At 40.7% G+C, this 141,259-nt stretch overlaps 1 protein-coding gene, 1 long non-coding RNA gene and 3 pseudogenes across 4 annotated transcripts; 3 read left to right on the forward strand and 2 right to left on the reverse strand.

Moving 5' to 3' along the window:
* Nucleotides 1–41,641: 41,641 nt before the first annotated feature.
* On the forward strand, nt 41,642–44,501 carry LOC114496966 (annotated as a pseudogene).
* A 3,759-nt stretch (nt 44,502–48,260) lies between these two features.
* On the forward strand, nt 48,261–116,847 carry AK4 (adenylate kinase 4). Of its 3 annotated transcripts, none has more exons than XM_028513912.2 (5): nt 48,261–48,616; nt 86,659–86,778; nt 107,704–107,876; nt 109,708–109,826; nt 111,636–116,847. In XM_028513912.2, the coding sequence occupies exons 1-5, from the start codon at nt 48,472–48,474 to the stop codon at nt 111,748–111,750; spliced, it is 672 nt and encodes a 223-aa protein (XP_028369713.1). In that variant the 5' UTR covers nt 48,261–48,471; the 3' UTR covers nt 111,751–116,847. The 3 variants fall into 3 exon arrangements, with proteins under 3 accessions (XP_028369713.1, XP_028369714.1, XP_035882115.1); XM_036026222.1 differs by lacking the exon at nt 48,261–48,616 and adding an exon at nt 49,146–49,217; XM_028513913.2 differs by lacking the exon at nt 86,659–86,778 and having other exon boundaries at nt 48,318–48,616.
* LOC114497909 lies at nt 110,950–111,359 on the reverse strand (annotated as a pseudogene).
* Nucleotides 116,848–125,765: 8,918 nt separating the features above from the next.
* On the reverse strand, nt 125,766–127,788 carry LOC118500646. Its single transcript, XR_004903223.1, has 2 exons — nt 126,190–127,788; nt 125,766–126,002 (listed from the first exon to the last, which is right to left on the reverse strand). It is a non-coding gene; the product is annotated as an uncharacterized LOC118500646 (long non-coding RNA).
* Nucleotides 127,789–139,506: 11,718 nt separating this feature from the next.
* The window catches only part of LOC114496967, a 1,771-nt pseudogene continuing 18 nt past the window's right edge, over nt 139,507–141,259 (forward strand).

Genomic DNA, 141,259 nt, shown 5'->3' on the forward strand with positions numbered 1-141,259 from the left:
TATTTTTATGTAGTTTTTTCAAATTACTATATGTCAGATATTCTAAAAAGTGTCTATGTGAGCATAATATAAAACCTTACAAGACAAACACATGAAAATTTCATTCTCTGTCATGCATTAGAAAAAAATTTTGGTGCCTTTTGGCCATGTGAGGACACAGGCAGAAGATAGCTATCTATGAGTCAGGAAGCAGAACCTCACAGAAACTTCATCTCCCAGCACCTTGATCTTGGAGTTCCCAGCCTCCAGAACTCAGGATTAAGACTGTCAGGCACAGACATCACTGCTGTCCACCTCAAGAAGACATCTCAGATTTTGGTAGCAAGACTCTGGATAAAGCCCTTTCTGTTCCTTCTGTCTCAAAAATCATCCCCAAATGACAAGAATAAGAAACAGAAGCTCAAACTCCATCTTCATCTAAAGTAGGAGACATTTAGATCCTGAACCACATCGTATAAAGTCAGAAAGTGGATGGGAGAGTGGACTAGGAGAGGCAGGCCCAAAACCTCCAGAGGGTATACCCACAAGAAGCAAGCTGACTCCTCTCAGAAGCCCAGAGAAGCTCATGAACTGGAAGTAGCAATTAAATCAGAAGGAAAGGGTCTACAAACTCAGAAACTGTTTGAAGATCTTTTAAAAGAGTCATTATATATTCAGGAAACCAGCCATTTTCAGTATAATGAAGCAACTTATTGTGTACCCTTCCCCACTCATGCAGGAGACAAAACGATTCTGGAGACACTGAGACTCTGGACTTTGTAGAGAGGGTGGGTGTAGAGGAGGATTGGGATCAAAAATGGAGTGAAAGCCAACATTCTGAATCGTGTTACTCAGCCTGCCTGCCATAGCCCTCTTGCCACTACTATACCACACGCAGCTATGGGACTCTGGGCCAGTGGGATCATTACCCTTCAAATGGGAGGGTCAAGACTAAAGGATCCTTTCCTAGAAAAAATAAATAAACTGTGCCATTTGACACTGACAGTTGGGGCTCCGCAATGAAAGAGTCCAGCCAGCCACGTAGCTGTCCTACCATGAGCCCACATGGAGAGCTTCCAGCTGGCTCTCTACTGTCTACTCCTCGAATATGAATGGACAGACCAGGGAGCCCGGACATCTGAGGGAAGCCTTTATCATGATACCAAAACAAACAGACAAACAAACAACACACACACACACACAGAACACAGTAAGTCAGAGGAAACAGAGACAGTACAGGCAGAAGAACATTTCAAATTAATATCCTCAGAGAGTCCCGGTTGGTGTGGCTCAGTGGAGTGTGTGCTGGCTTGCGAACTGAAAGGTTGCCGGTCCATTTCCCATTCAGGGCACATGCCTGGGTGGCAGGCCAGGTCCTCAGCTGGGGACATGGGAGAGGCATCAAATGGATGTTTCTTTCCCTTTCTTTCTCCCTCTCTTCCTCACTCTAAAAATAAATAAATAAAATCTTTAAAGAGTGTATATATTAAATTTAAAAGTATCCTCAGAGAGATAAGATACTGCAAAAATCCAGAGAACAAAACCATGAAACCATTTTTTAATAAGAAAAAACAGAGAACATGAAAGCACTCAAAAATTTAAAAAAAATTATAACAACATGGTAAACAGATTGGGATATTACATTGAGGAAATATCCCAGAAAACAGAAGAAAGAGATGGTTAACAGAAAAATAATAAAAGAATTAGAGGATAAATCTAAGAAGTCCATTATTCCAAATAATAGGAGTTGCAGACATTTCAAAGAAATAATAAAGAAATTCCCAGAACAAAAGGGAAAAATGTTTTTTGGCACATTACCTGCCTTTTTGGACTCTCATAATTTCTTTTCCAATGGAGATAATAATTACCAAGAAGATTGTGCCAAAGACTACATGATGAGTATAAAGTGCAGAGTATGGTGCCTGGCATACGGTGAGTGCTCAGTAAACATTAGCCCAATTTCCTTTTTCATTGCCAATGGTGATACATTAAAAAATACAAATGGAGCAGGAGAAATAGTAATCATTTTTTTAAAAATATATTTTATTGATTATGCTATTATAGTTGTCCCATTTTTTTCTCCCCTTTATTCCCTTCTGCCCTGTACCCCCCACCCACCAGCATTCCCCCACCTTCGTTCATGTCTGTGGGTCATATATACAAGTTCTTTGGCTTCTCCATTTCCATACTATTCTTAACCTCCCCCTATTTTGCACCTACCATTTGTGCTTCTTATTCCCTGTACCTTTTCTCCCATTCATTTTCTCCCATTCAGGAGGTTCCCTCTCCCCACTGATAACCCTCCATGTGATTTCTATTTCAATGAATCTGTTCCTGTTCTAGCTGTTTGCTTACTTCATTTTTGTTTTTGTTTTTTTTAGATTTGGTTGTTAATCATTGCAAGTTTGCTGTCATTTTACTCTTAATATTTTTTATCTTCTTTTTCTTAGATAAGTCCCTTTAACATTTCATATAATAAGAACTCGGTGATGCTGAACTCCTTTAACTTGACCTTATCTGGGAAGCACTTCATCTGCCCTTGCACCCTAAATGATAGCTTTGCTGGATGGAATAATCTTGGATGTAGGTCCTTATCTTTCGTGACTTCAAATACTTCTTTCCAACTCCTTCTTGCCTGCAAAGTTTCTTTTGAGAAATCAGCTGATAGTCTTATGGGAACTCCTTTGTAGGTAACTGTCTCCTTTTCTCTTGCTGCTTTTCAGATTCTCTCCTTATCTTTAATCTTGGGTGATGTAATTATGGCGTGCCTTGGTGTGTGCTTCCTTGGGTCCAACTTCTTTGGGACTCTCTGAACTTCCTGGACTTCCTGGCAGTCTATTTCCTTTGCCAGATTGGGGAAGTTTTCCTTCATTATATTTTCACATAAGTTTTGATTTTCTTGCTCTTCCTCTCCTCCTTCTGGCACCCCTATGACTTAGATGTTGGAATGTTTGAAGTTATCCCAGAGGTTCCTAAGCCTCTCCTCATTTTTTTGAATTCTTGTTTCTTCATTCTGTTCTGGTCGAATGTTTATTTCTTCCTTGTGCCCCAAACTGTTGATTTGAGTCCCTGTTTCCTTCTCGTCACTATTGGTTCCCTGTACATTTTCCTTTATTTCACTTTTCATAGCCTTCACTTCTTCCTCTATTTTGTGACCACACTCAACCATTTCTGTGAGCATCCTGATTATGAGTGTTTTGAACTCTGCTTCTGATAGGTTGGCTATCTCTTCATCAATCAGTTGTATTTTTTTCTGGAGCTTTGATCTGTTCTTTCATTTGGCACACCTGTTATGTAGCAAGGGGAGGAGCCTTAGGTATTTGCCAGGGTGGGGCAATACATCAATGCGTTGTGGTGCTATATGTGGCGGAGGAAGGTCCAAGAGGGAACAGTGCTGCTTGCTTTGTTCTTGGTCAGTTTTCAGTCACTTTCTCCACTACCCTCAAGCAAATTGGGCCTTTCTGGTGCTGATTCCCGGTGAGTGGTTTTATGTACATTCTAGGACCTGGTGGGTCTCTCCAACAAACTCTCCTGTGAGGCCAGGAGTTTCTCCTTCCGCCTCAACCACCACAGGTGTTTTCAGTCAGAGGTTTTGAGGCTTTATTTCCCCATGCTGGAAACCTGGGTTGTGCAGTCTGTCTCGCTCTCTGGTTGTTCCTCCCAGTTTATCCACATGCAAATATAGGATCACCAGCTCCACCAGCTGCCACCTCCCTGACATGGTCCTCCAGCCATAGCCTTGCCACAAGTCCTCCCTACCCCAGGTGCCCATCTCCACCCCTTCTACCGGTCTGGATGAATGTTTCTTCTATAACTCCTTGGTTGTCAGACTTCCATACAATTCAATTTTCTGGCAGGTCTGGTTATTTTTTGTTTTTAAATTTGTTGGTGTCCTTCTTTTGGTTGTGCAAGGAGGCAAAGTGTATCTACCTACACCTCCATCTTGGTCGGAAGTCGAAACAGTAATCATTTTTTAAGACTTGTCTCTGCTTTGAGTCAGCTCCTTTAAAACATACAAAAAGTTTTTTGTTTTGTTTTTTATTTATTTAATGGAAATAGTATGGTAGAGTTTTTAGTTGTAGAAGATAAGGCCACTGTTGGGGCTTTAAAAAAATACTTGTGCCTAGATTCTACCCACAGAGACTGTTTTAATTGTACTACAGTATGGCCTAGGCATTAGGATTTTTTAAAAGTATAATTTACATACAAAAATTTGCACAAATTTTAGGTGTACAGTTCAATGTGTTTTGACAATTATTTATCCCCTTATAACTACCATGCTAATTAAGACATAGAACTTTCCTATTACCAGAAAGTGTCCCTTTCTTGTCAATCTGTCCCACCCTATCCTAGGGTAACAGATGTTCTGATTTCTATCACCATACATTAGTTCTGATTTTTTTTTGTAATTTATATGATACACACACACACACACACACACACATACACACACACACACACAAAATGTACAATGTTTCTTGTATCTTGTATCTGCTTCAGTAAATGTTTCTATTTTTCATAGTACATAGCTGGATACTTTGTGGACAGACCTCGTGTGTGTGTGTGTGTGTGTGTGTGTGTGTGGAAGAAAATACTAGATACAAGAAACATTGTACATAAGACAATGACACCTCAGTCCTCTTCAAAGTAGGCACCTTGGGACCTCACACAGTTCTCCCAATGCCATCAGCTGCCCCATCATATATTCCTGAATCTCACTGATGCTCTGAAATGTCTTCTGTTTCAAAGGTGATTTTAGTTTTGGGAAAAGCCAGAAATCACAGGGTGCCAAATCTGGGCTGTAGGGGACATGAGTCACCTGGGTGATTTGACATTTTGCAAAAAACTCTGCAGAAGACGTGATGCGTGAGCATGGGTTTATTGTTGTGAGCCAATCATCAGTTGCCCATAGCTGCAGTCTTCTGAATCATTTGAATAGTTTCCACTGTGGAAACATAGATGTTCAAGCTTAATGCAAAATTTGATGATTTGTTGCTCTACTCACTCAGTCATTTCATATGCAATGGCTACACGGTACACATGCTCACTCAGCAGTGTCTACTGCCCCCATGGATTAGTATAGGGAAGTCATCATTGTTCACACATGTGCATTTCAGTCCACTCTCTTTGGCTGCCAGGGTACACCAATGTCATGCAAACCATATTCATTATATTAACAATGGCTGGACTTTTTTTGGACAGAGGTGTGTGTGTGCATGTGTGTGCACACACACATGCACACACACACACACACACACACACACACACACATATATATAGCTGTATACTTGTGTGTCGAAGATACAAAGATTCAACTCTGGCCCTTTTTTAAGTGATTCAGAAAACTAATATCAGGCCCAGCTTCCACCTTGCTGTGAACTCCCCCAGGGTGGCAACAAATCCTTTTAGAGTTTCTTAGACAGAGAGAATCCCACTGAGATGCTACAGAATATTGGCTCCATAGTCGTCTTCTTGGTTTTCCTCTCAGAAGTTGCTTGCTGTAGTTTTTAGGTTACAGGTACAATTAGTAAGTTAAAGCTTTAATATATGTGTAGAGGCTTATTATTATTATTATTGGCTTTAATGTGACTATGTGCTTAAGTCTTATTATTTCTGGACTTCAGATTTTATTGTCATTATTATGTCTACTGATCATTAGTCATTTCAGGGCCCAAAACCAACAAAACACCAGGAACTGGCATACTGAGGACAATATAATAATCAACTCTGTTATTCAGGAACTCATGAATTCAAATCCTCAATTTAGAATTTATTAGAATTTTCCCAATTGGATGTGTATTCTGGTTTAACTTTCTTGTGTCAGTAGGAAAAGGCTTTACAAAGCAAAATAATAAACAAGATTGCAAGAGGAATGTTTACTCAACTGCAGAGAACAGTGGGATGAGAACATTGGGAACTCATTAGAGGTTTTCATTTACTTTAACAATTAGAAGCATGCTTTCATGCACACAGATATTACGATATATTTTGCTGATGTGTTTTCCTCTGTCTCCCCCATCAGACAGGGCTTTGTTAAATATGGAAACAATGTTCCTGCACAAAGTAGGTACTTACCATATGTTGGCTAAATGATTATGTTCTTCCATGCTGCATAGATGGCTTAGGTGTTAGTGATACTCATGGGTCCTTTACCTGTGAATGTGAGTGTGTGTGTGTGTGTAAAACTCTGTCAGTAGGGTCCACTGAGCCAGAGTTATGAGTACTGGAGGTTTGTTACACATAACACCTATAAAAGATAAAAGGGCCCTGGTTCTTGTGGCTCAGTGGATTGAGCGCTGGCCAGCAAACTGAGAGTTCACCAGTTTGATTCCTGTCAGGACATAGGCCTAGGTTGTGGGCCAGGTCCCCAGCTGGGGGAGTGTAAGAGGCAGTTGATCAATGTTTCTCCCCCTTTCTTTCTCCTTCCCTTCCCCTCTCTCTAAAAATATAAATAAATAAAATATTTTAAAAAAAGATAAAGGGGGGAAGAAGCAAGATTGGGCAGGAAGAGCTCAGACCATGATGTAGATCTGACAAGTCTGGGACGACCCATTGGGAAGCTCTGGAACAAAGATTGCCCCTTAGAAGAGCCCCACACTGGGCAGAAACAGCCGGGGCTCGGTATTCTCACCATGCTGAGTTGTTGGCTGGGGGCTGCTGAGAAAGACCATGGTCTCAGCTCAAATCTGAGGCAGGTCCTGAGATGCTGACAGGAAGCCATCTGCTGACGGCACTCCTGGGAGGTGAGCAGCAGCTCCTTCCTTGAAGGGAGATCTGAGGCAAGCTCCTCTGTGGTAGCCACAGCTCTCAAGGTAATGACCCTCCCCCATAGCACAAATTCGGAGATGAGGCAACTGACCTTGCCTGCCACTTCCCACAACATCTCCCCTGCCACTTCCCACAACATCTCCCCACCTTTCCTCTGAGGAGGTGTGTACAGGAAGGCAGACAGCTCCATATTATAATGGGTGCCCAGTGTCCCCAATATTGGGTTGGCAACATGAGGGGTAGCTAATTAGAATTGTCTGCAAACTACTGCTGTTGTCCACCCCCAGTGGGAAATGGCAAACCACAGCCATGGCAGGAACAAATTTGGAGGAAATAACTGACCCCCAAACACCCCCTGGCTGGTTGCTTTGGTTTGCCCCGATCACTTCAGTAATCTCATAATACCAAGACCCCCACATGTTACACAATTGAATTTTATGGATCCTAGGATGCTGTGATGGGACTTTATTCTCCTTATAACATGTATCTTTATTTTCAATTATACAAGTCAAGTATGGCCTTTGTAGAAAGTTAAGACAATGCAACCTATTCTGCAGGATAAGTAAAACTATCCATAATATCATTTCCCAGAGACAATTAGCATTTTTGTATTTTCTCTCCCAGTCAAGTACATAACAACATATGCCTTCTTCTGGCCCCATTTACCAAATGCCACATACATTTGTCAAGGACAGATCATTCTTGTTAATCTTCTATTGCAGCCTGAGAGCTGGACTGACAGGCTCCTACTGTCAGATGGCAGAGTGACTGAGAGGTAGAGGAGTGGGGGGTAGAGTAGTCAACTTCCAAAGCTGTATTTTGATTTGGGCACTCTCAGCAGATAGGTCTGAGGGTCCTGGGGCCTCATTGTGAAGGGATCTCTTTCCTCTATTTGGCTTGGAGTCAAGCTGGGCTTGTAGATGCTCTTGGGTCAGAAAAAAACACAAGGCTAAGGTAAGCTCCCTCCTTGGGTCCATCCATGTGTACGACTGCCACACATACCACCCATACCAAATGCAGAATTGCAACCTAGTATGTGATGGAACATATATCTCGCCCTCAAGGCATTAAAGTCTAGTGAGGGAGACAGGAAAACTGAGCTTTGAAACCCATTTTGATATTCACAAAATAGTAAGGCATGCACAATGTAATGAGAGAATAAAGGAGGGAGCATTTGTCTGTGATACATACATCAGGTTTCAATCTCCATGTTGGCTTTGAGGGAAGGAACAGACAAGGATGATCCGATGCGATGCCATGCCATGTGTAAAGACAACAAAGGAGTGGGCGACATGCTTAGGGAAGACAATGAGGTTTAGTGAGACCGATAACTAGTGTATGAAAGGGGCAGGGCTTTGGGGTGGTTGATTTCATTGCATGAAAAAAAAGCAGTGATTGAATGCTTGTTAGATGTTGGGCTGGGGATGCAAAGTTAAGATGGGATGTTAGGTCACAGTGAATCTGGAAACCTGGAGACCTAGTAGCAGCTGTAATTCTGGGAATTCCACCACAGTGGCTGTCAGTGTCTGTCTCACGCCAGTTGTACTTTCAGTGGTATCAAAGTCTTCCCATCAAAGAGAATGTACATCTGAACTATAAAAATTAACCAAATAATTTATTGTATAGTAAAATACCTCTTTAGCAAACTCTTTCCAGAGTGTGTAGCTTTCTAATGCACACATATTGTAATGGACTGAATTACATCCCCTCCCAGAATTCATTATTTTGAAACTGTAACCTCCAGTACCTCAGAATGTGGTTGTATTTGGAGATAAGGCCTTTCAAGAGGTGTTTAAATTAAAATAGGCCATTAGAGTGAGTCCTAATCCAATCTGACTGGTGTCCCTTTTTTCTCAAAAAGAAAAAAACATTTCTTTAGTTTAAGATTTCCCCTCATCTAAAGAGAAAGATGTCAAAAGAAAACCTGGGACAAGTACATAAGCACGCCTGCCACGGACCCAGACAGTCCCAGACAGTCTGAGAGAGGAGAGCAAGGGCCGCAGGATGTTTGCTCGTCCCCTCCCTCATGTGGCCACTTGGGCCTGCACAATCCCAGCTTTTCCCTCACCGGCTCCTGAGCCTTGGTTTTTATTTTTCATGCTCTTCAACATGGGTGCATTTCTGAGCATGTCAGGCAAGGTCAGAAAGGGGATCTTGCTCCCACAGATGTATGTATACCTGCTCCAGCTGTGCCACTCGGCCATCTCTGTTTGTGACTGTGATGCTGGACATCTGGCAGTTCATGTTGTCTTCTGCCTCAATGAACTTCCCATGATACACCTCGCTGGTGTGTGTCTCACATGTAGCAGTGTGACCCTCAGTTTCACGTAGCACTTTAATTAGTACAACAATAGACACCTTGGCAGGAAGAGAGTTGGGCTCTGGCCTTCTCTTCCTTCCCAGTGTGGTGGTGGTAGTAGCAACTCAGATGACTGTGAAGGTGTTAGGCTGGTGTCCTTATAAGAAGAGGAAATCGGACACACAAAGAAACACCAAGGGCATGTGTGCACAAAGGAAGGACTGTGTGAGAACATAGCTAGAAGGCAGCCATCTGAAAGCCTAGAAGAAAAGCCTCAGGAGAAACCAACCCTGCCAATACCTTGGACTTCCAGCCTCCAGACCTATGAGAAAATGAATTTCTGTTGTTTAGCCATCCAGTCTGTAGCAATTTGTTATGGTAGCATGAGCAATCTTATGCACACATGATCTGGGCAGATGCATATAGGCATTTAAAAATATACACTTGTTTTCCCTGCATTAAAAAGTCTATATTTTGCCCTGACTGGTGAGGCTCAGTGGACTGGGCATCATTCCACAAACTGAAAAGTTGCCAGGTCAACTCCTGGTCAGGGGACATGTCTGGGTTGTGGGCCAGGTCCCCTGCTGGGGCACACGTGAGAGGCAAACAATCAATGTTTCTACTGATCAATGTTTCTCTGACACATCAATTTTTCTCTCCCTTCCTTCCTCTTTCTCTAAAAATAAGTAAATAAAACTTTTTAAAAAAACTCTGTACTTTATCCTGTAGAAATTGGGAACCATGTAGAATTTTTTAGCAGAATAGTGACAAGATCAGATATGGGTCCTGGAAAGAGAACTCTGGTGTCAACAGTAAAATGAACTGAAAAGAGGCTGGAAATCTAATGAGGAGGCTGCTGTCCTCAAGTAGAGGTACTAATCCTTTGCCTAAAGTTCCAGAAACATCTGGAGAATAATGCTGAAGGCAGAAATGAGTGCATACTATGGGGAAACACCTTTTGCATGATTTCACCCTTAGGCTAGACTAGCCTGATGGCAGAGCATTCCAAGGGAAGCTGTCTTCACTTGTCCGCGAGATCCCTGAGTGTTGGATGTCAGTCTCTTATAGAAAACTGGTGTACTTCTTTTTTAAATGGTTGCTGTTCTATACTCGGTATCTGCTTGTTGTTTTTAAGAAAATTCCTTCCTTAGTGGGCAATTAAGAGATTTTATAAAGCCAACATGAGGGTAAAAGAATTAGTTTCTGACTTGAAATCAAGTCGTAAGGGATAATACATACTAATGAAATACTATTCAGTCTCAGAAAAGATGGAAATCCTATAACATGACAACATGGACGAACAATGAGGATGTTATAGTAATTGAAACACACCCATCAGAGAAAGACAAATATGGCATGATTCCACTTATATGAGATATCTAAAATAGTCAGACTCATGGGAATCTAAAGGTGGAATAGTGGTTGTTGTGGTCAGGGGGGAGGAAAATGGGGCGCTGCTAATCAACAAGCATAAAGTTTCAGTTAAGCAAGATGAGTAAGTTCTAGAAGACTGTTGTACAACACTGCACCTAGAGTCAACAATAATACATTGTATACTTAGATCTCGTGTTAAGTATTCTTACCACAATGAAATAAAAACAACTTTTTAAAAAAGATTTTATTTATTTATTTTTAGAGAGGGAAGGGAGGGAGACAGAGAGAGAGAGAGAGAAACCTCAATGTGTGGTTGCTGGGGGCCATAGCCTGCAACCCAGGCATGTACCCTGGCTGGAATCGAACCTGCGATGCTTTGGTTCGCAGCCCGCTCTCAATCCACTGAGCTACACCAGCCAGGGCAAAAACAACTTTTTTAAAAGAGATCAGTGTTCAAACTCTGCCTTGTTTTAAAGACTGGTGATTTGATATTGCTTAGAGATTTCTACTAATCTGGACCTTTATTTACTCACCTACAAAATGAAAAGGGGAAAAAAGCTTAATAGTATTTCAATCCTCTTATGTACAGGGTCCTTGTCATCCTATTTAATACTCAGAATATGTGTATGAAATGTTACTCTCCTCATTTGACAGAGGAGGAAACCTTAGTTTGTCCTAGGAGGCAAGATTCAAATTTGGGTCTAAAGGTCCAAATTCCATGATTTTTAAATCTCCTTCCAATTCCAAAATGCTGTTAGGCTGAATAAACACTAAGGAGTAATCAAGCTGCAATAGTAAAAACAACAGATTCCCCAGTGATTACTAAGTAGCTAAGGAAGAATCACTTACCCTACAGGGAAACGGCTTTTCACTGGAAGAATGTAGGAGGCAAAGGGAGGCCAACAATAAATTTTTGAGCAGCAAATGGCATTTTCTTAAGTTGAAATTGTAGGAGCTTGGAATTTGGCAAGTGCTCTAGGCATTGTGAAAAATAAACGCTCTGAATCTCTAATGCCTTTAGGGGAGAAACAGTCATGTTAGATCTAGGTTAAAGAGCATCTTTTTGATGCTATTGCCAGAAGGATCTCCTCTACTAATATAAAGCAAAGAATAATCCAGGTCCCCTAATCCCAAATCTAGTGTGCTTTCATTGTCTTCAAGTACCTTACACTCTGGTTGAGAATATTTGTCTAATTCATACCTGTTCATTTCTTCATTTATTGAATCAACTAGCACTTATTACATACTTTCTCTGTGTCAGTAAAGAGTATAGGGACATAAAACCAAGGTCTGCTATGTGTTGGATTGTTTCCCCAAAGAATTCATATGTTGAAGCCCTAATCCCTAGTCCCTCAGAATGTAACTGTCTTTGAAGAGGTGATTACTTTGACATGGGGTCTTTGCGTAAGCAAGCAGACCAGGACAACTTGGAAGCAACATATAAACCAAAGCAAATATTACCCACAATTCCATTATTCCAAAACAGTGTTCAGAAACAACTGTTCAGCCAAACCATTTCACTTGTCTGAGCCCTTCCCAGATCCATTTCCTTTTCACCTTCCAGGAGTGTTTAGGTAGCCAATGCCCTCATGAGGGGTGCAGAAAAATTCTCAGAGACTGGGAAATTCCACAGTCTCACCCTCCTACTCCTGAGGGGGTCAGCCTGCCACAGGCAATTATTGCAGTCATGAGTTGGGCACCAGATTGAAACAGAACCACTGGGTTCTATTCTTCTGGGTTCTGTTGCCAACAAGAACTGTGACTCTCAATGCCAGAGTCTTATGAAAAGGAAAGGAATTTTTATTCAAAAAGTACACAGGTTCAGAAAAATAGTGGAATTCTGTTTTTAAGTCCCACTCCCTTTAGAAACAAAAAAACACCCATAATCACATAGTCCTGCCTCCCCTTGTCAAACCAAGCCAGTAGGGAGATCATCTCTCAGGAACAGAAATAGAGGTCTGTAGCTTAGCTGGGCTGATTCCTGTCTATATTCCAGCTTCTTCCAGTCATCCATGCTCAGCTAAGCTCCTGTTCTTAATCCAAAACTGCACAGCCCTTTCTCTTGGTGGGCCTGTGGGGGTCCTTCCACATCCTTTCAAACCACGTGGCCAGCATTGCTCCCAAACCACATGGTCCATACCTTCTCCTTCTCAAGTTGCATGGTTAAGCCAGTTTGGCAGCCCTGCAGAAGGGTTTAAATTCCTGGGGTGGATCTTCCTCTGTAACCCCATTTCCGACTCCTCCCACAAAGGGTTATACCTGACTGTACTCTGGTTTCTTTTGCCTTTCTAGGCTACTGTTATTAGTCCAGGCAGGTTTGGTCTCTGGATGTTGGAATTGCCTCCAAGCTACTAGCCCAGATACAGTAACCAGGGAACCGCCTCCTGCTGCACTGCATCATGGGTTAGAGTCACACCCATATCCCTGGCTCCAAGTGCAGCAGGCACAGCTATTAGCATTACTGAAACACTGGCCAAGTTCTTTAGATATGCAAAGTAACTCTAAATGTCCCTGCTCCAATTTCCCTTACCCCATGCCAGGGTAATGGGAGTTTTCCCCATTTTGGGGACCTCTAGCTCAGCACCCTGTTACATTTAGGATGTGCCTAATCCAATATGACTGGTGCCCTTTTCTGAAGGAGAGATTTAGGACACAGGCACAAGAAGGTGGAACATATAAGCAAGGAGAGAGGCCTCAGAAGAAACCAGCTCTACTGATACCTTGATCTTGATCTCAAAATTCCAGCCTCCTGGATTTTGAAAAACTAAGTTTCTATAGTTTAACCTACCCAGTATTTTGTTATGGCAGCCCTAATGGAATAATACAGTTGCCCTGCACCGCCAGAGTTTCTGTTTTGGGGGGTGAAACAAAGAAGGGAGTGAGCAACAGGGGGAGCCCTGGGAACCATGGGCGTGCAGAGATGGGACATTTGTTCAGTCTGTCGAGGGTGGTGGTCAGGAAAGAATGCCTGCGGTAAGTGTCCTGGGAGTGGAGTCCTGAAGGGCTGGTAGGAGATAACTAGAAGTAAGCATGAGCAGAGGTTTGGAGACATTGGCATGGAGACAAGGAAGAACACAGCACCTGCAGGGAGCAGCAAGTTGTTCGAGACGCAGTGGTGGTTGAAAATGTAAGTGCTATTGTGTGGTCCTGACACAACCACATTTGTTCAGAGGAAGGAGACATTAACTACATCGATGATAATATCTTATATTTGTATAGCACTCTACAGTCTGACAAAACACTTTCTGCTAGTTTATCTCTCAGTGTCAACAAGAGAGTTGAACTATTTTACACACAAGGCAAGTGAGGGTTGAGAGGCTAAATGGCTTGGCTGCAGCCTTACAGGATGTTAGTGGCAGAGTAAAGCTCAGGGCCTATTCTTCCTAGTTGCAAGTGGGGTGGAGTGTCAGAGGGTCCTTTGCCAAGCACAGCTGTTTTCTTGCCTCTGGCTTTGCTCAGGGAGCTGCATTAGGGACAACCTGGGAACAGAGTGGTTCAGGTGTGGTCAGTCCTAACAGACAGGAAGGAGCCAGAGGAGTAGAGACCACCCCTGTAACTAGACCACAACATTCTAAACACACCACTTCCCAGAGTGGGGGAGGTGGGGGAAAGAGCTCTGGCCTCTGCCTATCTTCTCAATCAGTTCTGTCCCTGATTAAAGAATGTTTAAGGTCTCTTCATCTGTCAAATGGAAACAGAGTGATAACATTACTATCACTAGCACTCCTGTCCAACCTGTCTCCCAGGCAGGATGTTCCGTGACTATAGGAACCCCATCCAGGGAGGGACATCGGGGCCCACCCAGGAGTTGTGCAACATTGTAGGGATATCACCTCAGGGGTGATGTGATAGAAAAGTGAAAGAAAAATGGAAAAATGCAAGGTGTTTTACAAATGCAAGACCGTCCTTCTATCTGTTTGAGATGAATTATATTTTATCTGTTTGGATGGAAAGGTCTTGAGCAGCCCTTTCTCCCTCGCTCCTCACTTGTATCCCTGTAGCAGATGCTGTAGGTGTCCTGTCATATCCCTGGACCTTAATTGTATCCATGGTTACTGACCTGAATATCAGCCTCCAGTGCCTGGGTCTCTCTAGATGCTAGTGACCACTACGCCCTCACCTGCAGCAGGCTGGAACCACCAAAGAGTTAATGTTCCTAGAGAGCAGCTCTCAACCATAATCTAATGGGATAAGTACCCCACCTCCTTCCTCTCTTGTGGGGTTACTACATAGGCTCCTGGAACCCTCCAGTTGAATTAAGAAAGACGAACACTATGGTTGTCCATAGTGGTGACTTGTTTAATATCACAACTTTAAAAAAAAAATTGATTTGAGAGGAAGAATGAGAGAGGCACACGTGCGTGCACGCACACACACACACAAACACACAGAGACAGAGACAGAGACAGAGACAGAGAGAGAGAGAGAGAGAGAAAGATATACTGTGATGCGGACCCCAGCTTGTGGGGTCCATGGCATTGTGGATGAGATACGAGGCAAATTCACATGGATTACCAAGTCCTGTGGAGGAAAAGGGATGGCACAGCTACTCTCTCAAGGGGAGAGCACCTCAACCCTTGCCTTGACAAGATTTTATTGGGTTCGATTTGCACAGGAATACAGGGTGTATACATAAAGCTCATCAATCATTGTCAGGCAGAAATGATTAAACAATAGATACCATTCAAAGAACTCTGAGGGCTTATTTTGAGTCAGGGTCAGATAGTTAAAGGACCATAAAACTTTGGGGAATGAACTCACTTCCTGCTTGGACCTTTATCATTAAAATGAAGGTATTAGCAAAGTAGGTTTCATAGGATTTTATGCATTCTTTCTTAGGCCTGATCACCCTAGGGAACCCACCCTTTCCAGCACAGGGCCAAACTCACCTCCAGCATTGTTTCAGGCTTAAGGCATTGTTTCAGGCTTAAGTTAGGCAGGGGAAGTAAGGCATCCAAGACATTGGGAGACTTCTTGCAGAAAAAATGAGGACTCAGGCTATGTCAAAGCCAAGGGGCAAGGGTCCATCACCCCCTTTATCTATAGCCCCCCAAGTCCTTTCCTGAGGGCCCCTTTGTGACCATGCCTGTCTTAAGCTGTCCCCCTTTTGAAGAATCTTACCCATCATTGGCTGACCAGTCATCTTCCCAAGGCCAAGCAGAGTGAAGAGAAAGAGGGCAGAGGTGGTGCCCCTACAAGGAATATAGTCTTTGTCTCCTAAATTGTTTATGGTCCCAAGGTCCTTTACTCAGCCTTAGCCATGGGGGATTACAGCTTCTGTAACCAGGCAGGGCAGTTCCCATCAATACTGATTGATTTGATGTTCCACTTATTTATGCATTCATTACTTGACTCTTGTATGTGCCTTGACTGGGGATCTAACCTGCAACCTTGGTGTATCAGAACAATGCTCTAACCAACTGAGCTACCTGGTGAGAGCCAATATCACAACTTTTATTGGTATCTGTCACTTTCCTAACTTAATTCTCCACTCCTCTACTAGTGTTTCCTGGGGCCACCTCCCAAAGAGACAAATTGCACTCCAATTCTTGTCTCATGCTTTGCTTTAGAAGTATCTCAAATTAGGACAACCTTTCTTGTCCAACAAATTATTTACTGCTTTGTATATAGTGAAAGGAGATGGGGAGGAGAAAGGACAGAGATGCATAAATATTATTCATTCATTCATTCATTCATTCACTCACTCACTCACTCACTCACTCAGCAAATACTCATTGTCTTTGCCAAGGACCATGCTGGGGACCAGCTAAAAATCTCATGTCCCAGGGCTCTGAGGAATTATTCATCACTCAAATCACACAGGGTAGCTGGCACTGCTGGATTGGAGGTGGATGGGAGGGAGTGCTATGAGAGAAGGCTTCATGTGAAGGAGGTAGGTCCTTAAAAAGGGGAGGGAAAGACAGAAGTTCTGGGAGTGTGGGGGAGATGAATGGCAAGAGAAATAAGGGCCAGTGGGTAGTAATGAAATTCACTTATGAAAAGGGTAGGTGAACACATATGTGTCATTGTGGTGAGCTCTCAGTTATTGGGGGCATCAACTGTCAGAGCTGAAAAGGGTCTCAGAGGTCAAGGGCAGATCTCCTTCATTTTCCAACATTTACATAGAAAAAACAAAATGATTTCCAGGCCCTTTATGCTGTGAGTGCTCCCTCTCTTGAGGGAAATATGGTTGAATCAATGTTTCTTAAACTTTTTTTTCATTATTGCTGAGGAATCTTTTTAGTCATTTTTCCCAATTACCCCTCCAATGAAATCTTAATACCACAGATGTATATTTGTTATATACTATAGAACTTTTTATGTACTACATCTGTGAAAAGAGTAAGATTTTTTTCAATCTCAAGAACAAATATTTGCATGTACCCTTGGGGGCGATATTGGCCTTGTTGAGAAGGCATGGGACAGAGAGACCAAAAGTGGCCAGGGTACCAAGGTCTTGAAATTTAGGCACAGAAATTGAATTTGGTGCAGTAAGCAACAGGGAGCCATAGTAGGTTCTTGAGCAGTGGGATGCAGTGAGGAAAGAGGTGGAGAGCCTGTCCCATGCAATGGTATCTATTAAACACTATCTGCCAGCTACTTTGCCAGCATTGTCAATATCATTAAGAAAAAGACCATCATGGTCTTCCTATGCCTTACAGGCTAAGGAGAGATGGACAATGTTTAATATTTGTGCACATAATTATTAGAGTTGTAATGAATGCTGCAACCAGCTTTATTTATTTTACTTTGTTTAACCAACATTTACATAGTGCTTGTTACATTCTAGATGCTATGCTAAACACTATACAAATACTAGCTCCTTTAATCCTACAAGAGGTATAGTTAATTATACCAATTTTGTAGATGGGGAGATCGAGACATAGAAAGTGCCTTACCTAAAGACATAAGGCAGATAGTGGCGGAGCCGAGATTCAAATCCAGGCAGTCTGGCTCCAGAGGCAGTGTTCTAAATTGCTACACTCCATGATTTGAAAACCAGAACCTATTTGAGTGTGACCATAATCCAGTCTGTACACAGTGCAGGGTGCCAGTATGTGTTCATGGACCACTTTCCATGAACTCATTGGAGCCAAGAGCTGCAAGTTGGAAACTGGTGAACTAGAAAAAATTTTAAGTATTTGTTTGACTCTAAAGTTCATAATTCCAACAGAATCTTTAAAAGGGCATGGGAGGGAAGTAACTTCTGCTCAAGTACCCAGAACGAGCCAGCTGACCTTAGACTCCCTTCTCAGCAGTGAGCAGAAGAGGCACCCACCTTGGTGCCACATGCGGATGAACTGTAACACGGGAGCTGAAACCAAGCCACATAGAAGAGTCTCCAGTGAAGGACTTGACTTGATGGTGGAGAGACAGTGAAACCAGAAACGTACGCTCATACTTTACTAGTTGGCCACCTCTGAACTTTTTCCTATCTACCCTTTGGACTATTACCAATGAATGAGATAGACTTTTAAATGGCAATTTTTGCTTACACAGAATTCATATACCTGCTATAATCTGTAATTTTTCCCCTTTAATTAATTATTTTTTTCTTAGAGATCTTATCCTACTACACTAGAAGGGGTCCAAGTGTTAGTTTGAAGGACAGTGAACTAAACCCAGAAGAAATCTCTCTCCAAACCTGTCTTCTTGTTGGTGTCCTGTCGCTGTGCCAGGTGCTGGAAACACAGAGATCAAGAAGTCATAGCTCCTGCCCTTTAGAAACTCATGAATAAGTAGGTACAGAAATCATTACAGTGCAGGGGATATATTAATATGTATACACCACATGTTCTTTGATATTTTTAGCCTGTAGACTTTTGCACATGCTGTTCCCAAGGCTGGGGATATATTTTCTCAGCATTTTTGGCAGACTGGTTCCTGTGTGATAGGGCACAGACAGGAGTACTTCACCTAGTAGAGAAGCATCAGAGAAGGCTCCCTGGAGGAGGAATGTGTAAACTGAGACTTAAAAAGGTTAGCATTCAGCTTGGATGCCAATGCTTCTGGTTAGTCTTTCTGACCCCATTGTGCTGAGGGGTGTGTTCCTTTGTTGGGCTCCCCAGCCTGGTAGAAAAAAGTAGATATTTGTGGCTGCTGAGTAAATAGTACTCATCAATGTCTTGTAAGTGTCTATAAACTAGATACCTTCTCTATAAGACTGTGAGACCTCCGAGGCAAAGGAGTATGTAGAGTTTATCTTTTTATCTTCATCAATAAAGGCAATGTCTTGTCAAGATAAGCCCTCACTGAGTGTTTTCAGATTCAAGGATGGGTGGAGGCACAGAAGGATGGAGGCATGGGTGGATGGAGACGTGAATGGATGAATGGATGAGTGTTTGGGTACGTGGGAGCACAGAGAAGAAGGTAGATAACAGTGTCCAATGGAGGTAAGTGGACAAGTTGGATAGGAGGGTCAGTGACATTTTCATACAGGCGATGACTTTGAGTTGAGCCCTAAAGAATAATCTAGTGCTGTGCTTTTCAAGTCGCAGGGCACTTGCTTACCAATCACCTGGGGACCTTGTTACAATGCGGTAACTATTCAGTAGGTCTCGGTGGAGCAGCACATTCTGCATTTCTAAGACGCTCCAGGGGATACTGCTGCTGCTGGCCCTTAGATTCAACTTTTGAGTACCAGTGATGTTTGGAGAGTATGGGTTTGAGGATTTGAGGATAAGGAAGAAGAGAAGATGATGGTCTAAACAGATGGAACTGTTGGTAGATGAGCTGGCTCAACCATGGTGCAAGCAGAGACCTCAGTGTCACAGACTGGGGAGGAAGATAAAGAGAGAGGAGACGACACAGGCCGGTAGCCACATAGGACTGTCTCTGAAGGCGTGGGAAACTTGGGCTTTCACGGAGAGTCAAGGAGGCCAGAAGCAATGGACATGGCACTTGAAGCTGAGATATATGAAAGGCAGACATAGAAGAAAACTAATGTTTTTTGAATATCCATGTATCTCTATTTATATCCTAATCTGTATTCATACCTGTATCTATCCATCGCATTCATTTTGTCTCATAACAGCCATGAGGAGATTCAGAAAATAGAGATTCTTTCTTTTCCTTCCTTTTTTTTCCTCCCTCCCTTCCTTCCTTCCTTCCTTCCTTCCTTCCTTCCTTCCTTCCTTCCTTCCTTCCTTTTTATCCCTCTTTCTTTTTCCCCTTTGCTCTATTTCTTTTTTATTACACTTTCTTTGCTTGTTTTTTAAGTTGGTTACTTCACTATGGCATCATTTTCTTAATGTGCTTTATGTTACAGATTTCAACAGGCAATTTCAACAGGAACTGACCTGTTGAAAGTTACATAGGAAAAAATATTCTTTTGTTGTCTTAATTTATGCCACTAATCACAGAGGTAACAAAGCATGAATCTTTAGTACTGTAATTGAAAATCAGTAAAATATTTTTAACTAAAATAAAAGAAATAAAAAATGAAGTTTTGGGAAGCTTAGGTTACTTGTCCCCAGTTTCACAGCTAGTGATGGCGTTGGTATTACAACAAGAGCTAAGTTGGTGTGAGAACCCAAATAAGTAGAAGAAGGGTTAGAGAAGAGCTCTCAGCTCAGTGGGGAATTCAAGTGCAAATGAAATATTTGGAGCTTCCTGTAGTTGCAGAGGCAGGGTCAGTAAATCCAGATTCTGGAAGGCTGGAATCCAAGAGCGGGCTAGAGCAGGGGCCCAGGGCTCCTAGCAGAGTCAGGCAGCAGTTGAACCCCACTTTCCCAGACCCAACAAAGCAAGGGCTGAGATTACAGAAGCCACTTCTGTCCCGATAGCTAAAGAACTCCATGGCCAAACCCTCATGAGAAGCAACCCACAATGGTGGGTGAGGAGACCTGGTAAAGACGAGGAAGAGGGAGTGGAGCAATATTTTATTAACTTGGTAAACACAAGGAGAGAATCTCAAAGTGAAGAAAGAGCCTTACATTTTAACAGATTTCCTGTGTCTTGCCATAATAAAATTACCGCCTTCTTGAGGCATATATAGATTCTTTTTTTCTCCACATAGATTCTTTTTGAGCTACTCAATACAAAGGCTCTCCCCACCTCCAACCTTTCACTTAGTGTAATATTAAATAAAGATTACCTATGTAATCTCCAAGAATTGTAACCTTCAACTAAGAAATATCTAAAATAAAATATGTTTGTTTTAGGAATGGAATTGATTCACTTAATTTGTAAGTAGCTTTGTTATTTCAACTTCACTATGTTATGACCCATTTAGTCCCTTTATCAGAAGAACTGGAGACATATTAAAAAATCTATATTTTATGCACAGCTCCGTACACATAAGATTAAATGGGAACTCCCCAGGGAAACATAGAAATAAACTGCATTTTGTCAGAAGTCAAAATGACAGTACTTAGAGTGCGACTCGTGCCCACACACTCCCCAGGTTAGAGAGTGAACATGACAAGTCAAGGGATGCAGAGGCCGTGCAGCCAGAACAATTGTTTGTGTGGGCAAAGAAGTCACAGAGAGATAATGGGAATAGTGTTGGGAGAGTCATGACGTACCAGGAGGTAAGTCAGTGACCCGAGTGTTGGTATATGACTGTAATAAGGAGGGTGGTGGGCAGCACCCTCTGATGATATGCGAGTCACTGGTGGAGCAGCTAGGGTCCTTACAAAGTCCTTTAATTTCTCTCACTCAGAGGTCTAAAATAGAGACCTGGTGACAAACAGTTATGATAGTTATATTCATTTTATTTAACAGGTGTGTAGTGCTTATTGTGAATCAGGCCGAGTACTTTTTGCAAATATTAAGCCATTGAATCATATGAGGTACATATTATCGCTGTTCCCATTTTTCAGCAAGGAAACTCAGACATACAGAGAGCTTAAGTCACTGTTTGAACCTTAAGAAACATGTAGTTCAATTGGGACACTACCTCCCTGAGAGTTGAAAATATTTGTGTAGAGTCTATGAGAAGCAGGAAGGATTAGAGTTCCCATCTCCTGGGTCTTAGCTCATTACTTTTTCAGAAAACATCGCTCCCCTTGCTCAAATGTAAGACTTCAGAAACAAGAGAGTCATTTTATCGACACCTTCTCTAGTCCTTTGTGCCTCCACTGGCCTTCGCACAAACATCTGTGTCTTACGCCACCGTCTTGAGAATATCTGTGTTCCAGTCTTTCCAGCTAGACTTTGAGCTACTGGGAGGCAGCAGCTTAGACTTTCTCCTTCCTGTGTGGGCAGCAGCTGAGCACAGCACCTGGCATATTTTGGGTGCTCCATTATGTTTATTGAATAAGTGAATGGATTCAATCCCAGAAAACTCACCTTAATTCTTTCGTGACTGCTGGTGCTTTGTTGCCTTGGATTTACCTTTCTGACCATGGAAGCCTGGCCCAGAGGCATCACAATGTCATTTGCCTTACCTCATGGCTCTCTAGGTCCTCAGTGTTTCATAACTGCAGGCCGTACGTCATTTGTTCTAGCCCTAGTATGATGCCAGGGAGATATCTGACTGAGTGGTTTTCTACAGAACAGCCTTGACCTTCTGTTTTTTTTAGGTGTTTTTAATTCCTAGGTTTTGTTTCCTTCATATAAGCACTAGGAATTTCACATATTCTTCTTTCTCTCTGCTTTTCCGACTGAACGCCATGTCCTTAAGTGAGTAAGTGGCACATATAGGATGGGGCAGAAGTAGTTTTACAGTTGTTCATATGGAAAATAATACAATAAGTAATAAATAACAACAGTAAATATAATACAACACAAAATAAATACAACAGTAAACTCTGTTTTACATACAAATGTAAACCTACTTTTGCTCCACCCTGCACAGTGTAAGAACTTAAGATAGAAATTTATTTTGAGTAAATTCATTTCTTATGTATTAGGTACCTTGCATGCATTATCTCACTTAATCCTCAAAAAATTTCTGTGAAAGAGGCAATATCCCCATTTTACAGATGCTGAAAACAGAGGTCCAAAGGACCTTAGTGATTTGAGTGACAGTAAAATCTGGGTGGGTCATCAGTGTGGAGGTGGGTGGACTTCCAATAAAGGTAGCAGTGACCTAGACTGCATTAGCCAACTTTGAAACCATCCAGAATGAGACAAGAGTCTGGCTCTATTTGGGGAACAAGACAGATACATTGTCTTCCATCATGGAGTTTACAATGGGGCATTGTTTTCAATTCTAGCCACGAAAATTAGTTGGAAAGCTGACAAACTAGAGAGTGCATAAGAGTAGTAGGAACAGAATGGTGAGAAATAAGTAGGGACAGTTGAAAGAACTAAGAACAGGTAACAGAGATCTAGAGATTAGAGATATTCTGAGTGGCACATGAACTGAAGACAGCCAGCATAAAAAAAAATTCCTTGTAATTAGAAATGAATTGCTTATAAAAATAGTGAGCCTGCCATTACCTGTCCAAGTAGATTGTGATCACTTTCGGTGACACAGTGTACCTGGGCAAAGAGGATGGAATCTGGAGCTTGGTTGCCTAGTCATAATAACTTACTGCCTATGTGACATCAATAAGTTACCTAGCCTATTTATTCATCTGAGCTGGGACAATGAAGCCCCTTCCTCCTAGTAATACTATGGGGATTATATGAAGTGACAGAATGCATAGCTGAATAGTAAACCCTCAGGAAATGGTGACAAGTATTATTAGTATATCAGTAGAGATGGGAGTAGATGGCTATTAAGTCCCTTCCATGTTCATGATTTTATAGATCCACACTTACCATTGAATTGGTTCTCAAGTAAAATTTTACAGAAATGATTTCTGAATGTCCATAATTTCTGTCCAAGTACCCTGGCTGGGAGAGAGTGGGAGAAGAAGTAAAGGAGAGAAGCCCCCTCTTGTGGGCTTTCAAGTCCCCCAAAACTGCTGATGCAGTTTGTTTTTTGAGGTAAAAGAGAGAAAAGTCTATGCTATTGAAGAATGTAACTTACGTTGCTGAACCAATAGTTCCTCACATTGGTTTATGTACTTAGTCTAATAATGGTCACACATGGCACTTCTCTAGGCAGTTTCTAGTTTGCATTTTAGGAAGAAAACACTTTTAAATCTGAAGGCAGAAGAAAAAGAGAAAGAGAAAAAGAAAGGAAGACAGAGACAGAGAGAGAAGAGAAGGCAATGGAAGGGAAGGGGAGGGGAGGGAAAAGAAAAGAAGAAAAGAAAAGAAGAAAAGAAGAAAGAAAGAAAATGATAGGAAAGGAAGAGACAGGAAGTGGGGGAAAGGAAGTAAGAGAAAGGAAGAAAGAAAAGATTTATAACAGTGAAAATTAAGGCATGACCCACTGAACATCCTCCTGTTATGCACAGCATGAGCCCCCAAGATCTTCCTGAATAAATAGGGCTCTGCCTGTAGGAAATGTGATCTGATTTTTCCTTTTCCTTTGCCATGGAAAAATTCCACTCCCACCCCTAGCAACTCCTTTGGCTCAGAGCCAAGAGGCAATCAAATTGCCTTTTTCTACTTTTCTCCTTCCCTAGAACACACAGTCCTGATGGTCGTCGATTCCAGAGCTTGAGCTTCCACAGCGCTTGGTGCTGTCACACAGCAGGCTGGTAGATTTAAGAAAAGATTTATGGAGCCCAGCCACAGGGTTTTAGCCTCTGTTTTCCCCTTTTTATCCAGGTGTGTGTGCACGAGTGTACTTTTAAAATTTGGATTTTCATTTTGAAATACAAAACTAATGCCTGCTTGAGGCAGCAAACCAAATAATACCAGTCAAAGGGAATACTGTCATGCAAATCAGTCAATGGTATTCCCTTTTGCTTAATCTTCCCCCTGAAACAATTGTGTATATTTTGGCATATATCTTTTCACACCATTATCTATGTGTGTATATGTATATCTATATACACATGCTACATATACCATATATATGTATGCTATGTATACATATTCACTTATTCAGAGATTTTTGTCATACTCTTTTAAAATGGACTCACCAACTCATAAATTTTTTTCACCTATATTTAATTCAGACCACTCTAGGTAAATACATATAGATTTAACTTATTTTAGGTGATGACCAGAGGGAAGTGGGGAGCTGGGACTGGGCAGGGGCAGTTAAAGGAGAAGAAAATAGGGACATCTGTGATAATGTCAATAATAAAAATAAAGTTAAAAATTGGTAAAACAAAAAACCTTGTTTTATGCACAATATCCATAGTTTACATATACCATATTTTATTTCAATATTCCTCTATAATAAATATCCAAGTAGTTTCTAGTATTTTTGTCTTTTGCCTCTTCAACTTTAAATCACATTGCATAAAAGAGTCATGTATCTATGTTCTTATTTATTCATAATTTTAATTTAGTAGAGAGATTTCCAGAAGTCAAATTTCTGGGTTCACCAGAGGATTTTAGGTATTACCAGAGAAAAAGATTCATTGCCTAGCAAAACACATAGCTCTTTGGCAATAATTCTTTCCCTCCTTCCTCTTTGTTGGGAAGAAGGCCTGGAAAAATAATGTCCCTTTCTCTTCCTTCCCCACACTGCTATTCTCCTGCAGCAGAATGGGAAAGGCTAGTATATCCTGTGAAATTCAGCAAGAACTAAGAATCACCATTTTGCTAGGTTGTTAGAGGATACAAGAGAGGCCCAAATTAAAGAATTACATATTCCTTCAGCAAGTCTTTTGTTTCGTTCTTTTTTTTTCTTCATGAAAAGGCAGATAGTAAGGAAGAGGAGTCAAAGAAAGATAGGTTGTACATTGCTGGGCTTTAATAGGTAAATTGTTCAGTAATGGCACCTGTAAAACCATTGGCTTAATCCTTGTTCAGGATCTGAATATGGCTTTCTTTTTGTAGACCAGAGGACAAAAGGAGCAAGATGAATGAGATGAATCACACCAAATGTCCTCTCTCATATTGATTTTCATGTTTTCTCATCCCAGAGACTCATCACAGCTCAAGATTGGAAGGGATTGTAAAACATCTGGTCTGTTCGCTGTGTCTGGCCTCATCTTGTTCCCAGTTTCTGCAATCCTCCTTAATGCAATTGTGTTTGGTTCTGTCTTTCTTCCTTCCATGCCTTCAGAAGAATATTTACTGAATGCTTCCTGGGTGTTAGATCCCTAGAGAGGCTCTGGGGGTAAAGAGGAAAGACACAGACCCTGGGCTAAAAGAGCTTATAAATAAGGGGAAGAAAAAAAATCAGTAGACTTAAAATTGTAAGGGAAGGATAGAGATGTGTACAAGTACTCCGGCAAACAGAACACAGAGAAGCGCCTACCATAGTGCTACCTGGGGTTATGAGAAGTGAGAAGAGGCTAGTGAGATTAAGCTGAGTCTAAGACTGAATAGAATTTTGCCAGCACTGCCTCTAACAGGGGTGTCCAAACTTTTGGTGTCTCTGGGCCACACTGGAAGAAGAAAAGTTGTCTTGGGCCACACATTAAATACATTGCCACACATGATCTCTCTCTCTCTCTCTCTCTCACACACACACACACACACAATCTCATAATGCTTTAAGTAAATTTACAATTTTATATTGGGCTATATGCATAGCCATCCTGGGTTGGCTCGCATTGTGTCCACAGGCCCGCAGGTTAGACACTCCTGGTAGAAGGTACGGCATATACAGAGGCCTGAAGATCAGTGAGAACACAGTGTATTAAAGTTGTGATTATAATTGATTTAGAGTGGCAGAGTTATAGGTGCCTGTGTGGAGTAATGGAATATGAACTTGGAGAGGTAGATAGGAGGCTAGGTCTTGAAAAACCATATGTTCCTCACTAAGGAGTTTGTTTTCATTCTAATGGAAATGGGGAAAATTTTAAGTGTAGAGTGACAAGATTGGATATATATTTCATAAAAATCTTTTCAGAGTCATTGCAGAAAATAAGGTCAGGGAACACAAAAGAAGGGCTTGTTAGTTCAAGGGAAGCTGGGTAAGAGAGGAATGAGCAGATTTGGAGGCAAAGTGGGTATATGATTGATTGTGTGCAGGCTTTCATAAAGAATTAAATGTCAAGAATGAGCCTCACTGTTCTGGTTCATAGATTTACACTGAATTTTAGTCATGGATTTATATTGAATGTATAAATCTGAGGTTCATAGATGGGAGTCCATGTAGAATTTGGGAATTTTGGGCATAGGAATTAATACCCTAGGAAAGAATGAAAAAAAAAAAAGATCAGGAGTAACAATCTAAACAAACTAGACACAGGGAGACTAGCTGGGAAGCTGGCAAGTCAGTAAGAAATGGCAAGAAACGGTGGGGGAGAACCTGCAGTAGACAGTGGCGTTGGGCATGGAGAACTAGTTAGTAGATAGAGTAGACTGGCCCGTGACTCTTTCAACACAGACAGAAAGAAAGTGAGAGGAATCCCAGAGACATTTAAGTAGATAATACTTTCCACCAATTTATAGGGGAATACTATATAAGAAGTTGCTTTAAGAAAGAAGATGGTGAGCTCATCTTTAGACATAATGAGTTTGAAGTTCCTATAAAGGTGGGCAGAAGTTTTATGAATCTGGTGTTTAGGAAGTAAGTATGCATTAGAAATAAATATGAACATTGGTTTTCTCAACATGTGAGTGGTAGTTGAAGCCAAAATCATGGCTGAGATCAATCAGTGAGAGAATACAGAGTGATAGAAAGGCAGGTCAGAGACAAAGCCATGGGAAAATAATAGGTAACCATGTTTAAGAATTAGATGCCATGTGCCTGGTCCCCACCTGGGGACATGTGAAAGGCAATTGATGTATTTCTCACACATTGATGTTTTTCTACCTTCCTTCCTCTACCTCTCTCTCAAAAGTATATAAATAACATTTAAAAATAAATAAAATTGGGTTATCTGTTAAAAAAAAGCAAGCCCTGGCTGGGGTGGCTTAGTGGATTGAATGCTGGCCTGTGAACCAAAAGGTCACCAGTTTGATTCCCAGTCAGGGCACATGCCTGGGGTGCAGGCGAGGACCCCAGTGGGGGTGCATGAGAGACAACCATACATTGATGTTTCTCTCCCTCTCTTTTTCCCTCCCTCTGTCCCTCTCTCTAAAAATAAATAAAATATTTTTTAAAAAAGGATTAGGTGCCATGAGACCACATGGATGAACCTGGAGGGCATTATGCTAAGTGAAATAAGCCAAACAGGGACAGACAAAAAAAAATGTATGGTATCATTTATATATAAAATCTTAAAGACAACCTCAATGACAACAACAACAAATTTCATAGAAACAAAGAATAGAATGGTGATGGCCAGAGGCTGGGGGGAGGGGGGAATGAAATGATGCAGGTAAAAAAGTACAAAGAAAGGGTACAAGGGATCTAATATACAGCATGGTGACTGCAGTTAATAATACAGTACTGTGTACGTGCTGAGAGTAGGTCTTAAGCATCCTTACCACATGCAAAGGAAGGGCTAACTGTGTAAGGTGATGGATGTGTTAATTATCTTGATCTTGGTACTCATTCCACAACACATGTCAAATCATGGCATTGTACATTTTAAATGCATACAATCATATTTGTCATTATTTCTCAATAAAGTTAAAAATTAGGCAGCAGATGAGGTGCTCAAGCACAAAAGTGAAGTGGGATGGATAGAGAAGAAGCAGAGAAACCACAGACACATGGCACGATAGAGCCAATAGAGAGAACCTTCAAGATGGAGCGAGAAGTCCATGGTGGGTGAATGTTGCAGAGAGTCAAATAAGGGTAATATTGAGAAATGTCCTTTGATTGGATTTAAGAAATAGAAGTCCCTTCTTCTTTCTCATTTGGCCTTTTGCACTTGCTGTCCCCCTTTCTTCAATTCCTCTTATCCCCCAGATATTTGCATGCTTTATACCCTTATTTGGTTCAGAACTCTACCTCAAATGTTTCTGTTTCAAAGAGGGCTTCATTGACCACTTTATCTAATACTGCATCCCACCTCACTCCAGCCCCTCATCCAGATGAGTTTCTCATCATGGCACATATCTTTACTTGACTTTAGAATATTTATTAGTTAATCATCTGTTACCTCTACTAGAATGGGAAATATGTAAGTACAGGGATTTTGTTTTGTTTGTGGCTGTATTCCAAGTACCTGGCATAGCATAGGCCTTCAATAAATATAGCTGAGTGACTGGTGGGTCAACTTTGTGTGTGTTTTTTAAAATATTTTAAAACTTATTTTTAGAGAGAGAGTAAGGGAAGGAGAAAGGGAGGGAGAGAAATATCAATGTGTTGTTGCCTCTCACCTGCCCCCTCCTGGGGACCTGGCCCAAAACCCAGGCATATGCTCTGACTGGAAATTGAACCAGCAGCTCTTTGGTTCGCAGGCCGGTGCTCAATCCATGGAGCCACAACAGAAAGGGCTGATGGGTCATCTTGATCAAAGGAATTTCAGTGAGGTGGTTAGGACAGAAGTCAGACTGAAATAGGCTAAGGCATGAATGGCAGGTAAGGAAGACGAGATAGGGAGTGAAAACAATTCTTTCTAGAAGGGAAGGAGAAAGGGAGAGCTCAAGATATGAGAGAATTGAGCTGGCATGTATAAACAGAATGGGAAAACAGTGGAGGGAGAGGTGGAAAATATGCAAGAGAAGATAATTGAGAGGATGGGATTCAGAGGAGACCCCTAAACAAAATGTTCCAGGGGCTCTGATATTGTAACTTTGATATTGAAGAGGTGGTTGTAGCAATGTGTCTAGACCAGGCTGGTGGGCATGTAATGGAACCAGAGTCTATTTCTAGAGAGGATTCCTGAAAGCCTGGGGCCCCTCTAACAGTGAAACAAAGCTTTTGTTGGTGGTATCAAGGATGATACAAAAGAATGTAATTTGAGAGACTACTTTGAAAAGTATGGTAAGATTGAAATCATAAAAAATATAGAAGACAAGCAGAATGGGAGAAAGAGGGTTTGCTTTTGTCATTTTTGGTGATTATGATGCAGTTGATACAATTTTTCAGAAATACTACACCATTAATGGGCATAACTGCAAAGTGAAAAAGGCTCTTTCTAGAAAGAAATGCAGTCTTCTGGATCACAAAGAGGTCATGGAGGGATTTGGCAATTGTATGGCTTGTGTAGAGAACTTCCACTTAGTGGTAGTTTCGGTGGAGCAACTATGGTAATGGCAGTGGTAGCAGTGCAGGTACTTTTAAAGGACATAATAGTAGATATTAGTAGGTTTGCAGGTGTTGGTGGCAATTATGGCAGATATGTTTCTGGTTATAATAGTAGACGGGGTGGTAGACCAGGATGTGGAAACAAAGGTGGAGGTATGGTGGCAGGTCTGGAGGATGTAACGGTTACAATGAAGGAGAAAATTTGGCAGTGGTAATTATAGTGGAGGCAGGAACTATAAAGATTTTAGAAATTATAGTGGACAACAGCAATCAAATTATGGACCAATAAAGGGGGCAGTCCTTATGGTGGTGAGTATGAGTCTGGTGGTAGAAGTAGTGGGTATGGTAGTAGGAAGTTCTAAAAACTCAGCAGAAAAGGGCTATAATTCTTAACAAGAGAGAGAGCAAAGAGTTGTCAGGAAAGTTGCAGGTTTCTTTGAGATAGCCATCCCCAAAGTGATAGAAGAACATGAAAATCTGCCACAAAAAAAATGGTGATCATCCATAGCCAGAAAAGTCGCTTCAACTTAAACAAGAGACCCTTCTTGCTCAGGACTGTCATGGTCACAGCCTGCAAAACATGCAATTAATGATAAACACAACGTAGTGTCGATTAGATGTGCATTCTTGTGATCTTCTACAAGTTGCAGCTTTTTTCTTCTTTCCTTCTTTTCCCCTCCCCTCCCCTCCCCTCTCCTCCCCACCCCTCCCCTCCCCTCCCGTTTCCTTTCCTTTCCTTTCCTTTCCTTTCCTTTCCTTTCCTTTCCTATTCTTTCCTTCCTTTTTCAGGCATATTGCCTTGATTTATAGATTGTGGTAGTGGTAGCAGGAATAAAAAAGTTAGAGATTTTAACCACCTCCCCGCATTGCACAAAAGGTGATATAATGGCTTTAAAACGTCAATATTTATAATACCCAGGAAATTGTAGTCTTTTCAATTATTTAAACTAGTGATAAAAAATTCTAGATGTCCATTCAAAAAAGTACAAAATGAGCCAAAACGTTTAAGGAATGTAGGTATAGAGGAAACAGTTCAGGCTTTGGAGTAAGGAGGTTTAGAAATAAGATCGTCTAGATTTGAATCCACTCTTTGCTAGCTGTATAATCATCGACGACTCACTTAATGTTCTTGGTTTCATGGCCTATAAAACAGGGATGATAATAGTACCTTGAAGGGTTTGTGTGTTAAATTGTAAAGGAGTTAGCACTGTGCCTGACTCATGGTAAGCACTCAGTAAATGTTAGCTATTAATGTAATTCTTCATGAAGCTTGCAGTCTAATGCAGAGAGAAGAGGACAAAAACATTTGTTTGATGTTATAGGTAAAGGAACTTAGGTTCAAAGAGGTTTAGGAAACTGCCTAAAGTCAAATAGATAGTAGGGGTGGAGGTGAGACTTCAAAGCCTACACTATCTCTGTTAAGCCCAGTGGTGTCTTTCATGTTTGTCTTTTCTAGGACATTCCCCACTACAAATTCTATTGGTTTTGTTTTCAATGAAGACTTTTCCGTGGAGGACTTAGAAAAATCCAAAAAACAAAACAAAACAAACAAACAAACCCCAATATGTAAAGCTCCAGAGCCCTTCATTATCTTGATTCAGTCCACTGCAAAGTCTAGCTTCTGTTCCCTCACACCCTCAGGCAAGTTACCTGGAAGGAATGCAGAAAAGGAATCTCAGGAAACGCCCTGCACTGTGGTGGTGAATGCCTTAGATTCAGTGCGCTATCAACTGACCTTTTGTTTGTTTGTTGGAAATTATGAAACTCAGCCCTGGCTGGTGTGGCTCCATTGGTTGGAGTGTCGTCCCATACACCGAAAGTTGCAGCAATGAGAAAATGTCCTCAGGTAAGGATAAAAAAGTAAAATTAAAAAAAAAAAAAAAATATATATATATATATATATAAAATAAAAAAAGAAAACCCTCATTCATAAAAGAAAAAGAGTTTAAAACTGTGCCATGATCTAGGCACTTTTCTACGTAATGAGATTTTCAGGTCAAATGCAACAGTCTCTGCCTCTTCACAGTTAGCAGAGTCCCACATGTCAAGTCAGAAGCCCTAGCGCAGTGTGCTGTATCCTATGCTAACGTGGATATGAAAAACCAGCACTAGGACTCCTGAGATGGATGTAATTAACTGAGCTGTGGGGGCAAGACTCCAGAGGAGGTGACATATAAACTGAACCTTGACCATGAATAGGCACTCTCTTGTCAGAGAAGGGAAAGAATATTCTGAGTCCCGAACAAAAAATCTGGAAGTCTGAGAGGGAAGGAGAATTAGACGGAAGGAGAATTAGATGGAAGTTCTAAATTGGAACACATTGTTCAGAAAAAAAATCTGGGGCGAAGCAAGAGGGTGGTGCTCTGTGAGGGAAGGGATTTCTGTACTCATCCTGATGCCTAAAACAGTGCCTGACACAGAGCTGCTACTCATTAATTACTTGTTGGTTACTGAAAGCTAAAATACTGTATCTACTCCCAGAGGTTCTGACTCAGTCGATCTGGGATAGGGCCAGGATACTGGTATGTGCAAAAAAACTCCCAGGATGGTTCTAAAGGACCTCCAGGTTTGGTACCACTGCACTAAATGAGTGACCTCAAGCAGTGGAGCTGAGAAAATTTATATTTCTAGTGTTCTGTGGATCAGAATGCTAAATCTTTGAAAACATCTTGGATGAAGATACAGTGGGATTTTCCTATTTGGTAACAGGGTGGAATGTAAGCTGCCCAAGGCTTGTTTAACAATAAGCCTGGGAGGAGAGGGTTGAGCGGTGGGGCATCGGCAAAATGGTGAAGGAGATTAAAAGGTACAAATGTATAGCTACACCATAAATAAGTCACGGGGATGTAAAGTGCAGCATAGGCAATGCAGTCAATAATATCACAATAACTTTGTATGGTGACAGACAGATAGTGGACTTTTTGTGGTGATCACTTTGTAAGGTATATAAATGTGAAATCTCACTGTGTTAGACACCTGAAACCAATACAATGTTGTATGTCAACTATACTTTAATTCAAAAGAGCTTTATGTTCCAGAATGAAAAACAATAAGCCTGGCAGATATGGTAAAATATTAATGGTAGAATCTAGGTGATGGGTATACAGGTGGGTATATAATATATTTTTTAATTTGGATGTATTATAAGTACTTTTTTTCCTTAATAAAATGTTGGAGGAAAAAATCAGCCTCAGCCAGGGATAAAACACTAATTGAGCCTCAATGAGAAATCAATACAAACTATTTTAGTCCAACATTCTATGAAGAGGCAGAGAGGACCAGCAGGAGCCTTCCAGGCACAGAGGCAATGGTGCTGGGGCTGTGTGTTACTCCACTTGGCTGGAGCAGTAGCAGGGGCTGTGCTGCAAGAAGCCAGGCTGTCCATTTGGCTGTGTTCTAGTGACTGTGGGTAACTGGCAAAAGCACCTTTGTTTCTTTATCTGTTAAGTGAGAATCATGTTAACATGTTAGCTGTTTTAAGTACAAAACTTACAGAGCAGTTGTGAGGATCAAATGGTGTAAATGAATCAAATGGTTTTCAAAGACAAATGGAAAGACTTTCCGAGAGGTATGACAGCAGAGAGAATTTTTAGGGGAATGAGTTCCTGGATCTCGTTTTTCATAAGTAATTTTACTAGAAAGGATTTCTCTAAGAAGATGCCGTGTGTTGAGGTGTTATGCCAGTTTATTTTTTCTTCTCCACTCTCATAATCAACCATATCTCATATGATAACATAAAGAGCTTTACTTGTCCTCATTGTGTTATATACCTTGCACAAGGTGTATACACCCGCAGAGACCCAAAGAGGCCATTGAAAATACTGGGCAAAGCTAACCCTTTTCTGTTCCAGGCAGCGCGCACCCAAAGCAGGGCTTGTGTTTTTTCCTGACTTACACACCTGTGTAAGAAGGGCCTGTGAAGAATGAAAGGTGGCTTCTGGAATGGACTATTTTGGCCCCTGTTGGGATGTTTTGAATCGAGTTACACAATTTTTACTTACCTACCTCAGCCTTTCCACCCCCTGACTATTATCAAAGAATCTATCACTTCTGACATAGAATCTTATGACAGCAGAAACATGCACACGAGCACAAAAACAAAGCAAAACAAAACAAGAGGAGGTATTGATAAAAAAAATCAAATAGAATGAATGGCATTTTATATGTTCCATTTCATTCAGGAACAAATTCTCAGCAGGTTTCTCCTCTCTCTGTCTCTGTCTCTGTCTCTGTCTCTCTCTCTCTCTCTGAATTCAGAAATGAAATGGTTGTCATGGGGATGTGTCTTAACATGTTTATTTGAATAGAAAAATGTAGTCAGATCTTTTCTGACACAGAAAACAAATCTGATACATGGCTGGTTCGGTTTGACAGTGAGGACTGATTTGAGCAGTTAGGTGGTAGGTGGATGTTTTCCATAAATTAAAGGAGTTAAAAATACAACACCAAGTTTTGAATAAATTATATTTGAATCACATGATTTAATTGAGACAAATTCCTTGCCGAAATTTTTATTAACCAAGGTATTTTGAAATTAATAATGTTTTCATTTGCTAATCCTCCCTGAGCATATCAAGTTAATCAAAATGACTCTAGGTAGAAAGGTAACAGGTATGATTTAACAATCATCTGAAAATTCTTGAGAAAGCCCTTTTGATAAACTTCCCAGAAATCCAGAAAGTAAGTGACCCTCATGACTGGGTAACAAGCCCTTTTGCAAGTGTGGAGCTTGGAATTTTTTTCAACAGAATGAAGGGAAGAATCAAGTTTCAGCTAACAGATGACTAAAATATGCATTTTAATAATAAATCACTCTGGTTTTTGGAACATAACTTGGAAGGAATTCAAAGAATTGAATGATATTGCTGCAACAAAACTCCTTTTATCTCAACCTCTGATTGATGTGAATAAGTTTTCTCAACACTTATATCTATAAAAATGAAAAATGGGGTGGAATTAATGCTGAACCATATCACAGTCTAGCAACAATATTCACATGAAGCAATTTTTTAAATTATAATTTATCTTAGTAAGGGAGGAATTGGTAATAAAATATTATTTTTATTTAATTTATTATTTTAATTTAACTTTTATTTTATTTAATTTGTATATAATTTTGATCAAAATAGTCATGTATTGTTTATTCTGAGCAGTAGTTATAACTAATAATTATGATAACTTAATTCCAAGAATTGAGTTCTTTCTGAAATATTTTAACAGGTGTGAGGTGATATATCTTGTTGTGGTTTTGACTTGTATTTCCCTGATGATTAGTGACGTTGAGCTCCTTTTTATGTACCTGTTGGCCCTCTGTACATTTTGTCTGGAAAAATGTCTGTCCAGATCCTCTGCCCATTTCTTAGTGATTCGTTTTGCTATTGTAGAATTGAGTTACTAACAAGAGTTTAAGGTCACAGGAAATTATCAAAATTGATATATGTAACTGTTGCCGAATATATTAGAGTAATCAAAAAAAGACTTACAAGAATAGAAATATATTACATCACAATAAAAGGGGGATGTGAGGGGAAGTGAGGTGGCAATGTTCATTCAAGGAACAAAAGGATTGATACAAAAATTTGTCATAGAAGAACTTGTTCATGTAATTTTCAAGAGGATCATAGTGGCTATCAATTTGCTATGGTATTTAGATTCCAGTACATTTAAAAGAATGATATAGCCCTGACTAGTGTGGCTCAGTTGGTTGGGTATTGATGCCATTTGGAAAATGGAAAGGTGGTGGGTTAGTTTCCCAATCAGGTCACATGCATGGACTGAGGTATGTTCCTTAACTGGGGGACAGGGAGGGGTTGGAGAGGCAACCTCACATCGACATTTCTCTCCCTCCCTTCCCTTCTCTCTATAGACAAACAAACAAACAAATAAATAAATAAGATATTAGTTTTTTTAAAAAGTGTCAGTGTTATAGTGTGGCTGGAAATTATATTCCTTGACACTTTTTACATTTATGATATACAATTTTAACAGGCAATGCCAACATGTGTTAGGGTTACATGTTTCTAAATTATTTTAGGAGGTAATGAACATAAAAGTTCAAAGGCCCCTGATATAATATATGTGAAAAGAATCCCTCATCCCTCAGCTTTTCTCCTCTTTCTGTGTTTCTTAGCTCAGTGAGGGGTGCCACGTTTCCTTAGTCATAAGGCCAGAAACCTGACCATCATTCTCACTTCTTTCTCTTCCCCTACATGTAACCAGTTTATACTATTTCTTATGTACTTTAATTTTTTAAAATTTATTGACATAAGAGAGAGAGAGAGAGAAACATTGATCTGTTGCTTCACTCATTTATGTATTCCCCAGTTGACTCTTATATGAGCCCTGACCAGGGATCAAACCTGCAACCCTGGTGCACCAGGAAGTTGCTCCAAACAACTCAGCTACCCCACCAGGACAATTAGGTGATTCTTATATTTGACTCTTGTGTTCTGTCTCTCCTGCCATGGTCTCTCCTCGAATATTATCAACATCATCTTAATTAGTGTACCCGACATAAGACTCAATCCATTCTACTGGGTGTCTACAAGGACAAATTTATCTTTCCAAAATTCAGAACCAATCGCATTGTCTTTTTACTTGTATAACTTAATGATTCTCCAGTCCCTTAACATAAATTCTAAATTGTTAGGACTGTATAGGAATCTCTTTGGGACCTGGCTCCTCCCCCCTCTCCTGCCTTTTCTATCCTTAATCCTTTACTCTTTTAACCTCTAGTAGTTCTGGGTATTTTTCTCCATCCATAATCCAAATCCTTGATGTTATTCCCTTTCCCTGGGATACACTCTGTGCTTCTGTCCCTTTAGCAGACACATCCTTAAAATCTAACCTCAGAAATTACGAATTTCTCTAGAAAGGCTCCCTTGTCTCCCTCAGAAAGGCTTAAGTGATTTCCCCTTTTCTTTTTCTTTTATGTATTTATCCAGTGCCAACCACATACCTGGCACAATGCTAATAAGTCAGAGCTGTTGGGTTCTCACCCATATCTCCTTAACCCTGCGGCGAGATCAAGTGCAGATAGATTACTGTGCATGCAGGTGGCTTCCAGTGTCTTTCTCCTTGAGGGATGCCTCAGGAGCAACCTTCTACCAATGAGGAACAAGTTGGTGAACTAATACCCCAGGATAGTGCTGAGGTGTGTTCTACACAGTCATTCAGACGGTCCCTATAAGAACAAGCACCAGTTGCTCACAGAGGTGACCCTTTAATTCACACATACTGTAGCAGCTTCCCTCCTTTACCTTGTTCACTTTCCTCTCCCTCACCATGCTTTCTAGTGTCACATGTCAAAAATAGGACTTGTACCCTATTCTTTTTTTCAGAATCTGAGAGATTGCCAAGCTAGGAAAACCAGATTCTGGAGATATAATGATGAGGTTCATACATACCTTCATTATATTTATTATATTGTATGAAAATAGTGATGTAAGCTGCATAAGACAGGGATTTTTATCTGTTTGATTCACTGAAGTATCACAAGCATCTAGAACAGTGGTTGAAAAATAGTGTTGCCCTGGCTGGTGTGACTCAGTGGACTGAGCACTGGCGGCCTGCGAATCCAAAGGGTACCAGTTCTATGCCTGGTCCCTACTTGGGGGAATGAGAGAGGTAACAATGTTTCTATTCCTCCTTTTCCCCCTCCCTTTCCCTCTCTCTGAGAATGAACAAATAAAATATTTTTTTAAAAGAAAGATAGTGTTGAATCAGTAGTAATAGTTAATATGTGTCAAGTGCTTACTGTATGTTTGATATATGATCATTTTTCAAAAAGCATTTAATCATCAAAAAAATCCCTTATGGAATAGGTATCATTATTATTCTTTTTGTAGATGGGAGGGAATTAAGGTTAACCAATGGATTGAAGTCACCTGGCTTGTAAATGCTGGAACCAGTTTTTGATTAAGGTCTCTTTGACACTTCAGCACTTCAGGACATTCTTTCAAACTTTTTGTTTTGCTTCATTTTTGTTGTTGTATGTATGACTCCCCCATTAAACTCAAAGTTTATTAAAGTAGGAAACCTAGTCAACTCTGTATCCCCAATACCTAGCTTAGAACCTGGAATATAACTAGGAACTCAGTGATTTTGGTTGAAGAAATAAAATGACAAGTGGCTTATTTATATAAACTTATGTTGAAGAAGAAAGAAAAATAATGTTTTCTGGAACTAACTGGAGAAAAGCCTTGAACATGGCCCAAGACACTGTTTCCTTTAGGACAAGGCATCTGTAGGAGGTTCCCAATTAAAACTTTCCTAAGATTTTTGACTCCACAACCAACTCAGTCTGGACTCCCTTTGCCTAGTGTTTACAGCTGCCTTCCTCGTTGAATTCTCCTTCATCTAAGAATGTAACCCATATATTTTTCTTCCATTTAAAGGGTTCCTTGGCAGAGCATTTAAACCACTTCTGACTTGAATTCCTTGTACCTGATAATCAATGAAAACAAGGTCTCTTTGAACACCCATTGTGTCCTCAGAGTTGATTCAGTGCCTGGCATTCAGAAGGCACTTAGTAATTACTGTTAAATGAATGAGGAAGAACTAGACAGTGGAAATTGTCTAGTTTAGTGATTATTCATAAATAAGTATTAAAATTGTCTTTGCTATTTTAAGTCAGTATGGGTGAATATTTACTGAGTTTGCCAAAAAAGGAACTTCAACTTTAGGTTATATAAAATTTTAGCAAAAAAAAAAAAGTTCTTCAACTGTGATATAAAAAAAATACTATTAAATTTTTCTATAACTAAAATTAATATTATTTAAACAATAAAGAATTTATTGGTTAATGTAAGAGGAAGTCCAAAAGTAGGGAAGAATTCAGGGTTGGTTTAGAAGCTGAAGTATGTTATTAAGGACCAAGTTTTTTCATCTTTCTGCTCTGTCATCTACACTGTTGGCTTCAAACTGATTCTGGTCCCTCTCATGACTATAGGGTGGCCATCAACAACAGTCGGGCTGCAAAACATCTTGTTTAAAATAAAGATTGATGGCTCCCATTTGTTACTATAAACCTTCCTAGAAACTACTAGAAAATTGGTTTTACTCATTAATTCCTCAGAATAGGGTCACTTATCTATTCCTGAATTAATTAATGGCAAAGGGTAATTAAAATATGCTTGGGCCAATCAGGTATATCACTTGAGTCAAGGCCAGTTCCCCAAGCTTCATTGCTGTACTCAATGAGCGAGAGAGAAGGAATAAATTCAGGGGAGACAACCACAATATCCAGCACAAAACATTTATTTTGCTAAGTGGTAAAAACTTAATCTTAGTCAATTCAGTGTCTCTATGCTTTACCCAGTTTTGGTAGAGAGAAGGATTTTGGAAGATTTATAGCATCCCAAATCACTTCTCCCTACATTTGACTACTGGGATCCTTTTGGTTTTATTCTTTCTCTCTCTCTTAAGTAAGTGGAATTACTTTGCTGAGACATATGGAATACCATGTGAAGTTTCATCATGTCTAGCTGTCTAAGTCAGGAATTTTAAACTCAAATTCCTTCAGAGGCAAGTCAGTATAGTAGACCAGGTGTGAGATAATAGGGAATGAGAACTGGAGAAACTAGGGAAGGCACGCTCTGCTCAAAGTCATTCAAAATCAAATCGTTTCAGTATCCTGTGCTTATCAAATAAGACCTGCTTGTGGACCAGATTCATTCTGTGATACATTTCATTCTGGGGTCTTGCCACTTCTCTAGGTGCTACCTGGGAAAGAGAACACAAGTCTTCCCTGCATTTGGCTCTTTCCAACCTATCTTCTGTGTCTTTTATCCTCCCTTTAGGGCTCTGTTCTGGGAGATAAACAGATGGGCAGGTCCTGCTTTTTCCAGGGAACCATTTCCACTTAAATTCTTCGTTGCCTCTTCCCTTGCCCAGGGGATTTTTCCTAGTCCAAGGTATGGGGAATAAAGAATCTTCAATGGTTTGTAGACTCTCAATCAATTATACCATCTAAACACATTTTTTTTTTTCTTACAGGGGCCCAGCCTAAAACTCTTTTCTGCTAAATTATTTCTTCATAAAACAACAGGCATAAAATTACTTAGTTGTTACAAAAAGAGAGAGAAAGACCATGGATTAAAATAGGGGACCACATTATCCTGCTATAGAATAAATATAGTCAAGAGATTGCTTATCAGACTACATTTAGAATGTCTTATGTGTTGCTGTGTATCTCATCTTAGAAGAAATATACTCATCCAAAAGAGACCCAGATAGTGAAGGGAGTCTGCATCATATTATGTGAGTATAATCAATAAGACTTCTGTACAACATTTAACATCAAAGACTGAGGAGGCAGTAGTCAAGATAGGCTAGCTTATGCTGTGATAATAAATGACCTCAAAAAGTCTTGGAGGCTGCCCTGACTGACGTGGCTCAGTTGGTTGGGTGTCATTCCGCAGAGTGAAAGGTCATTGGTTCCATTCCTGGTCAGGGCACATGCCTGGGTTCTGTATGAGAAGAAATAAAATCTTAAAAATAAAAAACCTGATGACTTAGAACAATAAAAACATATTTCTTGCTTATGTTACATGTCCATCATGTTTCAGTTTTTTTTTTTTTTCCTATGGAGGTAGAGTCATCTTTACTTTGGGATTTAAGGCATATTCTAGAGGGCTATGAAGCACCACCAAGTCCTTTGAGTTTTAAGCTTTGGCTAATAGTACCCTGGTGAAGGAGGGTTTTGTTATGATAATTTTTTAGGTTTAAGGCTAAGCATAGCGGGCTCTCTAATCCCAGTTTGGATCTTAGTTGTTGTGTGTTCATATTGTTTAAAGATACTTTCATTATAGGTCTGATAATAGCTAGGACTTTTTACAGTTTAGCTAAAATTTAGCTGTATTATTTAAGTGATCTTAAACACGCTTTATGCCATATGTCTATTAATTAGGGTTAATTGTATGACTGCCGCAGTGGGCACAAAATTTACTAACATTTAGAAGTATAACTTAGTCAAGCTTTCACTCATGGCTTAATTTTTATCACTGCTGTTTTTTATTTGCTGACCATTGTGACAAAGAGGAAAGGGGCACGGGGAACCCTGGCTCTTAAAGCTTCTGCTTTCATTTGCCAAAATAATTCATATGGCCACTCCTGAGAAAACATGATAGGGAGGTCTATTTCATGAAGGGAAATCATTATATTTCATGGACAGACATAATCTACCTTGTAGAAAATTCTACGTCATCTTCTTTGGGGATCCTCTGTGCATCATCCAAAAACTCCCAAGGATTTGTGTAGTTCAGGATGAAGTCTAGTAGATGGCACAGTAATATTCAATATAATTAGCCATTATTATAATTTTATTTCATTAAAAAGAAAAGGTCCTTTCTGTATGTTACCTATTTATAAATCTTTTGAGGATGAACAGAACTTTCTGGTATTTCTTACTTAAGCAGCAAAGGACAACACTATTTTGATAGTCTTCAGTAGGATACCATATTACTTAAGGAATAGCTAAATAATTTAGAATATTTTGCACAAAGAAGAGAAACTTTAGGTGGGACAAGATAGCTGTTTTCAAATATATGAAAATCTTTATGTGAAAACAAACTGCAGAAACAAATAATATGAGCATCCTCAGAAGACAGCCCTGGTAGTAGAATGAATATATTTGTCTGGCACAACTTAATTCTTCCAAGAACTTGTTTGTAGTGCCATGAAGTACATTGACTGTTGTGGTGATTGAAGAACAAATAACAGTGAAATTTACAGTTATGTAGTACTTACCACATGCCAGGTGTTGTTCCAAGTCTTTGATATACTAACTCATTTAAGTTCCCAACAACTCTATGAGATAGGAACAACTACTATTTCCATTTCTTTTTAAGGTGAAAAAAATGAAGCATCAATTAAGGAACTGCTAAAGTCGCACATCTGGTAAATGATAGACCCAAGAGTTGAATTTGTCAGTCTGTCTCTAGAGTTCATTCTCTTGATCCATGTGCTTTTCTATATTTGGGGTTTACTTAGAAACCCTTAGTTAATCATTTCTTAGAACTGGTCATCACATTTCTAAATTTTGTTCTGCTCTGGGTTTTCTGGGCAACTCTCCAACAAGACACCTCTTGAATTATACTCCCTTTATACCCCTTTGGTTTGTCTCTCAGAATGACTGTTCATGGTGAACTCTCAGTTAAGTGGGGTCTATGACCTGGGCTGGGGATTTGGAGCCAAGTTTGGGACTGGTGGTGCTAGTGCTGGGAGATGACAACTTGAACTTGACCCTGGAGTTGGTAGGCTAGCCTGTGGTCATAGGGTGAAGAATAAAGTGCTAATGCCATTTGAGAGCCAGATCAACAGTGAGCCAAGCATCATGTCAAAGGGGTGTGGCAGCAAGACCAAAACTTGGGACACAGCAATAACTTGGAAACAGAAGGCTGACAGATGAATTGGCAAGTTCAGGAGGAAGGTATTGGTTAAAATCTGTGGAGATTCCTGAAAGAGAGAGCCTTGTGGGAAGAATCTTTTATAGAACTAGCTGTCTCACCTAGCTGCTGAGGTAGCCAAGTCAGTCTGGACATGAGTGACTTTCTCTTTCCTGTTAGCATTTCTCTATATAATCTGGTATGGAATCTCCTGACGGAGTCTAAGAACTCTCTTCACTCAAGTACTGGGGAGACTGGGTAGGGTGTAGCGGTTATGTGCTTGATCCTAATGCCTGGGATCAAATCCCAGCTCTACTACTAACTGGCTCATGACACTGGGAGATAAATTACCTAACCTGTTAGTGTCTTAGTTTCTTCATCTATAAAATACAAAGATAACAGTGTTACTCCAGAAGTCTCTGAATCAGCATAGCACAGTGGAGAGAGAGAGGGTGGGGGGGAGAGGAGAGTGAACTGGTCTGGCACATAGCAAACATTCAATGTTAAATGTTAATTATAATCTGCACTGCCCTTATCAAAAGACTTCCACAGGTGGGATGCCCTTTATTTACCCAGCCTTGAGCTAGGCTTGAGCAGAATAAAATCAGTATTCAGTTTCAGTCCCTTGATTCAGTTAGAGCAGAAAGAAAGTTGTACTTCCCATGGCAGTTAACTTCAAGCAGAGGAAAACACACCCAAAGGCATCTGACTCCAGATATGCCTACTAATGCAAGGCAACTTCTAGAAGGAACTCGGTTAGTGATTGTGGTTAGAAGGGTGAGGTGAAGAATGGGAATGGCACAGACCTATTCATCCCCACTACCAGGTGTACAAATCAGAGCAAAGTTCTGAGCAAGATACCATCATTTTTCTCATTATATTTAAAGAGTAGAGCACAATGGATGGTTACTTTGCTTTCTAGTGTTTCCTGGTGAAAAAATCAAGGGTAGGGATTAATCTTCATCTTCTGAGAGAGTACCTCTATATGAACTGCTGTTCCAGGAATGATTTGTACATAGTCTGTTGCTCATGGAGAATAATGGGTCATGACAGGTAAATACAAAGAATGTTTTGAATATTCTCAATATATTTGAGAATATAAGAAGAATATTTTCTTTCTTCCCAGTTATTTCTTTTCTTTTTTTTATTTTTTAACTACCTGGGAACTTTTTTGTTTGTTTGAGAGGGCAGTGTTATAAAATAAATGATGCTGCCTCTTTTCAATAACTGTTAAGGTATTGTAGGTTAATAAACATGTGGACTAGGAAAATTTGAGGATAAGATGATTCTTTTTCTTGTAAGCACAAAATACGCTCACAAATAATGCCATACTAGTTATTTATCCACTGTTTATTCTCTCAATGAACCATTTGGCTTCTTGAGTATTTGATGAGTGTCTACAGGGAGAAAGGCGTGGGGTACACTCAGACTGAAATCTTGTTTCTTCCTTCTCTTATTTTTTAGCTTTCTTTTGTCAGTTTTGCCATGTCCAAGTCACTAGCCTTTCTTCTGTGTATCCAGAGGAGCTTCACAGAAGGCAAACAGAGAAATAACTACCCATTCATTCATTCAGCAGCAAGTCAGTCATTCAATAATATTTACTCTCTATGTCTCCATCCTGTATCTACCTATATAGAGGCCATGATGAAAAAGATGAAGCCACTATGTTCAAACATCTTACTGTTTCCAACAAATACAACAGAAATAAGCCAGAAATTATGATAGAAAGTGGCCAAGAAGTGATAGCTAGAAGAATGGGGGTTTAACTTATGTGGGGTCAGTATCATATCTATAAACCCTGGTTGGGGTGATCACATCATTTAAAAATGCTGGTGAGTTATAGTAAATTACATTTCAAAGGTACACTTTGGGGTACAGAAGAGTATATGACATGCATCCCTGATGATGCAAAAGATAATTTGATATGATGTTAGGGATAATTCTATGTGGTACATGGATCTGGTTTCAAATAATAAACTGAATATTAAAAAAGTATTTCACGCAAGATGGCAGCCACCATGGACTTAGACAATTAATGAAAACTGAATATATAGCCTTAAAATAGAATGTGGACCTAAATGCCCAGAAGCAACCCTCTTTTGTATCATTTATAACAAAAATTAATATGAATGGAGTTAATTGTTCTAATGGAATGGTGGACCCAACAGCCATATCTGTGCTACCAAAATGTCAGAATTCGTGTAGTATCAAAGTTGTCCTGCAGGAGCTTTGGCGCCTAATGATGTCTAAGGAAACATAAAACTCCCTCAGCCACCTGAAGGATGGTGTTACAGCAATTAACCAAAAAGAAAAACCACAGGCCCACCCCTTCCCCCATTCAATTTAAGCCGTCTTCATTTTCCACAGCAGTAAATTTTCTAGATATGTCTTGTAGAGCTCAAAATACTGGAAAGGAAGCTCTCATTCAAAGACAATTTATCTTAAGATACCGTAAAAGATGTTAATCTTGTCCATTTGAAATACATAAGTTGTGCTATAATAAAAAATGCATCCCTTACCTAATTTCATTTTGAACTCCGCAATTACAGATAAACACAAAGTCTCATTTAGATGCTATATGTTTTAACTACTTCCCTAACTCTTGGTAAAGGACCCCCTTTTTATTTTAAATGAAGATTATAGTCAGTCAGGTGGGTATACTTGGTTAAGTATATGATTATCTAACCACTTTGCTGTATACCTGAAACTGATACAGAATAATATTGAATGTGGACTGTAATGGAAAACAATTGCCATTTATACTTTAAAATAATAATTAAAAGACTCCATTAACAACAACAAAAAAGATTAAACCCAGAAACTCAACAGGTCAAAGATTTCAGTTGGAATATGGCAACCCTATTTTATTTTCTTGTGTTCATTTTAGTTTATCCTTTTATTTATGGTTAGCGACTTACATATAGTTTCTTTTTTAAGTAAATTATTTAAACAAATTGAGTCAATATTAAAAAAGCATGATAAGCAGTTAAGAGCTAGGTGAGACAAGGTTATGGCAAAATTATGAAAGTGGTATAGAAATGACTGAAGTTTAACAAACAAGAATGCTATACTCAAAACGAGAGTATCTGGGATTGACTCCCTGCTGTACCACCTACTAGCTCTGTGACCCTGGGAGGTTCACCTAACCTCTTAGAGCCTTAGTTTTCTCATCTGTAAAATAGGAGCAAGGACATTACCATCTATGCAAACTTGTGAGAATCTGATGAAGGAATGTGTAAATGTAGTCTTCATATTACCATCTAGTGAAGTTGCAGAGAGGCTACACTGCTTAGTGTTATATGTGTTGGGAGGAGGAAGGAGACTCGCCAACATTAACAAAATACTCATTGCAGGCAAAGTGCCATGTATTTTTGAGGATAGAGTGATGACTAAAATTTGGCCTCTGCCATTAGTGTTTCATTTGTTTACAGGGGAAACAAACACATAGATGTATACTACTTTGCAGATTGTGAGGAATTGTAAATGGGTTTTGAACCTTAGACAAAGGAAATCAGAAGTTGATTACATGAGTTTACGAAATAACAATAGCTATCATTTCCTGAGGCCAGGGAACCTGCTAGGTTCTTTGTCATATTAGCTCATTTATTCCTCGCAGTTTGGGAACTGAGATCAGAGAGGCTAAGTAATTGTCCCATTGTTAAAATGGCCATGATATTTATGATGAAATATTTATTATATGCCCAGCACTGTGGTAAATCCTTTATAAGTATTATTTCATTTCAGCCTTACCACAAGTCTATGAGGTAAGTATCGTCTCCCTTTTCAGATAAGCAAACAAAGGCTGGCAGAGGTCAAGAGCTTGCAGACTTTGTAAATGGTGCCATTGCAATCTAATCCCAGGGTGTTTGACTCCAAAACCCGTTTCTTCTGGTTGTCCAGCTTCCAAATGGCAGCTGAGCTACTTGGCGCTGATGTGGCTGTGCACACAGGGAAGGCCCTTTGAGTGTTCTTTTGTGAAATGCTAGGTTCTATTCCCACCGGGGTTCTCTAAGTTTACCTATGCCACAACTCTTCTTTCTGCTTCACAATATAAGCTCCTAGACTCCTAAACACAAAGTCCTGGGACCGTGTGAGTGGCCAACATCACTCTATGACACCATATGTGTTGGTAAAGGCATTTCAAAAGTAGGCAAAAGAATTTGGTGATAAGGCAAGGTTTTTATGGAGGCTAGAAGCTGTATTTCCTGTGGGAACTTACAGAATCAGTTCTTGATAGACACCAAAGGACCTTTGGAAATGTACTAAATTCAATCTCATTTTAGAAAGAGAAGAGTTTAGGGGCCAAACATCCCATAGCAGGCAGAGGAATTAAGGGACTACCAGCTCCCATGTCTCAATGCTCATTTCACTAGAGCAGTGGTTTTTAAAGTGTGGTCTCCAGATCAGCAGCCACAACATTACCTGGAAGCTTGTTAGAAATGTCCACCGTAGATCCACAGAATCAGAAACTCAACAATGGGGTTGCTCTTACTAATCTGTTTTAACAAGCCCGTGGAGTGAATCTGAGGGAAGCTCAGTTCTGAGAACCAGCACCAAATATCTGCTATATATTACAGGGCATGTGTCAGGAAGAAGAGGGGAGATTACACTCCTCCCACCCCTTCTTTGTTCCCAGGTGAAGGGCTGGAAGGGGTCAGTTTAACAAGCCCCTGAGATCTACAGAAGCTCAGATATTTTAGAGAGGGGGTGAGCCTGTGGAATTAACTCTGCCCTGGCATTGGTGGCTTCTGAGCGTTCCCTGGGTAGCCAGACACTAGTTGCTGCCTAGCTGTGTGTGGAGGAAAAGGACTGCCAGATGTGGGGAAAGGATCTTGTGCCAGGCTCTTCCCTCCCACCCCCAGCCTCCTAACATACAGTGGCCAGGAATATAGAGGACGCTCTTCTGCACACTGTCCTTCCCCATCTGCAAGGTATGGTTGGTGGCACTCAGAACCTTGTCATGGATTTCCCAAAGGCAGGAAGCCCCTGGAAGAAGTGCAGAGAAGGGGAGCTGGTGGAAAGCAAAGGTATATGGAAGGTATCTGTGTTCTTGTGCTGGATTATTTTTTTTTAACTTTATCCTGAAGGGACAATAATATCTGAGGTGAAATAATAGAAATTAATTGGCAGTTCGGAGCAGTATCTCTGGCAGCTGTGAGGATGGATGAAAGCTGCGTGGGGTTGGAACTGATTTAAGATTATATGAATTTGGATATGTAAGGAAGGAGAGGGAGGAGCTAGCACCCTTTGGGACTCGATGAGTTGTAAGTATAGTGTCAACAGCGTAGCCCTGACGTCCTGGAATCAGATGGTTATAAGATCCTGAGCACAGGTGATTGGTCATCCCTTCCTTTCTGTTGCCCCAAGGAGCCTGGGGTTTGGCGTCAGGCAGACAAGGGATCAAAACGCCCGCTGGAATGTGGCTTCCAGGAGGGTAGGACTCCATCTCTGGTTCACAGCTATATGTCAAGCGCCTGTGTCCGGCACACATTAGGCGCTCAAAAAACGTTTGCTGAATGAATGACTCAATGAATGAAATGAATGGCCATACTCCAGGTCTCCTTTCCTCACTTGTGAAAACCCTACCAGGAACGGTCGTTGGGTAAGAAAATCACCTAGCCCACAATGTGCTGCACAGTAGGCGCTCACTCAGTAAGTTGTGTTTTTCTTTCCCTTGAGAGGGAGATCTGGTCCCCAGGAGACCACGAAAACGGGTTTTCTGTCTCTTGAGTCTTCTCTACCTCCCTTCGCCCCCACAGCCTCTCCTGGGTCTTGGGGAGCACGTAAGCCCGGGAAGGCGAGGGGCAGAGCACCAGGCAGCGGAGCGGGTGCTGGCAGCGTCTTGCAAGGAGCTGGTCTCCTCGGCTTACGTAAGGCGCGAGCCCCGCGCCTCCGGCGGTGACCCGGAGTGGGGGCGGGCGGAGGCGGCACCGCCCAGCGGGATCCTGGCTGGAGGCCTGTCCCAGCGAGCAGCGTGTCCCAGCAGAGGTGTGTGCTTGTGTGACTGCTTTGGGTGGGGAAGCACCTCTGTCCACCCGGGGCGGAGGTGGTCGCTGAGTCCTCTGTGCGGGAGGCATCCAGGTCGACTTCGTGGGATGTGACAGCCGCCTGGGAGGAGCGGAGGCGTGGACTAAACACTGCCCACGTGCGAGGACCCGGGCAGGGGTCAGCCCGCAGGTCCCGGGGGCACTGGGAGTGACTGCCCACCCAGCTTCCGCACTGTGCAGGGTGGACCCCTGCCTTGGGCGCCTGGTGGGGAGTGAGGGGGAGGGAGGGATGTAGGTGGGACTGGCCGCGGACCTCTGAGCCCCAAAGGCGAAGGCGGTCTATGCCAGGGGCGGGGTCCGCGGACTTCTCCGCTCCCGGGGCGTGGGCGCGGGGAGGGCGGGGAGGTGTAGCGTGGCGCCTCACTCCGCCTTCCAGCCGCCCTCCTCTGGGCTGAGGGGAGGGGCCGTCTCAAAAGTCTCTCCTTCGCCTGCAGGGACAGACAGCGAGTCCTGGAGAGAGCAGAGGGTGTCAGAGGCTGGGGCCCGAAGAAACAAAGTTCCCGGGGCTTCTCCAAGGCCGCTGTCCGGGTTGCCCGTGCGGCCGCCCCACTCCTCGGGAAGGCAATGGCTTCCAAACTCCTGCGCGCAGTCATCCTCGGGCCGCCCGGCTCTGGCAAGGGCACCGTGTGCCAGAGGATCGCCCAGAACTTTGGACTCCAGCATCTCTCCAGCGGCCACTTCTTGCGGGAGAACATCAGAGCCAACACGGGTGAGGGGGTGTGGGGGCGAGGGGCTGGTGTGAACCTGAGCGGGATCCCCTAGTTAGGCCGGGCAGACGAATGGCCGGAGAGGGGCCAGGTCTCCTCGGCTGCCTCCGGGAGCTCTTCCCCCCCCCCGGTCGTGCAGGCTCCTACGTGCCAGGGCGCATGCAGCCGGTGGGCCGCGGCAGTGCGGGCGCTGGGGGTGAAGGCCGAGGCGCGCTGGGAGGAGGTCCGGAGGTGCACGCCGCTCCTCTCTCCAGCGGGCTCCTGCTGCCTGGGGGAAAAGCCGGTAACCACCAGCTGAGAGAGCGAGAACCAGGTAGCTGGCAACGCTGAGCTCCCCTCTCGCCCTGCTTCCTTAAGGCAAAACCGCCCCCTCCGCAGCGCCTCTGGCCCATCCTCCTGCCCCCCCTGGGTCTCGCCCAGGCCGCACGCCGCCCACCTGTGGGAGTCCACCCCACTGCGCGTGACGGGGGGGGGGGGGCGGGGGACCTGTGGCGCCCTGGTGATGGGACCTGCGCGCCCTTCTAGACCCTGTGTCCCCTCCAGCCACCAGACGGAGCCCTGGGTGGCTCTGAAAAGCCTGTCTGTTCCCGGTTGTCTTCTAAGGTAAATTGTCACCACGAAGTCCCCTCCTCCCCAAGCCGGGGCCTGACGGTCAGGAGACTCGATCTGATAAATTCCACATTGAATCCAGGTTCCACAGAACTGGCTTTTTAAGAAGGCCTCCTCTGGCTTGCACGATGAATTTGGGGATATAGCCGGCCTGATCTCTTGGGGTTTCAGAATGGCCCTGCTGTCTCTCCTTCCGCCCCCAGGTCTACACCAGCTCATTAACTGGCATTAAAGGGAGCGAGGTGGCTGTTGTGTCGCCGTGAGGTGCCTAACCCTCCAGGGATGCTGCTGCTCATAATTAGCAACTCCTTTATAAAAACTTGTTATTGCAACGGGGTATTTGACAGTCGCCTCTCTTCTTGTTGTCCAAGGTGGTTATTCCTCAGGGATCTTCATTACAGAAGCGCATGTTAGTTTGAAGAGGTGGGTGGAGGACTCTGCTAGAAAGCAGGCTCAAAAATGGGGAATTAAGAGTCTCAAAGGCTGATTTTCTTATCTCTTAAGCAGGTAATAAAAGCAAGTTTTATATATTTTTAAAGATTTTTATTTACTTTTAGGGAGAGGGGAAGGGAGGGACAAAGCAAGGGAGAGAAGCATTGATACTCGCCTCTGGTAAGTGCCTGGGTGGGGGACCTAAACCGCAACCTACGAGTGCGCTGACAGGGAATCCACCCGCGACCCTGCGCCCCTCCGTGGTGCGTGTGTTGTGCTGGAGTGCGGGAGGACGCCGGGCCAGCTGCCCAGCTGAGCCACACCAGTCGGGGCTAAAAGGAGATTTTTACTCTGATTTTCAACAATTCTCCTCGCCCCCCCCCCCCCATCACGTCCATCTCTCAGAAGGAACAGTTGTGTATACCATGTTACAGCTTGAATTTTCTTGTGGGGGGGGGATTACACAAATTATAAGGTCTATTTTAATTTTAATAGCACATTAAAATGCATTTTATTCTTTCAGTGTTTGGGATGGTTCTTCTCAGTTTTCAGGGACAGCAGTGTGAAGGGGAAGTCTGGTTCCCCACTAAAGGGTTTTGTGATATGGTAGGGAGATGGAGGTAGAGTGACGGGAGGAAATGATAGCGCGGGGTTGAGCCCGTTTCTTAGCATTCTCTATTCCTGACTTTGTGACTTGTTTCCTTCTGGCATGAAGCGCTTCACACCGTCCATTCTGGGGTTGGATTAGTGGTCCTTTCCATTTTATAAGAGAATATGATGGGAAGTGGTGTATTTCTGCTGCTAGAGGTTTTGAAAATTTTCCATTTGCTCTTTTCTCTTATTCTCATTTTTTGTTTCATTTTAATTTTCCCTTGTTCTGAATATTAATTTTCATTCTCTTTCAAATACCTTTAAACTCCCTCCCCTCACCCCCTTAACTCCCCAGTGTTTCTCCCTGGAGTAAGAAATGACTATGAAATATTTAGATTACCGCCCCCCCACCCCGCCACCCCTCATTGTGAATCAAGTAGTTTTTTCATGAACCCGTTCAGAGAAGCAGAGAAATAAAGGATAGCAATTTGTTTTTAAAGTGACTTGTTTCTAGTGGACTTGGAGGGTGTTCTCAGATTATTTTTCTCTCTCAGAAGGCCTAAGAGTCTTACAGGCTTACTGCCTAGTACATAAAACATTCCACAGTATTTATTTCTCTGTTACTTGCTGTTTGCTTTTAGCTAGCTTCCTGGTAGAGAAACACAACAGCCCCTGTGTATGTACCCCCTTTATAGTTGAAGGTTTGAAGGAGATGATGAAACACAACAAAACCCCAGGAAATAAAACCTTGGTAGGAATTTGAATTGGAAAGTAGCTCAGGCCATCTGTTCCAGCTTTGATTAGGGCATACTCAGGTCCACATGGCTTTCCCGCAGCCACTGCCTGCTGAAAAGCAGCTCCTTCAGTGAAGGGCTTCCCATTGCTTTTGGGGAAGGAATTTGTCTCTTTCCTTTGCACATAGCTTGTTGGTTCAGTTGCTTTTGTCACATACAGTTACAATGAAGTGCAGCAAATGTCTGTGTGATTCATCCAAGAGATATTTACTGAGTACCTACTATGTGTCAGTTTCCTAGGTGCTGGGAACTATAGCAAAATTTAAGATTATCTTGTGCCCCTTGTCCCTTGTACTTTCACCATGTTCCAGTTTCCACTGAGAGACGTAGAGGAGAGGAATCTAGCAAAGTAACTGATGCACACAAGGAGTTCGACAAGTCTGTGTTGAAGGCGTGGGTCAGGAATTCTATCTAGACCTTCCCTAGAAGGAGTCAAACAGCGTCTAGTCATCAAATCCATTGTGTTTAATTAGCTTGGCTTTATGGTACAAGTTTGTACTTACAATTTTGGGGGGGGTGTGGAAAAAATTTTCTCTATCCTTTGTTAGAAAAAATTTAACTGAGTTAATTCAAACATCTGATTGGCTTTATTAAATATTCATAAATGGGGCAACATCCCATCTAGCACCTAGGGGGGCACTCAGGGGTTTATAAAATGGAAGATTTTTATAGTAAGAAGGTTTGGGCAAAGGAGCCATTAATAAAAGGAAAAAGATTAGTTTGGGGCCAGGACATCATTTTTTTTTTTTTGAAGGGGGTGGGGAGTGGGGAGAATGGGAAGGGTTTTTATCATGCACATTTTCCTTTTTTATTTTTATTCCTATATTGGTCTTTATTTAAAGGAGAATGATTTTTTAAAAGTTAATTCATTTTCCAATTACAGTTGACATATGATATGATATATTAGTTTCAGGTGTACAACATAGTGATTAGACATTTATATACCTTATGAACTGATCACCCTGATAAATCTCGTACCCATGTAACACCATACACAGTTATTACAATATCATTGAATGTATTGCCTGTGCTGTACTTGACATCTCCGTGGTTGTTTGTATAACTGAGATGCCTCTTCTTTCTCTGGGGGATATATAGGGCCCATGTGACAGATTACCTTATTGGTGTTGACCAGAAAAGTCCAGACTGGTTAATTATGTTTGCAGAGAGAATGAAAATGTACTTAGACCAGGTATTGAGTCTAGGTTTGGTATCAGGGGCTTTTAGCACCAGTGATGCTATTTTAGGCCTGTGGTTTCCTCTATAACACCTTCAAGGTACTTCTGGGTGGTCTAATAATCAAATTGACATGAGGCAGATTAGCAGGAAAGAAATAAAAGTTTAATAACACGTATGCTTACCTTCTCTGCACATGGGGGAAACCCAGGAAAACTGAGCACCTTGCCAAAATGGCAGAAGTCATCACCTTAAATACCACCTCAGCTAAGGGCAAAAGAGGTTGGAAATGGAGAGTCAATTTATAGGAGGTTATCCATAAAAGCACAACAAACAAGGATAAAATTGTTATGTAGATTTAAGTCCAACCCTTCTCCTTTGACAGTGAAGGCAGGCCTGGTACACTGGTACAATGAGGGAAACACTTTCACAAATAGAGATTCCCCTTATAATGTAATTAGTTTTTATAAGGGGTAACTTCTACTTGTTTTCAGAGTTTCTCCCCTGTCTGCTGTTTCTTAAAATTAACCAGTCTAAAATAATCACTATCCCAAGGAGGCATATTTTGAGGTGGCAATTTCTGCTCCCCTACAATCCCATCTTTGAAACTTCAAGAAGTTTCACATTCCAGAAGCAATGTTGATAGATTGTTCTAGATTTTATTAAACTAGCCTCAGTCTTGAGAATGGGTCAGTTCATGTAAGCAGTTGTGTCTCGTTTCAGGATGTGGTCTTGCAGGTGAACTGCAAACATTAGGCCTATATGGAGCAAGCAATCAGGTAATTAATAAGGTGTTTCTGTGGAGACAAAAAAAAGGTTAATGATTGGAAGCAAATTATAAATCTGTTTCTGAGCAACTGAAGATTTCTAGATGTCAGGCTCAGGGATTCTTTTGCAGGTTGAAATGTCTCTGATGTTGTCAATGTTAAGGTGATCCCATGACCAGACTGTGAGAGAATTCACAAAGAGAAGCAAGTGTAGAGAATAAAGTTTTTATTCACTCTCCAATGTAGGAGAGGAGCAAGGTGTGGAGAAATACACCATCCTTGAGGGGTGGGGGAGCTTTGAGCTTTTATTGGATTATAATGCGATTAAAAAAGGGTGGGGGGGGGGGCGTGTAGCTCTTGTGAGGTCCGTGGGCGGTTTGGGTGTTTTAACCTGAGGCTGCAGGTTGTTCCAATGTTATCTTCTGCCTGTGGCTATAGGGAGTGGTTAGTTCTCTTCTTGTTTCCAGCAATTTCCAGTCCTGGGGATGACCTCAGAAGAGTGAAATGGCAGTCATGTTTAACAAGATCACAGGCCTGCTGGGCAAGTGGTACCACAATAGCAAATGGGGCTGACTTTGTCCTCTCGAGCAGGGGTTCAGGCAAATGTTTTTAGTGGTTTATGCCAGGTCCAGAGATTGACTGAGCATGAACTATTGTGGCAAATTTTGGTGTTTTCTCTTTAGTTTGTATCAAATCGTCTAGTTGCAGTTTGCAGGACTTCTGGAAAAAGGACAATTAACAGTTCTCAGTGATTCCAAGTCAAAGGATGAGAGAAAATTTTGAAATGATAGTTTGCAGAGTTCAGTCAGATATTTGAGGAAATTAGAGTAATTTGGGATCCTATCCAGTTTACAGATAGGAACGAAATCTCAAAAGATAATGAATGGTACTAGAATCTTATATCCATAAAGGTGTATTACGGAAACAAATATTTCCCTCTCAGATCATTCTCATTTTTACTAAAGATAGCCAAATTAAGACTAATTTAATTACAAAATAAGTCTAGTTTCAGTAAATTTGGCCTAATTATTTGTGCAAGTTCAACAAGAATAGTAATTAACTACATAGGCTCTTTTGAATCTGCTTTGCTGGACTTTTTCATAAGGAATCTCTAGATTGAACTTTTAATAGCCCCTTGAGGCCAGAAAAGCCAAGCAAAGGGCTTGATTAGACTTCACCTACAGTATCTGTAGATTTGGGCATAGTCCTCTCATTTTGAGGTACCCAAATATCCTGAGAATCCTGTACCTGCCAGGAAGTGACCTTCTTTACTCACCAGGTAGGCTGTTGGGAACTCTAAGCAAGGTATCAGGCTGGTATTTTTAAAAGGCCTTTTATTGGCTCCCAAAGGCAATCCTAGTTCCATAAAGCTATCTGGTCATATTTGAGTCTATGCATATTTCTCTCAAACATGTCATTCTAGTCAAAGTCCTGGTAATAAAACCAGTGTTTCGAATTGACTCCTGTTAGAAGGAAAATAGAGTTTTACTGAACTTATGCAAACAACTGTATTGCCATGAAAATAAGAATATTCACTAAGAGGTCCCAAATTTTGGAGGGATCAGGTAGGGAGGAAATGATAAATGTTTCAATTCTGTTTGTAAAGGTATAATTTACCAAATTGATCTGTCATAGATAGTTAAAGAGAAACAGCTTTCTTTATCTCTGGAAAACAAAAGATTTAAAAAATCAATATTTCAAAAAAAAGTCATAAGCAATATAATCATCCTTATCAGTTTATTCATTTCCATGTAAATAAAACTTGTTCTACTTGAATCCAGTTCTTCCCTTAGACCTCTCAACCTTGATTGATGATTGAGGGTGATGATAATTCTAAGAAGTTTGCAAGTCCTTCATCAAGACTCCAGTGATTTACCCAGTGCAGTGAGTGCCTCAAACACTAGAAACTGTGGAAGGTATATTTATTCCAAGTGGGAAACACTTTTTCTAACAAGTTTCTTTGTCACTGTGAGTATATTAGCCTTGCAGCAGGGGAAGGCTTCAACCCGTCTGGAAACATACATACAACAAGAATGTATCGATAATACATACTAAGTGGCAGTGGAATGAAGTCCAATTGAATTGCCCTATGGTGGATGAAGGAATGCAAAAATACTGAAAAATGCAGTGTGCCTGGCAGCCTAGAAGAACCAAGAGGTTGTCTTGGGTTTCCCACAGTCCCAACTATTGATTTAATTTACAACCATTTTTCTACCCATACAATATACCCTAGAAATTTATCTTCACTTGTTTTTACCTTGGTGCTCATACAATTCAACATACCAAATAAGCCAAATTAGTTTGCTATTCCCCTTTCATAAGGAGAGAGATATTCTTTGAAATGACTCAAGGGCCCTTTTGGAAAAATCTCAAAGTTATTTTTAGTTTAGGAAAAAGACTGTTTAAAAGTTGGTATTTTGGGAAGTTGTCAAACTATCAAAAGGTTTTAAAACACTTGACTAAATAGGATCATAGGTCATAATGAAACAATACTTAACTAAGGCCACAAAAGATTTCAAAGACAAAGTTTACATAATTGTTAGCAGAATCTAGCTCTTACTGTTGAGAAGATTCAGTTTTTTTAAGTATTCAAGAATGTGTTTAAGACAACATAAACACAGAAAATTAGTTTGATAAAACATAGAATATTTGCTTTCTGGACAGATTACCTGAAAAGGAAAACCTTTTATAATCTATTAGAAGACTGACAGTCCAAGAAAACTGTTCTTTTAGCAAATAAAAGAAAATTAAGTTTTTTTTTTAAATTTTATTTTAATCATTGTTCAAATACAGTTTTCTCCTTTTTACTCCCAATCCAGCCCCCCCTCCCATCCCTCCCCATTTTCCTCCCATTACCACTGAAAATTAAGTTTTAACTTTACATAAGTATATCACTGATAGTAAAACTTAAATTTTAAAACCCTTACAACAACAATTCAACTGTGGTCAGTTTAATTACGCAAGGTACAATTTTCTCTTTTTCTTTAACTTTTGTATATTAGTTTTGCCTTTTGTAACCTTATTCTAGTTCAAACAAAATTACTTTCATTTCCTTACCAAAAATGTATCTCCATATCTCATATGCCTCCACCCCTCCCCTTTTTTAAATTGGAAACACAACCTGCTTTCCTTTCATTCAAAGATTTCTCCCTTATTCCTACTAGTTTCAATTACATATATGGGGATTTTTAGCCCTTAAAAACTGATTTGTAATGAAAACTAAGCAGTTAGCATTCTTTAGATTGCCAAATTTATGAGTACATCTCATAACCTAGAAATATAAGCCCTTTTACTGGCAAATATACTTTATCATTTCAAGAAACATGCCCTTTTTAATATTATAGTCTTTCAGTTTGACACAAGACCTGTTTACTAGCAAACCCAAATTTATCTTACTTTCTCTGTAATAAGAGCCAAAGTAGATAAATATAGACTTATTTAACAATTAACATTTCAGTATTATACCTTTTTTGGGGAATGAACTACATATTTAGTAATTTTCATTATTTAATGCAGCTTAGTAAAACTTTAATGTTTCAAGTTACCAAAATATTTGGGGAAACTAAAACAAATATTGCTGAGAGGTTCACAAAAACTTTTTATTTTACCTGCATCTATTTATTTAACTTGTTCTCAATAATTATGTTTACATTACCCACAAAAACTTTGTGAAGTTGTTATTTTTGCTGACAAGTTTATAAGCCTAGGTAGAATGAAAGTATTATATTTAATATTAACTCTCCATCTGTTTTTTTTTTTTTAATCCTTACCTGAGGGTATTTGTTGATTGAGAGAGAGAGGAAGAGAGAAACATCAATTGGTTGCCTCCCATATTCACCTGGACTGGGGCTCAAACCCGCAACCTTTTGGCGAATGGCATGACACTCCAAACAACGGAGCCCTGGCTAGGGGTCTACACCTGTCTTAATTAAACCAATAAACAACTTTTAATTTTGAACGTATTTCCCAAATCACATAAACCTGAAAGAAAATCATTTAAGTTAATTTTCTTATTTCTGAGAATTTCAGAATACCCGAGTTATTTTCACGTGATGAGAAAGTTTATTTAGAAAGTTACAGAGGTAGTAATAGTGAGCCAGCTGGGCTGTGGAGGCTCAGGAAACAAGTTACAAAGGCAGAAAAGGGGCCCTTGGAGATTGAGAGAGAAAGGCAAAGGTAATGGGCCTGGGGGGAAAAGAGGAGGAAGGGAAAAAGGCAGGCAAGCTTCTGAGAAGGGAGAGAATGCCTTTGTCAATGTAAGAAACATTCAGACCTGTAGAGAAGTTTTGTGAGTTTATTTGAGCCAACTGACAACAGTTGCTGGTGAGCAAAATCTCAACAGGTTGAGAAAATACACCAGAAAAATGGCAGTTTTGCATCAAGTTATATGTTACAATCAAAGAAGGCATATAAGGGGGGTTACATGAAATCCATTGGTGATAGATTGGGGAGGTGGGAGAAAGCAAAGGGGGTGTGGGACTGAGGAACCTCTGGGACTGGATAAAAAGCAAAAAGATAGACGCTTCTTTTACACAGGTAGGTAGAGGATAGTTAATAGTCAACAATAGTAACAATGAGGGGATGTATGGCCTCTGCTCTGGTGATGCTGTTGTGCCCAGAGGGGTTGGGCAAAGGCAAAGTTTACCTTGAAGCAAAGGTATGTTGTCATAGATGCAAAAAGACAATATGCAAAGGCTGGTGTGGCTCAGTGGATTGAGTACCAGCCTGCCAACCAAAGGGTCTCGATTCCCAGTCAGGGCACAAGCCTGGGCTGCAGATCAGGTTCCCCAGTAGGGGGCGCTAGAGGCAACTACACATTGATGTTTCTCTCCCCTCTTTCTTCCTCAGTTTCCCTCTTAAAAAAAGTAAATAAAATTTTTTAAAAAGACAATAGGCTCAATTAAGATAAAGATTGACTTTTGGCAGGGAAGATTGGAGCCTAGGGCATGACTGGCCACCATGAACAGGTTTTAGTTAATGTTTAAATTTCAGACCACCGTTTGTGGTTACTTTAGGTCTTCAAGTTTGCAAGGCTGTCACGCAGGCCTCCCTTGAGCCCTTGAGCTTGTCAGACTTAGCATGTGGACCCTTTTCTTCCACACCTAGAATACCTAATTCTTAGTTTTTAAGTGTTGGCTTTTTTTTAAGCCAGTTAAATAAAACTGTTTTTACAAAGTATCAGTACCACCTGGGTGTAGAACATACTGAACATCTATAACACACATATATCCAGATACAGGAATTTACAAACCAATGCAAACAGACCTCCTGGTTTCCTTAAAAGGAGTGAAATCCAGTCAAGTGACTGTGCCCACCCCCCTTTTTTTAGATAACAATTACTTCTATTTAAATAAAATAAATAAGTAAAAACATATATGTAATAATTGAGCATGCTTACTGAACTTTGAAAAATTTCTGAAAAAAGAAAAGAATTATCTCTGAAGTGTGCAGTTAGTAAAGGTGGCCTAGATAAGAATTCCTGGAGAAGACCAGGTGTTTACATCTCAAAGGCCAAGGGAAAGAAATACAAAGCTCCTCTTAAAAGGACTTTGGTTTCCTAAGGCCTATATTTACAAGCCTTTTGAGACGAATAGGGGATCGTAGGCTTTGATTTCTGGCCATGTAAAGATAAATTTGTAGAACAAGGCAGCTGTTTGAAATTCTTCAAAGAATTGAGTTGCCACCTAAATGACACCATAGATTGGTCCACTTACATCAATCTAGGGTCACTAGAATGAGTGCTCAAATCAAGAAGGCTAGCCATTATATTTCTTTGTAATTGGTCTTTCCATAGGCTGCCATGAAACAGCTGTTGATGATGAGAGCTCTCTAAAAATTTTTCAAATTAGAAATTTTTCCAATTCAAAGAATCCATCCTCTGGCCATTGGTAGTAGGATCTAGTAATCTCAATAGCAACTCAAACTAATAAGCTTTTTATGGTTTAACCAAGGAAGCATGAGGCCCCCACAAGAGAGTGCAAAGGATACAGCTCTGGCAAGATGCAAAGTTCAGTCCCAGTGGTGCAGATGGTCTGGAGGTCTGGGAATCTGGAGGTCTGTGACCCATTGTGGATTCTTGGCTTCACACAGGAAAGAATTCAAACGTGAGTGAAAGTTTGTTAGTGAAGCAGTAGGACAGAGAGAAGGGTGCTCCACAGGCAGAGCAGTCCCTCCCTAGTGGTATTTACTTCTTTTATTGAGGCTCATATAATTGAAGGCTAGGGCATTTATTAGCCGGAGGAATAGTCAGGAATTTTCTGAGAAAGGGGTAGAGACTTCTGGAAAGAGCCCCATCTGCCATCTTGTGTCCTTACAGGCTTTCTGTTTCTGATCACGGTGCCCATGGTGGTGTGGGGTGTGTGCTAATGTATTACAATGGGCATATACTGAGGCTAGGTCTCACTGTAAGGTGAAATTAGTTGCCATGCTGGATCAAGCTGGTGTTCTGCCGAGTCTAAGCCATAAATATGTTGGGAACTGGTCTTCCTATCTCTTTGATAGTCCCTGTAGCCCTTACTGGTTACATACTTTACATCACCAGAGTTAGAAACAGCTACTGCAAAATATAGGGAACCATGAGTTTCTCTACTCCCCCCATCCCCCACTTTGAACAGAGTAGGGTAACTTCATTTTTTAAAAAATTTTCTGTCTTCAGAACCACAGCCTACTCCACTTCCCACCAGATGAATGTGTATCCTCTGGCTGGCAGAAGACCAGAACCATGAGGGGCCCTGTTTTTACCATCTCTGGGAAGGACAGGATCAACAGAAAGTAAGAACATTCCAACCAAGTCTTTATCAGAGTCACAGTTGCCCCAGAAACTAGTTTCATCAATATTTTCTCCTGCCAGTCTAAAATTAGCTCACCATGTCTAACTTCTACTGAGCTTAGAAGATAGAGTTCAGGGAGGCTAGCAGAGTGAGAATGCTCACCTCCTAACTGGCTCCCCACATTTTGGGGAGGCAAATTTTTCCTCTAACCTTTCAAGTTCTTGTGGTCGGTCTAAGAATCAAATTGACATAAGGGACATTAGCAAGAGAAAAAAATAAAAATTTAATAACATGTACCTCCTGTATACATGGGGGAGACCCAAGAAAAGTGAGTGGCCAAAATGGTAGAAGTCATCACCTCAAATACCTTAAGCTAAAGACAGAAAAAGATGTTCTCGGTAGAGAGTCACTTATCAGGAAAAGCACAGTAGACAGGGTAAGATTCAAATTTAAGTCCAAGCCTTCTCCATTAATAGTGAAGGCAAGCCTGGTACAGTGAGGGAAACACCCTCACAAATGGAGATTTCCCTTACAACTGTAACTACTTTATAAAGGGTAACTTACACTTGTTTTTCAGAGCTTCTCCCATGTCTGCTGTTTCTCAAAATTAACCAGCCTAAAATAATATCCCAAACAGGCATATTTTGGGGTGGCAAACTCAGATCACTACAGATCTGGGATTAGTCTCATGTTAGCTGTGGCACATAGGCTCTGCCTAGTCTGCCTGAAGCAATGCAGGCTGAGACTTATCAAATACCTCATTTGAAGACTATCCCCCACATCTTTGACTCACAGTTTCTTTAGCTTAATGTGTGAGTAAATAGAAGGGAGAGTTATCTGAGATTGACAGGAGCTGGGTCCTACACTCTGTCATAAGGAACTTTGGCTTGTGTGTGTGTATGAGTACACACACCTACATGGACTCACTCAGATATTTTTTTAACTGATTTTTAGAGAAAAGGAGGAAGAGGGAGAGAAAGATCCATGGGAGAGAGAAACATTGATTAGTTGCCTCCCATATGTTTCAAGGATCAAACCTGCAACCTTTTGAGGTATGGGCTAATGCTCCAACCAACTGAGCCATGTGGCCAGGGCCCATTAAAACGTTTTATATGTAGTGATAGCTCCCTTTGTTGAGTGATGTGTGACTGAAACCTTCCTCTGAAGAATCTGAGAATCTCTGTTATGGGTTAGACAAATAGTGGTATTTTTAAAAATCACATTCTTCTGTACTTGATCTATCTCAAGTGCAGGAAAGTTAGCAGATTTTCATTTGGAAGCCTCCTGGACTTGACTGAGAGAGAAGATGTTCAAGAATAAACCTATTTACGCTCTTAATTAATATTAACTGCAGCTCTTGCTGGGTTTGCAGATGGGACTAGCATTTCAAATTAGACTATGGTCTGTGTCTGTCTTTTCTGAAAAGATGACCTAGTTTGGAGGGCTCGGGATTTGGGGGATTTTTTCCAGTAGTCATTAAGTATAAATACCTGTCTTTTTTTATTTAAGTGAAAACTTCTGAGAATTGGAGGATAAAGGATAAAGAAGCTCTGTGACAGAGACTTGAGAGACAGAGTTCAACAATGTATCTAAAACAACTTTATATTAACCTTTAAATAGATTCTACAGGGTCTTGGCTTATTATGAGACTTCTAGAATATGCTATATTCCATTTTTTTCAAGCTTGGTGAGACTGGGGATACAGCCCAGGTCAAGGAGTCTGACCAGTTTTGAGGCATCTCTTCAGTCTGCAGGTCCATTGCTCATCCCCTTATCTTTTTTTTCTGGTTTCTTTGAGGGTTTTCACACACATTTGTAGAAAACTATTTGTGACTTGAATAAAGTGTTCCATGATAGTAGGTCTGCCATAGCCACAGGAGCTGCTGAATCTGAGCATTCTTTCAGGGTGACCATTTTTGAAAAGTAACTTCATCTGATCAAAGTCATGCCTTTTAGAAAATTTGGAAAATGTGAAATTGTGGGAGAAATTGAAGAGGCAATAAAAATTACCCATAATACCACCCAGACTCTAGAAAATTCTAATACGTTATTTTGTTTTTTTCTTTCCTTTGTCTTTGCCCTGCTACCCCCAATGAACTAAGTTGATAATTTCCCCCCTCTACTTAGATATATGTATTATGATCATTTTTTTTTGTTTTTAAAGCTTCTTTTAAAGCATTTTAAATTTCTATATAATATCCCATTCACTTAGCAGATTTTTTTTGACTGCCTACTCAAATACTCCTTTGTTCTTAGAAGTGTGGGTCCATGGGGAGTTGAGGGGACCAGGAAGTTGAGAAGACAGATGAGTCCATGTGGAATAAATAGGATAGTATTAAACCGATATATGTTGTGAAGGAAATAAAATGGTGATGAATTAGTAATGAGGGCTAAGGTATCTGTTCTAGGTCGTGTGATTAGGAAAGACCTCTATGGGAAATAAATAGCCAAAGGAATGAGCATGTAATGATCTAGGATCAGAGTGTTCTAGGGAGAAGCAAGTGCCAAGGTCCTAAGGTGAAAACAAGCACAGCTTGTTTGAGGAACAGAAAGAAAGGCAACGATCCTAGTGAGCAAGGGAAATGTGGAAGGGAGTGAGGTGAGAAGGATGAACACATAGAGCCTTATGGGTCCTGGAATGGATTGGATTTTATTTAATGGCTTTGGAGAGCTATCGAAGGGTTTTAAATAGGACAGTGATGTTTGGATTTGCCTATTAAAAATTCACCTTTGGGATGCTGTGTGAAGTGACTGCAGGTGAGCTAACGTGGTATCAAAGGAAAGGATTATAGTATCTGCTCCGTATCACCTATTCCGGCTTCCATTACTTGTGTTTATTTTTAAAGTACACACAAATACTGTGCCATCATAGTTTATGAATCTTTTAAACTTCTGTTTCAAATTTCCTGAAACTCAAGTGATGGCAAGTGATCATGAAACTAGTAAACTGGGAACCAGACTATTAGCTATCTACAAATACACCCATTATACATTATAAAGGACATATTGAATTGCCAGTTTCCTTTAAAATCTACCAAGTAAATTGTTAAAGGATATTAACTGCTGGTCTGCTTTTTAGCACTGTGAGAAGATTTAAAGACTTGGAAATTATGTTTTTCTTGTAAAGTTTTAGACAGTATGCCCTCACAATGGGTCAGATATACCAACCACGTATTGTTTTTCAGCAAACTAGTTTTTTGTTTTTTTGTTTTTTTTGAAAGCATGGACAGGTAGTAAAAGCTTTGGATTACTCTGTGCCTCCCCACCCCCAACTACCTGAAGTTGAGTTCTCAGGTTGGCCTTTAAGACATGGTACAGAAGGTCTCATTTGTGTAGCTTCACCAAGTCCAAGTAGATGGCTGGTGTTATATTTTAACAGTTTGACTTCTAAATTCCAAGAGTTCTTATGTTAATTAAATGACAGGTCAAGCATCCCTTACTTGGCCAGTGAGAGTGATAGTACTGAAATAATGCAGAGTCACCCCTACTCATCAAATTGCCAAGAACCTAGAAATGAACTATTTTCTGTTCTTCAGCACTTTTCTTGACCAGCAACCTGTGATGCTGGTACTTTTTGTAATTCTTGAGGCCTGGTCACCCTAACCAACATTTGCAGTGGGTCAAGCAGTACTAGGCATGGCACAAATGAAACCTTGTATTCCTTATATTTTATACCTTCCATCTTGTATACGTGCTACAAAATAAATAGAACAGTGCAATAATGGGTAGTGACTGGGAAGACTGCTTTAGATTGTGAAGTTGGAGAAGGTCTCTGTGAGGTGATGTTTAAGCTGAACTCTGCATGAGTGTCAGAGCCAGATTTGTAAAGATTTGGGGACAGAGGGAACAACACGTGGGAAGACCCTGATGCAGGAGTGAGCTTTCCGTAAGTGGAGGGGAGAGGAAGCAGGTGTCTCTGGAGCACTGTGAGTGAGGAGGAGGTGGTAGAGGAGGCCGGAAAGGGAGGCATAGGGCCTTGAGGCATGACCAAGAGTTTGAGCTTCAATATAATTGGTGGAAAGCGATTGGGTTTTTTGTCTTGTTGTTTATGTTTATTTTTATGTATAACATCTTTACTGAGACATAACTTGCATACAATAAAATTTATTCTTTTAAAGTGTATAAATCAGTGGTTTTTAGTACATTTTATAGAGTCGTACAACCATCATCAGTATCTGATTTTAGAACATTTTTATTATCACAGAAAGAAACCCTGTAACCCATTAGCAATCATTCCCCCTTCCTTCCAGCTCCTGGCAATCACCAGTCTACTGTTTGTATTGATTTGCTTATTCTGGATATTAAATATAAATAGATTTATATAATATGTGATTTTTTTGTACCTGGCTTCTTTCAGCATATTTTCACAGTTCAGCTGTGTTGTAATATGTATCAATACTTAATTCTTTTTTGTTACCAGGTAGTATTTGATGGTACGGATATATCACACTTTGTTTATTCATTAATTAGTTGTGGTCTCCTGGGTTGTTTCCAGCTATTAACATACAAGTTTTTGTGTGCATACATGTTTTCATTTCTCTGGGGTACATACCTATGAGTGGAATTGCTGAGTCATCTGGTAATACTATGTTTCACAATTTGAGGAACTGCCAACTGTTTTCCAAAGCAGCTGTACCACTTTGCATTCCCACCAGCAATGAATGAGGTTTCGATTGTCTTTACATCTTAACACTTATCATCTGTCTTTTTTATTTTACCTACCTAGTAGTTCTGAAGTGGTATCTTATTGTGATTTTGATTGGCATTTCTCCAAGAACTAATGATGTCTTTTCATGTGTTACTGACCATTTGTATATCTTTGGAGAAATGTCTGTTCAAATCCTTTGCCCATGCTTAAATGGGCTCATTGTCCTTCTATTGTTGAGTTCTTTATTTATTCTGGATATAAGTCTTTAATTGTAATATGATTTGTATACATTTTCTCATTTTGTGAATTGTCTTTTTACTTTTCTTGATTAAATCTGTGGAAGCACAAACATTTTTAATATTGATGAAGTACAGTTTATTTTTTCCTTTTATTATGCTTGTGATGTCACAAGTAATAAATCATTGCCTAGTCCAAGGTGAAGTCATTGTTTTTAAGTATGGGTCTGACAATCTGATTTAAATTTTTAATAAATTGCTCAGGCTATTTGGAAACTGAATTGAAAGATTCTACAGTGAAACGAGGGAGGACAGTTTAAAGGGTGTTATAGTATCCACAGGCAAATAAGTATAGTTAAATGGCAGTAAGTACTTGTTAAACCAGTGGATTGCAATGGCATCCTGTTAATGGGAATATAAAATGGTCTCCACCTTTAAGGAATTGACAAAGTAATAAAACATATGCCCAATTAATTGTTTTGTAAGTCAGAATATACTGAGTGCTATTAAAAATGAATGTAAAAGAGTTTTACTGTAATAAGAACAGTGAAGAGAGAAGTTACTTGTATAAACTTTTGAGTTCTTTTCTATATCTCCAATGTCTAACCTACCATCAGGGATTACTTGTTTGTGCCCTGGCTGGTGTGACTCAGTGGAGCCCTGGTTCAAGTCCCAGTCAGAGCACATGCCTGGGTTGCTGGCCAGGTCCCCAGTTAGGGGCATGCAAGAGGCAACTAATTGATGTATCTTGCACTCATCAATGTTTCTCTCCCTTCTTTCCCCTCTTTCTAAAAGTACATACATAAAATCTTTTAAAATTAAAAAAAATGTTGTTTGTTATACCTCTGCATGACATAGTAACTGAAAGCTATAGGAGAGATGGTATTGACATGGAGCCTTGAAAGATGGGTAAGATTCTGGCAGGTTTGGAAAAGTGGGAGCAGGAGGTGTCATACCATGTCTGAGAGCAGGTCATTAAAATTAAAAGTACTTTGGTTGAAACCTAGAGTTGGAGGAATTATGGGCAGGAAATTGGAAATGTCCTTTGGGGCTTATATGTAATTCTAGATCGAGTTTATCCACAAGAAGTCTGTGGGGTCAGTGTCTTCCTAAAAGTCCTGTAGTGGCATGATTGTTGTTCATCATAGCAAAGTATGGAGTGGACTGTAGTGAAGACAAAGTGGAGCACTGCTACGGCTGTGTCACAGCAGTTTAGGTCAGGCACAGGGTACGGGCCAGCAGGGGGTCTGGGAGAAGCTGAGGTAGTGGTGGCAGTACTCAGTGTGAGTGTGTGTGGGAATGGTGGGAAGGGCAGAGCCAACGTCAGCCCTTTAAAAGGTTGAACTTCAATGACTGTGGGGGAAAGTGTCCCCATTTCATAGAAAGGGCAGTCCAGAATTGGGGAGGATAAGGAGTTCAACATACCTGTGTATTTGTGGGACGTTCCAGGTGGAAGTATCCAGTGGGTTTTGGCATAGCAAGTAGCAGGTGCAGGAGTTGGCTCTATGGCATAGAGAAAATATAGCTGGGCTTTGGAGTCAGGCTCAATGGGCTCTGTAAATTTTGGGGGAAGTTAATTAACTTGGTTTCCTTTGTAAGAATCCTTACCTCACAGGGTTATTGGGAGGGTCAGATGGGGGGCAGTCATCTCTGTAAAATGCCTGGCAAGTAGGGGGCTTCTCTCTCTGGTTTGTTCCCTTCTTCCCAGGAATCATAATGCCTTGATTCCATTTAACGTCCTCCCCAGTGAGTGTAGTGCATCGAATGGAATCGCCAGCACAGTCCAGTGGGATCTAGGCAATGTACATGTGCATGTGTGTGTAGCAAAGGCCACAAGCCCTGGCTCACTGTCTGTAAGCTCTTTATTAGTTCTGTTGTTCTCCTAGTTATCTTTCAATGTGTCTTGTTTCCATTTCTGTCCAAACAAAAATGCTTACATTAAAGTTATGTGTGTACCTCTTTTGAAAGACTCCCTGAATGCAAAATTGCTTTTTAAAAATCATGTTGCGCTGGCCATGTGGCTCAGTTGGTTGAAGCTTCATTTGGTGCATGAAAACATTGCTGGTTTGATTCTGTCAGGGCACATGCCTGGAAGCCTGGGTTGTGGGTTTGATACCTGGTTGGGGTGCGTGGGGTGGGGCAGCCATCGGTGTTTCTCCCATGGATGTTTCTCTTTTTCTTTCTCTCTCCCCTCCCCCTTTCCTTCTTCTGTCTCTAAAAATCAATGGAAACATGTCCTTGGGTAAGGATTAAAAAAATAAAAATTATTTTATCATTAAGATGGACTGTTTTTGAATGCTACCTATTTGTCTGATTGAGTATATTTTTCCCAAGCTCTTTTAATTTAGTGGGCTGCTGGTATATCTGATTTGACTTTTGCTTTGCTCTGTTTTCCTAAATTCTAACTCAGCTGCTTCTGTATTTTTTCTTGTACATGATACCTATAGATCTTGGTAAGAATAGCCAATGTAGTATGCAGGATAGCTATAAAATATTGATTGCATATGTGAGTAGTGTCTCAATTTTCTTAAATTGTAGCTATAAATACTGTCTCAGGACATAATTTAGTTCTTCCAAATGGGACATTGATTTTTAACTTGCATTACTTCAGTGGCTTAGTAATTAAAAATATCAAGAATCTAGCCTGGAACAAAATGAAAGTGTAAGACCTTTCCATTAAGCTCATGGTTTTGTTTTAGTTTTCTAAGGTTTTTAGGAACTAATCACTATGCATAACAATCAATGTGTTAAGTTTCATTATTTGTTCTATTTCTTAATGTCTTAGATTTGGAAGGGATTTTAAGTCTTCTGTCCAAGTGGCCACTCTGTGCTGGACCCTTTCTATAGCAGCTTGCCCCCTCTGGAGGCAGGCTTTCACTGCTGGACAGGTCTCATTGTTGGGAGGTTTTTTTCCTTCCACTGAGATGAAAGCCAGCTCCTTGAAACTGTTACCCATAAACTGTCATCCACTTATCCAACTTCAGTCTTTTGATGTCACATAAATTAAGTCCACTAGTTCTTCAGATAATTGGAAATAGTTGCTAGGCACCGCTTCCCCAACTTTTAAGTTGTCTTTTTCCCCCTAAGAAAAATAGCCCTAGTTCCCACAAGCATTCCTCCCATATCATTTCTAGGCTCTTTTTCAGCCTGTTTCATTATGACCCCTTTTAACTGCAGTGTCTACCACCACTAACAACTGGCTGAAGGTGCTGAGACCATCGGAGCTAAGTGGATTTATTTCTAATTCTACTCTCTTTGTAAAGGAACACATTATTTGGGAGTATTTCTGAACATTGTCCTGCAATGCATACTGTAGCTCAGGTAGCCTTATAAAACTGACAGTGTTTGAGAATATATACCAGGGTCATCTCAGAACCTAATTACTGGCACCAGATACTTCAGGCTACTCATATCTGTACCCCTGTCCTTTTAGGTGAGGAGCCTTAGAGGAGGGTAAAGGGGGGATAGATGGTGATGGAAGGAGACTAGGGGTGCAGCAGACACACAGTACAATACACAGATGATATTACTATATAATTGTACACCTGAAACCTATAGTTTTATTAGCCAATGTCACCCCAATAAATCCAATTCAAATAAAAAAGATAAAATGTAAAATAACAAAAATAAATTGTTGGTATTTTGTTCATTTTACTGCATTAAACTACTACTTACCTTAATTATTTTCTTTTTGGTACCCTCAAATTTTTTACTCAAAGAGAGTGCCTCGCTACTCACACCCTAGCCTCGGCCCTGGTTAGGATATACCAGCTATAACCAATTCCAAGGTTTAGGATGGCTAAACAATTGGGGACAAATTGGAAAAATGACACGAGTTTGGTGGAGTTAGCTCAACATTGCAGGACATTGATCAGCAACAACAAGTCATGACTAAATTTGCTCAGATTATCATCAATTAAAGTTAACTGGGATTGTTTTCCACATATTATTTCTTAATATTCAGGATTATATAGGTTTATGCTGAATGCCTTAGTGATGATGCAAAGCTCTGAGAGGCAGTAAGCTGTCTTTAGAAGCATGGGCTCTGAGCCACACAGCTGGTTTGAAGTCTGGCCTGGCCGCCCTCACTCTACAGTTTTAGGCAAAAAAGCAGTCTCTTTTGTTTACTCACTTACAAATGAGAGTGACTGTAGAGCCACCTCATGGGGTTGGTGGCAGGGCTGAGGCTAGGGTGTGAGTAGCGAGGCACTCTCTTTGAGTGAAAAATTTGAGGACACCAAAAAGAAAATAATTAAGGTAAGTAGTAATTTAATGCAGTAAAATGAACAAAATATGAACAATTTATTTTTTTATTTTATATTTTATCTTTATTTTTTATTTGAATTGGATTTATTGGGGTGACATTGGTTAATAAAACTGTAAGTTTCAGGCGTACAATTCTATAATATCATCTGTGTATTGTACTGTGTGTCTGCTGCACCCCTAGTCTCCTCCCATCACCATTTATCCCTGTTTACCCTCTTCTACCTCTTCCCACCCCTTTTCCCCTCTAGTAACCACCATACTGTTGTCTATGAGTTTTTTTTTTCCTTAATCCCTTCACCTTTTTCATCCAGCCCCTGAACCCTTCTCCTCTCTGACAGCTGTCAGTCTGCTCTCTGTATCTATGAGTTTGTTTCTATTTTGTTTGTTAGTTTATTTTGTTCATTAGATTCCATATATAAGTGAAATCATATGCTGATTGTCTTTCTCTGACTTGCTTATTTCACTTAGCATAATGCTCTCCAGTTCCATCCATGCTGTTGAAAAAGATAAAATTTCCTTATTTTTTATGGCCAAGTAGTATTCCATTGTATAAATTTAGCTCATACCACACATAGCAACTTAAAAAAGAAAAAAGACTTTATTTATTTATTTTTAGAGAGGGGAAGGGAGGGAAAAAGAGGAAGAGAAACATCAGTGTGTGGTTGCCTCTAGCATGTCCCATTCTGGGGCCTTGGCCAGAAACCCAGGCACATGCCCTGATTGGGAATCAAACCGGCGACCCTTTGGTTCACCCTCAGTCCACTGAGGCACTCAATCCACTGAGCCACACCAGCTGGGGCAGCAACATTTTAAATAAGACCAGATCCAATAGGATTGAGATTAGGGTGAATTCAGTAAATCGTACAAGTGCAGGGTTGGATCCTGTCTTTATTTAAAATTTTCATAGTTTTTCATCATGGTTCTTTTTGTACTAATTTTGATATTTTAAAATATTGCAACAAAATATTATTTGTCTTGATTACTAGAGGTGTTTTTTCCTCACCCTCTTCAGTTTTTTGTCCAAGGTGAGTGTCAAGTAGCAAGCCGGTGTGTTGGTGTTAGTTGCTGGTAGTTGATTGCCAACTACCCTTCTGTGTTCTTCAAATTGACATGGGGTAGAGTAACAGGAGAAAGTGACCATTTGGTCACATATGTACTTATGGGGGTTCCTAAGTTATGGGTCCCAAGGAAAGATGGGGCATTTAAAGGCTTATATGCCATCTTGAGCTAAGGAGGGAGTGGAAAGGGGTTGTGATTTGGACTTCAAAGGGCCAGAAGGCAATTCACATGGAGACTGAAGTGCAAATATTTGGTAAATAGACGCTTTTGGTGGGGGGAAGGGGGCATGCATATTTCCAATGGGTAGTTCCTTCCTGTCTGTCACACTCTGTTCATGGTTTTATCTACATGTAACTGTGTGTGTGTGTAACTATAGTTATCTGTGATAATAGTTCCCTTTCTAAAGCAGGTCCTCTGTCTAAATTTCTTTTATATCTTGAAAATAACCAGTGTAAAATAATCAATATCCCAAAATGCATATCTTGGGGTGGCAGACTTTGTTCGTTTCAGTTCCAATGATCAAAGATATTTTTTAGAGGAAATGAATTTTAAGAGCCTAGTAGAAGTATTTTATTTTTCCAGCATAGATATTTCTGTTATGTTATTTCGGAGTGCCAGTCTAAATTTCATAATCAAGGTCAAGTTTAGGTTCTGAATGTCATGTTTCAAGCACTGCTGCAGCTTAAACCGCAGAGAATAAAAAACGTGAACACTTAGCTTATGTCTAGAGGAATCTAGCCAAGCCAAACAGCATTGAAACATTGCTTGTCCTTGATGGCCAGGATTGAGAAAGACAGCCACAGATGGTGGCTGAGACATAGCTGGAACTTCTGTTAATGGGCTCCGAGATGTTCTAAGTGACAGAAGCCAGGAACCCCCGGGTGGGGGGTGGGAAGTGGTGCTTCTAGAAGTTAAATTATGATGATAGAATCTTTCTGTAAATCTGGTTCTGCTCTAATTTGCTTTTAGTTATATAGACCTGATTAGAAAACATGCCTTAGAAATCTGTTTCATAGTTAGTGGCCCATGGGAAGCAGAAAAAAAGTTGCAGAATCTTTTTTTTTTAAAGCTTTATTCTTGGCAGTCCAAGTGTTGCACAAGGCAAGGCAGCTGTTATCTGTTGGGGCATCATCCCTGTTGTAATGGTGTCTCTCTCTCTTTCTCTCTCTCTCTCAATCTCTTTTCCTTTCCTTCACTCTCCTTCCTTCCTTCCCTTTCTCTCTTGTCTTTTTTCTTTTTGACACAGATTTATTCAATGATACTTCCTGCATGAAATAGAAGAAATAGTTGCTCTTAAAAAGTTACATGAACTGGATGTTGTTGATGTTTGGCATAGAGATAAATAAAATAATAATCACTGTAGCAATTATCATTGACTTTGATTAAATTTAAATCTATCTGAAAATTTTATCCTTTTGTTTTTAGATTGTGAAGTAGTGGAATCCAGTTATGTACTTGAGAAGTGGAGTGAGTTTAAAGCATAGCTTTATTTTGATGGCTGCTGCCAGACATTACTGCCTTGCTGTGGCTAGGTGTCTCAGTTGCGCAAGTTCAATCATTTTTAGAGACTCCAGGTATCTTTTGGCTTAGCATTAAAAAAATAATAATAAAAAAAATAAAAGCAGGGATGGAAAATTCTTGTCTCAAAAAGAATGTATGTCACCTTCTTTGTACCAGTTTTCAGAGAACAGCTGTGGCAGCTGAACTATATGCCTGCTTTGTTTTCCTCCTTTCATTTGGCGGGTGGAGAAAGTGAAAGTTTTAAAGTGAGCCTAAAATTAGTATATCTGGTGGAGCATTTGATTTCATGTGTATGCTATTTGGAATAGCAATATGTAGCAGGAGAAGACTTGAGTGCAGAATAAGCTTAGAGGTTGGAATTGAGGGACTCGTGCAGTTTGATTTATGAAGGAAATATTCTCAGATATTTGGGACCTCATATTGAACAGAGGCAACTGTGGGAATAAAGTGCTTTGCTCTGAAAGTGACCCTTGGTTTAATGGGCTGGGCTTAATTTTTCCCCTTGGGTAATTTAGCAGCTCATCTTTAGATTAGTTGGTGAGGTAGAACTTCCGAATCTCAAGATGAAATCCAATGCTTTCTTCGCTTCCTTCTTACTGCTTCTGCTTTGGAGCCAGCTTAGACTGAGTTAGAGGTTTGCCAACCTGGTTGTTAGTTTTGAGTCATTGTAGCAAGGAGTTGACTGCACTGCCTGGGAACAGATGAGCTCTCACAGTTGGAGTGATTGGTGACACTGGGTAACAGTCTGTGGCACTTGGCTTCTCCTCCAGCATTATCTATTGAATTAGAAAGACTTGGGTTCTCACCTCCCACCTGGTGGGCACAGAGTATTATACTCCCCTGGCTCTTACTCCTCTCCCTCCTTACCTCTTTCTCAGATTTCATGCTTCTCTAGAATTGTTCACTTCTGCTCTCCAGTCTGTTAAGGACTGCCCTTTTCTGCATTGTTTCAACCTATGTTGGACACTACCTTTGTTTTCCTCCCTTAAAGGACCCCTAATACAAGGTGATTGTATTGAGGTTTTGTGGGTGATAAGGATTAGAGTCTGGCACAGGCAATATCTTGACATGGTATATGAGACACCTCTACCTAGGGTAGACCTGTCAGTCATTCCCTAGGCGATCCTCTAGCCCTGCCTGCCGGTCCCTTAGCTTAGAGTACAATTTGTTACCTTCTTGCTCTTTTCCCTTTGGAGAATTTGTTCTTTTTCTGTCTCCTGGATTTCAGCCCTCCAGTACCTGTTACTTTCTTATCTAGAACAGTTTATCTCTTTACAATTAGCTCCCAAAATAAATCTTAGCCCTACCTTTGCCTAGCTCAAAACTTATTTGTTTGTTTTCCCTGAAGAAAGGACCTGGAACAAGCATAGACCGATGCTTTAAAACTGTAGTCTGTGTATTGTTTAACCTAATCAAAATTTTAAAGTGCCGTATTTCCCCTCAAGTATCTAAGAAAGGAATGTTTTCAAAACTTAGTTTCCTTTTGCTGAGGACGGAACCAACCTCACAGGGTCAAGGTTTATTATTATTATTTGCTACATTTTATTTAGCTTTTCTTCCTTAAAAAAAATCCCCATCCTTATTTATTTACTTATTTAACCTAAAAACCATTGGAGGTAGCCTTAGCTCCCCGAGGCTTAGTTTGAGTCACTCAGGGAAACAAGACCTGCTCTTGAGGTGTTCAGAAGGGGAGAGGGCAGATGGTAGATCTAACAAAGGATTCCTGTGTGGGAGGAACGGGGAGGAAGAGACTAATTGCTTAAGGAAGTGGAGGAATGCTTTGGAGGCAGGGCCTGGGGAGCCACCCCACTGTAGGGCATGTGTTAAGAGTGCAGCCTCTGGGATCACAGTGTCTGGGAAGCTGGCCAGCAAGTTGCTAAAGCACTTTGTATCTGCACATTCTTCCACTACAAACCAAGATAATAATGGTCCTACCCTCTTAATGTAAGAATGAGATAATACATATAAGGGATTAGAGTAATGCTTGGCCCAGTGTTTAATTTTTAAAAATGTGAACCATAATAGTGTTGAAATAAATTTCTCAGCCCAAGATGGAACTGTTCCTGCCTGGGGTGCAACATCACCACACTGGGGCTTAGGTAACTTGCATGACCCTGTAAATGTTCTGTTTGACCGGAAATGCATTATATCCAGTCAGCCAATCCTGACACCAAGCCACCTCTGGGTTTTCCTCACCCTAAACAAGGTTGATTGGCCCCAGCCAACCAGATGTTTTCTGTTTTTCTCTTTTTTTGTTATTCTTTAAATTCTATAAAAAATTTCTGCCTTCTACCCCATTTTTGTATTTCTCCTTAAGGAAACTATCCACTTCATGAAGTGTTAAACTTTGAATCACCAAAATTGTCTTCTTTGACCATTTTTTAACCGTTAATTTAAACTTGCAGTTAAGTATATACATACAAATACATAAAATTGACACATATTTTAAAATTCACAGTATTTTCCCTTTTTGCATACAAAACACTTTTTAATTAAAAAAATACCTAGTGATTTTGACACCAGTCAACAACCACTGGTCCAGTATTTAAAGCAGAGTTATTACAAACATTACTACATAATACTTGCTAATGATAATAATAGCTATTTTACTTGTTTATATATTTACTATACTATACTTTTTAAAATATTATTTTATTTTTTAAAGATTTTATTTACTTTTAGAGAGAGGAGAAGGGAGGGAGAAGGAGAGGGAGAGAAACATCAATGTGTGGTTGCCTCTCATGCCCCTTACTGGGGACCTGGCCTCCAACCCAGACATGTGCCTCAACTGGGAATCAAACTGGCGACCCTTTAGATTACATGCCGACACTCAATCCACTGAGCCACACCAGCAGGGCATAAATATTATTTTAGAATGTACTCTTTTTACTTGCTGAAAATACTATTGCTGTAAAACAGCATGCCGTGTTATGCCTGCTGCTGCCTTACAACCTGTGCTTACTACATCTCTGGATTGCACCATTTTCTCTTGTGCTTGATTTGATTTTGTGCAATGACATGCTTATAGGCTTGTAGCTTAGGAGCAATGTCTATTCTATGCTATATAGCCTAGGTGTGTGGTAGACTGTACCATCTTGGTTTGCATAAGTGCACTGTGTGATGTTCAAACAATGATGAAATGGCCAAACGACTCATTTCTCAGAATGGATTCCCTTTGTTAAGGGGCACATGACTAATTGACACATAACATTATATTCGTTTCAGGTATACAGCATAATGATTTGATATTTGTATATGTTGCAAAATGATCGCCACAGTAAGTCTTACATAGTTATAGAATTTTTTTGTGATGAGAACTTTGTACTTTCTTAGCAGCTTTAAAATATGCCACACAGTATTATTAACTATAGTTACCATGCTATATATTATATCTCCGTGACTTATTTATTTTATACTGGAAGCTTGTATCTTTTTACCAACTTTACCCAGCTTGCCCCCCTTCCCCCCAATCCCCTGGCAACCAGTGATCTGTTCTCTGTATCTATGAGCTTAGTATTTTTTTTTTTTATTTCACATACAAGTGAGATCATACGACACTATTTGTCTTTCTTTGCCTGGCTTAGTTCACTTAGCATCATGCCCTCAAGGTTCCTCATTGTTGTCACAAATGGCAAGATTTCATTTTTTATGGCTGAGTAATATTCCATTGCAGACATATATCATATCTTTATCCATTCATGTATCAATGGACATTTATTTCCATAGTTTGGCTATTATAAATAATGTTGCAGTGCACATAGGGTTGCCTGTATCTTTCTGAGTTAATGTTTTTATTTTCTTTGGATAAATATCCAGAAGTAGTTCTATTTTTAGTTTTGGGGGGAACCTCCATGCTATTTTTCATACTGGCTGCCCTTTGGTGTTATTATTATTGTTTTGGCTGGGTGTTAAAAGGATGATTGCATGCCACCCAACTCAGTGGACTTCATGACCCCACTGGGAGCCCTGTTGGAAAAGGGTGTGGGCATCAGCTATCTGTCTCTTTCTCTTTCCCTTTGTTTGCAGGACTGTCTGCTGCCAGCTCTGGGAGGCTGGTGAGCATGGTACATCTTTGGTGGCCTTGTTGTAGTTCTCTACCAGAGCACTGCCAGAGACCTATGACAGAGGGAGGGAGGGGAGGAGGGAGGGAGAGAGGAAGGGAGGGAGGGAGGGAGGGAGGGAGAGAGGGAGGAGGGAGAGTCCCCTATGGGCAGCAGTAGCAGTCCATCCTGTTGGAGCAGATGGTACTGGAGGAAACAGCAGCTTCCCTCGTGCTGATCTGCAGCCAAGATCCTGCACAGAGAGGCAGCTGAAAAGGTGCCTGGCACAGCCAGATCTACACCCTGGGCCTTCTGAGAAGGAAAGAATTTCTTTTTATGTTGCTTTAAAAGTGAAATTCCTCCCAGTTCTCTGAATGGGACTAGTAATTGGGTTGGGATAAGGTTATAGGGTAGGCAGAGAAAATCTGGAGAGCTCAAGAAATTTGAACTCTTGAACTCTTGAAAGAACTCTTGGGAAGTATGATCCCACTTTTCAGGGCTGAAAGTGCCTGGTACGGTGGATTCCAAGGCTGACTTGTAGAACGTGGGCTTGAGATGGTTAAACATTTGGGGTCTAAAACTCATGATTTCAGCAAGCCTTTCAGATTACTTGCCTTTTCCCATTGGTTTCCTTGCCCAGCTTCTGTTGCCTCTACCCTAATCTGCTTTTTCTCTGTTGCTGCTTGTATGAGGCAGCACCTGGTCCTGTGCCAGATGTTCATGGTAAGTGCATGTGTTCCTATTCTGGGCCAAGAAAACACTCCTTGCATATAGGACATCCAATATTTTTTGGCTTATGAAATCCCAGCATCTTTTTCTTTCATAGTTTACTTAAAGCCTTAAAATGAGATTACTGCACTGTTTTGTTCTTCGAATCAGCATGGAGGGTCAAAACTGGTCTGCGGGTGGAATGAGAAAGCTTATGGACAAAGAATCTGCTGGATGTCCTTTGTGCTTCTGTATTGTATCGCCTTCTTTCTCAGTTATGCTAGCCCCTCCCCTCCTGAAAGTTGTTGTGGCTTTTGTCCATGCATATTTTTATCTTGGCTATTATAGAAACACACCCACTGCCGACACATTTCTGGACTCAGAGTTATAAAATTAGAGTAAGTGGAAGTAAATATCCAGTCTGGCTGGAGAGAAAGGAGCAAAGAAGCCTCACAAAGGATTGGCTCTTGTTCCCAGAAAGTCTTCCAGGCAAAGTATGATACACAGAACACTGATAGGTGATTTGGGTCTGAGTTCTGGTCCGGACTCTACTCCTCGCATCTAGAGTGGGTTTAGTGACCTATGCCTTGGCCACCCATGAAAGCAGGGAGATTCTCCTTAATCTCTGAGGTTCCTAACCTCACTGCTGAGGTGGAATGTCTGTGGTTAAAAAGACACTAGTGTGGTTTGAGGCATACTGGGCAAGCCAGTCCTCTCACCTTCACACGTGGCCACAAAGCCAGGCACAGGGAATTGGAATTCCACCTCTGAGATGACAGAGGTAGAAAGGTCCAACTCTCTCATGTGGAGGAGGAAACTTGAAGCCGCAATGAGTGAAGTGCACTATGTGTTCAGTCCCGTGGGCAGTCACTTGGAAGCAGAACTGAGAGCTAAGACCCTCCATTCCCAGCCTGAGGGTAATTCCTTATGTCATTGACTCCTTGCCTCATTATGAAGCCATTCTAGTGCTTTTAAAAGGGTATTTTCCCATGATTAAAAGGCAGATATCAAGAATAATGAGCTGTATGATGTCACTTATGTGTGGAATCTAAAAAATAAAACAAACAAAAAACCAAGCTCATAGACACACAGAACAGATTGGTCTTTGCCAGAGGTAGGGGGCAGGCAAAATGGATGAAGGTGGTTAAAAGGTGTAAATTTCCAGTTATAAAATAAATAAATCATGGGAATATACTATACAGCATGCTGATAATTGTTAATAATACTGTGTTGCATATTTGAAAGTTGCTAACAGAGTAGATCTTAAAAATTCTCATCACAAGCCCTGGCTGGTGTGGCTCAGTGGATTGAGCTGGTCTGTGAACCAAAGGGTCTCCTGTTCAATTCCTAGTCAGGGCACATGCCTGGGTTACAGGCCATGTCCCCAGTAGGGGGTGTGTGAGAGGTAACGACACATTGATGTTTCTCTCCCTCTCTTTCTCCTTCCCTTGCCCTCTCTCTAAAAATAAATAAATAAATAAATAAATAAATAAATAAATAAAGTCTTTAAAAAATTCTCATCACAAGTAAAAAGAATTTGTAACTGTGTGTGGTGATAGGTGTTACTATACCTGTTGTGATGATCATTCCACATTTGATATACAAGTATTAAATCGTTGTGTACCTGAAACTAACTTGATTTGTCCATTGTACCTTAATAAAAAGAAAAATCATATTATAGTTTTATTTTAATCTCACAATTAGTGGTAAAGAGATATACATTTGTACTTTATATACATTTAGATTCAAATCTAGGTTACAAGAAAAATTTTTTCTATTAACCTTCTTTTGACTTTTGGAATGATTAATTACATAGGTCACAGATTCAAGTAATTTCACCTACAATTACCTTTGTTTAATATACCCATTTAATTGTCCTTGTGACAAGCTAAGTATTGTACCCTAAGATTAATAGCAAAAGAAAGGTTTGAAGACAGGTGTACTGTGTGTGAAGTCACCGTTCCTCAGGAGAGACACGTGACTAGTGACTTAGTCCCATGGGAATCTTAGTCTGGTGTCCAAAGAAACAAAGAATGAATTGGACTAAAGTTTTAGTTTATAGTTTCAAAGTGTTGTATTATTTTATATTAAATAAATTATAAAGCTATCTTTCTTAGCTTCTTTAGAAATAGTTTGCCATCTCTAATGTCTTGTGATTTATCAGAAAATCTTTGGGGTAAAGATCATCTGTGTCACACAGAGGCCCAGAAGAGATGGCTCAGAGACAGGCAGCAGGTTTTTGGTGGTCTAGTCTACTATAACCTCTCACTTGGGGTGACTTCCACGTACCTACCTACATGTTAATCTGAAAATAAGTTGTTTCTTTCATGCTAAACTTTCTGCTTCTTTTGTCACAGAGTATTTTAGAGTTATAAACTCCGAAATGTTTAAAAGTTGGCTCATAGACATCTTTTTTCTCATCTGTACAGAGGCACTTAGGGACTAGTTTCAACCCAGAATCTGGTGGGATATAGGAGGGGATTATTCTTCTTTTAAAAATATATATATTTTATTGAGTATGCTATTACAGTTGTCCCATTCCCCCTTCACTCCCCTCCACCCTGCACACCCTCTCCCACCCACATTCCCCCTCTTTAGTTCATGTCCATGTGTCATAAGTTCTTTAGCTTCTACATTTCCCATATTATTCTTGCCCTCCCCCTGTCTATTTTCTACCTGTCATCTATGCTACTTATTCTCCATGCTTTTTCCCCATCTCTCCTCCTCCTACTCCCCTGTTGCTAACCCTCCATGTGATCTCCATTTCTGTGCTTCTGTTCCTGTTCTAGTTGTTTGCTTAGTTGTTTTTGTTTTTGTTTTTGTTTTAGGTATGGTTGTTAATCATTGTGTTTACTGTCATTTTACTATACAAGTTTTTTTATCTTCTTTTTCTTAGATAAGTCTCTTTAACATTTCATAAAATAAGGCTTGGTGATGATGAACTCCTTTAACTTGACCTTATCTGAGAAGCACTTTATCTGCCCTTCCAATGTAAATGAAAGCTTTGCTGGATAGAGCAACCTTGGTTGTAGGTCCTTGCTTTTCATGACTTGGAATACTTCTTTCCAGCCCCTTCTTGCCTGTAAGGTCTCTTTTGAGAAAGCAGCTGACAGTCTGATGGGAACTCCTTTGTAGGTAATTGTCTCATTTTCTCTTCCTGCTTTTAAGATTCTCTCCTTATTTTTAATCTCGAGTAATGTAATTATGATGTGCCTTGGTGTTTTCCTCCTTGGGTCCAACTTCTTTGGGACTCTCTGAGCTTCCTGTACTTCCTGGAAGTCTTATTTCCTTTGCCAGATTGAGGAAGTTCTTCTTTATTATTTGTTCAAATAACTTTTTCACTTGTTGCTCTTCCTCTCCCCCTTCTGGCACCCCTATAATTCAGATGTTGGAATGTTTAAAGATGTCCTGGAGGTTCCTAAGCCTCTCCTCATTTTTTTTGAACTCTTGTTTCTTCATTCTTTTCTGTTTGGTGGTTTCTTTTTTCCTTCTGGTCCACTCCATTGATTTGAGTCCCAGTTTTCTTCCCATCACTGTTGGCTCCCTGTGCATTTTCCTTCATTTCACTTAGCATAGCCTTCATTTTTTTCATCTAATTTGTGACCAAATCAACCAATTCTGTGAGCATCCTGATCACCAGTGCTTTGAAATGTTCATCTGATAGATTGGCTATCTCTTGGTCGCTTAGTTGTATTTTTTCTGGGGCTTTGATCTGTTCTTCCATTTAGCCATTTTTTTTTGTCTTGTCACACCTGTTATGTATAAGGGGCGGAGCCTTAGGTGTTCACTAGGGCGGGGTAACACATGTCCCTGGGTTGTGATGCTGTATGTGGGGGCAGGGTCCCAGAGGGTACAATTGCGCTTGCTCTCTGTTGGATTTCAGCCCCTTCCACCACTTCCCCCAAGCAAACTGGGCCCTTCTGGTGCTAATTCCTGTGTGGGTGGGCTTGTGTATGTTCTAGGACCCTGTGGGTCTCTCCAGCGAACTCTCCTATGTTGGTGGGAGTCTCTCCCGGCACCTCAACCCCCACAGATGTTTTCAGTTGGTGATTTGAGGCTTTATTTCCTGGTGCTGGGACCCTGGGTTGCACAGTCTGTCTCACTCCCCAGTTTCGCCTGGTTTATCTGTGCGGGAATGTGGGACCACCTGGTCAGCCAGCCGCCTTGCATGAAGTTCTTGCTGGGTCTGCCAGCCACCTCCTGTGTGCCCAGAGTCTGCCTGCTGCGGTCTTGTGCACCTGGTGCCACTGCTTTTTGTGCCTCGACCCTTCTCAGCCGGCTGCCCAGTTCCACCCAGACTACCGGTCTGGATGAATGTGTCTGTTTTAACTCCTTGGTTGTCGGGCTTCCATACAATTCAACTTTCTGTCAGTTCTGGTTGTTATTTTGTTTCTAAATTGTTGTCTTTATTTTGGTTGTGCGAGGAGGCATAGTGTACCTACCTACGCCTCCATCTCAGCAGGAAGTCATCTCCAGGGATTACTCTTCCGAAGGAAGAGGAAAATTCATGGCTGTGACATGGCTGGTGCATGTAGAACTTGAAGGGTGGCTCTTCCAGCCAACTTTTGCCAGCTCCTCAAAGCCCAGCTTCAGGGCGGGAAGCATTCCTTGGGTCTGAGGTTGGACCCAGGTGTCCACCTCTGTGTCCCTGTCCTGGCCACATTTCCATCAGAGCACTGCCTCTCTCCAGACATGCCTCTCCTCCATGAGTCTACACACTGCTTGAGGGAAGGAAGCACAGCCTTATTTAAATTGTGCTTGGCACAGAGCAGGGGTCTAGGGTCGGGCAATAATGGAACTGTGGTGGGAGGTAATGTTTGAGGATTACTTTGGAGCCAAATCAGAGTGATTCTGAATGCTATGCTAAGGAGTTCCCATGCCATCCTATAGGCCAGGGAATGCATTGCTGGTATTGGAGGAGGAAGTGACTTGTACCAACTTGTGTTTTGAGGAAGTTCCTCTGGAATTGAGTGGAAGATGGATTAGAGGAGGGAGAGGGCCTTGGGGAAGGGAGGTAGAGGATTGGAGAGTGCTTAGAGTTGGGTAGAAAGCAGCTGCTCAGAAACACTTGCTATTAAGTATTTTATTTATTTTGTGGGAGATCAGTGCCTAATGGAAGCAAAGTTGTTATACAGAACAGGGCCAGGTATTTCCCCACAGGGCATACTGTCACCGAGGAAGTAGGTTTTGCCAAAGGTTCACAAAAAGACTTCAATTCCCACTGTGCTCTTGTCCCTTCACACAGGGGCTTCACTGTTCCAGAAGAATGCGAAAAGGTTCTGCAGTCAGTTTCCAGTGTTGGCAGGTGTGTGCGTTTGGGGAGAGTGAGAGTTCGCACATCACCAGGTAGTCCTCCATTACCAGCAGTGTCTCACATTACAGTGCAGTTCTGACATTGTCTGTCTGTACACACCACAGGTCCTGCAAGATCACCCTCTAGTTCAGACACCAGTTGGCAGCCCACCTGTGCTTCTAACCTGCTGACTATAAATCAGAGGTGTCCACAACTTCTTCCCTGGGTTCTGTTTCTAGAGCAGCTCACAGATTTCAGGAAACCCATTTACTTACTAAATTACTGATTTACTACAAGGGATACAAATCAATGGCGAGATGAAGAGATACAGAGAGAGAGGTCTGGAACAAAGGAGCTTCTGTCCTCATGGAGTTTGGGGTCTGACACATTGAAGTACTGTAGTTCTCAGCCTGGAAGCTCTCCTAACCCCCACTTTTTGGGTTTCTATGAAGGCCACAGCACATAGACATGATTGATTCACTCATTGGCCATTGGTGATTGATTCAACTTTCGGCCCTTCTCCCCTTCCAGGAAATCAGGAGGTGGGAGTGAAAGCATATCCCTCTATTCATGGTTGGTTCCTCTGGCAACCAGTGCCTACCCTTAGGTGTTTTCCAACAGTCATCTCATTAATGCAAACCTGAATGGGGAAAGGGGATTATTCAAGCAAAATACCCATTTTACTTTTAGGGCTCTGGAACATTTTCAGGGGATTTCAAATATAATGAAAGATGCTTCCATTGCTCTTACCACTCAGCAAATTCCAAGGGTTTGGGGAGCTCTGATCCCCACTTTGGACCCTATATATATTTCTTATAAATCACAAAATTAAAAATGTACTCTAACACTCAGAGTGCTTCTGTTTAAGGAAATGCTTACAAACATTGAGAGATGGTTTAGTGTGACTAGTGGTTAAGAAAATGAACTCTGATACCTGCATGCCTGAGTTCGAGTTCTGGCTACAGCACTTGTTTAGCTGAATTACTTTGGGCAAGTTACTTAACCTCTCTGTGCTTCAGTTGCCGTATTTATAAAATGGGGAAAATAATATCATTGACCTTGTATATATTTGTGAAGATTAAATGGGTTCGTGTGTTTAAACTACTTAGAACACCTGGCATATAGGAGCAAATACTTAATGTCTCCATATCCTTGAATGAAATTTGCAAAGAGGCATCATTTCAAGTCCTTTGCACACATTAACCACATACAACTTTCAAAACAATGCTAGGTGGTATTGTTCCCAATTTACAGATGAAGCAACTGAGGCAAAAACACACAATGTGGCCAAACTCTTAAAAGCCTTTAACTGGCAGTGCCAGGATGTTAAGCCAGGATGTATGGCTGTAAAGCCTATGCTCTTGATCATCACACCAGCTTCAGAATTTTCTTCATACCTATGGATAGCAAGTGTCACAGAGGGCTTTAAAACTGTGTCGTTTTGGTGTGAAGGAAAAAGAAAGCCCGGCTTTGAGCAAGGCCAATTGAAGGGTGGACCCTGCACATCTGAAATGAGTCACTGAGTTAAGTGCCAAAATGCCCTAAATTTAGGAGCTTCTTCTGTAAGTTTCACCGCTAAAGGTCCTTGGTATCTGTTTCTTAACCAAGATTTTTTAAAAAGTCTTTTTTTTTTAAACTAGAAGAGATTCATCAAAGTGACAGCAAGGATAAACAGTTTATAGATTGTTTTTCTTTGTTTTATTAATTTTTTAAAAGTAACTATTTCAGTGCCCAAATATTCTCAGGAGTGGGGATAAAAAAAAATGTAGTTGGCAGGGTCACAGAGCTACACTTCATTTTGACCAGGCCTCGTGTGGTGCGAGTGTGTGCTTCGGCATTTTCAATGACCTTTTGAAGAAGAGACGGTCCTGAGAGTGACCATGGTTTCTCCTAGTTCTGGGCAGCCTTGTGAGGAAATCAAGCTCGTTTACTGGGGGATTTCAGTCTCAGTGTTTTCTGGCACGCACAATGAAAAGAACACTGAGTTTGTTATCTGTTTCTGGTGATTTGGCTGGCATCTTGGGGAATTTGTTGCTTCGTGGACACTTTTCCAGCTCTGTCGTCTGTCTGCAGTTTGCCCTCAATTTATAGGCACTTTTATAGGCAATCCGAACTAAAAGACGTGTTTGTCTGCAGCCTTTCTTTGGAATTCTACTTGAGAAATTGGAGCAGCTGTGTGTTTTATCCAAACATGTTAGCATTAGCACTTAATGATACTGTTTTTCTTCCAAGCAAGCTAACATGGGCCGATGAAGGTCATATTTCCGGAATGGGCCTCTAACTTCTCATCCATGTTTTATTTTTGTTTGTTCTTGTAGCAACACTTTCATTCAGATTCATGTTGTTAAATCCACTTTGCTCTGGCTGTTGATTTTTCCAGGTTTTCATGGTGGGATTGAGAGATGTGGAAGTTTGATTTTGTATCAGAATGATAACATGTCTGTCCTCCAGACAAGAGCCGAGGCTGCCAAAAATAGTTGGAAGAGTACATTGCCCAATCCCGAGTCCAGTTGTCAGAATCCCTCTGCAGAATTCCTTCCTAGACAGTCTCCGGGTCTCCATTCAGACATTTCCTCAGGCAGCTTTATCTGTCCACCTGTGATTCCCACTACTGGTCATAATTCCAAAGCCTGGGGATTGAGTAAACAATGCCTTTCCCATGTGTGAAGCATCAGGGCACGGGCACATTGTTGTTGTGTCCTTCTCCAGGTCTTCTCTTTTCCGGAGAAGGCATTCCCTCCTCTTTTACTGTTTCCTCGTGGGATGTTCGGAGCCATTTCACATCTTGGTCTCTCACATTGGAAGATGTGTGTTTGTTGATGTATAAAGTGTCGTGGATAGGACTAGAACAGGGCATGGGGCTTGTTGGTCTGACCATTGCTGAGTAGGACAGCCCCAAGCCTGTCAGTTACTCCAAACACACTATGTGACGGTGATCTTTCAGATGTAAAACATACATACATACCCCACAGGTATTACCCAAGAGAGCTGAAAGCATATATAAGCCCAAAGTGGAAACAGCCCAAGTGTCCATCAAATGGCTAAACAAAATATGATATATCTATATAATAGAATAGTAATATTCAGCCATAAAAATGAATGACATACAGATATATCGCACAATACGAATGAACCTTGAAATCAGTCTGCTAAGTGAAAGAAACAGACACAAAATACCACATACTGTGCGATTCTGTTCAGACAAGGTGTGCAGGATAGGCCAATCTGTAAAGACAGAATGTAGGGTAGTGGTGCCACAGGCTAGAGGGAGGAGGAAATGGGAAGGGACTGCTAATTGGTGTGGGGTTTCTTTCCGGGGTGATAAAAATGTTCTGGAACTAGGTAGTGGTGAAGATTGCACAGCATGGAGAATGTATTAAAAGCTACTGAGTTGTACATTTTAAAATGGTGAATGTAATGTTGTGTGTTGTATCTCAATAAAGCTGTCACAAAAAATGGCTGTTACCGCCTGTGTGAAGGTGAGGATTTATGAGGATTAAATGAAATGACACACTCATTCAATGCTTAAAGCACAGTGCCTAGGACATAAATATACGCTCAGTTAATGACTGTTATAGTTGCTCTTAAGGAAAGTAACACTGCTTCTAAATATGAGTAAGCAGCTTCTCTTCACTGCTACATTCGTAGAATATCACCTGTCACACAGCATGCAGTCTATGAGTACTTGTTGAATGAATGTGTTTTGTTCACATTCTTGTTCAGCCACATCCAGTAATGTGGTTGTCTTTTGTGTCCTGCTCCTTTCAGCGAGTTACTGAATCCATGCCATGGGGCTTAACTTTGAGCTACTTTTGTCCAGTAGTAGTGATCCAGTGATCCAGAGCTCTTCACAGCTCATGTTTCTGTTGAAGGTGGAATTAGTGTAGACTCGGTCTTGGGAAGGAAAGGCTCAGCCTTAAATTCAAGGTGAAGGTGGGGGCAAAATGATTCTTGAGCTCCCCCAATAATATAATTCTGCTTTATGGTTTTATAAGAACTTAATTGGCTTGTTGAGCATGTGGTTCTTCCTGGTTCACTATCAATTCCCTGGAGAGCAGAGGACTTCATCTGGGTTTTTAAAAAATCAGTTTCTAGGAATTTAAGCAATTTAAACTGATAATTTGTTCTGCTGAACCCAACTTACAATTTCCATAAATAAGTAATTATTATTTCATATTAAAATACAAGCATTTTTGTCTCTGAAAATAATTAAAAAAAAATTTCTCATCCCAGCCCCAGCTGATGTGGCTCAGTAGATTGAGTGCTGGCCTGCAAACCAAAGGATCACAGGTTCGATTCCCAGTCAGGGCACATGCCTGGGTTGAGGGCCAGGTCTCTATTAAGGGGTACTCAAGAGACAACCACGCACTGATGTTTCTCTCCCTCTCTTTTCTCCTTCCCTTCCCCTCTCTTTAAAAATAAGTAAGTAAAATCTTTAAAAAATTCTCCCCCTTTTATGAACTTGGCAGTCTACTGGTAACACTGTGTTTGCTTTACAATTATGTCAGCCAGATGCCATTGGCTTACACTGAGGCTCAAGAAAGGACATAAATCTGTTGTTTATATTATCCAGCATTCTTTCTAGCAGAACAGTGGAAATTTTTATTCCCTTGGTTTCTAAGGATGGTTGTGCTTCTCAGCCTCCTTTAGTTTTCTTTATACCATGAGCCATGTAGGTGACCACATTTCCTTGTTATCATAAACTGTTGGGAGGCTCAGTACCCACTTGTGGTTCACCTTTAGGAAGTCTCCAGGATTTCCTTCCTGGCCTTTTATATGCCATCTTCCCTCTGGACTTCAAGTTTGTTTCCTACTCTTATTTTCACTTTATGTCTAATTTATATTTTCTTTTATTTCTGCCTGTGTTATCTTCACAAGCTGCTTTTATAATTCTTTGGGAGACAATAGGGAGACAGTGCCATTATTGAAGCCAATATTTAAAACATTACTCAAAAAACATCTGTCTATAACTTCCCCCCATACCAACAGGGAAAAATGGGAGAGAAGGGAAAACTGTCAAAAAAAAAAAAAAAGAGTTTATAAGCTTTATATTTGTTGAGTGTCTTTTTTTTTTTTTTTTTTTAGCTTTTTGAAGCTTTTTTTGAGTGTCTCTTTTTTCCTGTCTTTTTAATAGGAGTTGGTGGTATGGCAAAGCAGTACATAGAGAAAGGCATTTTGGTTCCAGATCACGTGATCACACGCCTGATGATGTCGGAGTTGGAGAACAGGCGTGATCAGCACTGGCTACTAGATGGTGAGATCAACGTGTGGATAAGCTGGATTTGTTTCACATGTTGTCACTCAATCCACTGAGCCACACCAACCAGGGCTCAGCTGGATTTCTGTGAAGAGTTTGTCCTTTAATGAATTCTATTATTGCTCCAGTTTTGATGATGCCTTTTGTTTCCATGACTAAGTTGTCGTAAGTGTCACATCTGAAATCAGAGGTTCTTTCATTCAACAGGACACACAAATTAAAACCACGAGTTATCATTTTCATCTGTCAGATTAACAAAGACAGAAAATCTTTTATTGAGTATGCAGAAAATAAGTAGTTTTTGAGAGTATAAAATGGGCAACCCTTGGAGGGCAGCTTAGAAGGCTTCATACTTTTCAGCAATTCTGTGCTGGACTTCTTGCCTAAAGATATAGCTTCAAGAATGTTAATTTTCAGCATTATTTTATAAAAAGCAAGACATTGGTAGCAACCTAAGTATCTATCATAGGGATGCTTTCAATTTTGGTATGTTCATTAACCAAATAATCTGTACCTATGTGTTAACAGGGATAGATCTCACGATAAACTGCCAATTGAACAAAGCTAGTTGCATTTAGTGTATTTAATCATGCATTATTATTTATGTGAAAAGTGGAGGACTGGCATAATACAGGGGTGTCAAACTCTTTTTCACCGGGGGCCACATTAGCCTAACGGTTGCCTTCAAAGGACCGAATGTAATTTTAGGACTGTATAAATGTAACTACTCCTTAACAGTTAAGCAAGAGCTCAGCGCTGCTGCTGGGTAGAAACAAGGTGCTGGGCCACGTAAAACAAGGTGGAGGGCCAGATTCAGCCCTCAGGCCTGTGTTTGCCACCTGTGGTCTAACATTACTATATATACTTATAGACACATGCATAAGCTATCTCTGGAAGGATATAAAAAACCAGTAACAGTGTTTGACTCTGGGTAAAGATTAGGGCTGGGAGAGAGACTTACCTTTGACCATATATACCCTTTGATACCATTTGAGTTTTAATATGTTTTTAAACAGTACAAGGACCTGATTAAAAAACCCAGTGGTTCCTAACCCTTTTTAGGCATTATGGATCTCTTGATGACAGTTATGATATTTCACCCAAAAAAGTGCATACAGAGGCTCACGCACAAAATATTACACAATTTTGTAGTTCAGCAAGCTGAAATTCAGAATCTTCTACTTTAAGTTTGCCTGGTATAAATCTTTTGACTGACCAAAGGAAAAAGACAGACTGGGTGGATTCTTTGTGTTACTAAGCAGCAAGATTCCTTAGTGCAAAGAAAGTAGAAGCTTGACGGACATACTGCTTTCTATGAACAAAAAGTGTGACAGTGAGACTTAGCGCAATAGACTTCTTCCCAGTGCTGAGCAGTTTTTCTTTAGTTCACACAGAGCACTCATTTCCATCTTAATTTGGTGAAACTGAAGTTTCAGGAAGCTGTGACAGTTGAAACCTTGATGTTTGCCAGCCACAGAGAAACCGGAGGAATTGTCCTACATTTAAACTATCAGATTGCCTGTTTTTGTGCTGAAGTCTAGAGTCATGAATCTCCAGAATGACTAACATGGTGGAGTATTTATTCTGTATCAGTGTTTCTCAAAGTGTGTAGTGCGCAACGTTTATAGTTGCTAGATCACAAAACAGACTTTGTGTTCAAATATGTTTAGAAAAGTGTCAGCTTAAACATTAAAAATTACAAAAACATACTGTGTGTCCAGAATCGTTCTGAACACTTGATATTATCTCATTGAACCCCTATAACTGCCCAAAGTTAGTAAGTGCCGAAGTTAATCAGTTTCCTCCTTGACGTCAGGATTTTGTCAAACATTTAATATGATAATGTGATTTAATACTTCACTGAAGGAGATATCATGAGGTATTTTCTGAGCCTCCAGGATTTGTTCTGTGGAGCATTCTTTGTGAACTATTATTTAATGTGTTACTTACTGTGTAAGTGTTCTCAAAAGTTGATTATAAAGTAGATCATATCTTATTAGACTAACTCCCATTTTAAAAAAATGGAACTACATTCTCATAGGGCTGGAGGGAGCTAATGGACTGAACTGAAAACTTGTTAAAAGAAAGGCTGTAATGGCTTGCAGAAGGCATGTGTTTATTCATTTGGCAATAATGAATAAAGCATCTTCTGTGTGTCAGAAACTATTAAGTGCTGCTGATAAAATGGTAAGACATTGCCACACTGGGCAGGTGGCTCAGTTGGTTGGAGCGTAATCCTATATACCAAAATGTTGTGGGTTCGACCCCTGGTCAAAGCATGTATAGGAGGTAACAAATTGAAGTTTCTCACTTCGATGCTTTTCTCTCTCTCTCTATCTCTTTCAAATCAATAAAAACATATCCTCGGGTGAGGATTAAAAAAAAAGACATTGTCACTATTCTTTGAGGGCTTATATTTTAGTAGGGGAGTCAGGTATGTAAAAAATTAATCACTGAAGTATAATAGAAGTATATATATGTGGTACCCTGAGGACCTAAAGGAGAAAATTGTGGTGTGTTGGTGATAGGAAGGACTGGAACAACTTTTGGAAAAGATGTAAATAGGAGATGTTTTGTAGGGTGATGAATAAGGGTTGGGAAAGTAGATTTTGTTTTCAGCCAAAGGGCAGTGTGAACTGGGTAAGAGAGGAATGACAACCTAGTATTTGCTGGGCTTACAGGCAGGAGGCAGCAAGAGAAATCCTGGGGGGAATGGTATTTGATACCACACAGAGATGGTGGAGCTGGAAATTGTTGGCTATTGGAACTGTTGAAGACTTGTTAAGTAGGGGCATGCTCAGGTTTGTGTCTCAGAAAGACTCTCTGCTTAGCAGCAGAGGGGAGAGTAGGTGCTGGGTGGAGACTAGAAGCCAAATAAGAGATTGGTAGAGTAGTTGAAAGTCTGAATTTAAACAACAGCAGTATGATGGAAAGGAGACACCATCTGGGAGAGAACAGATTGAGCAGGAAGAATGGACAGGATTGTGACTGATGTTAGGTATCATAGTCCTGGGTTTTCTTTTACTGTCTTCCAAGCCTTTTGAGTGTCTTAGCTATTATCACCTTCCCTACACCTGTTCAGCCAGGCTGATTTCTCCAGACCTTACACATTTCACTCTCAAAAGTTAGCCCTCTGGTACTTCTTGGGTAGGTGTTTGCCTTGGCTGATGAATTTTGGCTTTGCTACCACCTAACAGTAATTTCCCGAGTTTAAATTCTTTCTTTTTTTTTTTTAAGATTTTATTTATTTATTTTTAGAGAGGGAATGGAGGAAGATAGAGAGAGAGAGAGAAACTTCAATGTGTGGTTGCTGGGGGTCATGGCCTGCAACCCAGGTATGTGCCCTGACTGGGAATCGAACCTGTGATGCTTTGGTTCGCAGCCCGCGCTCAATCCACTGAGCTACGCCAGCCAGGGCTAGAGTTTAAATTCTTTCATTGTAAGGCTTCTCAACTTTTAAAGTGAGCTTCTTAAAATAAATTTAAAAATCTGTTTTAAAAAGTGATCACCTATGTTACACATTTTAGGGAAGGTGGTTAGTATAGTAGTAAACTAACCCCAGGTACTGCAAGACTGCCCGCTTTGAATCTCTGCTCTGCCACTTACAGGCAGTGTGTGTGACCTTGGGTCAGACACTGTACCTCTGTGCATCCTGTTCCTGATGGGAAACAAGGATCAGAAAAGGGCTTGTAGGGATCCAGTGAGTGACTGTGTGCAAAGTGCTTAAAAGGATGCTTGCATGTTGTAAGTGCTATATGAGTTTCAATTATTTGTTTTACATGATGTGCAGGTCTTTATTCTTTTTCTTGGTGACTGTGTAAAGAATTAACTTCAAAAGTAGTTTTGAAAATAACATTTAACTATGCAAAGTTGAAAAGTCAGCTTCAGTTATGGATTGTTTTATGTATCTTTTCAATGCTTTGCTTTTGCCATAACTTTTCCTCTTGGGGTAAATAACTGAAGTTCTTTTACATTGTAGGCCTGTTTTTAATAAAGTACGTCAGTCTCCTAACTGAGTTTGTATGTGTTTCTCCTTGAACACCCATCTGGTCACTTTTTAAGCTTTGATTTTTTTTTAAAGCTCTGGAATAAATCCATCTGGCAAAGTGAGGAGTGGCAGGAATGCTGAGTTCCATGTTCAGCCTTAAACTCCTTAGGTGCAGGGCACGTGCTCTGCAGACGATGTGCCTGTTGAGTGTGCGAAAGGTGATTGAGTGTGGAAAGGTCAAGAGGAAAATTCTGGATGACAGATGACTCATAATCTTGGTCCATATGGCTGTAGGGAGGCATCCTGCAAATGGTGGGTGGAAATGAGTCCAGTGGCTGGAAGCCAAGGGAACACCAAGGAGGCTGGAGGATGGGGTTGGTGAATGCTCTGTGGTTTGATCAGCTGTGCCCTTGCTAAAAAAAAGTTCAGCATGACCTCACCTTCATAGTGTGCTTTTCAGCTGGCTGAGAAATATTCCTTTATGTGTTAATATGTGTATATGTGTATAGGGTTCTCCCCCTTTTTTCTTTCATTAATTTCCTTGGAAGCTTAATGTGTAAGAGCAGGATGTTAAAAATTGTTTGTTTGTTTTTTAATTTTTAGGAAAAATTATTCTACCAGAGAAATATAATGCACAAGACTTCCAAATTTGTTATGAAACCATTTTTTTTTTGTTTCATAGAGAAGGTATTTACTGCTTACTAGGTGATCTTAAGGTGAAATAGTACCTAGGGCATAATAACCAGCTCTTTAAAACAAATACAGATTCTTCACTTTCTAAAAGAAGGCTGGCAATAAGGTGGGGCCAGTTGGAAGGTTTATTAGTATTAGACATTTTTCATCTCTAAACTTGAATGCCATCTTGTTCACTTAAACAGTAACCTGTATGTTCTTAAACTTGGTCCTAATTTATCTCCAGATAGCAAGATGTAACAGATTTGTCTGCCAGATGATTTTAGGTATAGTTATCAAAATATTTTAAATTTTTTGTCAAAGTTTGGTTTCACAGAAAGCCGCCTTAAAATTGGGAACTATAAGTAGAATGTAATTTAAGCCTTTTCATTGGTGGTAAAGATACATTTAGAATGAGAGCCATCATTTGGCCCATGGTTGTGTGTTCTATTTGTTGCATCATGAGCAGTGTTGAATGCTAACAGGCACTTTCTGTAGGTAATTCTGGGATAAAAAACAAAAAACAAAAACAGAAGTCTGAGTGGCTTGAATGTGTGCACTGTTTCGCATGTGTTTGTTTTCCCTGAGAGTTGCAGGATCTGAGGCCTGAGAGATTCCAGGGTGCACGCTCACTCAGAGCCCTCGGTATCTAAATAGAAGGCAATGCTATGAAAACAAACTACAGGGGACGGACACGGAGTGTTTTGTCCTGACTCTGCAATGTGTTTTACTGTCCTGCACTGGCACATAACTGCTCTGACCTTACCCCCTCCGTATTTTTCTTTCTGAATCAGATGCTCTGAAGAGTGTTAGATCCAACTGGGCAACATATGTCTACAGTAAAAAGCCAATAATCCCCTAACTTCTGAATCACGTATTTTAAGAAATACCAAGGGCATTTTTTTTTTCTGTTGCCCTCCTGAATGTAGGGTATGTTTCAAGAATAAAAGGTACGATAGTTTTGTTTGGAATGTCACTGAGACATTCTCTGTGGCGAAAAAAGCATTATGCTTTTCTTCTTTCACTCCGTGTTTGTGTTTATGAGCATGATGCATGTATGTGAGAGGTAATAGATTATTGTACTCATTTTCCTTCAGATATGTAGTCCTGAAAAATGTTATCAGATAACCTTTGTATCTTAGGTCATTGTTAAGGTGATGATATATACTCTGAAGTATCACAGTATAAATGGAAGATTTGAAGCAGTTGGAATGGTTCCTCAGGAATGGAGAGTGTTACAGAATTGATGGGACTCTACTAGGGTACTGTGGCAGTTATGTCTGCCAAGCAGAGATTGAACGATCAAAATCTTTGGTGCCTCGTCCTTCCTGACACACTCATGACTTGCCCTTCATTGTAGCTCTGTTGGTTCAACCAATGTTTATTATACCTGCATAAAAGGCTGAAATACCTGTTAAATCCTGGGCATTTCTAAAGTGAATAAAGTAAAAGTATGACTGACTTTGCACCGGGTCAGTGAAGGGAAAAGTGTCAGTGAAGGGAAAAAGAGGAAAAGTTGCTGGAGAGAGAACAGAGGCAGAACAGCTTATCAAGGAGCTCCTGATGAAGACGTATTCAGACAGTCATGGTGCAGCTGTCATATGTTCTGAGAAGTAAGTGGAAAGGTTTTTTCAAGAGAGGAATGGTATCCTTGGTGAAATGACAGCAGGGACAAAGATGGGTGTGTGTATAATTAGTCAAAGTGCCGCATTGCTGGAGACCCATCCATGCCCCCAAACAGTGTGACTGACAAATGTTTTGTTTTGTTTTTTTCCACATCCCAATTTCTTATTTGAGGGACAGTTTGGGCAGCACCCCTTAAATGATTGTCATTTTGCTCATTTTCTATGTAGGAACATTATTGTTGTTGGTGGTGGTGTTATTTTAGTGCCTTGAGAGTAGAGTGTGATCACGGTATTTGCTTATTGTATGTTTGGGTTCTGTGAAGGATCAACATCTATGTGTTTGGTTTGGATGATTAAAAAAGTTGTTATAGCCAGATGGCCATAATAATCTTCTGCAAAAAATTCACATCTTTAAATTTGTGTTTTAAAATAAATTTGTCATTTTAAAATAATATTCTTAGAAGAAATATAAAACCTGAGGCCTATGTTTGATTATACTTCCTAAATTAAATATTTGGATATTCTTAAATGAAAGGATTTGTAGGCATATAATTAATTTCAGGTTGAATAGTATTCTGAGAAAGAACACATGCCTTCCCCAGGGGAAGGTGGGCAAAAAGAAGAAATATTGTCTGTATTTAAATTAGACTAAGTAACAGTATTCTAAATAAAGCACTATTGGTTAAGTTAGACAATTACTCAGCAGGGTTAGGGTATGAAGAGTCATTTTAATGACACTTGAATTGAAATTTAGTATTTATGACTTACCTTATTCAAAGTGCATAGCCTGTTCAGATTTTATATCTAGCTGTTGATTCCATTAAAGGTATGACAACCCCTGCCCTGGCCAGTGTGGCTCAGTTGGTTGGAGTATCCTCCCGTAAACCAAAGGGTTGTGGGTCTGATCACTGCCCAGACATCACAGTAGAGCAGCGGGGGGCAGGGCCTGGCCCTCTGGGAGTCTGAGTCTAGTGAGGGTTCAACGTTTGGTCTACCCTCAGCAGTGGGGGGTCATCTTTTATGTCTTTGATTTAAATCCAACGAATGGGAACTTGTTTTTTCTTTTCTTTCTTTTTTATCAATTTTGTCAATATGCATTCAAAAGTATCTTAAGTGAAAAACATGGTAAAGCCTTGAGTCTCTTCATTCGGTTGGGTTCCCTCCTGAGGCCCGTTCCCATGTCCGTTTCTGGTAGACTTCTTCTAATTGATCTGACTGCTGCCTTGGGATGAGGAGCAATCTTAATATAGCAGACAATCCCAACTTTGTTTATTTGGTTCTTTTTCAGAGGATGACTAGATTTAATATGTAAGCATTAAGGGCCATGTGGAAAACATATGTATCCAGATATTTGAACACACCCTAGAAAAACTTGTTTCAGAGATCAAAAAATGAATGGAGTATACATTTTTATGTGTCCTGATGTGCTTGGAATTGGTCCATCTGAGGAGCCAATAGCACATGTCCCCACCTCATAGGTCAGGAGGAGCAAATGCTGCCTATACAGTTGCAGTGTAGGGTCTTGGAAGCACAGGTAAAGGGACGAAAGGGGAGAGGTGGCACAGAGCACAAAGTGGCTGTGACCTGATTTTGGGAGCGAAACAGATATTAGGAAGGCCTCCTGGAGAAGGAGACATCACAGCTAGTCAGAGGGAACATCATATGCAAAAGGTAGAGGGGCATGAACCAACATGATGTGTTCTGGAAACCATAAGTAGTTAGATAATCCTAAAACCAACAATATGAGCAAAGAGTCTGGAAAAGTAGGTGGGGCAAAAGTTAAATACCACATGAATTCAAAAACAGGGAGTTGAATACATGTCAAAGTTAATATTAAATATCAGTTGGAAGGTAAAAATAAAATTTAAAGCACTGAGTTTAAAAGAGTGAATAACTTGAGTTTGAAAGAGTGAATAACTTATTTTTTAACTTGATTTAAAATTTTAAACTTAGGTACACGTTAGACGTTAAACTGTGGTTTCTCTATACTTGGGGCATGTCTTTTTTTTAATCCATACCCAAGGACACCCTTTCATGGCTTTTTTTAGAGAGAGAGGAAGGGAGGTAGAGAGAGAGAGAGAGAAAGAAAGATGTGAGAGAGAAACATCAATTGGCCACTTTCTACAAGCGCCCTGACTGGGGATCAAACCTGCAGCCTAGGTCTGTGCCCTCACCTGGAATCAAGCCCACAACATTTTGATGTATGGGATGATGCTCCAACTAACTGAGCCACACTGGCCAGGACATTGGGGCATGTCTTGTCATATACTTGTAGTTGCACTTAATCCCATTTGTTATTGCTAGTTAATTAGAAGTCTATAAAGACAAGATGAGACTGTCTTCAAATCCCAATTTTAGGTGGCAGGAGAGCTTACTTCCTTAATTTATGAAACAGATATCTTGGGAATTGAATAAACTAAGAAAATTTATTACAAAGCTTCATCCAAAGCATCTGAGGGATACTTTGCTAGTTTAAAATTACACAGTTAATGGTGCACTTAGTATACACAAAGCACCATACTAAGAAAATGGTATTGTGGTGGAAAAAGCATGAACTTGTGGGTCAGACCTGCCTGAGTAACTTAGTAGCTGGGTACCCTTGAACAAGTGTAGCTACCTTTCTTGTATTCTTTTTCTCTTATTCATAAAGTATGAGTATGTATGGCATAGTTTTTCAAGGACTGGCTAACAAATTTAAAACTCTTAGTGCAGTTCTGGAATGTCATGAGTGGTCCAATGGTAGATATGGGTTGTTATCATCAATGTTAAGATCCTGTTAGAACTTAGCATTTCAATAATAAACTGCTGAGAACTTAAGAATGTTGCTATTTGAATAATTAAAGGTGATCCTATTCATACCTTATTAAATATTCTCTGGGAAAAATAACTAAATAAAGCCACTCATCTTCCATTAAATCTTACCTAGTAATGTAAAGCAAACCAATTTCTGTTGATTATACTATCACTAAAGATAATCCAGATTTTGGAAAGATGAACAAGTTGATTAGGGTTAAAAATAGGATATGTTGTGGAAAAATGCAAAGAATTTAGTTTTATCTTTTTTACATTGTTTTTTATAAAAGGGCTACACAGTCACTATAAAACATTCAAACCAAATGGAAATATGAAAAGAAAAGCAACAAATCCTACTAGCCAGAAATACCAGGGGTAATCATTGAGAGCCATCATTCCACACACATTTCCATGCACAAGTGCAGATAGAAATGTATAAGATTGGTATCATACTTTATCCACTTTTGAAAAATATTTAATTTTACTCAAATTCAGCAGCCAAAGTGGAAGTGAACCTGAAAGAATCATTACTGAAGTCAGGTGAGCCTTTCTCCAGCACCAGGATATTAATTCCGGTGGGAGCTCTTTAAGACCGTGAAAGCCATTAGGAGATAGATATACTTGTTTTGTTTTTAATTTTCACATTTCAGATGAGACAGGATATATTGTCTTTCTACAGTGAACCTCTTACTATACTTAATACTTCCGCCATCTCCTCTCCCCTTCTTCCCAATTTTAGTTGGCTTTTGTTATTAATATTTACTATAAGTTTTCTTCTGTATTATTAATTTTCCATTTTTTGGTCTCACATTTAAAGAATTTAAATGAGTTTTCTGCAGTGTTTTTCCCCCACTACCATTTCTCTTCATTTTATTTTGAGTAATCTCTTGGTTGTGCATCTGACTATACTAGAAACCACTGCATTGTGCACTTTATAAATGAGTGGATTTTGTGGTAATATTCATCAGTTGATTGACTGGATTTGTTTTAGATTGTTTTTCCTCCCTTCCTTTCTCTTTCCCTCCCTCCTTGCAGAGGGTTTATGAGGTGTGTGCTGTATATTCCAGGAGTTTGCATGTTTGAAAATGTCTTTTTGTTGTTCACTAGTCCAGCTGACCGAGATATTCTTGAATGGTCCTGGTGCCCTTCAGAACTTCATTTAAATTTTTCTTCTGTGTTTCCTTTTGCCTTCTACCATGTTCAGACTTTTTACTTGAGGGCAGGGTTGAGCAAAGCTTTGTTTATATCCTGTAGCCACTTAGTAATTTTCTATCTGTATGTGCCATACACATTCATGCTGCAGAGCCTTTGCACATACTGTGCCCTCTGCCCGCCGATACCTGTGTGGATTGCTGCGTTCAGGTTTCTACTCAGATGTGGTCAGCTCAGAGAGCCCTTCCTTCCTATACTGTCCTATCTACCCATGTCGTGGTTTCTTCTTACCTCATAATCATGTGGCACTATAATATACATTTACCTGTGTATTTGATGTTTGCCACCATTTTATACCCTCACCCCCAATGTAGGCCTTGGAAAGCAGATTATATCTGTTTGGGTCATGGTTGTATTGCCAATACCTACAACTGTGTCTGACACACAGAAAAGGCTGATAAAATATGTCCAATAATAGAGAGGTCTCACTCGCACCCTGTTCCTCAACCTATGTAGGGGGTACTCAGCCTCTGTATTTTCCTTGGAGCAAATATATGGGCCTATGGTAAAATTATTTATAAATTCCTTTTGTGATACAGGGGGACCAGTCTTCCCCTAATTTGTTTATAGAGATTTACGTTTAAAGAATAAGCAAGCAGAATTCTTAAAAAGAAGAGCCTTCAAGGAAGGAATTTGCAGATGACATATCCTTCCTTAATGCAGTATGCCTCTCCCTTACTGGGAAAAGGGCTCAAAGATTTTTAGTATAACATGTTTAAAAACAAAGGTTATAGGCTAAGCGCTTAAGTAGGAAAATCATCATGCTGATGGCAGAGGATCTCAGTGCCATTTAGAAATTTTCCCAAGAATGTCTGCCTCATAGGAATTCATCTTTTATTTCACAAAGCCACTTTGAAGAGGCAGACATATGGCTTAAAACCAAATTTTCTGGAGTATCTATCTTCTCTTTATCAGTGGATCAGTAAGTAGTGATTATAGCATGTGTAGGTTTTAAAATAATTTACCACTAACCTACAAGCTCCTTGAGAGCAGGACTCATTTATTACAAATCTCTTAAACTGTAGGATATTCTATAGAGAAATTCCAAGTGTCCCAGGGAGGTTTCAGTGAGGAGGGAGTGTGCCCAAGGGCTCTCAGCACAGTGGGAAATAGGGAACTCAAAACAACGCGGCGTAGCCTCAGCTCTGTTTGCCAGCATCTGGAACACAGCTGCTTCTTATTGTTTTCACCGTCTGTCACTAAAAACTGGTTGAAGTGGAGTATGGAGGTCTTAGATACACATCCAAATAAATACTGTGTAAAGAGATAAGGTAATTATAAGATGAGAGAGAAAAGGCCTTCATAAAACAGGTTTTGATGGTGGTAAATTTAACTTGCTGTTGAGGCTTGTGGTAATGACATGAATGGGATAGGGAAGACTGGAGAATAACTGCACTGCCTGCTTTCAGATTTAGTTAATCATTCAGTGACTAACAGTGATGCTCCATGGCTTGCATTTGTAATTTGGTTCTTGCTTTCCCAACAAACTGGGAAGAGAGAGATGATCTCTTCCATGTTGGCCCCAGATCTTTTTTTATTTTTTATTCTTTTCAATTACAGTTTACTGTACATTCAGTATGACTTTGTATTAGTTTCAGGTGTCCAGCATAGTGGTTAGACAATCATACATTTTACAAAATATCCCCCTGGTATTTCCAGTACCCACCTGGCACCATACATAGTTATTACAATATTATTGACTGTATTTCTTATCCTGTACTTTACATTTCCATTACTGTTTTGTAACCACCAATCTGCCCTCAGTCCCTTCACCTTTTTCACCAGATTACCCAACTCCCTGCCCTTTGGTAGCCATCAGTGTATTCCCGGTATCTGTGAGTCTGTTTTTGTTTTGTCCGTTTAATTATACTGTTCTTTAGCTATCTCATGTAAGTGAAATCATAATGGAATTTGTCTTTCTCTGACTGACTTATTTCACTTCGCATAGCACTCTCTCGGTCCATCCGTGTTGGCACAACTGGTGAAATTTCGTTCTCAGTTGCCGGTAGGAAGGGGGCCTGGTATTGTGTGGCCTTTTTACAAGCTGCCAATCATAGGCAGATGTCACCCTTCAGAGCTGCCCTTGTATTTTCATCAAGTGGAGGGCTTGCTTTTCTGCTCGGGAATGTGGCAGTGGACTCTGGCTCTGCACCCTTCCTCTGGAGTGAATGCACTCCAAATTAGAAAAACAGAAGTGTCCTAGTTCCCTGCCACCACTACAGCTTGTTGCTGTGGCACCAGCTGCCCTCTCCCAGGCTCTTGGCATGGCCGAGAGGAGCAGGTGCCAAGGCCCAGTGGCCAGCACTGCTGGGAACACAGCACCAGTCAGGAATTTAGCGACATCTCCCTGCACCTAGTAAATCTTACTGGGGGTTGGGGGGCATGTAAAAAACAACCTGTAGGCAACCATAGTTCATGACATAGTGTGCCAGATTTGGGGAGAAATTGAACTACATAAAATTTTGGCTTTCAATGTGAATTGGCTGTTTGATTCAACAGGACAGAGCAGCTTTTCTAGGCTGGGTTGTGAGATGAGAGGTGGGGGTAGGCCAGTATGGAGAAGCAAGAGGTAGGTTTTCTATACTTCTGGTGAGAAATCAAGTGATGGAACAGTCTCGTGTGTCTTCAGTAGGGAGAAAAATCAGCTTTCTGTGCTTAAAATGTAATCCTTATTTTGCTTTGCCTGTTGCGTTTCTGGCTTCCTCAATAATTAATGGAATATATTCACTTGGAATAGGCCATCTAAGGAAGCTGGAATATGCTAGTCGTGAAAAAAGCAAGTCTCTGAGGATTACTTTCAGTAAAAATAAAAGCATACTAGAACTTGGTTGCAGTTCTTTCTGAAAGGAAAAATTATTAATGCTGCCACCTGTTGTTAGAATTTGAGCGTGCATCTAGCTCACTTGGTCAGTAATCCCTGCCCACCAAGAATATAATGTCTGCATGGAACTGACTGGGTCTGCTTGGGCACTTTAGGAATAAACACAGCCCCAGCCCTCAGAGAGCTCCTGATTTTAATAGAGTCTACAAGCAAGCATATTTAAAGAAGAATACACACTCACAGCTAGAGTGGCAATATCTTGGGCCCATTAATGTAATCAAAGCCTGCCTAGTTTAAATCAATTAATCTAAGAGAGGATAATTTCTTAGCTGGAACGAATTTAAATACTTTACATATACCTTTCATCTCTGAGGTGTTTGGTTATTAACAGAAAGGTAAGCCTCCCTCAATGTCCTTTTTTTAAAAAAATTCTTTTTCTATTACTGACTCTACTCCTTTGTCCTGATTCTTGACTCTTTCACTTATTTCTGGAATCCTCTTTCCTTACCCTTTTCTCCACCTTCCTCTCCACACGCTCTCTAGCTCTAAGCAGAATGCTCTCTCTTTCTGCCTTAAAGGAAACCTGGTCTCCCCTTAGGATGCTGTTTATCTCTGCTGTTGTCAAGGAGACTCATTCTCCCACTTGAAAATGTTATGTTGGATGATGGTAGTGATGATATTCTGTCTCCCTACTTACTGTCTCTTCCTTTTTTAAAACAATTTTTCAAATCATTTTTGTTGTTTTTTTCCCCATTACCATTTTGTTCCTTTATAACCCCCTCCATAGCCCTGCAATCACCACAATGTTGTCCATGTCCATTAGTCTTTTTTCCTTTTTGCTCAATCCCTCCACCCCCTTACCTCCCCCTGTCACCACCCCAATGCTAGCTGCCATCCTGTTCTCCATCTATGAGTCTGTCCCCATTTTCCTTGTTAGTTCATTAGATTCCACATATGAGTGAAATTATATGGTATTTGTCTTTCTCTGACTGGCTTATTTCACTTAGCACAATGTTCTCCAGGTCCATCCATACTGTTGCAAAGGGTAAGATTTTTTCTTTTTTTACTGCCAAGTAGTATTCCATTGTGTAAATGTCCCATAGTTGTTTTGTCCACTCATCTACTGATGGACACTTGGGCTGCTTCCATATCTTTGCGATTGTAAGTGATGCTGCAATGAATATAGAGGTGTTTATGTTCTTTTGAATTGGTGTTTAGGGTTTCTTTGCATAGACTCCCCGAAGTGGGTCACTGGGTCAAAAGGCAAATCCACTTTTAATTTTTTGAGGTATCTCCATACAGCTTTCCACAGTGGCTGCACCAGTCTGCATTCCCACCAATAGTGCAAAAGAATTCCCCTTTCTCCACATCCTCACTAGCCCTTGTTGTTTGTTGATTTATTGATGATAGCCATTCTGACAGGTGTGAGATGATATCTGACTGAGGTTTTGATTTGTATTTCTCTGATAATTAGTGATGTTGAACATCTTTTCATGTCCATTGGCCATCTGTATGTCCTATTTGGAGAAGTGTCTATTCAGGTCTTTTACCTATTTTTAAATTGGGTGGTTTGTTTTCTTGGTGTTGAGTTTTGTAAGTTCTTTATAGCTTTTGGATATTACCTGTATTTTGCCATGTATAATGTGCACCCATGTTTTTGACCCAAACTTCCAAGAAAAAAATCTTTTTAATTTTTAAACTTATTTATGTATTTATTTATTATATATTTAAATACTGGATTTTTGCATTATAAAGTAATTTTAGCATTTATTTTTTAACATATTATGGTACAGGAAATTTTATGTAACAAATAATTATAAAACACAAGAACAGATACAAGGAAATTCAGGTACTACCCAGTATAGTGTGCACCCTAATTTTCCCTCAAAAATTTGGGCCAAAAAATGCAGATTATACACAGCAAAATACAGTAGCCCCTTATCAGATGTGTTGGTGAATATGTTTCCCCATTCTCTGGGTTGTCTATTTTGTTGATGTTTTTCTTTGCTGGGCAAACACTTTTTAGTTTGATGTAGTCCTCTTTGTTTATTTTTTCTTTTGTTTTGCTTACCTAGAAAGATATATCTGATAGAATAGTTCTATAAACAGTGTCTGAGGTTTTACTGCCTATGTTTTCTTCTAGGATTTTTATGGTTTCAGGTCTAACATTTAAGTCTTTGATCCCTTTTGAATTTATTCTTGTGTGTGGTGTAGGAAGGTAGTTTAATTTCATTTTTCTGCACATATCTGCCCAGTTTTGTCAAGACAATTTATTGAATAGACTATCTTTAGCTCCCTACTGATCTTTCATACTTCTGTGAAAGCTCAAGTTTATCTTTATTCTGTGTTTGCTGAATTATCATTGAACTGCAGACTTGTAAGCCATCTAGTCCAGCTTCTCTTGAGCCGAGATGCTTTGTCTGTGTGAATGTTCCTAAAAATGGGGCACTCACAAGTGGAAAAGATTGCAAAGCTATACCTTTCTTGACTTGGATTCTGTGCTACAGCTAATGCATCTGGCTTGGGTCCCTCGAAGTTGTGTTTCATTCCTGCCTCGTGGTACTCTTGTGCTATCAGCAGCTTAAGACTGAGTCTTTTTGCTAATTTACTAGTCTATTTAACTTAAACCCAAATTAGAGCTCATCATGATAAATCTGGGATGGAATCTGGGTACTCATAGCCCCTATTTTCCCCTTTAAATCTTCTCTGATAATTTTGACTTAGTACATCAGTTGGGAAGTGACTGATTTCTGTTATTGGTACTTCTAAACCAGCAATTTTCAACCTTTTATTCTCATGGAACACATATACTAGTTACTAAAATTCTGTGGCACACACAAAATATGTTTTTTGCTGATCTGACAAAAAACAATTAGGTATTATTTTGATTCATTCACACTGAATGGCTATTGTTGTGTTTACTGTTGTCATTTTATTTTTCATTTGACGGTCTAAGGGAAAAGAGGTCAGTGCCCCTGACTGCATAGTCAGATGTTACATGTTTTAAACATTCTTGTGGCACACTAACGTATTGCAGCACACTGGTTGAAAGTCACTGTTCTAAACTGTTGAAATGGTTGCATTCCAACAATATTGACATCTTCAATCTAACCCTTTAATTTTAATTTTCCTTGGACTAATGTATTTTGCATGGTTCTTTTAACTTGAACCTATTTTGAGGTTAGGAGGACATGCTAAGAGCCATTGTCCTAACAGAAGACCTTTAAGCCACCGGAATTAACTATTCTTTGTGGTCCTTAGCAGTTCTGAATGTGAAAGCTGAATAGGTAGGGACTACCCCAAATAGTTCAGCTTATTTTGTACACAGTTGCATTTTCTGCCCATTCCTCCAGAGGGCCTAAAGGTTCAGAAACAGCTGGGAAGCTGAGCAGATTGGCTTGCAAGGAAATGTTAGCCAATAATAATATTCGAGCTTTTATTTGTTGGAAAAACGGTTATGTTCTCTTTTCGAGCTTCCTGTTCTTTCCTACTACTTTTTTCAGCTCCCAGCTTCTATCCAAAGGATGATGAACAATGTTTTCTTGTTAGGGTGGTGGCGAGAATACAAGACTGGGGCCTGTGGCTGGGAACTAAGGACTTCAGTGTGGCGTGCTCTCTATAATTCTTTATACACTCTTAGCAGTAAAAATGTTGAGTGCTCTTCTTCAATGTATAAATTTTATACATAAATTATGTGTGCATACACTTTTATTACATACATTATAAAATGTATCCTCCAAAATAGAAGCTTAAAATGAATGAACCAAAAAAATACAATAGAAGTTATATTATCTTCATTTTATGCTCCAGTAATGGTCACTGGAAGCTACCTCTTTAGAAAAAAATTTTTTTAAGGATTTGGGAAAAGAGCATAGAGATTGATCTTGGGTTGTTTTGGTTGCAGGAACCTTTCTAGTTCCAGCTGGCCAGCACCTGGCACTCAGTGAGAGAGTGCCTTTATGTGGGAGGCGCACTGCCCTCTCTTTGCTGGAATTTCCATGTAGAATGTATCAGGCACAGTACCAGAGGACAGCAAGGGGAGTAAGACATGCTTTAAATCTTCTGTCAGAAAGCTCATCTTCTAGGCCAAGCTCTGGTGCAGTGTAGGAGAAGTAAGGCCTAAAGTTGACAAATAGATATAGCATAGTGCCCAGGCCTGTTTCCAGTGTTCTCGCTCTAGCATCCCCATTGTGATCCACAGTGAGCTGTTGGGGGAAGGGAAGCAGAGGAAAGGATCTGGTTGAGGGTGTGTGGTACTGTAAAGATATTCAATGGGAAAGATAAAAGAGGCATGATTTTATTTGAATTCTTCTGAGACTCCTTCCCTATCCTCAAATCTATGTAGCCATATATTGAATTGAGCCCTGAGGGCTCACATGGGTCCAACCTTCCTCTTTGGGGACTCAGATAGCATCACATTGCTATCTACCTGGTAGCTATCATGTATTTGGGGCTCAAGAATGCACCCAAGTGCTGTAAAGCTGCAATTATAAAATTCAGTTTGTTTTTAAACTTAATAATCAAAAGAGAAGGTGCTTACTAAATTGATATTAAAGCAATCAAGCCCTTCCATAATAGAAAGAAGGGTACATATTGAGTTTACAGAGCTCAAAAGAGTCATAAAATTTCATGGATTTAAACTAGGATTTTAAAATAAGGTGGACTAGTCAAATAAATATGGTTACTGAATGGAAAACTAGAAGACAACTACCCTAGTGTAACATTTAAATGTTTGCCCACTGTGTGCCAGGCATTGCTGCCTTTGAAGGCTAAGGCCAAGGTTTCCATGGTGTACTTGGTGATTTGGGCAAATAAGGCATATTTCACTTCCCCAAATGTCGAGTAGCCATAAACCCGGTCTAATAGAAAAAAAAATCTAGTAGTCAGCAATTCTTTATTTAAAGGTAAGCTTTTTTTCCATTTTGAAAATACTCTATGCTCAATTAGAAAAAATTAGAAACTACAGAAGAGTAGAAAGGAATCACCCATCCTTTTATTGCAAAAAGAGAGCCACTATGAACATACTTTTCAGCATAATTTCATAACATTTGGGTGCCTTTATATGACGGAGTTGCTTAGCCACAGTGAGTGTGGGAAGAAGGATGATTGGGTGGCTGTTAACACAAGAGCCTGGACTACAAAATCAGAAATACCAATGTCTCTGTTGAACTTCTTTGTTGAAACCAGCCTGAGTGCAAAGTGGATCAGAAGAGGTCAGCTCTGAGAACTTGAAAGCAATTTGTTCCGATGTGTCTGTAATGCTGGAACAACCCTTTTGCCAGTGAGAACATGTGTATACCTCGGGTTGAGCACATGACAGCCATTGCACTGAGGTGTTACCTGCAAGATAAGTCTTTTCCATCTCTGTTTGAACTTATTCTGTCTTCCCTTGTCATAAGAGTAGAGTTGAAATGTACTGCAGCTTTGGTTCTCTCTGTTCTCATGTCCTTTTGGGAAGAGATGTAACTTAATTTATATCCCTTCTGTAATAAACACCATCAAAAGTTACATATTGGGGTAGTTGGATAGTTTTCCTTACTGGAGAAATTAGTAAGCTCCAAGGGAAGCCTAGAACAAACCATCTGTAGTGAAAGTCCAGTTTTATTTTTTCCCAATCCATTGCCAAACAATCCTTTTGGCAAATACAATAAAAACAAATTACTAGAAAAATTAAAAAACAAATTCAATCCCAAATTTTAGATTCAACAGACTTTAAGTTACTCTGGAATTGCTATGAAATTCCTAAATGCTTTTTCTTGTTTCTCTACTTACTGTGACCCAGACTTGCACTGGACTGCAGGCCACATGTTGAATTTTGGAAGAGTTGGAAATAATTTCTGATGGGCTTGCAACCTTAGATGCAAAGTATAAGCAAGTTTATCACTGCATAAACTTTGGAAATAAGGCCATGTACTAAATTACCCAACTGTGTCAATGTTTTTTAGGCGCTAAAGGATATAGCAATGATCAAGTCTCAAAGTCCCTTTTCTTAAGAAGTAAGGTAGAGATAGAAAATAAGTAAATACTAAGAAATTGTTTATAGTAAAAATAACAGAAAATAAAAAAAATAATAAGATGAAAAATGGGAGGGGAATGGGGCTATTTTAAATATATTAGTTCAAGAAATCTCCTCCCTGAGAAGTTAGCTACATATGCACACATATCCCAAATGATAAGGAGTCAGATACTCAGAGATCTGCAGAACATTCTGGGTGTAGAACAGCAAGTACAAAGCCTTGAGGCAGAGATATCTTTGACACGCTCAATGACGGAAAAGAGCTAATAAGGCCTGCAGAGAGCAATGTTGAATGTAAGTTGATGCAGCCAAAGTCACCTTTGGGCTTCATGTCATTTGATAATGGACCAGAGTAAATTAGAGAAGTGTAGGTAAGGAAAATGGTATCATGGGCAGTCTGAAGGTGAAATTGTGGAAATAGGTGAGTTGGGTTGCAACTGGGTAACATACAGTACTAAGGAAAACCAGGAATTTCATCCATGACTTAGCCCAGAGTCCTGCAATGTGGCGAGTCCAGGCCTGTTTCTTTATGGAAAAAGTGAGGAGCCTGGGAAGGATGGGCTCTGGAGAGATTGGCTTGGCCTCATGGACAGGCAATAAGGAAGGCTTTAAAGGGAGTATCGGAGAGTTTTCAGCAGTGGTCGGTACCTGAAGCAGGGGTGTGGAGGTAGCCTTTGGATGGAATTTGTCACATTTAACTCAACAAGCACTCTGAAATCAATTTGACCTTCATACCACTTCAGAATTTCAACACAGCATAGGACATTCATGTCCATTCATGTTTGAACAACTGACTTCTTGCAATAGGAAAAGGAGTTCTTTGAATATGAAGGGTTTTAGGGCCATGAAGACCCATCTTTGCATTGTCATCTTCATTATCTCCAACCATGGAGAGGTGGCAATAGGTTGGTGATTCAAAGTTTCTCTTCTGAATGTTGCACTTCCTGTTATACCTGTAATCAGCTTTCCAGTTTTCTGTTTACCTGACAGTTTTTCCTAAGGTTTAAAGGACACTTTTTAAAAAAGTGATATTAGATACAGGAAGATTTTTTTAACAGAGCAGACAATCTGATATGATTGTTTTTAGGAGAAATATACCACTGAGTAGTCCCATCTCAGTCAAACTTGGAATTAACATTTAAAGCAGATTAATCCCTGAGAAAAAAACATAATTAGGAGTCAACAAGAGTTTACACTTAAAGAGAAGAAAGGAAGAGATGCCCATGCACCCAAATTTCAGTTTTGCTGTTTATTTCCCCACATGTGGAAAAGCAGGCTGAGTTTACAAATTTTTCAGTATTGAGATAGTTTTAAGGGCACCAGTTCTTTTAGGATTGAACTTTTGCCCACCTTGTTAAGGTGCAGGCTCCAAAGAAGCCCGAGGGGAAGACCCTACTTTAATTGATTTAGGCTCTTAAAGAAATACACATTTTTTTGTGGCAGCCTAAGAATAATATAGTCAAATTGATAGAGCTAAAAGGACTCAAATATAATTTTGACCCTTCGCTTCTTTATCAGAAGACGAAATGGAGGTGATATAACTTGTCCAAGTTCACACAGGTAGTCAAGAGCAGAGACAAAACTGGAGCTGGGACTAGTCTCGTGACTGTTAGATTAGTACACTTTCTACTTTTATCATGTGACTCCTTGGTCTTTGAGTATTCCCAATGCTGGAACCCCATTATGTAGTCGCAAATTTCTTCTGACACTAAATTTTGGAGGTAGATAATATTTCATTGAATAATTGGAGTTGAGAAATGTCTTGCATTTGTTATGTTTTATTTTTGGCATTTAGGTTTTCCTAGGACATTAGTTCAGGCTGAAGCCTTGGACAGAATCTGTGATCTGGATCTCGTGATCACTCTGAACATTCCATTTGAAACACTCAAAGATCGTCTCAGCCGCCGTTGGATTCATCCTCCCAGCGGAAGGGTCTATAACCTGGACTTCAATCCACCTAATGTACATGTAAGAAAGTACAAAGTACTCTCACAGACTGACGAGAAAGGGGTAAAACATTTTTGTTGACAAGTGGGTAAAAGATAGGAAGAGACTATTCAAAAATGAGCAAATATACATAGCCAACAAATATTTAAACTGCTCATTCACTGGTAATCAAGGAATGTAAGTTAAAGTGTGTAACATCAATTCCTGGATGGGATCTGGGAAAAATGGTATTCTCATCTTTATTAGGTATATGAAATAATCTTTTTAAAAAGCAACCAGCAACAAACATTAAGGATGCCTTCCTAACTCCTGGGTGCCACAAGTTCAGTAAAATTCCAATGAGTCTTACTATTTGGACTGAGCACTAGTCACCCTTTGAAGGCTTCTTTTTAAAATGTAGATCTGGAATTCTTTGTTAGATCTCTTCTCCTTTCCATCCCAAGAAGTTTAGAATGGGGGGAAATGGATGAGGAAGAAAAGAGGATTCTGAATATGCCCTGAAGTCCAACACAAATGCTCCACATTTTGGCCTGCCTAGACCTGCCATTGCAAAGATTCTCATAAAAATTGGAGAAGCTTTAACACTGACTTGCTTTGCAAGGACTGGGTTTCTCAAAAAGAACACCTGTAATTACAATGCTGCTCCCAAAGACAGCAGTGAAAGTACTTCTCTGGTCCAACTCAACCAGCTGCTGTGGTCTAGCTCCCCCAGAAGGATGATGCTGTTGCCCTCCCATCATCCTGCTCTTTCTGGAAACAGTTGTATTTGCTGGTCCTCCGAAGTCCCAGAAATGATTTCTAAACTTAGCAGCCAAAAGTAAAATAAAAGAGAGGGGGATATAGGTGATGTACAGCTTCTCCCATCCCTGTCACTCCTGTTGTGTAAGGTAACAGACATGAAACACACACATGATAATGATGTGGCTCACCAATAAATCCTGAGTGTAAATTATGTACCCAAGACCCTGAGCTGTAATGGAATTGCAGTGCATTTCCAATTTAGAGCCAGTTTCTGATTATCCAGTTGAGTTGCCTAGGCCTTTGGTTCTGCTCTAGCCTGCCTTTTGACAGATTTATTTCTTTTGATTATCTCCCCTGGTGGGTAATAGCCATAGACATGGGAGGCAAAATTCTGATGTGTTGAATTTGCTGTTTGTAAGTATGGTTCCCTAGGAGGTTAAAATACATAAAAAATGAAATGGGTTGGGTTTTTTTTTTGCTTTTTTTTTTTTTTTAGTTCTCAGAATGTTTGTTCCTGATTATCATGGGTATATGATATGCCTGTTTTAATTCAACTTTAGATAACTCATTGCTTGATATAGTAAATTAACCTGAGTAGGATTAACCTTAGAAAAGTTGCATGATAGAATTTGAAAGTTAGCCGAGATGGGTCTGAAATACCTTCTTCTAGATTAGTGTTTTTCCTAGGTAAACCAGTTGGTTCCTTGAAACATTTAATTTTCTACATTAGGAACTCAGGCATTAGAAAGCAAGTCAGTTTTAGGAATATTTAGAGGGCCAGAGTGACATTGTTTGAAGGTTGCTTATTGGGGGAAGGAGGCTGCAATGGAAATTTAAACTGAATTGGAGATATCCTATATCAACTGCACTTGGAACATGTTTGCAAGGATCTAAAAAGTTGATAAAGATCTCAGCTCTCATGAAATAAGGTTAAATTGCTGTTAAGAGTGCATTTTCTTTTTCAAGTACCTTCACAATTACCATGGTTGCCCAGGCCTAAGTCATTGTGTGATAGGAATCAAATATGAATACATGCTTTTGCACTAGAAAGTTTTTACCTATGAAGTGGCCCAACTGTTGCCCATATTAACTGGTTTCTCTGGTCTTGTAGGGGGTTGATGATGTCACTGGTGAACCGTTGGTCCAGCAGGAGGATGATAAACCTGAAGCAGTTGCTGCCAGGCTGAGACAGTACAAGGATGTGGCAAAGCCAGTCATTGAACTGTACAAGTGAGTGTGCTTCAGTGTTTTCATGGCAGTCAGCCAGTGGGAAAGGTGTGGAGCTTTGTGAGAAGGGCCCGGGGTTGAGGTGGGGTAGTGTTTCTTTCAGACAGATAAGTCCTAAAAACCCTAGCATATTCCCAGAAGTCAGATGAAATGCTGAAGTTGTTCATGGGAGATAATGCCCAATACTTTTATACTGAAACTATAAACTCTGAAATCCGATCATCTCTGGTTATAAATTGCACCTAGATTTATTTTCATTTTTCCTTTTTTTTAAAGATTTCATTTTATTTTTATTTTTAGAGAGGGAAGGGAGGGAGAGAGAGAGAGAGAGAAACATCAATGTGCGGTTGCTGGGGGTTATGGCCTGTAACCCAGGCATGTAACCTGACTCGGAATCGAACCTGCGACACTTTGGTTTGCAGCCCGCGCTCAATCCACTGAGCTACGCCAGCCAGGGCTTCGTTTTTCCTTTTAAGTGGATGAAATAATGGTTTACATTTTGACACTGCCACGCATAAATATCTTATTTGGATAGAAAATTAGACAGGACTTTTGGCCTACATGTGTCTGGAAAACTATAAGCTGCAGATTGCAAATTTGAATGGCTTCAGGGGCCAGGCAGGTATTGGAAGGAGCATCAAGCCTGTTAGGGGGCAGTTGAGTGACAGTTGAACTGTTCAGCTCCAGCCAGTTATCACCACAGGGTACTCAGGCTCATTGTGACCAGTGATCCCTGTTTTTCTGGAGGGAAGCAGAAATTTGGCTCTTTGTGTGGAGAAAAGTAATCCCAATTTTTATATTAGCGACGAATTTTAAAATTCTAACAGCGTGTCAGCCCAGTGAAACCCACATGTGTATCTGCCCTCAGGACAGCAGTATACAGCCTTTGCTGTAGTCCGTTGCTGACCTCTTCACCTCCAAATAGTTTAGCTAGCCTTTAGATAAGAGGTTCCTTATCAGATTATTGTGGCTCATCCTGTATTTTTAAATCACTGTTGAAACAATGGTTTTAGAGCACCAAATTTTGTCAGTAATTTGGTTTTCAGGAATGTGTGGTGAGGCAGATTTTGGATTGTCTTCAAAGAATAATGTTATTTTTTCATATACTTTTTGTTCTTTTTAAAAATTGTTTTAATGACTGAAACAAAAAAGATCTAAAACCACAGCTTCTGGAAGAGCCATTTGTTCTCGCCAGTCTTGTACCTTTCTTTGAACTTGACCTTGGTCTTCTGTCCAGCCTTGCGTTTCAGGGCAGGGTCTCTGAAGATGTCCTTCTTGACAGCAGTTTTGTTCAAGGGGAAACAAAGTACCCTGTGGGCATGAAGTGATTATAAGCTTTCACAAAAGACTTGATCTTTGATGTCTTGGCAGTTTTCTCCTTGTCCATGGCAGCTGTCACTTTGCGGTCCATTCCAGCCACCAGAGCATGGCTATTGGAATGGTCTGAGGGGCCAGCATCAATGTTCTTCACAATGACACAAAGTAGCATTCGTCCAGGACCAGAACCACCTTCCTGAGTTTCATAAACTTACCCATTTCAACAGCAGCCACTGGGGCCTTCTTTGATGTGTTTTAGAGGGAAGAATACAAGGTGGCACCGTGGCAAACATGCCACAATTGAAAAGCTGTGGTCTTATTTAGATAACACCCAGTGGAGGGTGTTGATGCATTTGAAGGGGTCAGTTAGGCTCTTCGTGGTGTGTGATATAGACTGTAAGATTGCATGTGCATTTTATCCAGGACTTCATTGGCTCTAATATTATGTTAAAAGGGAACCTAAAATGCCTTTGTGGGTTTCACTTTGTTTTTCAGGAGCCGAGGAGTACTCCACCAATTTTCCGGAACGGAGACTAACAAAATCTGGCCCTATGTTTACACGCTTTTCTCGAACAAGATCACACCTATAGAGTCCAAAGAAGCATACTGAGCCCAACTGGAGGAAGAACCATGAGAAGTGGTCATTCTCTCAATTGTGTGTGTAGTACTGGTGCCGTGTTTCAATTAGAAGCTAGCTGAGATAGCTTGCGTCTTTTCTAGTTTAAGTGGTGATCTGGTATAAAAACTAATAAGTAAAAAGAGTCAATGAAGAGGCTCCTCTCTGACTTTCAAAACAAGGGTCATCTAGACATGTTGAAGATGTCTCTGCACATGTGCCAAGCCCTTCACAAGAAAGCCAGTGCAGGCTGGATTTCAAACAGTGTATATCCCCAGCTCTAGCTGTTTTTTGACAGTCATGTTGTTGCCATAGTAGCAGCCTTTTTATCCTTGATGGTGGTGCTCTCTGGTTCTTCCCACTCCCTAAAGGCTGTTGAACCATAGCACCAGCAGGCCTGGGAATGCCAAGGGCTGTTGCCTGGGCTTTGTCCCACGTTCTCTGGTATATGCCCCTCTGGAGGCAATGAGGTCGAAGCCAATAGCTCTCGATTTTGAGTGACTGTATCCACGTTTATTTTTTCTGTTAGGAAAACCTCCTTTTCTGAGTCCATGCACCATAGGGTCTCTCCTTTTTCAGACATCCTGGAATGAAAAGATTTGGCTTCTGCTATGTTTATTAGGCTGTATTTTTTTTTTTTACATCTGTTTCTTCCCTTCCTAGGCTATTAAATTATATGGATACTTATTGCTTTTATCCCTCTGAAATTCCTTTCTAAGAGCTGAGAGCTAGGGGGTGATGTCAAATCACTTCATGCACCAGAACCTGAGCTCTTGGAGGGTCTCCTTATACTGCTGGTCTGACGCTCATGGGTGGACATCATTCCTTTATATTTTTTTTTTGAGCGAAAATAAAATCCTCAGAGGATTTTTTTAAATCCTCAGAAAGTAAGAAATATTTACCTACAGAAATGTTAAAAGATCGTATCATCTGTATAGATGTAATAACACCATACAGAATTACCTGACTAAAATAATAGTTTACTTTTTATTCAAGATAAAGAAAATGTGTTTGAAAATGCTGCTAAATGTAGATGCAGACAGTGTTTTCTCCCGTGAGCGACCCACGCATGTTGTGAGTGGTTGGTAAGGGGAATGGAGCCTGTGCGGTTGAGGAAACGTGTTGCACTAGCTGTGCCTAGACGATGTATACAGCTTTACAATTATGAGAAAATAAAATCTTAATTTTTTTTTTATTCCAAAGATTCTACAGGGTGGCCATAAAGTCTAAAAATACAGATAACACTATTTTGTCATTCATCATAATGTAATGTCAATAAATCATTTGTTAAGGATTTGCTTGGTTTCTAGACTTGGTGGCCACCTTGTATAATTAATTCTTGCTCTCCTCTGGGAAGGACAATGAAATCTATTCCTGCTGCCTTAACAATAAGTACTCCTCTTCATGCATTGTGATTATCCCCAGAAAGGGTCCCTTACTATTCCTGGGAGTGACTTCAGAGTAATCATTGCTTTTGGAGTTTGGGGCGGAGGTATAGAAAATGGGAAATGGCCTGATCCCCGATTCCATACTCTACTCCTCCACCCTTCACTCTCTTCCTTCTCCCTTCCAGCAAAATAGACAGCTTCAGTCAGTGTCAGGGTCACTCAGTGTGTCTCAGCAGTGTTTGCTGTTTCTGAGATTGCCCAGCAATGAGGGGCCCTCTGCTAGACGATACCAATAAAATACAAACACCTTTTCCGTGGTCTTTGAAAGATGATGCGTGTTTCATGTTCAGTGGCCTAAAATATATATATATTTCTGGTTTTCTTCAACAAACTCCTTCAATGATTTTGACAAAGATTAACTTTTTGTAAAAAGATTAAATTTTTTAGAAAAGTAAATATGAGAAAAGTAAAATTCAAGGAACAGCTTTTTTTTTTTTTTTTTTTAGTTTTCATTCTACTGATCCACACGTGGTTCCTTCCCTGTTAGGCAGAAATAGTTTGGATAGTCTCTTAAGATTTATACCTGTCCTTACAGTCTGTGATTCTAACCAGCTCTGAATTCATTTTGCTTTCCATTATCCTGACAGGCTTATTTAGACTTGAAAATGTTGCTGTGTTTAATACCCTTGCCAACATAAAATAAGTACCATTTATCAAAGGCCTACTGAGTGATATATGCAGTTTTTGGACCTTTATAAATACAGGGTGGAACGGAAGTAGGTACAGTTGCTTATATGGAAAATAATACAATAATTAATAAATAATAATACAAGAATAAACTGTGCTTTGTGTACTTGCAACTGAAGCCTACTTTTGCCCTGCCCTGTATTTCATCCTGTGAGACAGGCACCACCCTACATTTATAAAAGAAAAAGGCAAGGTCACAGATGTGAAGTGATTTGCCCAGGTTCCTGCTGCCCATAAATAGTGCAGCCAGGGCTCACACTGAGGTTTTCCTGACTCTGCTACCTGAGTTTGCTCTTGGATGTTAACTTCCTGTTTCCTGTCCCATGCAGCCCAGGACACAAACCTGCTTGGTTTTGCTTGTATTTAAGAGCAGCCTCACATCAAATGTAACAGAGTTCCCTGTGGTGACATTTAGGTTTATATGATACTGTTCTTATTCCCTGTGCATAAGCAAAGGAAGCTGCTACAGGAAAATCTGAGCCCTTGGCCCTTCTCTGTAACTACTAATTTATGAATAAAATGAAAGGCTATCAATGTAGGCTGGCTTGAATCCCGGCTAATCTGAGAAGAAGGCGAGCTCATGTGCCTCACTTACCCTTTTGTGTCCATGGTTTTGTGCCCTTAAAGGGACCTTTACCTTTCAGCCACCCTCAGCCATGGTGCTCACACATAGGTCTGAGCTCTTGAGATCGGAATAAGTCACTCCTCACCGCCAACCCAAATAAGGCCCTGATAATAAACTGACCCTCCTTAAAGTGCTGGCAGATGAACCAATGGTGACTGTGCACCTAACACAGGGTAACCCTGACTTTATACCATCTCCCTATATTATATCACACTTTAATATGATTCTGAATGCCAAGTTAACCCCTTTGCCCACCATCTGATCTGGTAGTGCTGCTTCTCATGCATAGCTCTGGCAGAACCAAGGGAGACTGGCTTTCTGTCTTACCCGCCTCACGCAGCATTGCTCCCCATCACCCTCCAGGAGCCAAGTTCAGATGAGCTCTAGCTTTAGCCAGGTTGTGCCTGCTCTTTGGCAGGGAAGGGAAAAAGTGATAATAGCAATGGGTGAGAGAGCTGCTGCTGTGGCTTTTCCTGCCACTTAAATTGCTGTTGAGACAGGATAATGGTAGAGGGATGCCCGCGCAAACCCATAAATAGGGCTTTTATCAAATTTAGTTCACTGGAACCTGAGTTTAGTATTTGACTTAGGTGTTTGTCTAAACAGTTTACCAGCCTGTTGGAGGTCTTTGCTCAAATCATGAAGACCACAGACTTCCCAGTGTTACGGTATAGGCATTCCTAGCAGTTGCTGGTAATTGCTACTTCATGCTAAGCACATTACATGCATTGTCTACATGCATCAAATCCTTAACAATTACCCTAGGTAATAGATATGATTTCAATTATATTGCCTCCTTGCATTTAAAAACTGAAATAATCCTGTTTACATAAACTTGGGCCTTTTTGGTACCCTTCTTTAGTTTGCACTCTCTGTTCTCATTAATAGATAAAACAATGTATTTGCTCCCACCTGGAGTCTTTGTTTTTGGTGCTCTGGTGCTGAGAGGAAATGGGCACTCAATGCGTCCTGGTGGTAGTTACACACTGTGTAGACGGAGGGCATAATGTCTCATCTGTACTCTGCCTGGGTTACGGGATCTTGGGAGGCATCTGTATGCACCTGATGAATTTAATTTCTTACCTTACGTTTAACAGACAGTATCTTTTCTTGCTGCAACTAATTTTGCCAGAGAGGCAATTCATAAGGCAGAGTCATGTTCACAGAACAAATTGCTTCTCTCTTCCCCTCCATTTTTAGTAACTCCCTTGTCTATTGGTGTCTCAAAAGAAGAACCCAGAAATGGAGATTTCTTTTAATACAGGAATGTGGTCTGGTCATAAGTTATCAGCCCTTTCCATAGAAAACTGACCCAGTCTGGTTTCCAGAGGAGAAGTGTGCAACACACAGATGTCGGGGAACCATGAAGCCATATTTCAGCTCTGAAGAAAAATCTGCTTCCTGCATCTGTTCAGATGTATTATAATTGCAATTCTTTATAAATGCCATACCTTATCTTTCTTTTAAAAAATTGCACAACTTTTGCCAAAATAAATGCCATTATGTATATGCTTCAGGGAATTCCCCAACTAGTGTGTGTGTGAGAGAGAGAACAAGAAAGAGACAGAGATGGTAAAACATTTCCAAAAGGGAGAAAGTTTTTGTATGGTGTGGATAGTCCTTCCTTCCTTCCTTTAGTGATAATTAGGCTATTCCAGGAAGTTCAGTATCTTTGAAATAAAAGATTTCCTGTTTAAAACTTTTCAAAGGAGAGTGCACCTAGAAGATTCTCCCTGGGGTTAGTGTGTGTCTAACTCCATTTCATTAAACCCTTCTTTTCTTTATTTTAAAGCTTTGGCTATAAAGTCAGAAGTGTACTAAATAAAAACAAATTGACATGTTTAATTTAAAGAAAAGAGGAGAAAAATGAAGACTGAGTCTTTATGTAAGCTCCAAAGTGTTAGGGTTTAGAGAGCTTTTCTAGTTTTATGAGAATTTGTACTACTGATTTTTATATACTCTTGTTTTTGAGATGAACAGATCTCTGGGGGGAAATTGTTGAGTTCCAATGGCATTTCACTGTGATCCCTCTCAAGCTCAAATCACTTCTCTAACCTAATGACAGCTTGTCTCTTTGGTTTACTGTCCTGTGAAATGTCAGCTCCACTTTCCCAGAAGTCATGTGTTTACGATGAGTCAGTGCTTTCCCTCTGTGTGAAAGTCGTCAGCCCGCTTGATTTGTGTGTATGTGCTTAATTCAAAGTATCTGAACCTGACCTGTAAATGCTCTTCTAACTGTTAATTGTCCTATTGATTATTTTGATTATCTTGCTTGAAGATTATTCATACTTTTAATTTGATAGAAATAAAGTTGTTTTCTGCTTATAACTCGTAAATTTATTTAACATTTGTATAGCTTTTCACACTCGACAATATACGTCTTCCCAGATATTCATTCTCCCTTGTGCTACTCTGTAACCACTCCATTATCAACACTGTAACTCCCATTTGTTGGTGGGGGAAATAGAGAACACGGTGTTGCCTGGGTAGGTTGGTGGCAGAGCAAGTTTCTGAACCTATGAGTTATGATCTGCAGGCTCATTTTCTTTTCATCTGCACCATGTTGGCCCATTTTGTATTCCCTCAAGTACTTTATCTGTCCACGACTTCATTTTTCACATATTTTCATGGACATTCTTTAAATTTATTTGTTAAACAACTGGATGATGTGAGCAGATCACAGCCTATACATTGGGAGACTGATCAAAGTATGTGACTAACTCTAAAGTTGTAGTGTCCCGGGCTACTCAGCGGAGGCAGAACCCTTAGCAAGCCCAACTGGTGAGAGCTGGAGCCAAGGAGGAAACACAGCCTCCACAGGAGGAGCCCCTGTGATGGGGAGGGGGACAAGTGCCCTGGCTTCCCCCAACCTGACACTCCCGGCCTCCTGTGCAGGCTTCCCATTAGGAGTAATCAGTTGACAGAGAAGCCTGAGAAACATGCTCCACAGATTTCCATGCCCCTAGAAAGGTGAACGGGATGCAATGGCAAATGTGGTAAATTCTATTCAAGTTAAAGCTATTTGCCTTTTAAGAGGGTTTTGCATCTTTGCCTCATTGGCTTCATGCTGGTGCGTATGGTTTGCTTTAGCCAATGGAACGTGAGAAGAAATAAAGTGTGCCACTTCTGAGCAGAAGCCTAATAGCCTTAGGAGCCAGAATGTGGACACCAATCTCTTATCTGCAGTGAGGTTGGCAGTCTCATGGGGCTTTCAACCTGGAACCTAAGGTGAAGACATGGAGCCAGGATGCAGTTAATCCATGATGCAAAAATAAATCTTTGCTTTATAAGCCACTGAGATTTGGCACCGCAGCATAATTCAGCTCAAGCTGACTGAAATGAGCCTAGTATGCATATGTCATGCAATTATAACTTGGATTCCTTATCAAGCACTTTTAGGCTCTGGGGATGCAAAGATGAATGAGACCGTTTTTGCTCTTTCCTGCCTCAATCTCCTGGAGGGGATGGACATATGATTATATAACACTACACATAACTGTTGGAATTAATCACTGGATTATACTTGAGAGAACACAGAGGGAGTGACTCAGCTGGCCAAGTAAAGACTAAGGAAGAGCTAACTGAGCTTAGTGATGCCGGAAAGGGAGCCCAGGCAGAGAGAAGCTATGTGTGTGCCAAGTGAGGCAGGACTGGGACATAAGGATAAGTAAGGTTGCGCAGTATTGCCAAGTTGTATGAACCTCTGTACTTCACATCTCTGTGCTAGAAAGTGCTTCATCAGGCTTACATAACAGCACTGTAATTGTACTAGAGGTCTGGGCTAAGATGTAATAGAGTTCAACGCAACAGGATGGTTAGAACTGGAGTAAAAGAGTCCAATGCCTCCAGGGGAGAAGTAAGGAACTGCAATGAGTGAAAGCTGGGGTGAGTGTGAGGCATTATGGAGGGGAGGGGCTGTGAGGAGCTTTTTCTAAATGAGGAATCACTGCTCAGCTCTGGATGATTGTTATTACCTCAGGAACGCTGTCTAGTCACTCATTTTGTGAAAAGAAATGAGAAATAAGTTCTTGTGTGAAATCTTACATTGAATGGAATATTACTTGGGTATAAAAAAGAAAATTTTACCCTTCTTGACAACATGTCTAAAAAACATTATGCTAAGTGAAATAAGCCAGTCAGAGAAAGACAATTACCACATGACTTCACTCATGTGGAATCTAATGAACAAAATGAACTAACAAGCAAAACAGAGACAGACTCAGCAGGATGACAGCTTTGGGGGTGAAGGGGCAGTTGCGGGTGGAGGGACTGAGCATAAAGGAGAAAGGAGTCATGGTCATGGACAACAGTGGTGATTGTGGAGGTGAGGTGGGAGGGAGTATAAGGGGACTAAATAGTAGTGGAAAAAATACAATTAAAATACAAATCTTGTGTTTAAATATTTGTCATTTAAATTTTGACGTAATGTTGCATAGGTCACATAGCATATCCGTTTTGGGACATCTGCATTGGAGACACAGGAGGTAGGGATGAGGATCTTTGTGGCTAGCTGGATATCTGTAAAGTAAGGAGATAGGCTATGTAAGGGCAGAGGGCGTGAAGGGGAGGATATTCCAGTTTTGTCAATGGCAACAAAATGCATTATTATATAGAATTCTGCTTTACCAGAGAATACTACCTATTCAAATCGAGTTTTCTACTCCAGAGTTCAACCGAGTGGGATTTTTCTCATATTCATTTCAGCCAGTTAATATGTAAGCATCCAATAATTAAATGAAAAACATACCCATACTTGGAGAAACCTACATAAATTATATGTGTGTATTTTATGTACATATGTGTATGCATATATATGTATAAATAGTGTATAAATAGAATTGTGTGTGTGTGTATACACATGCATATGTGATAGAAAATACAGTTTATTGATGGTTTACCCTGATGCCAGGCAGTAAGCTAGCACTGCACAAGAGCTACAGGTAATGAATCTCAGGCTCAGAGAAATGAAGTTACTAGTTTACCCAGTAAGTTGTAGAATGCAGACATCAACTCCAATGCTTGTTTATGATTAGTCAGCTGTTCTGCCTCATTCTGCCTCTCACTACCCAAAGACTTTGAGGGGCCACAATTAAGGGCCCTGCAATCGAGGCACCTTTGACCTTGGGCAAAGCTTACAGGAATCAGGGTGGAGATCCTGCCACCTGGAGGTGACTAGGACCTGAGCAGTGATGAGTTTCTCCTATGGCCAGCTTTCTGCCTAGCCAGGATCCTAGGGCCAGCTTCTTCAACAAGCCTAGAAGGCCTTCCATGGAGGGAAGAGATCTCATATCCCATCGGCACTTCACACCTTGCACTACCCCATGCACCTGAAAAAGAAGATTTCCTGACAAGGAAGAATCAAGGATAAACATAATGAATGGTCCATGTCCAAATCAGTCAGGACAGACCAACGAGCCACTCACTCTCCTTATAGTGATGGTCCACATACAATGAACACTCTAGATCCATGGACTATGTCATATGTATCAATCATCCTGGGTGCACTGACCATCTCAGGCTACTCTGGACACACTGACCACCAGGACATTCTACCTTGGATATATTTGTCATATGCACCCACCACAGTGAGAAATTTTATCAGAGCAACAGGGTCAGGGAGAAGGGGTGCAGGCTAAAATTGCTTAGAGACCTGACAGAACTATCTTGTATGTTTCATCTGTATAAAAAACTGTGTTTCCTTCATAGGAACCCAATACAACAGCCCAATTATCTAATGCTCATATGAAAGTCTTATTTTAAAATATATTTTATTGATTATGCTATCACAATAGTCCCAATTTTTCCCTCTTTGCTCCCCTCCACCCAGTAACCCCCTTCCCTCCAGCAATTCCCTTCCTTTGTTCATATCCACGGGTCATGCATGTGAGTTCCTTGGCATCTCCATTTCCTATATACTATTCTTAACCTCCCCGTCTATTCTGTACCTACCAATTAGGCTTCTTAATCCCTGTACCTTTTCGCCCCATCTCCTCCTTCCCCCTCCCAGCTGATAACCCTCCAAGTGATCTTTATATTTATTTTTCTGTTCCTGTTCCAGCTGTCTACTTACTTTGTTTTTTTTTTTAGATTCAGTTGTTGATAGTTGTGAATTTATTGCCATTTTAATGTTCATAGTTTTAATATTTTTCTTAAATAAGTCCCTTTAACATTTCATGTTAATAATGACTTGGTGATGATGAACTCTGTTACTGTTACCTTGTCTAGGAGGCACTTCATCAGCCCTTCGATTCTAATGATAGCTTTGCTGCATAAAGTAATCTAGGTTGTAGGCCCTTGCTTTTCATTACACTGAAAAGTGTGAAGGGACTTTGCCAGTCCCTTCTTGCCTGCAAAGTTCACCTTTCTTCTTTTGAGAAATCAGCTCATAGTCTTATGGGAACTCCTTTGTAGGTAACTCTGCTTTTCTCTTGTTGTTTTTAAGATTCTCTATTTATCTTTAACCCTTGGCATTTTAATTATGTAGTATGTTGGTGTGGTTCTCTTTGGGTCCCACTTGTTTCAGATTCTCTGTGCTTCCTGGACTTGCATGTCCATTGCCTTCACAAAATTAGGGAAGTTTTCTTTCATCATTATTTCAAATAAGTTTTCAATTTCTTGCTCTTCCTCTTCTCCTGGCATCCCTATGATAGGGATCTTGGTACATTTAAAGTTGTCCCAGAGGTTCCTAAGCCTGTCCTCATTTTTTAAAATTCTTTTTCTGAGCGGTGGAACTTCCAGCAAGATGGAGGAATAGGTGGACGCACCTTACCTCCTCGTACAACCAAGATTAGAAAACCAATAATTTACAACAATAATTTACTATCAGAATAACACCCAGATCCGGCAGAGGATTTATCTGAATGGAAGTCGGGCAGCCAAGAAGTTGAAGTAGACGCGTTCATCCGGACTGGTAGGAGAAGACGAGCTGGCGGGTGCAGGGCTGGCTTGGGTCGGCGGCGCGCGGAGGTCGGGGGAAGGTTTGGCGCAAAATCGGCGCAAAAGCCATCGGGCATGCAAGAAAGCAGCGGTGATCCCTGAGTACGCAAGCTGCGGCTGGCAGACCCAGAGGGGCAGCGATTGTGGACCAGGGCAGAACTCACGTCCTGGAAGCCCAGACAAGGATCTGAGTCCAGGGGGACGGAACTACCGCCATTGTTTTCTCCCGCCGCGCTCGCGCTCCCGCCCCGCCCCCACATATAACGTCACAATCTAGCGACCGGGGTGCCCAGCCCCGGTGAGCACCTGAGGTCCGCCCCCCACCGTAACCAGAGCAACCAGACCGGAAAAAAAAAAAGGAGAGACAGGGGAAAAAAAAAAAAAAAAACAAAGCATGTTTTCAACAGAGCAGATCAGTCCCCCAGGACTCATCCTTTTGAGCGACCAAGAATTAGCCAATCTATCAGATGCACAGTTCAAAACACTGGTGATCAGAAAGCTCACTGGTGGATTTTGGACGAAATCTAGATGAAAGAATGCAGATGACCATAAAACAGATGCAGGAAGACACGTGGAGGAGAGCCAATAGTGAAAGGAAGGAATATGAGTCTCAAAACAATACAGTGGACCAGAAGGAAGATAGAATCAACCAAGCAGGAAAGCATGATGAAATAAGAATTCAAAAAATTGAGGAAAAGATTAAGAGCATCCAAGACACCTTTAAACGTTCCAATATTCGAATTATAGGGGTACCAGAAGGGGAAGGGGAAAAGCAACAGATTGAGCACGTATTTGAACAAATAATAAAAGAGAACTTCCCCAATCTGGCAAAGGGAACAGTCTTCCAAGAAATCCAAGAAGCTCAGAGAGCCCCAAAGAAGTTGGACCCAAGAAGAAACACACCAAGGCACATCATAATTACATTAGTCAAGGTAAAAACGAAGGAGAGAATCCTAGAAGCAGCAAGAGGTAAAGGGACAGTAACCTACAAAGGAGTTCCCATCAGACTGTCAGCTGATTTCTCAAAAGAGACCCTACAGGCAAGAAGGGGCTGGAAAGAAATATTCCAAGTCATGAAAGACAAGGATCTACATCCCAGATTGCTCTATCCAGCAAAGCTCTCATTTAGAATGGAAGGGCAGATAAAGTGCTTCTCAGATAAGGTCAAGTTAAAGGAGTTCATCATCACCAAGCCCTTATTTTATGAAATGCTAAAGGGACTTATCTAAGAAAAGAAGATAAAGAAAAGACATGTATAGTAAAAGGACAGCAAACTCATAAATATCAACAACCACACCTAAAGCAAAACCAAAAGAAACTAAGTAAACAATTAGAACAGGAACAGAACCCCAGAAATGGAGGGCACATGGAGGGTTAGCAGCAGGGGGGTGGGAGGAGGAGAGAGGGGGAAAAGGTATAGAGAATAAGTAGCATAGAATGTAGGTTGAAAATAGATAGGGGGAGGGCAAGAATAGTACGGGAAATGTAGAAACTAAAGAACTCATAAGTATGACACATGGACATGAACTAAAGGGGGAAATGTGGGTGGGAGGGGGGTAAAGGGAGGAGGGGAGAGAAGGGGGGAAATGGGACAACTGTAATAGCATAATCAATAAAATATATTTAAAAAATTAAAAAAAATTATTTTTCTTTCTCCTGTTCTTATTGAATGCTTTTTCCTTCCTTATATTCCAAATTGTTGGTTTGATTCTTGGCTTCATCCTCTCCACTGTTGGTTCCCTGTAGATTTTTCTTGATTTCACTTAGTGTAACCTTCATTTTTTTCCCTTATGTTGTGGCCGTACTCAGTGAGTTCTTTGAGCATCCTGATCACCAGTGTTTTGAATTCTGCATCTGATAGTTTGGTTATCTCTATTTTGTTTGGTTCTTTTTCTGGAGTTTTGTTCTGTTCTTTCTTTGGGCCATATTTCTTTGTCTTTTCAATTTGGCAGCCTCTCTGTGTTCATTTCTATGTATTAGGTAGAGCTGCTTTGACTCCCTTTCTTAGAAATGGCATCTGCACATTGTGTAGAGCCTTAGGTACTTGCCAGGACAGGGTAACCCTCTTGACCACTTTGTGGCTCTGTGTGGCAGGAGGGCTTGGAGAAGGGACAATACTGCTGCCTGGCTTCTGGATGTTTGCCTGGCATTTGCCACATTTCCGGTTACTTCACCCACTCTCCCTATATGACTGTCACCCTTCCAGCTGTTGTTCTGGTGGGTGGGTTTGCATATGTTCTAAGTCTGTGTGGGCCCTTTAAATGGACTCTTCTGAACATCCAGCAGTTTCTTCTGCTACCCCTGCCCCCACTGTTTTTTACAGCTAGAAGTTATGGAGATTTATCTTCCCGGAGCTGGAACCATGGACTGTGTAGTCTTGCCTGGGGCTGGGATCACTCACTCCTAAGGTATCCCAGTTTTTGTCTAGCACACGTGAGTGGGAATGGGACTGCCCATTCCACTGCCACCACCTCTCCAGGCTACACCACGTCTCTGCACCTCTTGGCTTGTCTCTGTGACTCTGCCCTGCTACCCATCTGGATGAATGTGTTTTTTTAAATCTTTGGTTGTTGGACTTCCATACAGCTCAATAGTTCTGGTTGCTCATAGTTGTTTGTTCGTTTTGTGATATAATTATAATTCTCTCTGTAGTTGTGAGAGGGGGTGAAGCATGTCTACCTATACCTCCATCTTGACTGGAATTCCTGAAAGTCTTACTACCAATTTATGTGTCAGCATTTATCAGTTGAAGCTACAGAGTGAGGGCTCTTTGTAGATATGACGGATGCCTAAACGGAATCTTTCTACACATCTTCCAAAAACCATGCAGATCAGGACAGCAAATAAAATCACAACTTAACCACACAACAAAATTATATCTACCATATAATCAGGAACGAGAATATTGCAAACTCCCATTTCATCTGAGTGGGGAAATAAATACCTGAAATCAGTAGCACCAGCTATAAAGGCCACGTGGAAGTGGAGAGTTAAGCAGAGACTCTTTGGAAAAAAGAAAGCTCAATTGCATCCCAGAGAGTCCCACACTAAGTAGAGAAATAACTGAGAATGGCCATGCTGGATTAGAGCACTTGCTAATGGGGCATCAAAAAGTAAGGGCTTGAAAGTACATGAGTTTAAACAATGAAAGTATTGAGAGGGCACAACTTTTGGAAGAGAACAAGGGAACTTGGAGGAGATCTTTTGGAGATTTGCTGATGAAGAGGGAAAAATAAAGAAGTTGGTGGAAATTAAGTTTCTTACAGAAATTAGAGTTTCATAAAATCTAAGACATACTAAACTCTCCCTAACCCTTGTCCCCCACCCCAGTTTGGGGCGAATGATTCAAATAAACATATTTATTTATTTATTTATTTATTTATTTATTTATTTTAGAGGGGAAGGGAGGGAGAAACAGAGAGAGAGAGAAACATTAATTGCTTGCCTAACACACACACCCTGATGGGGCACTGAACCTGCAACTTGGGCATGTGCCCTGACCGGGAATCAAACTGGTGACCTTTCTCTTTGTGGGACAATGCCCAACCAACTGAGCCATACCAGCCAGGGCAGACATCATCTTCTTCAGAGAGACTGAAAAGTTTTTGGATTCTGCTAGCTTTTTTGGTTCCCAGGCAACGAGGCATAATAGTATCAGTGAGATCAGGAATATCTTTCTCTCCTTTTCTTACAAATGACTTAGTTGAGAACACTGAGATTGGCATCCACAGTACAACCGTGAACAGGTTTGTACCTCTGTCCCCTGTACTCCTAGGTCTGTAACAGGAATGCCCCTTACTCAGTAGCAGGCAGACACTGCCATCGGTCAAGATACCCTGCTTCATGGGGAAAGTTGTTTGTCATTCCCACCACTGACTCAAACCACATAAACCTTTCACTCTTCTCCCAGAGCATCAGCAACAACTTCTGTGCCCATATGCTTCTCATAAAAGGTACAAAGTATAAGTTTTTTGCAGACAGTGGCTGGGAAAGAGATGTTTAGCTTCATCCTGAAGCAGCCAACTACCTCCGTGGTGCCACAGAGAGAGAAGAGTTCTTTATATACCGTTTATCAGACAAGATTTTCAGTATTTTCTCCCATTATGAGGGTTGTTTTTTACTTTTTTTGATAGTGTTCTTGGAAGCACAAAAGTTTCAATTGTGATGAAGTCCAATATGCCTATTTTTTTCCTTTGTGTTTTTTGGTGTCATATCTAAGAAACAATTACCTATGTAAATTACTTTTAAAAACACACAATTACCAAAATCATAGTAACAGAGATTTATCCCTATGTTTTCTTCTAAGAATTGTATAGTTCTTACATTTAGGTCTTTGATCTATTTTGAGTTAGTTTTTGCATATGGTATGAGATAGAGGGCTCCAACAATTCTTTCGCATGTGGAGATGTAATGTTCCCAGCTCAATGTGTTGGGATTGTCTTGATCCCTTTGTTGAAAATCAACTAGTTATAGATATATAGTATCATTTCTGGACTCTCAATTCTATGTCATTTATCTATATGTTGATCCTTATGCCAGTACAATACTGTCTTTTTTAAAAAGAAAATATTTTGTTTATTTATTTTTAGAGAGAGTGGAAGGGAGGGAGAAAGAGACGGGGAAAAATATTGGCCCTCAACCCCGGCATGTGCCTTGACTGGGAATTGAACCTGTGACCTTTCAGTTCATAGGCCAGTGCTCAATGCACAGAGCCACACCAGCCAGGACCAATACCACCTTGATTACTGTAGCTTTGTCATACATTTTGAAACAGAAAAATGTGAGTCCTTCAGTCTTGTTCTTCTCTTTCAAGAATGTTTTGGCACTTCCAGTCTCTTGCATTTCCCCCAAAATTTTAGGATCAGCTTCTTGTCAACTTCTGCAAAAAAGACAGGTAGGCATTGTATTTAATCTGTAGATCCATTTGGGGAGTATTGCCATTTTAAAAATATTAAATCTTCCAGTCGATTACGTGTGATATCTTTTCATTTATTTAGTTCTTCAGTTTCTTTCAATGATTTTTCTTTAGTGTACAAGTCTTGTACTATACTTAAAAATTCATTCCTATTTTGTTCTTATGATGCTATTTAAATGGATTTGTTTTTAAAATTTCATTTTCACATTGTTCATTGCTAGTCTACACATATACAATTGATTTTTGTATATTGATCTTGTGTCTCTACACATTGCTGAACAACATTTTTAGCTCTAGTAATTATTCTTTCCCATGTTCAAATTGTTCTAAATTTGGCAAGTAGGGTCCTCTTGTTCTTGTTTCTTTTTCACGTGGCTCCTTCAGTATTTGAACACTTACTTGGTTTTTGGCCGATCTCAACCTCGCCTGTACTTTCCCTTTCAACTCCTGGAATTAGCCATTTCCCTACAGAGCTCTGGTTTCCTTCAGCGGGGGGTGTTCCTTAGAAACCACCAAGAACTTGGCACCAGGTGCACTCATTGTTATTGTATGGTATTATACAGAGTTAAGAAATACATATTTTACATTATAAACTTCTACTTCTAATTCAAAGTTAGCCATTACAGAACTTTTCCATACCTTCTTTTATTTTATATCTTTCTTCTTACACTGCAAATCTAGGTTCTTATTAACAGCAATGTATTTACTTATTTGCTTTATCCTGGTGCTACTACCAGTGTCACGTAAATCAACCCCCTGTGTTCCTCAGAAACTGGGAAGTTTTTCTTTGAAAAAGCTGCCAGTCCAGCCCAGTAGTGCATTCAGTGGCCTGGCTGATCTAGATGCCAGTGCTCCCTCTTTCGCTTCTTGAAGATCAAGAAGCAGTTGGCTGACTGGCAGTTGGCTATCGAATGTCAGTTTTATATTTTGTTAAGAAATTCTTTTATTGTTGCTTTGTTATAGTATTGATTCTCTTGGGGCTTCCATGTGTGATATCTATAACAGAAATAGTTTTACTTATTTTTCACTTTTAATTCCAATTGTTTTCTCCTGTCTGACTGCATTGGCTTATATTTCCAACACACTATTAAATGGTAATGGAGATGATGGCGTCCTTATCTTTTCCTGACCTTAGAAGAAATACCTTTCATGTTTTGCCATAAATAAGAATTCTGTAAATGGCAATATTTTTAAATACTAAGTTGGGAAAAAACTAAAAAGTATTGACTCTTTATTGATCTTGTAATGGTTAGACCTCTGAAGTAAGGAAATAAAAATAAAAAGAACAATGAAAAACATTTTTAACTATTAAACTCTCAAAAATTAAAATACTAATAGTATTAAAGATTATAAAGTTATCACAGATAAGGTAGTTAAAGGAGTTCATCATCACCAAGCCCTTATTATATGAAATGTTAAAGGGATTTATCTAAGAAATAGAAGATCAAAACCTATGAACAGTAAAATGAAAACAAACTCACAACTATCAACAACTGAATCTAAAAAACAGAAACAAAAACTAAGCAAACAACTAGAACAGGAACAGAATCACAGAAATGCAGATCACATGGCAGGTTATCAGCAGGGAGGAGGAAGGGAAAGAATAGGGGAAAAAGTACAGGAATAAGAAGCATAAATGGTAGGTAGAAAATAGTCAGGGGAAAGTTAAGAATAGTAGAGGAAATGGAGAAGCCAAAGAACTCATATGTATGAGCCATAGACATGAACTAAGGGGATGGGGAATGTTGGAGGGTGGGGGCGGTGGGGTGGTACAGGCCAGAGGGGTGTAAAAGGGAAAAAAAATTGGGACAACTGTAATAACATAATCAATAAAATAGACTTTAAAAAATATTATGAAATTATAAAGGGAAACATACACTGTCACAGGATATACAAATTTGATAGTCATTTTGGAGGACAAATTGCCAGTATGTATAAAAATTAAAAATCCACATGTCCTTTGATCCTATTCACTTCAAGAAACCCTTCCTGCAGAAATACATATGGACACTAAATTAGGTGCATAAGGATACCCACTGCAGGTTGCAACAGCAAAAACTGGAAATAACCCAAATATCTTACAGAAAAGATATGGATGAGTAATAATAAATCACAGTCTATCCATATATGTAATACTATACACTGGATATATATTTTTAAAGATTTTATTTATTTATTTTTAGAGAGTGAAGGGAGGGAGAAAGAGACAGAGAGAGAGAGAAACATCAATGTGCGGTTGCTGGGGGCCGTGGCCTACAACCCAGGCATGTACCCTGACTGGGAATCGAACCTGCGACACTTTGGTTCACAGCCCGCGCTCAATCCACTGAGCTACACTAGCCAGATACACTGGAGATTTTTTCAGATATATTATAAATGAAACATAAGAACAATATGTGGATTATGATACCATTTATGTAAAAAATATTGTGTGTGCATTAGTAGGTCTATAACTCAGGTGTACAAGAATAAAACTCCTCTTATTTTTCTATAATTTAGTCTAATTTCTGTTTTGAATCTCCACTGTATCCACCTTATAGATACGTTCTCAGTGAATTTGAAGTTTCTCGTTCCTTTTCTCCAGAGCTGCATCTGAGGTGCCAGGAACTGGAAGATGGGATAACAAGCAGGCAGTCCACCTGATACTTGAGGTTATGTCAACACGGGCATCTGACAAAATATGCACCCTTATGTCATCCTGCCTGATTCTGGGTGACCCCTTCCTGTTAACACAGAGGTTCCCCTGCCTCTTCTCCATGCTGCCCAGGGCCCAGAAATCCTTCTTCAGGCCCAGGACTCGTTTGCTGCTCCTGCTTCCTGCCAAGGCACTGTTCTGCTGAGAAAATGTCTATGGGCAACTTCCCAGGATGCTGCCCCAGAAACAGGCCTCCAAGCTCCTCATCCTGGGACTTTTCAAAATCTCCATCTTCACAGCTTTTTCTCTGTCTCTCTGCTCCCACGTCCCCAGGAGAATATCCAAGTATAGGGAAAATGCCAAGTGGGCAGTTTCTCAGCCCTCAAATCCTCTCCTTCTCCTATTTATTATATTTCTTTTTTAAAGGCCCTGTAGATACCAGGATTCATTCTTATTCCAAAGGTTTTCAACTTTGGAAAACCAAAGCCAGGAGAAGACTCTCACAACCTTCTATATTTGCCTTTTCTCTTTCTTTCTCTGTGGCAATGATCCCTAAAGACCCAAGCTGTCTGAACCAGAGAGTTGTAGCAAGGGAAGAATTTGGTTAATGTTTCTAAATGTTTTCTTGTGACATTTTTTTATTCACATTTATTTATTTGATGCAGAAGAAAGATCTGGAAAGGTATGTGTCCAACAGTTAACAGTGACTGCTTCTGGGAAGGTGGTGAACCGTGGGAGCTGCCCCTGCCAATGCCTGGAGGGAGACAGAGCTTGACATCTGTGAACCCCAGGAACGACTTCCCACACCCAAAGCGGAGGCTCTCGACAGGTGGCCTGTAGAGTGGTACTCCTCTCCCCACTCCATGCTTGCCGATTCCTTACAGGGAGAGTGAGTGTTATATCTATACTTTAATACTTTGATATGATACGAAATCAGGGAAGAATTCATCAAACGGATTTCTGATCTATATTTAATTTCTAGTTGGAATCTTCCATGTACCCCCTCAAACCCTATTTTATCTCCATTGTTTCAAAGTCCTCCTGTGTTGAATTTTGTTTTTGTCATCAAAGCTATTAAGGTGTAGTAGGGTAAACTGACACATTCTCTCCTTTACCATGCTTGACAGTCCTTTGGTTTTGGTCTAAACAGGGAGACCTGAAAGGGAGGAGGGGAAAGCAAAGGGTCAGGTTTCAGGAGAACACGTGCCCCAGAACCACACTCCTGTAAAGATCAGCGCAGGGGGAAGCAGATTTATGTAGATGGAGCAAGGTCACATTTGTTTCATTATATACAGGCCTCTGTTCTTGGCCTTGGATGCTTCAGTGATTTGGAAGTAAAGTCGTATTTACTATATTCACAGCTGGGAGGAATCACTGTGTGGATAAAAGACTCAAGATTTCAAAAGACCTTGAGTCTAGGTCAAAACAAGAAATTGCAACTTAAGGGGAATGAATGCTAAGTCTTACATTTAGGTTTAAAAAATTCAGTTGCAGAAGTATAGAACAGAAGGAATTCAGCCTATAACAAGTGTTATGAAAAACAATCTGAGATTTTAGATGACACCATACTAGCCCAACCTAATGTTAAAAATACCCCACCACCATCCCCACCTCCCAAAAAACAACGAATATAATTTTAGCTCATATAACAGAAATGTAGTATTGTGTTCAGGTTACTGCAGGTCATCAGATCACTGTACTCACCACTGCACATATTTGCAGATACACTGTTAATGAAAAGTATGTATTTTACATTTTTACATTTATGTAAGAAAAGGTGTAGTATGTGTGTAGTAGTGGTTATGAACTGTCTTACATTTGACTTTCAAAATTCAGTTGCAGAAGTAAACCTTTATAAATTAATTTTAAAATTTTAAATGTATACCCCCTCATGGCCATGTACCTTGGTAGACATTGAATAGATAGTATTTGAACAATGCTGGAAGTACTTGGGAAGGTTCTGGGTTCTACTTTTCAGAAAGATATTGTGAAAAAAGGAGATATTCAGAAGGGAGTGAAAAAGAGAAGCAGAATGAGGGAGTGAAGGACCTGGCACTGGGTGTGGGGAGGGCACAGGAGTACATATTCTTTACATTGAAGAGCTGTTACGAGCAGCCCAAGAAGAGCTCAGACCAGTGACTAAATGCTATAAAGAAGACAGATAGATCTCTGACCAGTACAGGGAAGGCTTGTAACAGTCATTACTATAACATAATAGATAAGACTGAGTTCCCTTCCCATTGTATTCCCTATCAACTGGGATGATGATGATGATGATGTGAGCAAAAACAGTTATTACTTATTGAGTCTACTTGTCTTGGACACCAGCCTGAAGTGTTCGTGGTGTTATGGATGAGATGAGATACATTCACATGGACTACCAAGTCCTGTGGAGGAATAGGGATGTCATGGCCACTCTCTAAAAGGGAGAGCTCACGTACCCTTGCCTTGACAGGTTTTTATTGGCTTTCAATTTGCACAGGAATACAGGTAAAGCTCATTAATCATTGTCAGGCAGTAAGGATCAAACAATGGATAGCATACAAAGAACTATGAGGGCTTATTCTGAGTCAGGGTCTGTTAGCTAAAGGGCTACAAAACTTTGGGAAACAAACTAATTTCCTGCTTGGACTCTTATCATTTAATTGAGAGCATTCTAAACAAAGAAGGTTTCACAGGGTTTTATGTATTCTTTCTTAAGCCTGATCACCTGGGGTACCTGCCCTTTCCAGCACAGGGCCGCACCGCCCTTTGTCATTGTTTCAGGCTTAAATCAGGCAGGGGAAGTAAGGCAGCCAAGAGATTAGGAGACTTCTTGCAGACAGAATGAGGACTCTGGCTATGTCAGACGAGGGGCCAGGGTCCATCACCCCCTTTTTCTATAGCCCCCCAAGCCCTTCCCTGGGGCCTCCCCATGATCATTCCTGTCTTAGGTCATTCCTCCCTTGAGGAATCTTACCCATCATCGGCTAACCCATCAAGCACTGGGGGTCAGGCAGGGTGAAGTAAAAGGAGCAGAAGCAACGCTTCTGCCAGGGAGATAAGCATTGTCTCCTTAGTGGCTTATGGTCCAAAGGCCTGTCACTCAGCCTGAGCCATGGGGGGGGGGGGGGGGGGTTACAGCTTCTGAAACCAGGCAGGGTGGTTCCCAACATCTCCCCCCTTTTCTTTTTTTAAGATTTTATTTATTTATTTTTAGAGAGGGAAGGGAGGGAGAAAGAGAGAGAGACAAACATCAATGTGCGGTTGCTGGCGGCCATGGCCTGCAACCCAGGCATGTGTCCTGACTGGGAATTGAACCTGTGATGCTTTGGTTCGTAGCCCGCGCTCAATCCACTGAGCTACACCAGCCAGGGCTTCCCCCTTTTCTTTTGTTTTTGAATTCAATCTCAGTTGTTAAGCCTGTGAAACCTACTATTTGCTGTTCTTGAATGCGATCTTAAGAAAAGTATATATATGATTTTCTTAAGAAATTTATATCATATCATAATGATATTATATCATAATGAAAATCATATCATAATTTTCTTATGATATATAACATAAAGCACAAATAAGGATTAAGACAAGGGGGTACCCAAGGGCTGGTAGGACCCAAACTTGTAAATTCAGTACATTGAAAAATGTTGCAAATGCAAGGGAGAATTAGCACAGACTTCAGGAAGTTACTTTAAAGATATGCAGCAAGGGCTTGCTGCCTGAACTCAGGGTGAGAGAGTTTTAGCAAGAGCAAGTCACAAAGCAGCCTAGGTATAATGCAGGCCTGATTTTCCACAGGAGAACTTCTTCAGGGATGTGGTCCTGTGTGTCACCATGCCCCCCACTGGTTTTCCATGTGGGTGCTGGGCTACATTTCCATGTCTCGAGAAGCAGTTCCCTACATCTACTAAGTATTTTTTATGTATCACCTCTCAACAGTGCTATGAGGCTCAGAGAAGTTAAGTAACTTAACCAAGGTTTGAGCCCATCCAACAAACCCACGAAAGAAGGTTTTTGCTGTAGCCATCTAAGACTTTCTAGCAAAATGATGATTCAGCCTATTTCAATACTCAGCATAGAGTCTGTCAGCAGTAGATGATCAGTGTGCATTAGTTGAATGAGAAAGTAAAGTCTCTGAATGGGAATGAAGCGTAGTGTAATGAGAATGGAGTTTGGGCTAAATTCACCCAGCACTCTGCCATGGTTATAGATCTTGAAATGAGCCCAAGAGGCAGGAAGCATGTTTCTAGAGCAGCACTGTCCAGTAGAACTTTCTGCAATGATAGAAGCTTTCTTTAACTGTGCTGTCCAACAGAGCAGCCATTAACCACATGTGGCTGTTGAGCACTTGAAGTGTAGCTAGTTCAATGGGGGAACTTGTTCTCAAATTACTTAAATTTTGTTAATTAAATTTAAAGTAATAGCCACATGTGTCTAGTGGATACCATGTTGAACAATATAGCTCTAGAGACTTTGATATTCCTTGCATTTTCTGCACTTGACTGCAAGAAGGGTGACTCGTGTGAGGAGGGCACACAAAGGGCATGACTGTGCTGACAGCGTTAAATGTAGTCAGCTTACTCTGGGCTCCTCTGGGGAGTGTATGGGGTTGGCTGAGGGATCACATGCAGCATCAGCAAAACTCACTTCTCAGGACAGTAGAAACCCTGAACCCATTGGTAGGATGTCCAAGTGGCCCCCAGGCAGATCAGCCAGAGGGGGAATTGCTGAACTCCTTAGGGAAGAACTCGTGGCTGAGAGGCTTTGAGAGGTCTTCACAGGGCAAGACCACCTCCCTATCACCCAGTAGTCATAGCTTCCAAAGTTCATGGGTCATGAAGCTCTGTGGAGAAAGCAAAGACCAAGAAGGCTTATGGAATTTTGGAAGACTACTGACCTTAGTGCACAGGTGGCAAACAGAATACCCGAGGGCCGAATCCGGCCCTCCAGCTTGTTTTATTCGGCCCAGCACCTTGTTTCTACCCAGTGGCAGAGGTGAGCTCCTTGCTCCTAGTTAAGGAGTAGTTACATTTATACAGTCCTAAAATTATATTCGGCCCTTGGAAGGCAACTGCAAGGCTGATGTGACCCCCTGTGAAAACGAGTTTAACACACCTGTCTTAGTGTATGCTCTAGCTTCCCACAATCCCATCCCTAAAAGGGGTCCTAAATCCATTTCTTTCCTGCTTTACCTTATGCCACCTTCTCCATTGCTCACCTAGCTTCAGCCATACAGGTCTCCACTTGCCCAGAATGCTCCAAGTCCCAGCAGACCACTGTGATTAGGAGTACAATCTCTGGAGCCACATTGCTGGAGTTCAGACTCTTCCTTTGCCACTTATTAGCAATTTATTAACAATCCTGCCCCAGTTTTTTTCATTTTTGAAATTAAAAGAACAACAGTAATTACCTCATAGGGTTGCTAGAAGGGTTAAATGCACAAACATATGTAAAATACTTAGATCACTGCCTGACACATGGTAAGTGTAGGTTATTATTATTAGGAATAATAATCCTCCTATACCTTGAGTATTTTTCTCCTGAACAAAGGGTCATCCTGCAGGTCTCAGATCAATGTCATTTCCTCAGGGAGACTGTCCCTCTCAGTGACTTTAGTCATCTCTTCCCCCACCACCATTATTATGTGCTCTAACAGTGCAAGTATACTGGGCTTTTCCTTCATATCACCTACTCCACCTGCGTGATTATCTGTTTGGGTGAGTGGCTGTGTAATGGATTTCTCTTCCACTAGAATGCAAGCTTCTTGAGTAAAAGAACCACAGTTGTTCAGTCGTTCAAAGTTGTAGCCTAAGGGACTGGTGTAGTATCTGTTCAAAGCAGTTGTTTAATGAAAGACAGAATTCATGCTGACCTATCAGTATCACAGGACAGGGCCACCTAATATGTCCAGCCGAACATGTAGAGGCAAGCTCTCTCAAATATTCACAACACCTTTCACTCTATGCACCCGGTTTAGTTCTTTCCATCATCATGAATAACCTGCAGCTGATAATAAGAAGCAGAGGTATTTATTCACAGAGGAGGAAAACATAAACCAGCAAATGCAATTCAGAGAAATTTGTCCTCATAGGTTACAAGAAATGATCTTATTTGCTTTTTTGTGGCCTCTTGAGAGAAGTTGATATCCAGCTCCAGCCAATCCTCCCTTGAAAGTGTCCATCTGGCATCATGTTGCCATGAATACCACTCAGAGTAAGCTATTTCTCCCCCAGTATGCAGCCTCTATGGGTGTATTAGTAAAGAGTATTCTAACTGCTATAACAAAACAACAGCAGAATCTCAATGCTGGGCATGGCAAAGGGGTTTCTTGCTCACATTGGAGTTCAATGTGACTGATGGAGAAGGGGGAGGGAATTGCTATATCCAATTATTCAGGGTCCCAGGCTCCCCTCCTCTGGTAGCTCCACAGTCCTTCCATCCTTCCAGGGCTTCAAAGTTGGCTACTGGCTCTTCAGCCCTCAGCTGATGTTGAGGAAAGATCTGGAGGACAATGTGAGAAGTTTCAGAGGCCAGGCTTCTTAGTAGTGTACATCACCGTCCACCATTCCCATAGCCAGACTCATGGCCACGACCAACTGCAAGTCAGGCTGGGAAATTAGTCTAGCTGTGTCCTCAACACACAGAGACATACGTGGATATGGGTGAGCACCAGCCTTCACTGTCGCAAAGGCAAAATAATACCAAATACCATAATAAAAAAAAGCACAGCAAAAACTCCAATTTTTATCATGATTATACCTCAACCCCCAGAAGGGAGTGAGTACACATTCTTAGTCTTGAAAGCATGCCCACTTTCTCTGAAGGAACCACACCATGATCCTAACTATTGCAAAGGCATTCTCTAGGAGGAGAAAAGATGTGAGGGCTGCAGACCCAGATGGTGGGGCTGGTTTGAAATGGCCTTCGCTGTCCCAGGCGGCTGTAGCTCGGCCCCTCCTACAGCCCATCTTATTTCTGTTTACCTGTCACCACCCATTGTACAGCCTCCCCAGCGGAGTCTTCTCAGTGGGCCTAAAACTTGACACTTAACTTTTTTTTATTATATAAGTAAGATCCACTCATAGAAAGCTTGAAAAAAAGAAAAGACAGACACGAAGAAAAAGATCATTTATCATCACTTAACTGGATTGTCATTTTCAAAAAGGAGGTTGAAGAAGGAAGGGGAGGGACTCTCAAATCAACCCCCTTGGCCCCTGTCAGCTGTTCCTGTGGTCCCGTCTTCCACAGTGAAGGCCTCTCAGCTCCGTGTCTGTAACCACTCACCCTGCATTCCATTCCCCCTCTCCCAAGGCACACAGTTACACTCTGAGCTGTGGGACACGAACTTCCAGAAGGTCCTTTGCCCTTTGATAGGTTTCCCAGTGTCCACGTAAAAGTTCCTCTCACCCTGGTCAGGTGGCCCAGTTAGTTGGAGCGTCATCCGATACACCAAAGGCTGAGAGGGTTTCACCCCCCACAGGGGCACATATGGGAGGCAGCCGATCGATAATGCTCACATCAGTATTTCTCTCTCTCTCCCACTTCATCTTTCTCCAAAATCAATATGCATTTCCTAATGGTGAGGGTTAGGTGAGGGTTAAAAAAAATCAAGTTCTTCTCTAATAGAGAAGAGTTGAGTACAAAACCCTTTACTTATGTTCTGAGTCATTCATTTAAAAGGGGAAGGGAGAATTAGCGTCATTTAAACATTTGCTTTTTGCCAGGCAAGCTTAGATGCTTTATACATGTAATCTCATATTTGTGTCTTTAAAGTACCCTCTGAGACAGATATTAATTTCCCAACTTTACAGGGGAGAAAACTAAGTCACAGGGAGGCCAATAACTTGCTCAGCATTGCCCAGAAGTGATCGATTCTGTGCCTCCAATCAGTCTTCTCCAGTGTGCCTAAGCTCCAGATATGATAAGGAAGATAAGGGAGGATTTCTGGAAAAGCTCCTATGAAGTGGTTGGTGTCTGGGCCGTGTCAGGTTGCACATTAAGTTCCAGGTCAGAAAACATTTTGAGGCAAAGGCTGTGTCTTCTCCTCGGTATCCAGCTGGTGACCCAACCCATGGACTGCTATAACCCCTTCTCCTTCTGCCCTTCCAGCTGAGAGTGGTGGTGACTTCTCTGCTGTTGCTGTTTTCTCATAATCACCACTTCCCTGCAATAAGAAGTCCCTTTGTTCTGACTTAAAACAAAAACAGAGTACAGACATTTTTATTGGGAGCCTCCTCTTTGCCAAATCCATTGCCAAGTGCAGAGAATCCTGTGATAAGCCAACTGTCAGATGCAAGAGTGGGGAGCTTTAGTCTGTGAAGGAAAGAAAGATTTTTTAAGCACATATTTTTAATACAGTATGAAAAGAACTATGACAGAGCTATGTATAAGGTTTTGTGAGAACACAAGATCATGGTCAATTGGCCAGGCAAGAACAATGGCTGTCTCACCCTGTCTTCCATGACTTTTGGTCCTCTGTCCTCTGGAGACTAATAGACAATAGACCATTGTGTCTAGACCTTCGAGATCATTGATTCAATCTCTTCATTTTACAATGGAGGATACGCAGGCCACATTTCCTCAATGTTTGCTTTCCCTGCCCCTGTTTGCATCACCCCTCTATGCCCCATAAAAAGAAAAACAAAAACACAAGAATCTGTAGGCAAATAATCCCAACTATTCATTTTAGTAGTAACATAACTTTGTGTGGTTACTTAGCCTCTTTCTGCCCAGTTTACTCATTTAGTAAATGGATTGGTTCCCGTCATTACCCACTGGCTCCCATCTCACTCAGAGGGAAGTTACGGCCTAGCGGTAACCTACCAAGCTCTCCTTAACTCTCTACTCCATCAACTCCCAACCTCTTCTCCTACAGCAGACCTCCTTGCTCCCTCTCTTCCATTCACTCCTGTCCCCACCACCCCTGCCTCGTGCTTCAACCCTACCAGGCTCACTCTCAATGGAGTACTTTTGATCCAAAAGACCCAACAGTTCCTTCTGCCTGGAATGCACTTCCCTTGGGTTCCTGCATAGCTGACTTATTTCTCTTTCTTCAAGTCTTTGCTCACATTTGCTCTCTCAACCAGACAGAACATGACCATCCTATTTTAAATTGTAAGCTGCCTTGGCTGGGTAGCTTATTTGGTTAGAGCATCATCCCTATATGCCAAGGTTGCGGGTTCAATCCCTGGTCAGGGCACATACAAGCAATTAAGGAATGAATACATAAGTGGAACAACAAATTGATTTTTCTCTTTCCCTATCTCTCTTTATAAAATATCAATAAATAAAATTAAAAAACAAAAATTGTAACCTGTCCCAGTTTCTCTTCCCTCCACCACGATTTCTAGTCCCCATCACCCTGCTCTACTTTTTCTTTTATTCATAACACTTATATCTTCCGTCAAACTTCAGGGCTTGTTTGTTTCACCTACTGCTTACTGTCTGTCTCCTTCTTCCCAGTAGACCGTGGGCTCCACAGAACAGGATCTGTATCTGATTCATTCCATGAATCCCAAGAGCCTACCATAGTATCTGAAACACAGCAGGTGCTTATTAGTTAGTGCTCATAGGTTGTTGTCAATAAATAAGTCTTGTCAGTAGGGTTATTAGAACAGTGCACACCATGGGGTATTATAAAAACAAACAAACATCTCACATTTATTCATTGCCAGGTGCTGTTCCAAGTGTTTACACATATCTCATTAAACTTTCATAGCAGCCACAGGAAGTGGGCACTTATTATCCCCATTTACAGATGAGAAACTGAGGTACAGAGATGTTAATACTACTTTCTAATGTCACTCTGCTAGTAAACTGTAGACTCAGGAAGAGTGTGGCACCAGGGCCTGTACTTTTAGTAACTGTGGCACCCTGCCTCACTCAATAAACATCGTTAATATGTTTAGGCCAATTGAAAAATGAATTGGCATTTTTGAAGGCCTGAATTAGTGCTATGACAAGGCACATTACAGTAACATTATAATGTATGAAGTAGGCCAACAAACTCCATGCTGGACGTTCTATCTCTTCTTTTCATCTTCCCACCTTACTTCCTCTTTGCACCTGACACTTGTGGGGACTAATCTGCATTGCAGACAACAGATTCAATCCACTCCCATCCTCCCCACCAGTTGGCTTTACACACGGATTTAGCAGAAAGTGAGGTCCAGGGGTTTTGTTTCCTTTAAAGTTCTGAGATCTTAAAAGTCGATGCATCATTTATTAATACAACATTTACAAAGCAGTTTCTTGGATTATTATCAACAGAGTACTGCCACACAAGTTTTCACTGAAATCTCCCTGCATCCCAGGGTAATTGGAAACGCCCTGTGGTACACACATAGGGCAAATAGTATTATCCCCAATTTACAGATGAGGAAAGTGAAGCTCAGATCATCGAGTGACTTTGTGGTAAGGACATTACAATGGCAAGTAAACTAGATAGACTCAATCCAGCGTTTTGATGCCAAGTCTCATGTTCTTTTCACATCGCTCAGTGGGAGAGAGAGGCACCAGGTATAGCATGAGCACTGTAAGTGGTACTCAAAAAAGGCTTCTATGGTTTTACTTTGTGCTGTTATGATTTTGTCTTTGAATGACTGTCCCCTTTTTGTGCCTCCTTTCCCATTTAGTGGGCCTCTTGCAGAACCCCAGTTTGTATGAGGAGTGTTCATTCAGTACAGTGCTTCTGCTCCCTAATTATGAGACCTGGGCATAATCCCACATATTGCTGGTTGGGGTTATTCTTTGGCTGGTGGGAGGCTGTGCTAGCTAGTTGCTGAAGGCAATTTCAAATTATTCTGCCTTCCTCTTTTTTTTGATAACTTGTGAATTTTTTAAAAAATATATTCTTTTTTAAAAGATTTTATTTATTTATTTTTAGAGAGGGAAGGGAGGGAGGATGAGAGAGAGAGAGAGAGAAACATCAATGTGTGGTTGCTGGGGGCCGTGGCCTGCAACCCAGGCATGTGCCCTGACTGGGAATCGAACCTGCGATGCTTTGGTTCACAGCCTGCGCTCAATCCACTGAGCTACGCCAGCCTAGGCTTGCCTTCCTTTTAAGGGTATGTTACTCCTCCCTCCAAGAGGTGAAGCTTATGACTTCTCCCTTGAACAGCTGAGCCTGTGACTGAGTTGATCAACAGAACATGAAGAAAGTACTTTTTGGGGGCCTTGAGTCAAGGCATCTGGGGACTTTTGAGCCAAGGCTTTCAGGAGCCTAGCAGTTTGCCTTTCCAGCAGTGACAGCCACCCCATGACAACTCGCCCCTCACTGAGGATCTCCTTCATCCCTCTCCAGAAGAGGAGAGGAAACATGAGAGGAAGCGCCTGGTGCCTCAGAGCCCCAATTCCTACTTCAGGGATGTGAACAGCCCAGGGTGCTATAAAACCACCACTGTCTTTAGCCATGTGTGAACGGTGGCTGTCTGTGTTCACTGTTCTTTCATCCTCTGTCAGCCTACAGGAGGAAAAGCCAGGATTCCAGGAGGATGCTCCTTCGGAAGGAAGTCGCACTAAAAGCACCCGAATCAAGACGAGTGAGGGACCATCCCAGTAAACACATTTTGTATATATTTAAAAAAGGAGTCTAGCAGTTTCAGCGTTCTTCTTTTGGGAACCCAGCCACATGCTGTCAGGAAGTCCAAGCAACCATGTGGAGAGGAAGCAAGGCTCTTGGTCGAGCCCCCAGCTGACAGCCAGCAGTGTCCTGTGAGCTGTGTAACTAACTGAGCCATCTTTGACGTGGATCTTCAAGCCCAGAGTGACCGCAGCTCACATCCTGTGGCACAGAGATGAGTTGTCCCCACTGAGGCCTGCCTAACCTGCAAATGATTTGCCTACAAATGATGTTGTTTTAAGCCATTAAGTTTGGGGGGGGGGGTTTGATTTATTATGTAGCAATAGATAATTGAAACAGATCTCTTAGAAGCCCTGAAAACATTTGGCATGTGCTCCTCTCCTTTCACACTAGATACTACTTCTGAAAATGTCAGGGTTGGGAGGCTTTCTGTAGGTACTACTTTTTAAATCCTGGCTATATCAAAATCTTGTAACCTTGGAGAACTTCAGATCAAAAAATAAGCTTATAGAGGAGAGTGCTGTTAATTGCTTCCTGCACTAATAACAGTCCTATTGGCATTGCCACTGTGGTAACAAAACACTGGAAGGCACTTTAGATGACTTTAGGTTATACAGCTGTGTTTATATTCTGGAACTCTGTAAGGGAACATAGGTAACAGGACCCCTCCAGCATAATAGGAGACACAGAACTAAGT

Source organism: Phyllostomus discolor, chromosome 5, assembly GCF_004126475.2.
Source record: "Phyllostomus discolor isolate MPI-MPIP mPhyDis1 chromosome 5, mPhyDis1.pri.v3, whole genome shotgun sequence".
Classification (NCBI taxonomy): Eukaryota; Metazoa; Chordata; class Mammalia; order Chiroptera; family Phyllostomidae; genus Phyllostomus; species Phyllostomus discolor.

What these genes read in the sequence shown, in the direction of transcription:
- AK4 (XM_028513912.2), top strand. Translation starts at nt 48,472, where the DNA reads ATGGCTTCCAAACTCCTGCGCGCAGTCATCCTCGGGCCGCCCGGCTCT. An exon ending in TCAGCACTGGCTACTAGATG is followed by an intron (nt 86,779 to 107,703) that starts GTGAGATCAACG and finishes TTTGGCATTTAG; the next exon opens with GTTTTCCTAGGACATTAGTT. An exon ending in CCAGTCATTGAACTGTACAA is followed by an intron (nt 109,827 to 111,635) that starts GTGAGTGTGCTT and finishes TTTGTTTTTCAG; the next exon opens with GAGCCGAGGAGTACTCCACC.